The following is a 144,179-nucleotide window of genomic DNA, read 5'->3' on the forward strand; positions in this document are numbered from 1 at the left end:
TCATTCCCTCTCTCTCTTCCTTTCTTTCTCGCTCTCTTTGTCACATTCTATTCTGGTTAGGCTGAAGCTAGACTTCAAGCTAATGGCACAGGTGCGTTACTTCTAAGTGAAAGATCGGCGTGGTGCGAGGCTGTGTTATTAGTGAGTACATGAGTTGCAGTGCGCTGCGCTTGCGCATCGTTTGGAGCGCGAAGCTGTATTTTTTTTCCTGTGAACAGTGACGGCCCAGTAACACTCTTTCATAAATAATAATAATAATAATAATAATAATAATAATAATAATAATAATAATACCTGGGGTTAAACGTGCCAAAACCACGATATCATTATGAGGCACGCCGTAGTGGTGGGCGCCGGAAGTTTTGACCATCTGGTGTTCTTAAGATAACGTGCACTGACATCACACAGGCCTCTAGCATTTCGCCTCCATCGAAACGCGACCGCCAGAGCCGGGATCGAACCCGCGACCTTCGGGTCAGCAGCCGAGCACCGCAACCACAGTGCCACCGCGGCGGACTTCTTCACGCATGCTAGAATAGTGTGCGCGAATAACACCGAACAGAGGAGAGTCGTATCAGGAGCCATTCATTTCCTGCGAAAACCCGCCTGAAAGATTATTTTTATTCGCTGCTCCCAGTCCAAGTGGTCACCGCTCAAAGCGTGTTTATTATTTTTTTTCCGCTTTTCTCACTTTCAATTTTGTTTTCTTTGTATTCATGTCATTCATTTCCCCTCTTATGTTAACTGAGCCGTCTTGTCAAGAAATGATGTATCATCGAAGTTTATCAGCAGGCTAGAAAAGTCAAGCTGATTCGACTTCTTCGCCGTTGCACAAACACCTGTTTTTCTCCGAATCTTAAATCAGGACCGGGCTTCTCAGATAACAACTGCATTCTCTTTATACCTCACTTTTAGGTTCTTCAGAGCAGCTTTTACGAGGATGTTTCTCGAAAGTTTCCAGTGCAGCTGAGATTTTAAGCGAAGCGTTTAGAACTCACAGATTTCTGCGCCGTACCCGAAAAAATCCGGCACCGGCGAGAGCACAGAAATGCGGCCCTCGAAGGCGCGCCAGGCGCATATTTGTATGCGCCGTTTCGCAATAATTGATGCTCCCTCGATCGTGGGCTTGTCGTCGATCAGCCGTTTCTGATATGGCGATCTGATGTTTCATCGAGGTGACGTGTCATTTCACGTTGCCACATTTCATTGTTGCCTGGATATGAACGCGTGGCCGTTCATATCCAGGCATGGAGAAAGGAAACAGGTGGGAGCATTGCGCAGTGTGAAAGAAAGAAAGAAAAGAAAGAAAGAAAGAAAGAAAGAAAGAAAGAAAGAAAGAAAGAAAGAAAGAAAGAAAGAAAGAAAGAAAGAAAGAAAGAAAGAAAGAAAGAAAGAAAGAAAGAAAGAAAGAAAGAAAGAAAGAAAGAAAGAAAGAAAGAAAGAAAGAAAGAAGGGTCAGGCACGCACTCACCAAGCTTCGCTTGCTTCCATTTACCCGATAAAGCAAGGCCTCCTGAATTTTTTCTTACAAAAGCTAATAAATTGTGAGGAATGTACAGTACGGTCCACTCTTAGAGGGAACACGCGAGCAGGCGGCCAGCGGGTTCGATCCCAGCGGTCCGCGGAGCGCTAACTGCTGGCGAGATTTGGAAACGCGGAGCATGCGCGTAGAATCACATGGGCGGTTCGTGTCCCGCGTCGTCTGCTACTTCTTCGCCTCAGCTCTCGGCGTGCGCTAGCGAAATTCTATATTTCTACGGTTGGAAGGACAAGCTTGCTATGATCTCTGCATCGGGCATATATTTGCTTGTCTGTTATAAAAAGCAGCCGGCTGGTGCGAGCAGCATGTTGATAGCTTACGACTAACTTATCGGTGAGCACTTGGGCTAGTTGGTAATTCATTATGAGGTAAACTGCGCCAAAAAAAAAAAAAAAAAAAACGTCGACAAAGGGACAACAGAACAGTACAAGCGCATGTGCTTTTGCTGTTCTCCCTTTGTCGACGTTCTTTTTTTTTTTCGCAGTATCCCTCATAATGAGCACTTACACTAGGTTACGCAAGTGACAGGCTTCGTTATCACTTTCACAGAATTCCACAGCTGGGGGCCCCAGTCGAAATGTGGCGGCTGGGGCCGCAAATCGCATCGCATCAAAACTGGCGAGAAAACAGAGCAACAAACAAACAACACATTTTTTTGCCTGCTTATTACCCGACGAGGCGCAGAAAGAGTGGCGGCTACATGAATCGCACTGCTGAAAAACGGAAGCGCTGTCCAGCGCTCGCCAAGCGCAGGGGTGGCAATTGTAGCAGACGAACAGCGGCAAACGCGGCTCTTACGCCTTTATGCGCGTGCGCAGCGTTTACAAATCTCGTCGCCAGTTTGCGCCACGCGGGCCGCCGGCCACGCTATCGCGTGTTCCCTCTAAGAGTGGACCGCACTGTACATAAACAGCGCTTCACTTCCATATCTTCTTCCCATGAGCAAGACACGCACATTAATCGGCTTTCAGCCACGCGACACTGAATGTGCTCGATATCGTACCACGGGATCTGGTAGCGTGTGGCTTGAGGTGCAAAGACCTTCTATCGGCACCCAACAAATTCTGCACTATCAACGTATTGGGGTCGACCACTATGTGTTTACGTCTGTGTGCGAGTTTATGTGGGGCATGGGGGGGGGGGGGGGGAGGAGGAAGTAATGTGAGAAGAGGACCAGCGTTGTGCGAGTTTATGCGAGACTTGCGATAGGGCAAAACAAAACTTTAAAAAAACAGGAGGGGGGGGCAGCGCCGCGGCTTTCGCGAAGCCCTCTCCGTTGACGATGGTCTGGCGTCCCATCTTCTGGCTCTGTTTTTACGACGTGGCAACGCCCAGAGAAGAATGGGGTGCGGAAGAGTGTAGGAGCCTCCAATAGCACCACCCGGAGAGCGTGAGAGCGTTGGTCTTGTCTTGAACGGTCTTATCGATTTCCCGACCCCCGTATGACTATAGTCTGAGCTGAAGAATTTATCGCTGTATTTTGTACAACGCGAAGCTTACCTAAATATTCGTTCTTCTTTCTGACGCCAATACTTTTTTTTTTTCTACACTTTTTTTCTCACTCTCGTTCTCTTCAAAAATGCGATCGCAATTTTAACCCCGTAGCTTCTGCCATTTAGGCCGCGCAGAGAAAATAAAAAAGTGAGCGAGACCTGGAAGTGTCCAAGGTATGCGTAAGGCGTAGTGGTTGCTTTGTTGTCGCAGTGTGTTTAATTCGATGTACACAGGCCATCGTCAGGGAATAAGGCTCAGTCATCATAAAGCGAACTGTAAACGTACCACACAGCACGCGGGTCAGTGCACTCACCAATGCAGCCAATAAAGGGAGCACCAATGTAAAATCAACGGAGCACGGAACGAAGAAGCAGTGGTGTCAACTGGAAACACAAGTTTAACGAACTGCTCTCATACAAAGCGGACCTAATCAAGCGGCTTCAATCTGTCTCGCCCCCACGCTATCGCTCACAATCCGGCTAAATTTACGAGCTCTCCTTAACGCGTTCCCAGGAAGGCTAGCTGCCCGGGAGCGAGCTGCGCACGCGCACCTTGACGAAGAATCGTATCGCGGGCAAGAGTAGCAGATTGTTTCCCTGATGGAACGGTTGCAACTCAACATCATCGCCGCAGGCCGCAAGCGCGAAGGCGCGGTTCGTAATAAGCAAGGCGCCCTCTCGGCCCCGGGGCCACGCACTCTCTTCTCGGGTTTTGAGGGTGCGGTCCCGGAGGTCCTGGAACTCGGGTCAAGTAAATGACGACGAGGGTCGCGCTCCCTTCGGCCTCACTCGGAGGATGCATAGGCGTGCGCACGCCCCCCCCCCTCCCCCATTCCCCCCTCATGGGGGGTAGGGGGAGGGGGGCCCTGGTCATCTAAAGGGAGGCGCCAATTCTGCCCCGTGCATCTACTAGGGACCTTCCACGTCACTTTTTGATGCGCAGGGTTATGGCTACGCATGTTTGTTGACGATAACGGCGGCCAAGTACCCCCGGTGTTGCGTTCAAAGGTCTGTTTACTACCCACCTTTACCCCGAAAAGCCGTGGACCAATGGCAGGCCTTTGTGAGAAGCACGTCATTGCTTCATTTTAATATTTGCAACCATTGCGGTGCTCGTTTGCTTTCGGACTCGACAAATGGGTGGCGGGGGGGGGGGGGATACTCGACACCCCCCCCCCCCTTTCATCCCCTAGTGATGAACACTGCGTACGTCTACGTCCTTTTGCGTGTGTGTTCTTTTTGTTCGCGTTCAGGTGTGCGCATCGCCGGGATGCGCGCCCTCTCGTTGACCGTTCGCTGCTTAGGAATGTGGAGAACGCGCGCGGGGCGCCGCTTTCGCTTCCGGAGTTGTTTCCGGATCGAAGTGTAACAGAGCGTGCCCAGTTCGCGCCCTATAAGATATCCGCGCTCTGCGTTAAACGGAAGCCTGCACGTACCGCTATTGAGTGGGCGCCCGCTCGGTGATGCGGGTCGGACGTATACGTACGGGGGGCATTGGTGCCGTCGACTTCGAAGTTTACGCAACGCGGTAGCGTGAGAGAACAAAAAAAAAAAAAGATAGGAAGGAAACGCCTATGAATCGCAGGCTAATAGGTATATGCCGTTTTCACTCGTGTGCACGGCCTAGTGTGCACGCTACGGTTTCTTGCGCAACAGCGGCCATCAACCTTGCCAAGACGCAGCCGCGGGCCACTCCGAAACAGTATAGTTCACTGTAACGGAGCTTAGCTTGGCCAGCAGCAGTAGTAGAGTATGGACAGGGCGAAAATAGCGAGAGCCAAGCACACGCAGCAGTACGCGATGCCGAAACTACCACTGAGACGCGCAGCTCGACGAAAACGGAACTTTTGAGCCACTCGCGCCGTTCCCCATAGTATAGCGCCAAGAGGTTCTTTTTTCCATGAATCAAACAGAAACGAACAAGCAGCATTTTATTACGTCTTGTGATGCACGAAAGGTTCCTTTTTTTATTGCAACTAGTTTGATTAGTAGTGGTTAATTGCACTCCGGACTCTTTGACCTCATCGGGATCATTCCCAAAATGTCCCACACGTGGCGCACATCGTTGCCTACATTTACCTTAATTTCTCGATTACTAGAGCACTACTGTTGATACTATTGACGTTTTAGACGTTCTCACACATTGAAGTTTCACTCTGACATAAATTGCCGTGTCCCTTCTCTCTCGCTCTATTCTTTTCCTACCCCCTCATGTCCCTTTTCACGTGTAGGGTAACAAACCGGACTATGTCTAGTTAACCTCCGTGTACCTCTTGTATTCCCCCCCCTCTCTCTCTCTTTCTGTCTCTCTCTCTCTCTCTCGTAAAAACTGGTGCCGGCTACTAGCGACATTTTAGTACCAGTGAAGGTAATATATGGCAATGAGAAACGAGCCAGATGGTCACGACTGCTGCCAAATATTACCAAGCAGCATGTCATGCTTCCCATATTTTCACAAGGAAGTAAATAAAATTTTAAAAAAGAAATCGATTTTTGAAGGTGTGGCCGAAAGCACAAGCCGCACTTCCTGCCGAGTTTTGACTGGAAATAAGTGTATAACTTACGGGTGAAAGAAACTGTATCTATTTCTACATATGCGATTCTTCCTTAAGGTGATCTATATTCATTTCGATGCTAGAATGTTGGGCTCCGTACCGAATGATTTCTCATAAGATCGATGAAAGGTTTTTACTAGCGATTCCAACAGCGCTGACCGACACTACGAATATATAACGAAAAACAAGCGTCTTTGAAACACGCAAGGCTAGACCGTGAAGAAAAATGAAAAAGAACAGCGGACCGGCGGATTGTAAAAACACATACGACCAAACAGAAAATAAAATTAATAGAAAGAGGGAGCGCGTGGGGGGCGGGGGGGGGGGGGGTGTTGAGTTAAGTAAAAGACCTTCACCACCTCCAAAGATGGAAACGAATTTCTTGTTTTCTGAGTCAACGCAAGAGCAGGCCTGTGTGCACAGACGCGCCCTATTTCACTGCAGCTAACACACACAAGCGCTCAGAATTTCCCCTTCTTTCTTTTCTATGTTTAGTTTCTCTCTCTCTCTATCGGTAAGCCTAGCCGAAAATAGGAAAAGAACCACGCGGCGCTGACGCCTCCTAAATACTCGCGTGCAAACAATACATAAAGAAAACAGACGTCGCTATAATGACGGCCCCGTTGCGATGGGCGACCAACTCTGCAGCGCAGCAGCTCGGCAAGCGGGCTGCTTTCGCGAGCACGGTGACCGGTGTGCCAGCCTTATCCCCGAAAAGCCCGTAGCATCAGCATCACGCTGGTATGGCGAACGCCGACCTTCCACGCTGGAGATCGCTGGAGCGGAGAGCCAGCCGTGTCCGTCGACGCCGCTCGCGGGCCATCGCGTCACCGGCGGCTCGGCGGCCCGTGACGCAGTTCCTCTTCGCGGACGACGCTCCGCTGAATCAACGGGAGCATGCTGGCATCGCTGTATATGGTAGTGTACCGAAAGGGGGGGAGCGTGTAGTTAGACGCGGCAGCGGCACGCGTACGTGTACCGCATTTTTCCTTCTATAACATGGATGTAACCAGAATTTTTTTCGGGTAGCGGTGGCGAGGGGGGGGGTGGGTGGGCGGAGGTTCACCCATACTATGTATGTTCGTGTGTGCGTGTAGATATGCACATGCAAAAATGAAATGTTTCGGAGGGGGGAGGGGGGAGGGTTCAAACCCTTCGACACTCCCCCACCCCTCCTTCCCCTCGCCGGCTGTGCCAGTGTTCTATAAGACGTACACACTCATGAAGTACCACCGGGGGGACTGAGCCGAAAATGATACGGGACTCGGTCTGGTCCGTGTCTGCGTCCTTGACTTTGTCTTCGTCTCTTGGCACTTTCGCATGCCGTTAATGCCTATAAGCTTGACCTATCCTATCATAGCCTAGCCTAACTTAGTTTAACCTAGCCCAACCTAACCTCACCTCACCTCACCTGAACAAATGAACATGTGTTGACTGATCATGACATGCGAAAGAAGGCTCATTATTTTTTGGTGGAATCGGACACATGCTTAGTAGCCTGGAATTCTTTTTCTCTTCAGCATTTCACATGAACCCTCAAGAAAGAAAAAAAAAAGAGAAAATGAAGAAGCGCTCACCCTTTCTCACGCGTAGGGCAATTACAGCTGACGGCATAGGACTTTTGTCATGGGCTTCATAGCCCGTAGTAACCCTTATAGTATACACATCTGGGGCCGTGCTCGTGGAAATGAGTTGTTCCGAGCTAGATAGAGTTTCTTCGTAACCATGTTTACTCCGTGCCTTTGCAACGCTAAACTTTCTGTCCCTTCGAATAATAATAATAATAATAATAATAATAATAATAATAATAATAATAATAATAATAATAATAATAATAATAATAATAATAATAATAATAATAATAATAATAATAATATCGGGGACGTTAGGTGGCGAAACCACGATATGATTCATCTGGTGTTCTTCAACGGGCACTTACATTGCACAGTACACGGGCCTCTAGCATTACGCCCCCACGGGAATGCGAAAGCCACGGTCGGGACCGAACCCGCGACTATCGGATGAGCAGCTGAGCACAGTGACAACTGTTCCGCCGAGGCGGACATTGGCCCTTAGAAAAAAGAGCAAGAGGAAACGGAGGTCTCAAACTCAGCTCAGCTTGCGCGCCGCAGGGAAAATATTCAATCCCGCAATGGCCGGCCCAGTGAAGGGGGAAGGGGGGGGGAGAAGGAAGGACTAAGCAATGCATTTCGAAGAGGCAAGGCCTTGCTGATATCTGATATATGGGTCGTTTCAGCAAGGGGTTTATTTGGCGTCAGAGGATTCGAACAACATATCGATACCGATCTGCAGAATGACTTATATCTGTTCTGTAACACTTTTTGTTCCACCTCATGGGGTGCCTCAAGAACACAACGCTTGCGGCCAGTCATATTTCCGTAGAATGCCCGAACAAAGCGTTATTAATCGCAATAGGTGAGAAAATAATGCGAGTGCACTATATCAGACTCACAAAAATTCACTCACAAAGTAAAAAAAAAATATATGGGACAAAGACAGCCATGTGCGGGCGCGCGGCCGCGTGTTTGAGACCCTTGGTTTATAGCGTGCGTGTGTTTGTCGATAGGAAGCACCATTGCTTCAAATCTCAGCGGGCTTGAGAATAAAGGAAGTAAAGGAGCTTATAGCCGAGTAAACACGGCATTATAATCCGGCTGCAAATGGGCTGCTGGGTGTATACATGTGTGTAGCGGACGTTCTTGAATGCGCTAGTGACCCAGGAAGTGTGTACATCCTCTCTGCCGAAAGGCGCGGGTGATGCTTTCTGTCCACGGTGCCAGTTTCCGCGAGGTACAAAAGCGTCACCGTATCCCCAACGGAGGATGAGATATATGTACGGAAACGAACAATGGCGGAGAGGTGTCATTGATCGGCGTTGCGTCGACAAAGCCGAGTGTATACTTTCGTATGATCTGTACGACAAACTTGGGAACTGGAGGTGGCAGCTTAACGACGTATCGCGTGCTACCGGAGCCTCTAAAAGCAAGCATGCGTGCGTTCACAAAGTATAACTTACTGATACAGGCGTTTGAGATGCGCCGCTTCCAAGGGCATCAGATGATGGAGAGATGGAACCGTGAATAAGCGAGGGTTTATTAACCTACATGCTTAGCTCTATACGTTCTTTTCTTTTTCTTTTTTTTTTTGTCTCTGAATTCAATGCCATAGCATCATGCAGAGCAAAAGGGGTATCTCTTTCGTTTCTGAGAGCAGGGAGGCATATTGGTTACATTCTATTGACACATATAATCTCAAAAAAAAAAAAAAAAAACGCCGTGGCTCGTGTGAGGGCAATGTTTTAGTCGCCCGAAGTCCACTACAAAACAATGACGCATTACATGTGGCACATGCTCACTCATTTATCACCTGAAGAACGTACGACACGACACGCCCACGCGTGGTGTGAAGCCATGCGCACATTTCTAAGGAGGCGAGAACGAATGAGGCACCGCAGAGGGCGTGGTTTTATCGGCGTCGCATTAATGAAAATAATAACGCGAAGAACCTCGGTCAGGGTTGAAAGAGCACAATCGACTTCCGTCCGGGACTATTCTTCCGGCGTGTTCCACACAGCCACCGGAAGAAGCGCAGCCCATCCCTTGTTTACTAAAGCCGAGCGGCTTTCTGGAAGGCCTTAAATGGTGTTGCGCTGATGAGACAGAGGTCGTGGGTTCAAGACCAGCCACGGTAGCCGCTAAACGCAAGGTCGTTTGTGCGCCTAGGTTTTGGTGCACGTTAAAGAACCCCAGGCCTAGCTTCCTGTCAGAATTAGTCCGATTCAAAGTGTGTCATAATCAGATTGTTGTTCCGTTATGTAATACCCATGGGTTTATTTTTAAATAGACATGAGAAATTGTGCCAGGAAGTTTGTCGTGTCGCCTCATGTTACTGCTGCCGTTATTGCTTTTATGTATGAACAGACTCTAATGACAGGTTTCGCTGGCTCATTAATTAGGCAGGTTGTTCATGCATTAATTACGCGCTTCATGGAGAGGTGCTCAATATCACAAAATACTTGTGTGTGTGTGTGTGCGTGTGTGCGTGTGCGTGCGTGCGTGCTTGCGTGCGTGCGTTTGTGTGTGTGTGTATCTTCACAAGAATCTTCACGTCGAGGAAGAAGATCTTGACGGGCGAAAATGTCGCTTCTAAAAAAATGTCTCCTAGCACTGTACATACTGTTACGCCCATATGCGCATGCGGCATATGACAGTCACGCCATCAACAATCGAAAGGTGTATAAATTGTGTTATATTGCTTAGTGCTAGTTGTGCAAATGATGCCTTATAATCGACAGACAATACTACAAATAAAGCTGTTAAACGTTCTTGTGTTATATTTGGAATCTTAATTGCTACGTTATTACAATTGAATTCAACAATTGAACAACTAAGATAAGTTTTTCTTTTTTTGAAGCTTAGGATACCTTAATACACTCTTGCACCACGAATGTATTACTTTGGTCAAATTCGCTCTTAACGTCATGCTCTGATACGTTGACGCTTCACCTGCATGGTGCCGAATTCTCAAGGTTTCTCCTTCGTAAATGTTCTGAGCCGTCGCTGTTGGTTCCTGCCTTGCACCACTAGTGCAAACTGCGATTTCTTTCTATTTTTATTATTTTTTTGGCACGGGCCGTGCTTCTTGTGAATTTATCTCTCACCACGACCATATTGGGCATTCGTATTTCGCAACGAAAAAAAAAGAAAAAAAAGAAAAACGCAATCAACAAGTTTAAAGCAACCCTGTACGTACGCAGGCCTGGGGACACAGTGTTCGTAGCAGCTGGACGCAGAGTAAACAAAACGACGGTAAACAAACAATGAACAAACTTGTACCGATTCATCGACTATCCGAACGAGACGCTGGCGACAGACACGACTGCCGCGGCCGCGATAAACTTGTTTTCCCGACAGCCGTGCGATGCCACCTGCTTCGCGTGTTAGCTAGACGTATACACGTATGTAGCACCGTGTTCTTTGTTCGATGAAACAGGACACCGCTTACTGATGGCTGCTCTGGACACCACTTTTTTTTTCTTATTTATTCGCCGCATTGAGGGGTCATTGAGCCGGGGATCATATTTCTATGTTTCTCTCCTACATTTGTTTTTTCTTTATTTACTTCTCTTGTCCTGTAGTAACGGTCAGCGTTCATAGCAGTGGTGATTGAGTGCGCGCACGGAGATGTCCAAATGGCAGGGCGATCACGACCCTCCCGTTACTGACCACCAACGTTTGTTTGCGCGCCTGTTTGTTGGTCACCCGCGACAATGCACGTGTCCGGCAAAAAAAAAAAAAAAAAAAACGTCCCTCTTTTACGTGTCTTCTGTCTTTCTGTGCTATCTCGAACTTCTTGTGTTATTTTTTCTTTATATTTGCGGAGCAAACAATAACAGCAAACAAACATAAAGGAAAGCAACACGCTGCAGGCAATTGTCAATCGGCCCGTTGTGGGAAACGTTCGTATATAGCTGTGTCGTTGTTTGTGAGGAGTGCGGGGAATATGGTCGGAGGGGGGTGAATTAAACTGCGGGAGTTCATTCATCGGGCGTCGAGGTGCAAGTCGGAGAACGGCGTCTACCGGCTATACAGTGTATAGCATATTACACGCAGTGGATACGCGAGAAACCTTCGGCGTGAGAATAACAGATGCGTACGCTCTTATCTCTTATTTACAACGTGATAGGAAACCTATGACATCTATGCTCATCCTGGCTGCCTCGTCTCTCTTCTTGTTTTTAAATCAGTGCAGACAGCAGGAAAGCAGACGGTGAAGAATGCAGAGATAACAAGAATTCTTTGACGAGGCTATATAGTTGTTGGCCAATGGTGGAATGCCAAGATAAAAAAGAAGAGAGAGAAAGAGAGCGCTACCAGACAGGGTGAAACAATATGCACAGCGACGAAAAAGGGGGCATGAAAGAACGAAAAAGAATACAAGAAGGGAACAAGAAGCTATATGTGAAGGCGCATCAAAGTCATCGTAGATATATGCATCTGACTAACACACGAAACATTACCGCTGCAGTCTCAATGTTTCTTTCAATACGCAGTGTCTCTAAGGAAACAAAGCAGCATCTTTATAACGATTGACGTTGAAGTATACGTAGGCCAGTGCCGTAGAATCTTGCTTCCTCTGGGTGTGCGGTTGTCCAACTCTCTGCACCCGCTATAGAGTCCACAACTTCTTATTTAACGTCGGAGTTCTTGGAGCCATCCTTGATGTCGCAGCTGTAACGAACAATACAAGACGACGACGAAGCGGCCAAGCAAGCAAGCAAGCATGCTTGGCTTCAGCAACGGGAACGTCTGCTCAGCCCTATGCGAATTTCTCGGCAAGACACAAAGAATTCCTTGTTAACTTATTCCTGAACAAAATTTGGTACTCCAGACTTCCTTTCATTCATTCGTTCATTGTTTCTCATATTGTTGTATTATTCTGCTCCTTATTCCATATCGACAAGTCATTCTTAAAATTTCGTTTATTATTTCGGCAATTGATTTATTCCTCATTCTTTATTTAAAAAAAAAATTAACCGCCGGTTTCATGGCCGATCCCCCGTAGTGGGTAAGAGCCAACAACAGGGAGCAAGCAAGCAACAAGCAAGCAAGCAAGCAAGCCACAGCGTTAGTGGTAGCCACGTGACCCGAGCTTGAGTTTGCGTGGATTTTAGCTGCTTGACGCCCGTTGTTCCGTGACATTCAACCTTGACGTCCCTTGTCGTTCCTTGACGTTTATACGTCAATAAATCACGTGACGCAGCTAACATGTGGAAGATGAAAGGCAGCATTATGTCGGGTACAAAGGCTCACAATTTAAACCGTGAAAATTACAGCCGTTGCGGGTGGTGGCGCGCACGACGAGAGTGACCAGTGATATCGCTTAGCTGCCGTGCATGTGCCTGAATTTTGACGAAATTCGTATGTACACGGCGAGCAGTAGCGATAAAGCTAGCAGTCGTGTATGTAAAGAGGCACGTCGCGCGCAAGGCGTGTAAATAGATTGGCAGCAAACTTCCCTCGCCATCATCCGGCCTGGAGGCCCCCTTGCTGCGCTCCAGGCTATATTTATACGCACTCAAGCACATTTCACGTGCGTGCAGGCCTACAGTCTTACTTCTCTCCGCGTGTACACGCATCTATCGGATCCCCACGCCGTACGGGAGTTCGTGATCACGTTATACGCGCACTGCAGCGGAAGCCGTGATCCTTCGAATGCGTGTACCAGCTGTTCCACGCGCCTTATATATTCTAATATTCGTTCGTACACTAAAGCGTACTTTGTATATTGATACAGATTACTCGTGACTTGAAGCGTGAAATACCTCTCTGTCTCGCATTTCGCGAGACGGCATGACGAAGAGAAATGCACGGTCGACCTGAATGTATATATAGTTCACGTGAAATCGTGGTTCACGAGGCAGCTCGTGTATCGGCTCGACATTTCCGCCTGACGAGGTCGCCCTTTGGATTTTGCTTCGGGAATCTGGGCTTCGATCGGATGATGCACAACAAGGAAGCGTGCATTTTATTGGCAAGCGTGTAAACGAGCTTATTTCCTGTCGGTGTGACTGTTCCCACAACACTCAATAATTATACTTTGATTAATAATGCGCTTCGGTTATTTTGGTAGCTGTGGTATCCAGTGACTTTTCTCGCAAGAACAGAAGCGTGCGTGTTGTTCGAGTGTGTTGCGCAAACCCACGAGTCGTTGGTTTTTGTTTTTCAGTCCCACTGCTTGACGTTCTCTCCAGCTTCGGGAATATACCTTTTGCTTTAAGCCGATTGCTTAAACTGTACAGAAAAGAGATTTTATGAAACAAACTGTAGTGCGAAACACTTCCTTTTGGCGTCACTTTCATAGCACACGCGCATGAAGCGTCGATACGTTGACGAACTGACGTTCACTTCAATGCGTAAAATGAAACTATACCGCTATATGCGTTCCGATGTATGTTACGTTATGTCAAGGCACTGGCGAAATCGAAAAGCATTGAAGCCATACTCTACGTGTATACATGTTTTAATGATGGTCTCTTCCTTATTTCTTTCATCTATAACAAATTCTACATCTCCTTTTCCAATCGGCCAAAGCCTTAGGGTCCACTGTACTGCACGCAGTTACACAGGGAGTCATATAGACGGAACGTAGATTGCATAGGTAAGGCGAGCACCCCTCCCCCGTCCCCTTTTCCTGTTTGAGGCAAGCGTACGGATAATCTCATAGCGGTGAGTCGCAGTTACTAATACAGGAAAAGTGCGAAGGCGGACCGACTTTGCAGCGGGCACGCGCTCGGAGGTGGGGAGAGAAGAAGCTTTGTTGGGATGGAGGATACGTCAGCTGTTCGTGGGGATAAGGGACAGAGGTTAGGATAGGTGTGCAGACGCTCTGCTTTTCTCGTTTCGTTTTTAACATGACAGAAGCCGAAGCGATAGAGGAGAAGGAAGTCCGTGGGGGAGCATGGTTGATGACGGCGCGGGTAGCCGCTGCCACAAGAGAAGCGCGGGCAGCTGTTCTTGAGTGAGTGTGCGGCCCGCACGCGCCGCGCACGTGCCAACGTCAGCCGCGGTACGCGTGCCGCCGAAAGCGCATCCGCCCGTTCAAGGACCCCAGGTTCAAAGAGACGACCCCACCGGATGCGTTATGCCCCCCCCCCCCCCCCTGAGCTACGACCCGACCTGGCGGCGGTTTCGGTTGGACCCCGCATTTACGTACGCACGCCAATGAACGTTATTTTTTGTATATATGTGTGTATTTGTACCTTTAGTACGTCTCTTTACATGTGCGGGCATGCAAGCTGTAGTGCGGCTGCGTATTTTGGAGCACGGGCAAAGTGCAAGAGGCGATAGATAGGAATTAACTCGCTTTAAGATCTCAAAACCAACCTCTGGAGCACAGACATCTTTTAAAAATTACGAAAGAAAAAAAAAGCGATGTACTTGCGTTAGCCAGCTATGCGTTCTTGGTTAAGATTTACGCTTCAAGACTTTACTTGTCTACGCCTTGGAGCTTCGAAAAGAGGACTAGAGAACATGTATGAAGGTTACAAGAACTGAAATCTGTGCGAGTTTGTAAGATTGCATATTTTGAGCAGGTAGCGCAGTAAACAAAGACACAGGCAAGAAACAGAGACACGACACGAGCGCTAACTTCAAACTAAAGTTTAATCTCCGAATCCACGCCTACTTATCACTCAGCAAAGATAAGAAAACCACATCGTCACCCAAGAACACCTCATCACGCTCCCACAACGATAATGGATAACAACATGCCACAACATCTTAATCGGCCCCTACGAAAATCATACAAACACTAAGAACTGATAGCTTGCGATTACGTAACGGATGGTCGGACTCGAGCCTTTATTGCGAGGAAAGCGAAGGTGCCAGGTTAGCTGCAAAGAAAACTTTAGTTTGAAGTTGGCGCTCGTCTCGTGTCTCTGTTTCTTGCTTGTGTCTGTTTTTTGCGCTACCTGCTCAAAATATGTACGAAGGCGTCAGCGCTTGTCACTCCTCAGTAGCCAATGCTGTGTAGGATCTACGGCAACGTGAGGCGTGAAATTTCGATGTCTGCGATGCCTCAGCGCTCATCGTATATGTTGTCATACTCGCAAGTTTCTTTATCTTTATTTTCGACGTCAATACCCGGACTATCATCGCTGATACGAAGGCAGGGACGCAACGAACGAATTCGCTCATGAGTCCTATGGGGGGTCGTTTCTTTGAGACGCACGTGCGGACTGTGTTACAGTACGAAATTGCAAACACTGCTTGAATAATCTGAATGCCTCAAATATATGCACCGCAGGTCCGTAGCCAGGGGGGGGGGGGGGGTAGCCCCCACCCCTCCCGAAATTTTGTTGAAGTATGTGTTTTCACCAAAAATAAATAATAAAAATAGGTGTTTTCCTGAAAAAGTCAAGGTTTTCAGCAAGTGGGACCCCCCCCCCCCCCCCCCCCCCCCGAAAAATATTCCTGGACCTGATGCACCGTCGTGCATTTTTGAAAATTTCGGCTATTTGCTCATGTCGATAATCATAGTCGATGGTTTCTGCCACGATTGTTTTTTTCCTATCCTTTTTTCAATATCCGTCCGTCCATCTGCCTGCCTGCCCGCACAGCCCTGAAGCTAATGTGTTTTAGTACGAGAAAGAGAGAGAGCTGGAGAAAAAGGAGAGGTGGACGCTAGAAACACGTCGTTAACAGCCCCAAAGAGAAGATAAATGGATAAAATCTACTGGTTTCAAAACTTCAGAACGAACGGCTTCCCGTGGCACGCGCATCGGGAAGAACAGACAAACAAAGAAATAAACAAACAAAGCGCATAGTTTGTGAAGTACCCGCTATTGAGCTGCGGAAGGGGGCCCGGTCTGGCTGGACAAGCACTTGTGTCCAGGCCTCGACGATGGCAGGCGTCGTTGCCCACATGCTGGGGGTATAATGACGACCATACGCCCCTGCATGCCACACGTACAGGACCGTCGCATCAGCGAAACCATTGGGCCCCACTGATGTTGCTGCTGCGACCGTCGTTTTAATGCGCCAATGCAGAATGACCGAGCCACCGCCCGTCGCTATATGGGACGTCCCTCTCCATTTCATCTTCAGTTTGTGCCTCCCGCTTCGTTCTCTCGTACTCGCGCACCAGCCATTTTTCAAAAGGGACACACACGCACACACACACACACGCATGAGAGAGGAAAGGGGAGACAGCAAGGAGGAACCGTACGGTACATACTCGCGCTGTCGTGTCGTGAATCACGACTGCTGCGGGGCCATTGTCTGCACGCCCTCTCGCGCGGCCGGTAGCGACTTGCCATGCGTCTGAGGACGACGAAGATGACGATGGGTCTAGAGAGTACAGTAGTGTACGAAGCAGCAGAGAGGCCTGACTCGAATGTGTAGGAAGAAGAAAAAAATTATAAGACGAGTTTCTTTGTGTCTCGTTGACGGTACACACGGAGTCCTCGCGGAGCACCACCTCGCCCAAAGGGTTCTAACGATCGGGGGTCTCAAATGCCACTCGGCCAAGAGGGACGCATATGACTCGCGGACCATGCATGCGCGGCAGTGACTGTATAGGACACGTCTAGAAGAAGCACGTTGCCACCCAAATTGACTTATCGACTAATAAACATTCTCGCCTACAGACAAGCTCGCTCTTTCGGAGCTGAAAACTTGATACCCAATTTAAACGGGAAGAAACTTTCGAAGAGCTGTTATTTTTTCACTAGTGGGAGACGACACTGGCAATCATTCCGAGAAATGAAGCTCTTCGAGGGAGAACTGCAGATATCAAATGAGCGGGAATTTATAGATTCGCGCTATTATTATTATTCCTGGAGTCGCAGATATTGCACGTCCTGACACACACTACAACTGCACTCCTATCGGAGTGCGCTGAGAAACAGCTTTAGAGGACTGAACGAAAACTAATACGCTGACAGCGATCCTTCAAGAACTATTTTACTAATGTAGGAGTGAAAGTAAGATGGAGAGAGAAATGGCACCTCTTCTACATAATAGCTGCTCAGATATACTGCTGGCTATGGAAGCTGTAAAATTTGAAATAATTTAATTCATTGTTGGGGTGTATACGTCCCAAAACCACCATATGATTGTGAGAGACGCCGTAATGGAGGGCTCCTGAAATTTCGACCACCTGGGGTTCCTTAACGCGCACCTAAATCTAAATAGGTCTGCATGGGCCTCAGCATTTTCGCCTCCATTGGAAATGCGGCCGCCGCGTCCAGGATTCGATCCCGCGACCTGCGGGTCAGCAGTCGAGCACCATAGCCGTTAGACCACCGTGGCGGGTAGATTTCAAATAAGCAACGGGACTTGAGCTTCTACATTAAAGGTTTCGCAATATGGTGCTCAGGAAGTCACAAGTATCACCTGGTTTTACAACAGCTTGTTAACAGAAAAAAAAAAATCATCTAGCTGTACATCTGGGCAGCGGGACGTAGCTTTATATTCAGTGCACGCGCTTCGGTGCAGCGGCGGTAGCCGAGCCGTCGAAAATGGGCACACGAAAACCGCGGGAGAACTTAGACTGTTGTTATTGGCCGTAGTAAGCACCACGTGACAAAGTTCAGCCAATCGCGTTTTTGCTCCGAGGGGCGGAGCGCGGAGACGCGCGCGCACTCGGACGAGCGCGCGAGCAGACGCTCCCCACAATACACGCTCGGCGAGAGCCATCACCGTCGGTAGTTGTCTCCGTTATGGCGTCGGCACTTCGAGCGAGGCTTTCGCTTTCGGAGTCGTGCTCACGACAACGTGCGTTTGTGTCACAGTGCAGCGCATTCCGCTTCGTTTAAACGTCGCTGTGAAAGTGTGGCAGTTTTATAGCGTTACTGAGACCTTTCCGCAGCAGTGCGCTGCTCCGCCTCTTGTGTTGTCGTCTGCTACACCCCGCCAGAGGGTGTAGACAGGACAGCGCTTTCGTTCCTGTTTACAATAGTGGGAGTGATTCCGAAAAGAGAACACCATTTGTGAAGCGACAGGGTGTGGTCTACTGTGTGTTTTGAGACCTCTCCCATGAGTGCAACGCACGCGTAGAAACTTTTCCTTGCCGAAACGTCCCGTGTTTTGCGCGGAGTGAACCCGGCGGACCGGCGGCGGCATGGGTAAACGCCCGCGCTCGGCGATCGCCACGGCGGTGCCCTCTGCGCATGCGCCAGCGCGGGGGCCCAAGATGGCCGGCCACCTGGCCGCCCTGACTGCCGACGGTGGAATACCGCTACTGACGCGGAAGATAGGGGACGTCAAACCGGTGAGTGATGCCTTCTCAATCGACAAGCACGCTGTTGACTAACGGTAGATGCAAGCTGCAGGTCCCTACGAGGTCTGCTGACGCGGCGAACGCGCCGAAATACCGACGGAGGCGTCGACTTGTTGCACTACGGGACGGCGTTGTTTCCTTCGTCTTTTCAGGTTGCGCTGGTACTTCTCTGCTGTTGAGGGCAGTCGCATTCCTTTACCAATTGCTTTTTTTATTTTTAGCTCGCCACTATCGGCTGAGGTGGCTTTCAGTTCCGTAAGTTGAACTGCTGCGTGTCAACGGCGTCATGGAAATGTCATTTCGCAATTCGTCCCTCGTTCTTCGCACGACCTACTATACTCCTGACCTGCCCAGATGTCCCCTCTCCAGCGCCCACGTTCTAGTTCATACCTTCTGCCGCTAGGGATGTAACCTACGAGCGTTGTGGCGCTAGTCAGCACCTGTTCGCTGACGTCAGCTTTAACGCTCGTGATGATGTTTCGCCAGCACAGAGCGCTCATATCATGTAATTATTATTCATAAATGCAAAATACTTTGGAAATAAAAATACGGAAAATTAATTAGAACTTTTTTTGCATTTAAAAGGACACAGCCGTCCTACACTATGCAAGTCTACGGCTTCTCACGTTAGTCAACCAGTGCGCAGTAAATACTTAACTGCACAGAATAGCTTACTTGACCCTCCGTCTAAGTTTGCAGAAACAGTCACATAATGCCGGCAGTTCGTCACATAATACAGGCGTTCTTACTCCAGCGCCGTCCAAACGGTCGCAGAGTAGCAGACGAACAGGTTATAGGAAGCGCCACCTACGGCAAGCGGTTGAACGAGAGCGGGGACGCGCGCTCCCATAGGACCCCCGATATCTGGGCAGGTCAGGAGTACAGTAGGTCGTGGTTCTTCGACAGTCCTGGCTTCGCTTCGGCCAGGTAGCGGATTTCTGTTCAGGTGCGCAGCCCGGTGCCGTGAACCCCAATCTCCTCGTGAGTCATCTCGGGATGCTCAAGCGTAGCTGTCACCGCACTGCGTTGGCGTTCCATGCTGTAATTCGGTGCAAGATAAAGTTCCAGTTCGTCGAAAACGTCACGGCTTCCCGACACACGTGTTCGTTCATGCATTTGCGCACTACTGACGACGCTCGCAACCGAAACCTGTTGTTGAATGCGCCTTGCACGTGAACTATGCAACGTAATTTAGTGTCCCTATTTCACGTTTGTGGATGGTCGCTGCAGTGCTCCAGTCACTTATATGGAGTGAACCGAACTGGCTCGTTTTCGCTCTCCAGAAAGATCTTTACTCTGGCTGCATGTAAACAAAACAGTTCTGAGCAGTGGAGTTGCCTATATATAGACTCCAACACGACGCGACGCCCTTTCACCGAGGAATGATCGCGTTTAAACACTTACGCTCCTGGCTGAAAGGTTTATTGTAGTCGGATCTCTTTTGTATCACATAATAATGTGGCTGACTGGGCTAGTTGGTTGTGCATACTTAAGATTAAAAGCGCGAAAAGGGCACACGGCGGACACAGCGCTTGTCCCGTCTTTTTCCTGTCCGCCGTGTGTTCTTTTCGCACTGTTAACCTTAAATTGTATCACATCCCGAGACGTATTCTAAAGTCTTTTACGTTTAAGCTTTGCTTATTGTCAAGTGAATTACAATGTTCACGTTGTTCACCAGAAAGTGGACGGGAGGATGACCGCCGCCGTAGCTCAGTGGTAGAGCATCGGACGCGTTATTCGAAGGTCGCAGGTTCGGTCCCTGCCGGCGGCAATACATCTTTTCGTCCACTTTACTTTCTTCACATTTATATTCTAAATACTACAAATAACACCCCCTGTACTTTCCTTGGCGTTATTGTCTGTTAGTTCTCATTAATATTGTGTCTAACAAAGATAAACGAGCCCTTGAAAAATCATCTGCTTTCCTTCATTCATAGCGAGGGTCTCGTCCTGGCAGACTTAATGCCTTCAGGTAGTATGCGAGGGATTATTGGTCAGCTGCCAACTCGTAAAATGATCACGTGCTACGTGACGCCAACAGGCAAAAAAAGAGTGTTCCACACTCGCCGCCATGGCTGCGATTGGCGCTGACTAACACTCCTAGGTTTAAATCAACATATATACACCAGAAAGTGGACGGGAGGATGACCGCCGCCGTAGCTCAGTGGTAGAGCATCGGACGCGTTATTCGAAGGTCGCAGGTTCGGTCCCTGCCGGCGGCAAGTCATCTTTTCGTCCACTTTACTTTCTTCACATTTATATTCTAAATACTACAAATAACACCCCCTGTACTTTCCTTGGCGTTATTGTCTGTTAGTTCTCATTAATAATGTTCACGTTGTGTGCATCATAAAAGTTGCTAAACACGGAAGAGCGGAAAAATAAGGAAGAACCAAGCAACGCACACTGCGCGAATGCAAAGTGCGCTGTACACGTGTGTCCCCCTGAAGGGCGGTCGTCCCCAAGAAACTGTTAGCTTGCATTCACAGAAAGAGGCCTTCTATGCCACCCACGACGCCACTGAAAACCGTATGCTTCGAAACATAAACATCGCATGCATGACCGCAAGAGTTTCGGCATCAAAGAGAGAAGATGACTTTTAAGGGCTCGTTTTTCTTTGTTAGACACAATAACAATGAGAACTAACAGTCAGTAATGCCAAGGAAAGTATAGGGGATGTTATTTGCAGTAATTAGCATATAAATGTGAGGAAAGTAAAGTAGACGAAAAGATAACTTGCCGCCGGCAGGGACCAAAGAGAGGCGTCTGTATAACAACAGCGTAATAAACGCTTTTACACTCACCACATGTCTTCGCTAGAGACCCTTTCGCGCCTCTCTCGAGACCATGCGCACAGTGAAGGCAGGGTGCTCCCCCCCCCTCTCAGTGGCGTAGGCAGAAATTTGTTTCGGGGTGGGGGAGAGACCCTTCGTTTATCTGAAGTGGGGGGCTGGGCAGGCCTGTGTCGTTGTGTGTTATTTCGTGCTCTGTTTCTGATGGCTGAAAGATATGTCGGGGGGGGGGGGGGTGCTCGTGCCTGGTTTGACACCCGCCCCCCCTTAATCATCTAAGGGAGAACGCAAAGGTTAGTTAGACCTGCCCCTTCATTGTTTAATGTGCTAGAACGAAAGAAGGGAACTTTGTCGAGGAGCTCGTGTCTTTGTTAAGATTCATTTGTTGAATGTGCTAGGCAGGCCCGTAGCCAGGAACTTTTACCGGGAGGGGGGGGGGGGGCTTGCTTAAAACCTTGAGTATTTGAGAAAAACACCTATTTTCATTATTTGTTTTTGGTAAAAACACCTACTTCATCAAAATTTCGGGAAAGGGGGCTAACCCCCCTCTCCCCCCCCCCCCCCCCCGCTACGGTCCTGGTGCTAGGTTATAGTCACTAGTCACGCAGCTTTCTGACGATAATGGCGGCCGAGTGCGAGGACCCCTGATGTTGCATTACATGAAATGTTTTCTTTCCTCTTTTACTTCCGGAAAGCTTTAACCAAGAGCAGACCGTTTTGAGAAGCTCGTCATCGCTTACTTTTCATTTTCGTATCCATTGTGATGCTTGTTTCGTATTCAACCAACAGATGGGCTTCTGAACCCTGCGCACGCCTGTGCTCGGGACGTTCGTTTATTTTGACAGCGGCGCTCTCTTTGCAGCTGTGCCTCGCACTGGGCCTCTTCGAAGCGACTGTTTACTCGTGTTTGCGCGCTAACGGCGCCTTTAGCTGCTGCCTTCAACGAGCGTTTATAAAGCGTGTATATACGTTTCGTATACAAACCGCACGTGTCGTGTGCTCGCGCGAGAACGCTATGGGGGGTCCTTGTGCTAAGCAGGAGGTCGTGCCTCACAGACTGCGTCCTCGGAGGGGACACTGTCGCGGCCAATGATTTGTCATTGGGAGGTGTTTATTCGTTCTTCGAATGAAATTGCGTCGCTGTAGGCCATCGAGCGACACGGTTGAAGTAAAACGTGGACCGTAAATGTATCTGTCACGGTTGCATGGGCGAGATCTCATTCCCGAAGCAAGGTTTCTATCAGAGCACTGACTCTGGAGGCGGGACATTCTGGGATGTTGTGTGGGACTTTGCTCTGTATGCGAGAGGGGTTTCCTTTAGTGATTTCTTTAATCACTCCGCAATGAAACAAGCCTAAATAAAAAGTGAGCAGAATCCACACTATCATGGATGTGGAAGGTAAAAATTAATCCAAAATAAAAGCGGCCAGACCTTAGTCGTAAGTTTGGGGTAAAAGGTAATTTAAAGAAGATATAGAAAATATCATTTGTCGCCATGGGCTTATCTACCCACTGCGGAAGAAAAAGAATAAGTCAGAGTAAGAGACGGGAATGTGGAACGGGATGAGGGGGCAGCTTTTTTGCAACCTTGCTCGTTCTACTCTTTTTTTTTTTTTGCTCCTTTTTTTTTCTTTCTATCCTTTCACTGCGAGTGCGGCAGCTTTTCTGAACAGCTAGCCGCGAAACCCAAATGCCTCAGACCTCACATGACGCTGATCGTGGTCGCGATACGATTAGGAGCTCCGTCTCTCTAATGACTGATTTTGACGGCGCCTAAGCGAGTATAATATAGTTGCTCTTATGTAGACATACTTTGTCGCATGACATGTACCGTCACTATTACGAACATTTTACGGGCTCACCTGCATATATATACTTTGAAGACTTCGGAGACACGACCTCGGTCCCTTTCAGGTGTCGTGTATGTAAAGTTGTATACGGAATGTTTTTTATGAGTCGTGACAAGGTGATGGCAAAGAAAGAGCAACATACATTGAGCTTTTGGTGAATTCAACCACCTCCATATATACTCAATTTGTATTCATTTGACTTGCACTGTGCCGCGCATCGCATGTTAAAAGCGATTGCTTTGCCAAATGCACTATAGTACAATTGATGGGACCTTCGATGTGCTCTTAACGAGAGCGATCGCGAGGAAAATAGGCGTTTCTCGTAATTCTTGCAGCCGATAATTATCTTACGCGTGTATTTGGAGCCGGTGATTGTTTTTTTTTCATGGAATAACTCATTATGAAGTACTGTACAATGAATATGTACTTAATTACGCCTTAATTGTCATGGCTCTTCAAAATATGTACAAATCAATTAACATCCTATCAACTCAACTTTTTTTTTATTTGTGTATGAAAAACGTGGGAAGGTGTGCTACGTTAAGCCGGCTATCCCATCATCTTGATATTAATACTGAAAACAATCACGTCAAAAGAGAAAGAATAAAAAATGAGAAACAATAAAAAAAATAATCAGAAGCACCATGTACGCATACATTCTTGCAATTAAGTGCCCAGCGCCGTATCATAATTTTAGTGGAAACTTGACGCACTCATCAACAGCCCATCATAAAACGCACCTGAATGATGTATTTACGCTAATCTTCTAGGATAGCTAATTGGGGGCCATTCACTGTCACCGTACGCGTCTTTCATCTTCGTTTACTGAACAATTTGACCTGGTGATCTCGCAAAGATGTTGCCATGCGTGTTAGTGGCGTCGATGCGCTACTTGGCAGCGTTGGCTTGGGCGGCGTTCGAGTGATGTGAACCACTCTGGACAGTTATATATAGCTCAGAGCCCTGCTTCGACGTCACCTGCCTCAAGACGTCGTAACAAACGCGAAACGTCGCGTGAGCTCCTATATCGCGTGAAAGGATCTCGAAGCATCGCCGTGTATACTTTCCAGGATTGCCATCCGGGCACTCCTGCAGGCCGAGCACGCAAATACCGTGGGAGAATGCTCCTCGACCCCTGCGGTGTGCTCTCGTGGATACTTCTGTGTAGCCGCCCATGAGTATACCTTCGTGTGATTGCGTGTCTTTCTCATTTCTTCAGTCCTGCCTTTTTACTTTCGCGCATCGGGAATCTCTTCCTCGGAATGTGGGCTCTGGACAGCGCACACGAGAGATAAAGCTATAAATATCGGCAGGTTTACTGGGCCTGAGCCGTGTTAACGTCGGGAAGAGGAAAGGTGAATAGGAGAGTTGGAGTGTGGAGTTAATGCGCACACACAGGCAGCACCCCATAGAGTTCAAGTTCACCGGTCTGTGTGAGTGCTTGCAGTGATTTACTTTCTGTGTGCAGATGCGTGAAGGCGCGACCGACTCTCTCTTCGCACGGTTTTCTTAGTTGTGCGATGACTACGCTGAGACACAACCATGAGAAGCAAAGAAAGCCGCTGTGTGTGTGTGCGTGTATGGGGGGGGGGGGGGAGTCTGCTCGCGCTCACGAGCCTCTGGGAGAGCCCGAGAACCCAGCCAGCTCATCGCTACAAGTGCACACCGCTCCAAATAGTTCGCTTGGCAGCGGCACACCGAAAACAATGCCAGGAAGTGACCCTGCCCCTTCCCCGAGACTGCACCCTCTCCCTCGATTCCCGGACGACTCTCCGAGGCTCGGTGACGCTCAGGAACGCGTTCTGGAAGAGGCAAACAGAAACAACATGACTAACGACGCGGGACGCGCCAGGGGGTGCTCACGATGCACGTTGGAGAGACTAGAGGGAGGTGCGTGCGAGAGAGTGCTGGAAGAGAAGAGAGTGTGGAAGAGAAAGGAGTGGGGATGAAGGCGAGAGCGGTAATAAGAAACACGTGTGACGCAAAGCCCTCAACAACAGCATGAGAGAGGAGCGCTGCGGACATTTAGGATATAACGTCGCGGCAATGGGAAGTGCGTGGAGCGCAATTCCCGACATTCATTAGATTACGCCACGCGGAAGCTCTCGTTGTGTGCTATTGCGGAGGGTCGCGGGGCGGGCTGACACCGCTGAATGGAGAACCTCGTGTGCGCAAGCATGCGGATTAAATATGTATTGATGTTGCGTGTTCGATCCAAGCCGCGTTTGAGCTATTTTCTAAACAGTCGATTTACTCGTTTCGAACGCCCGCTGTGGAAAATGTGTTGGTCCACAAGAAATAAACATGGTGACTACTAGGGCTCGTGGTACATCTGCAAGATTTTATTCCTGCTATCATGAATTTTTCTGGTAAACGATGGTGATAATTCCGCAAGTAGCTCGTTCCGATAATTTGCTGGAAAGAACGAACAACGTGTGTGGTTTTATTGATTGTGGGAGAAATGACCGACGATTAGCTTGTTGAAAGAAAGAAAGAAAGAAAGAAAGAAAGAAGAAGAAAAAGAAAGAAAGAAAAAGAAAGAAAGAAAGAAAGAAAGAAAGAAAGAAAGAAAGAAAGAAAGAAAGAAAGAAAGAAAGAAAGAGGTGGGGTAACGGGCGCCTAGTTCTCATGAAAACGTCGTCGAGCCTATAGCCGTATCCGGCAGCTACTTGTACTCCCATCTCGATTAAGTGGCGCGATTGCGAAAGACCCAGCCGTGCAAGTGCGCGCGAGGAACGCGCCGACGTTTCGGACAAGTTCGACTGCTCTCCGCGGCGCTGAAACAACTCCGCGAATCCGGGTGAAGAGGAACGAACTCGGCGCAGAAAGCGTGCCGACGATAGGGGTCTTCGTGATCGATTCGAGACGTTGCTGGCCTACTTTTGGAAGCTGCGCACACCGTGTTTACGGTGTATGATATGCTCTATAGGTGTAACGGACTCTCAGCGTCTTATACTATACACTATGGTTGTCTGTAGCACAACCGTTCGATCGAAAAGCACAAGCAGCCTGTGCCTGTACAAATTTGACCGCGCGGTATGTTATCGAGACTGCATTTCTCCCCCAGTCGTCTTAGAAAAGTTTGAGAAAAGAAAAGAAAGGCACTGTTCTGTGCTCGACGTCACATGTGGTCAATTAGTCCCGTAACCTTCAGTAATTTCAGCAACGCTTTCGCTGCTTTTTGCAACTGTGACGCGCTGTCCCACTGTCTTCGACGGTGAAGTAGCACCTCATGTGCCCTACTGCGCAGGAGGTGCCCGATGATAGCCTCCTCCACAGCGAAGTCAATGCACTCCGCGGGCCATTTGAATCTTCAAGTAATATGCGTTGCTGAATGCTACGAGAAACACAACACTATACTATACCGATGTTTACTATCATCTATCTCCCTCTTTTTTTTTTTTTTTAAATTTCACTTCCTCTCGAATCTCCGAGAAGTATTTTCGCTCCTCATACCATTCGATCTTCGCGGCTCTCTTCGCACTGCCGTGCAGGAGAAAAACCAAGCGTGCGCCGCGCCATCAATTCCGGTCGCGTCCGCGGTAATTTGTCCCGCACACTTTTTGTCAACGACTGCACGTATGGCGCGTACAACAGACAGCAACAGGGCAGTCCGGAGGGAGTTCGCTCTTGTCTATACTACAGACAAAGGAATGAGAGAGGACTTAGAGAGGGGGACAGGCCGAGAGAAGACAAAAGAATACGACACGGTGCGACCAGGAAAAAAGGTTGTAAGAGAACCAAAACGAAACGGAGTAGTATAACGAAACAAAACACCAAGATAAGTTCGGTGACGGAACCTGGGAAACGCCCGGGCACTGGCCGGCGCGGACTTGAAGACGTGTGGCCACAGCTGTGTATAGTACACTCCCTCTAGTAAGAAAGGATAAGCGACTCCGCGTGAGAACGAAGTGTTGTTACTGCTACGCGCGACGCTCATATACGGTCACGCACTTATCCATTTGCGCAGAGTTACAGAAGCTAGATGGAATGCGTGTGTGGAGATAGGGCAAGACGTGGAATGATGGGGGGGGGGGGGGGAGGAGGAGGAGGAGGAGGAGGAGGAGGGGAGGAGGAGGAGGGGGCTTCACGTAGTTGGGCAGGGTGTTCCTTCGCTTCGCCGCCGCCTTTCGTGAAGTCGTCCGCCGCGAGCGACTCCACCGTCGCCGACGACGATGCCGCGGAGCAGTCGACGCTTGAGCGATTCTCGTGTGAATCGACGACTGCATGGGCATGAGAAGCCCGTCAAGACTCGCTTGCTTCAGGACTGCCGGCCTGGTCCGAGCTATAGTAGACGCCTCTCTACCCCTCCGCCCACTGTCCAGTCAGTGTGAGGGAAAAGGAGGGCGTGGGAGGAGGCCGAAGACGGTCGCCGCATGCCTCCCTCAGTGCTTTTCCTATAATAATCAGTGCGCCGCCGCGCTCGTTTGCGCGCTCAGTGGGCGCCGCGCGGAGTCTGTTGGCTATTTGCTGTCTTCCGGAGCGCATCCTCTTCGAGGCGCACTGTTGTATGTGCAGTATATATATTTTTTTCTTCTTTTTTTCCCCTCGTGTACGTGAATACGAGGTTCGCGGAAAAAAGAAAAAAAAATGAAACGACGTGACGGAAGTTGTTTTGTTGCATTGTATATACCGCCGTTGTTCATCGCGCACTTGTTGCGCGGCGTTGTGCGAAAATTTGCTCTAATGGTCTCTACGCGGGTGCTGTGGGCGCTCGAGGAATTAGAGCGCGCGTCAGTCTGGTTAATTAGCGCATCCTCCTCTTCTGCGGAGGAAGACGAGAGAGAAAAAAGAAAGAAGCGCGTCCGTTGCTGCCGAGAAGCGAATGGGAACGATAAGGCCCCTTCACGTTTTAAAATAACGCCCGTAAAGGAAACCTTTCCGTACACGAGTTCGAAATCGTGGGAACGAGCAACTAGCGATTGTTGCTTCAGTTCTCTTCGCGCACGAGCTGGTGTAAACCAGTGGAAGGCCCAGTTCCATACTGTGAGTGTGTTTGTGCATGTGTGAGTGGGTGAGTGGTGTATCACCCCTGCAAACTACCCGGGCACTGCGCGCTGCGCCGTCCCGACTGGGCTGCAGAAATAAGCGTCTCTTCCTCTACATAACCACACACAACAACAACAATCTACCGTGCACGTGCACGACTCTGTGACCGACTTCGAGACTCTCTGAATGGAGTGGCACGGCTAGCTTGAGGTCCTGATAACTGGAACGCCACGAACTTTTGGTGACTGCGGAGCCGATGACAAAAACGACAACGAAGCAGAGGCCTGGCGTCTCGGTCTGTATATAGTATAAACACCATATATACAATTTTATCAAAAAAAAAAAGGCTGCCTGTAGGCCATGTCGTTTTCGTGAAATCGCTCGTGCCGTCCAATAAAGGAAGACCGAGCCGAGAACCGGTTCTTATCATTATCGCCCCCAACGGCTCGAAATTAAAGGCACATTATCCCCGTTAAACAGCGACAACCACTTAGCGAGCTCGCGCTACGGAGTTGTAATAAACCTGTCATGCATGTACACAGCTGCGCATCCCCAAACGGGGCCAGTCTGGTGCACGATGTATCCGCGCGCCACGTTCACCCCAAAGCATCCTTTCGAGCAAGAAGCAAGCGAGCTAATAAAACCAAGTGTCGTTCCACCGATGTCAGGAAGCCATTGGCTCATCAACGGCTATATCTGCCTAGAGCGTGCACCTGCTGCAGGATAACGGGATGGCGATCGGGGCTGTATATTATAGCGTGCCACCGCTCCCGTTCTCTCTTTAAATCGCAAGCACGAAGAGATCTAGCAGAGGCTTGGGAATGGGAGCGGCTCCCGCAGTCCAGGGCGACAGGGGGCGTGGCGCGCTCGATGACGGTCGCGAACGAGGCCGTTGTGTGTGTGTGTGTGTGTGTGTGTGTGTGTGTGTGTGTGTGTGTGTGTGTGTGTGTGTGTGTGTGTGTGTGTGTGTGTGTGTGTGTGCGCGTGCGTGTGTGTGTGTGTGTGCGTGTGTGTGCGTGCGTGCGTGCGTGCGTGTGTGTGTGTGTGTGTGTGTGTGTGTGTGTGTGTGTGTGTGTGTGTGTGTGTGTGTGTGTGTGTGTGTGTGTGTGTGTGTGTGTGTGTGTGTGTGTGTGTGTGTCACAAGGACGCGTGTCCGGAGGGCAACCACCGCCTGCGCGCGTCGCGATGCCCACACGCACCAGGACGACGCGTGGCACGCGTGGCGCGGCGTGAGCTAGCCGCAGCGTGCCTTCGAGGAAGACTGGCGCGAGCGGCCTCGCGGCAAGACGCACGACCGTTGGAGACGCCTGCAGAACGCGAGACCGGTGGCTAAAGCGCTATATACTAAAACCCGAAAAGAATTATTGCCTCGCGGGGATGCTCTTATTCACTTCTCTATTGCGCGGAAAGCCTATGCTGAAAGTACCGCAACTAGCTCGCTCGCGGCTTAAACCTCGAGATCGATCAACAGTATGTCAGCTAGCTATAGTTACTTCGTTAGTTATTTGCCAGTTAGTTGCGTACGATTTTGTAGCGCGAGAGTGGTTGCACCCGTAGCATAAGGCAGTGGAAGGATAGGGAAGATTCCAATATATGTGGGACAAGGTGAGCAAGCCTGCATGAGTCTTGCTTTGCTGAAGTAAACCGCTCACCAAATGCTAAACGCGCCCAGTAAGAATGCGAAACGCTACGTTTGCCGTGCATGCATGTGTGCCATGCTGCCAAACAGGCAAGGGGAAGTGTTTCGGTGTAGGAACACCCCCCGAAATTTTCTGAGCGCTGCGTATTTCCCCCCTTCCTCTTCCTTTCGGACTTCGTTTCACCGATGCTATTTACACAACGCATCGACATATTGAAATGACTGAGCTACTATAAACATAACAACGGCTAAGATATTGTTTGAGCGCTGGCTGTGTTTCTTATTATTTCATTTTTTTATCGGCGGCGTATAACACCCCCTAAAAAATATTTCTGGCTACGCCACTGCTGCCACGCTATATATTCCATGGGTGTACGTTTGGAAAAATACGATTCTCAAGATAAGTGAACGTGGAACGGGCAGTTCTTGAACTGACACGAACGATAATCGAATAGCGGTATTATGTGTTGCTCGCACAGTATCCCGCGGAGCAAGTCGCGAGAAATTCAGAAATTTTGCGGGGCCACAAGAACTTATTCCCGTATGAAGGGTGCTATGCATAATACACCAGTGGTTCATATATCAATACAGAGCGTCATATGCTGCTTGAATCACGCTAGAGTTACTGTATATGCTACATTAAAAGTATAGCATATGTACAGTAACTCTATAGAGCACTTCAGATATCCACTCCTTCTGGTGAGTTGGTTGGTTGGTCGGTTGAAAAATTTTATTAATGTCCTAATAAAGGTGTTAGCGCGCAGCGACGTGATGAGTGCCGGCAAGATATTCAAGAGGGCGGTCGCTTCATTCTTGTCACAATGCCTAAGCAGATTGACGTCATGATTGAAAAAAAAAAGAATAATGGCGATCATAGAGTGTTATTTAATTACCGGGGAGGTTAATCAATCAGCTGCGAAGCCTTTGTTCTGTCACTATATGCTCGAACCATATTTGAATCGAGGTCGCGAAGCGCCTCTGCACCTGGCCCATTTCACTGACAGAAACAAATTGCAAGGTTGTAATATGAATAATGGTATGCAGGATAATATGACTCGATTGATTAATTGATGTGGCTTATCGTAAACGACATCCGTTGTACACATATTCATGACCGCGGCAGTCTTCCCACCAAATTCTTGAAAATATATATGCATAGGCCTATAGAACTGTTGCGCCGGTACCGACATGCAGGCACCTCTGAGGATCTTAGAATATTGGTCAGAATAATCGGCGAGTTAGAAATCTTAGCTCGAATGTTAGCCGTCGATATTCTAAGTGAGATGAAGAGTCTGGTCTTGCTTTCTTTGCCGAAGGTACCAAACAAGAGAGCTCCGCTGGTCCTCAAGCATACACGCCTAAACCTTTTGTTAGACACAGCCAAATGAATCCAACAGATAATCAGATCAATGGAAGCATACAGGATATTAATTGTTGTCTTTAACTAACTGTAGTGCAGTAATAATGACTTAAATTTAAACGAAGTAAAGCGGACGAAATACCACGCTTTCCGTTGGGGGTATCCCGGCGAAAGCACAACCTTCGAATTACGCGTACGATGATCTGCCTTTTGGTGGAACGCATTCATTCCGAGATGAAGTTGCATAGTCGCCGCATTATTATTATTATTATTATTATTATTATTATTATTATTATTATTATTATTATTATTATTTACCTTGGCTTTGAGAAACAAGCCAACGAGCGACTGGCGAGGGTCTTTCGTATATAGCAACACGAAAGCGATTTGCGTTTAAGTGCATTAGGCATCGTCAGCACTGCGCGTAAAAAAGATACCATGAGACGAAGCAAAGGGGCATGGCGCCGTGCAGCCGAGAGGATGATCCGCCGGCGCCGCATCAGTCAGAAATGGAGGGCACCCACCGCCTCGGGCCATTCCCATCAGCATGGTAATCAGCGAGAGATGCGAAAGAAATTAAATAAATAGGAGAGGCGCACGACAAACAGACGGAAGAAGGAAACATTTCGGGTAAACAGGGCACGCCTCGCTTAATGATAGCGAGCACGCATGCATGCAACAGCAGCGCGCATGAGACGCCGGCTCAGTTTCGGCGCACCGGTCCAGTTCTTCAGAGCCGCGCGCTGGATGACCTGGCATATATATACGATATGCCGCGCGCAGACTTTGGAAGACAAATGAACCATTATCCAGCGGGAAGAACGGGATCGCGGCGAGCTTTGCTGCTGCTGATGTTGCTGTACGCACGCACGCACGCACGCACGCACGCACGCACACACACACACACACACACACACACACACACACACACACACACACACACACACACACACACACACACACACACACACACACGTGTACGAGCGCGAAGCTGCGTGTGTGCACGTATATATCGTACTACTCGTAGCCCGGCCAGCTAAAGCCGGCTAATCTTCACGCCCTGTTTCAGCGTAGATGTTCATCGTACGCACGATACTGACCTTAATAACATTCCGCGAGATTCTGCTTGCCGCTGAGTTCTTCTATACACTACGTTGGATTCGCTTTTCCTGTTCCTCAATGCTTTGAAGACGCGTATTATCTGGCACTGATTTCCGTATTTCTTGTGCTGATTGAATTGTACGCACGTACCGTAAAACGGAATATATAGAACATAAAAAAAGGAAGTGAGAGCAATGTGGTAGGAAAATCTGCGTTTACTATACGTAAATGCACGCCTGTGCGTGGGGCATATGTGTATGATAAGCTCGTATTAACTCTAATCTCAAATAAAAGAAGAGGAAGAAGAGTAAGAGAGAGATCCATTCACACAATGGGCAAGTCTTTATGAGGCCCACATAGAGCAGATTGCGATCGTTATTCTGTTCATTACGCGTAGCTAAACCAGCGCCTACGGGATCATCGAAATAGATTATATTGCGCGATTGTCGGGCACCTGACGAATCGTGCCATACAGTTTTGAATTCAAGGCTAAGTGAGCTTGGGGGGAGCGCGAGAGGTTTTCATGACTTGGCGCCGCTTTAAACGATTGTACGAAACAAGGATATAACAAAAGGCATGAGATAGGGTATAGGAACTAGAAGATAATTGTATATGTGGATGCAGAAGACCATTAGTGCTATTCTGGACGCTGTCGAATTCCGCCGCATTGTCAAATTTCGTAATGGCGGCATTTTAAGCCTATCAGAGAGGCCGTAGCAGCCTCCTGGACCAATCAGAGCTCACCAATGTCGGAATTCGACAACATGCATGGCGGAATGCGACGATGTCTAGAATAGCATCCCTGGTGTCTCCTGTCTCTATGTCATATTCTTAACCTGAGTCACGCCAATTCTTGAAAAAAAAAAAAAGTTACGCAACACAATTATTGCCCGCGAATTCCACCACACCTATGGGGATTAAGTTAAGATTAGATTTGGCTTCTGAAGTGACCTTGTTCGTTAGAAGCCAACAGGCGAACAAGGCCCGCGCATGGTGCGCCTAGATAGCCTCTCCATCAGAGCCCTTTAATAAACCTCCGCGTGCTCGGGTAATGGCCTGTCGCTACGCCGCTCGACCCTTGACCTCCTGGAGCACCATGCGCGCGGACCCGACCCCTAACAGCGGCGGCATCAGCAGCACAGAAAAGAAATTGCCGTGCGCGCTTCACATTAGCGAGTCGCCGGGGCGCGTGCGTCTTCCGCGGGGAAATTACCGGTTATCGTTATCAGCGCAGGTTCCGCCACTTATACACTGGACGAAGAAGGAAGAATGGTTTCCTGCCTGCGTAACTTCTCATATGGATGCATCAGTATCTACGCGCGGTCAGCACCGTTTCCGCTCGGCTTGTGTATACACACGGAAAACAACTGAAAAAGAGGATTAATGGTATGTATATATATGGTGGTAGTATACTTCGCTTGGTTCATCGTCTTCGTTGTGCTTGAAATGACGTTACAGGGGAAGAAGCTTTGATTTTTTTACACACGCGAGAAAGTAAGAGATTCCTTCTGTCCGTGCATGCGCGCAATGAATGTTCAGTTATGAGTGATCTGGATGACTTAATAATTAATTGTTGGGCTAGTTGGTCGTGCATAACTGGCTGAGACATATAAGCGCAAGGAATAAAACCACAAACACGAGAAAAAAAGGAGACGAAGAAGCGCTTGTCTTCGTCTTCTTTCTTGTGTTTGTCGTTTTATTCCTTGCGCTTATATGTCTCAGCCGGCGGACAAAGGTTCAAGTAGAATTCAGCTCAGCGCCTTCGACTACACTGACTCCTCCTAGCGCACTTGCGAGTGGCTTCACTACTGTACTGCCTATACCCGTACGTGTACAGTACTTTTTTTTCTTTTTGAATAGGTTAGCGCATCACTGGTGGTCGGTGTTGATGAAACAACACCAAACTGATCATATAAGGCAGAAAAGAAAAAACGAAAAACCAGGGGAAAGGGGAGGTGAGCCGATGTAGACTATGGGCTGTAATTTCATAACACTGCCGACATAGGGCGAAAAAGATGGGCGGTGGGCGGTGAACATCGGTGCCTTCGCGCTTATGCAGCGCGTGCGCTACTGGCAACCGATGATTTCTTTAATCGCAATATCAGATCTGGTTCTGTCGGCGCCGTGCCTTGAAAATAACTAAGTTTCCGAGCGATGGGGCTTGGCTGAAGTTTGTATGAGCTGCGGAGGGTCACTGTTGCTGAAATGCTTATCGGCCTGGCATATTGAGCGCGTTCCTGCGACAACGCCCCCCCCCCCCCTCCTCCCCCTTTCCTTGCGATGGCAACAGTGCAGACAACGGACGGTCGTTCGCTGTCGCCTCGCGCAACTAATTAGTGAGTTAGCGAGCCCGATTGTCCAGGCACTTAAGTACAGCAGTGAAGGACGGAAAGAGGGGTGAGGTGATGGAGGGAGAATGCAGCGAAGTATGCGCCACGGTGAAGGCAATGTTCTTGGCCTACGAACTTTGTCTGTGCACACTTCTGGAGGCCGGTGCACGTGCGGCCGATCTCCTTCCTCTTGCGTATACATACCTTCGGACTTGCTTCGGCGCTTCGTACACAAGGGAAGCATCGTAGTTCATCATCGGTTTGTTCATCATTGTTTCATCATGTTTCCGCTTTGTCTGTGAGAATGGCATGCGTAGGAACGCGGCGACACGATGAAATATGATCTTCGTCCCCCCGGCCTTCTTTGTACTGTCGTGCAGATAAGGCATATTTTAGTCGGGTAACGTATTAGTATAAAACACGGTGTCGCGTTTCGAAAGGAATGTTTCGCGTCTCTGCTGCATATGAATGGCTGTACAGAGTAATGGCTTACGGTTATCTCTTTGTTCTCGTTCCGTTTCGCTCCCTGTTTGGCTTGAGGTCGGCACGCTTCGCCGTGCCGTGCAACGCTTTTGTTCGTGTTCAGTCCTGATGGAGGAGGAGTTGGAAAACGGGTGTTCAAGATAAAGGCCCTCATGGTACTTACGATGACCGCATTTTGAAGAACCAAAATTTTACGAGTCAAAAGGGCTGCCGCGGATTCTTGTATTAACAGTGGGTGCACCTTGAATACCTCAGCCCTCGAGCCGACGCTTCTGACGAAAAATCACCGTGTCGAAACTTTGGCTGGCTATAGCATTGCTTGCACACTAAGTACTTACACAAAAGCGTGCGTACAGAAATTAGCACTAAAAATAATTAATGAGACAAATTGCTAGGTCAAGTTGAGTACATTTTCGTGTGTGCGTTGGCTGTGTGAATTTCAGTTGTCTTTTTCTCCTACACGATTACGATTAACTCTTCGCACTTTCTGTATGAGCCGTCACCACTATGTACAAGTGAATGCCTTTTGATATACGTATTTCAATAATAAAAATGGCGAAAAATGGCGCAGCAATGGACATCTTTTTGTTTGTGTGTTAACGCTGTTTGCCATTGGTCAGCTGGCTTAATACGTCCGCCACAACAATTGGTTGATATCTATATGTACCGCGAACAGTTGTATAGCATAAGAACATTTTTGCAAATACGGGCACAGGCGCCAGCGCTCGCAACCTCCCTGCCTTTCCTTTGTCTTTCTCTCTCTCTCTCTCTAAGGAAAGGGGGGGGGGGGTTGCTGCTACCGGCTGAACTCATTTTAGACATGCAGTATACCGTTGAAATGAACTTTTAATCGCGCAAATAAACTTCAAGATTTGAAGAAAACAGGGATTTATTTTGCGTACCTCCACGATCGTCACCGCCTGAGTCGGATTCCTCAGGGAAAAATGGGAAAGCTATACGTTTCTCGACACGGGTTCAAAAGAGGCAGAAGAGGGCGAAGCACTTGCCCGATGTATGGTTTCGTCAGCGTGGTGTCGATGCTAGAAGTGAAAACAAGAAAGGGGGGGGGGGGAGCAGAATAGTAAAGGTGCAGTTCTCCCGCTGTGGGTATGTACCATCAGTAGAAAAATGAAATAAAAATAAAACGAAACGAGCGCGTTTATACAATACCGCGGTACATAGGCCATCGCCTTGCGCATCGTACAGAACTACTCGCAGTTTTATTTTTCTCTTGCTTTCATGTCAGGGTGTCTGACCGTCAAAAACGTGCAACCTGCATCCACTTTTGAGCTAGCGGAACCCCCCAGAACGACTTCTTTTTTCCCCGTTTTCTTACCACGCAGAGGTCAATAGTGCGAGACCCGAGCGATGCCGGAACTCTCTGGGGGCACTTGTTACCTAAACTGACCAATAGGATGCGGCCTGTCGCCCATACGCAACCTGTAGCAGCAGCACTCGCTCGGTAATGACGTGTCCGTACAAGAGGTCATGCCACTCTGTGCGAACCCACGCACAGAATGGCCCTGCGGTAACGTGAAGGAAAACCTTCGAGGTATTTCGACGAAACGAATTGGACCGTCCCCTCGCGGGCTCGTTGCAAGCAGGGGGTGCGGTCCCCGTGAGGTATTTTTTCCCAGGAAGCGCCGCACGTTTCTTTTTCCGATATTCCCTCCTCCACCGCCGCAGAGAAATGCCGACGACGTAAAAAAAAACAAACAAACAAGAAATAACGATATAAAGCGAAAATGGCGGAAAGGAAATACCGTCGGAGAGGACGACACTCAAGCCGCCCTCCCACCCATCCACTCGGGAAAACGGTATCTGTTCGCGGCGGCGCGGGAACAGGTATGAACAGGTACACTCGCGAAGAAGATACACAAACACCGCACACCATGGTCACCTTCGCTCGCTGCCGCCTCGCAACTTTCGGCGCCGGTAACATAATGGCAGGCCCTGTGCACCTGCAGCCTCCGGTCCGAGAGCGTCGTTTCCTTCGTTAGGCCATCATCGTTCCGTGGGCGTGTGTGGCCTAATGGCGCCGTCCCACTGGCTGTAACCCCCCCCCCCCCCCTCCACACACACACACACACTCTCTCTTCTTTCTGGGAAGAGAAAAAGGAAGTGCCGACCTCTGACCCGATGGTTTTTGCCCTCCCGCACACGTACACACACACAGCGCGGTGAAAGGGCGAAGCCGCGTGAAAGTCCATCTTCTCTGTCCGAGAACAGCACCCCGCTGGAAAAAAGAAAAGAAAGCGGAAAGACACAGGTAACTTCCCTGTACAGGGGACGGCATACACACCAAACAACGATCTTGTCGCTCCTCAGCGCCTCTTCTGTGTTTCCGCGGCCCTGTCGAATTTCCGTTGCCGTCGACATGCCTGCTACCGTGTGGTGATGGGAGAAACGGGCACCTCAGACAAATGACGCGGCCTGGCCTGTGAAATTGTATCATTCTCTTGGGCGGGGCGAGTGAGGCAATCTCGCAGCCGTGCAGAAAGCACGCATACGTGTCTTTCTATTCGTGTAGCACGTTTTCTAATCACGTTGCCTGCAGCTAATGATAGCCGCGGTGACCTCGGTGACGAGACGTTCGTCGCGGCGATCCTGGTGCCGATCCTGGTGAGGCAAAATGCATACAGGTGCAAAGCATGGCGTAAGAATCGAAAAGAAGAAAGTTCTTTAAACGACGTTCCGCCTGTTTGTATACGCAGAAGTTCAGGTGAAGGTAGGAGGCTTGAAAAGATGAAAAACCCTTGAAACAGAGCCAGCGACACCCCCTATGTTTTTATACGTTTGTTTGAAACGAAGTCCGCTTCTCGCTTCGTGACGATCTCAGCGCGGTGGTTAACACATATATTTAGTGCAGCAACAACCGTACATGGAGATGAGTGGAGGAAATGATGTGCCTGTGATGTGCGTGTCTTTTTTCCTTGTACTTCTAGAAACTGTTCTTCCCCTCTCGTGAAGTGTTGGCTCTCGTTGCATTCGCTCAAGGATACAGTTATGCAAAGGAAATGACTTTCCATGGACAAACCTTATGGGCCAATACAAGCAGGCTTTTTATTAATTTCTTTTTTTTTTTTTTGCGACTCATACAGTATCTCAGCCCTCCTAGGACGAATCCGATAAGGGACCGTGAACACTTGTGTGAGGCTCCCGTCGCAACCACAACCTGTAATATCAGCGTAAGCTGGTGAACCATGGCACGGGAAGTAGCAGTCACCAACGGCCTTTTGGATTAAGGGAATGAGTGAATAAAACGTATATTGAAAAAGAAAATATATATGTTAGACGCCCACGTTGGCCGATAAAATAAATCTGCCATGCTGACTCCCAAAGCAATTGTTTACTCTCTCTCGCGCCATCGAGCTGCTCTTTTGAGGGAGGCAGAAAGCGATCACTAATCATTATTATAATAATTGTTGGGGTTTTACGTCCCAAAACCACGATATGATTATGAGAGACGCCGTAGTGGAGAGCTCCGGAAATTTCGACACAGCTGGGGTTCTTTAGCGTGCACCTATATCTAAACACACGGGCCTCCAGCATTTTGCCTCCATCGAAATGCGGTCAGGATACGATGCCGCGACCTTCGGGTCAGCAGTCGAGCACCATAACCACAAGACCACCAGGGCGGGTTGGAAAGCGATCACTGGCGATGACAGCAGTTTGCAGCCAATCGGCAAGACACTACACTGCTCCCCAAACCCTCGTTTTTTTACTTGGAGGAAAACTGCAGCTGGTGTCGACTCGATCATTGAAATACACGTGTCCCCGAGTCGAAGCGCGGTCTCCTGTCTCGAGCACGTTTTAGGTTCAGCACACCCTGTATTATACCCGGTGTAGTTTATTTAGCGGCCATTCACACTACGTTAGTAGAGACCCAAAATCGAGAGGTACACGCTATTCAGCAAATGTCCAGCGGCTATGCAACGCACCAGTTACCCCAAAAGCGCAGCGCGGCGCAGAACGAGCAACAGCGTCCACCATTCTGAAAGATATCGCCCGGAGGAAGGCGACGTCCACTTCGCGTCCGTTTTCCTCTCTTTTTTTTTTTTTTTCTCTTTCGCATTCTTTTCTATTTTTCAGGGGCCAGTTCTCACTACCCTCATTTCACGGACGTCGTTTTACCCGACGAAACCACCACCAGGTTCCTCTTTTGCAGCGCCTCGGGCGGTGCTTTGGTTTCGAGACGGTTATCGTGGGACGACGGAAGAAGATTGCTCAGCGCGAAGACCGCCCCTCCCTCCCACATTTCGATTGAGCGCACGCTGGGGCGCGCCACGCCCCCGCTACGCTCCGGCCGGAATGCGCGCGGGCCTTTCAGGATGCGCGCGCCCGGGCTTCATGGGAACAGGAGACCATTGTTCACACTGCTCGACGCCACCCCCATTACACCACTCATGCTCGACTTTCTTTCTTTCTCTTTCCTGCGTCGGTCAGTGTGCCGCTTCGAGCACGTACTGCTTGCGTGCGCAGCCTTATCTGCTTGCTCGCCGCTCAGTGCAGTGCGTGTGTGTGCGCACGGGCGTAACGCTCGCTAACCCGATGAACGCACAGTCTCGCAAATTGCTCTCGCTCGCACGGCGGGAAAGAATGAAAAACTAAATTAAGTAAAACAGCAATACGAGCGCTTGGTAGGAGCGGTAGGACTAAATAAGTGTGTCCGATGAAACAGAGGCGCCCAAATGTAGACCGTAGTCCAGTTTCTGGCACTGTTCTGTCCGAGATTCCCACGTTCCCGTCCCGTCATCTGCGCGGTATACGGTCATGACTTGGACGAACGGTGACGTGTTCTCGAAGAATGGAGGAAAGAAGGACGGTCAAGCTACAATGGCCTAGCGAGACCTAATTTCGGGCTGAGCGTAATGATTGGGCATGCTTTGTGTTTCGGCGATGACGGGAGCGGCGGTACTGTGAAGGTTCGTTGACGCTGCTTACGAATGTGGGATTGTATACGACTTGCCCGTTCAGGATTAACGTTAGCGCGGTTGCCAAGTTAGGGATGCGTGCGCGGCGTCGATGGTATTGTGCGTTTTGGATCACTTTGGTTGTCCTATGTGCGCACGCGCGCGCACACACAAACACGCGCGCGAATTTATTGCGCAGAAGGGGATTCATCAAACAACCGAAACTACCAGTCTAACGCATGGGTTTATCCAGAATGTTAGTTTGGGGGGGGGGGGGGGGGGGAGAGTAAGTGTACCGGATCGGGAGTGGAGGAGGGGGCGGTGTAATTTCCTGGTCGCGAAAAGTCCTTCTTTAACTTTGAAGAACCATGCATGCGCAGTAACGGCTTCGCGAGAATGGGCTCCAGCGGCCCAGCCTGCATGCATGCATGTGCTCGTTTGAACTGTTACGATACCATTTAAATTATCCGTGTCGGCACGCGCGTATAGAAGTGTCCGAAGTGTTTCCATTTAACGGCCCGGCCGGGCAACCGCGCCCAGCGCGAACATGTTCGCTCCACTCCCTCACATGTGCGCTTCCTTCGCGTGTATAATTGTTTTTCGCATGAGCGCTCTCCATTTATGCGCTCCCCGTTCGATGCACAAAGATTATCCAACGTTACTATTACTATTTAGAGAAGCGCAATCTGCTGATGAAAGGGATGCTCGCCCTGGATGACAGTCTGCGCTTACGCACTATATGACGTTTTTGGTTGTTTTCTCTGTGCGTGTTTAGCTTGTGTTCTGTGTACTACGCACTGCTGTAGCATGACTGAACTACTTAAGTGTTTACTTCTTGTTCATTTGTATACCAACCGATATTCCTGTGCAATGAATTCAATAGCACTGTTCGCGCGAATACGCATACGCATTTTTTTTTATTGTTCAGTTCTCCATGAAATGTAGGACAGTCGATAAGTTTAGTCAGGAAAGCTTCGTGATGGACAGCGCTTTAGCGTCACGGAGACGTTCAACGCGTACGCACTTGTTCTTGCTACAGTAACAGAATAAAAACAGGCAAGAGTTTAGCACAGAGCTTTCATCGATTGGTTACGTGCACGACAGTGATGCAACAAAGGTCCGGTTATTTTATGGAATAAGTGCCTTTTTTTAAAAAAAAACTAATGTCCGCTACCTTCCACCTTTTTATAACAACTCCACACAAACGCTCAAGATAATGTAAAAAAAAGGATGAGGTTTTGCGTGAAATTATACGACAGAAATGTAAGGCACGCCGTCGGGATTGATTTTGAACATTTGGGTTCTTCAAAGCGTATCTAAATCTAAGCACACGGGTGGTTCCGCACAAATTTCGTCCCAAGTTAAAATTGCGCGTGGCAACTCCGTTTTATCACTGCCGTGTCATTCCTTTGTCTGTTTTTTTAGGGGACATGTTGAGTACCGAAGTGTCAGGCTTCACTTGATAGAAATATTTCGCTGTAGCGGGATCACGACCGTACAATAAAAGGACATCTTAACCACAACTAAAGCTTACTGCATAACCGATGAACTACAGTGCCACCGTTATACACCTAACAACACCGCGAAAGTGCATGGCCTAGAACCTAGTTTTTGTTTACCAATGTTTACCAACGCCTGCTGGGACTATGCCAAGCGCACTTTAGGATGTGCTTGAACCAGAAAGCGGCACCAACACTGAAATGATTCTGGCGAACGAAGGGTACGACACCAATACACAGCCCTCTCGAAAGTCGCACTCACTGATCTTATTATAATGTGCATGCAGCCGAGCAAGCCCATACACCATGTTAGGTATACATACGTACGAGCAGTTAAACTCGCGCTAACATAACAGAACAAACCGCCCTTTGAGAACGTGCAGGACGCACGCGCACATGCAAACACGACGTCGCTAGCAGACGACGCAGAGAGCAATCCACACCACGGTGTAAGATATAAATGTATGTATCTTACACCGTGATCCACACTCACGGCCGGTCTAGCGCGCGCCTCCAGACCGGCCGTGCCACACTAGGCACGCTTCAGCAAGTAGTCGCCAGGCGGCGACTTCGCTCGATCTCGCGGCGGCGATTGCTCTTTCGGCTACCGAAGCCGCTTGAGTGAGACGCCGGACGAGTGTCGTCTGTACGATATGCATGTGCACAAATGTGTTATAGCTTGTATTGGGGACGCTGTGTTTGCCAAAAGAAACAGTGCCACTCTACGCGCCAACTCCGGGGCGGCTGGTTCCTGTCGCCTGCTGCCGCACAGGCGCATCTCGATCGATGATTCACGAGAGGGAGGCTTGTGCAAATGTAGCCAGGAGTCGGCAACAAGCACGCTGTCAGTGGCATCTTCTATTAAAATTGAACAAAACATGCATATCCTGTGCTTCGGCAAGATAATATATAGGGGAAGAATGGCGCTCAGCGTCAGTGGGTCACTACTGTTAGCAAAAGTTAGCCGAAATGGGAGTTTTATCAGCTTATAAGCCCCCAAAACTCCCATGCCCGATTCATTTACCCCGTCCTAGCGGAGTGAAGACGGCGTATATCGCCCTTATACTCCCGTGGCTAAGTGAAAGAGTATATAAACGGCATGACTATCATGCTCCCCACGGAGTTTCAGTCACATGGTTAGAAACTCGCCATGGGAGTTTTAGAAACTATTTTTCGTAGCGACGTACATGCGCGCGGGCTATGGTTCTGCGTTGCATGGAACAGCTCACAAACTTCTACCCACCGCACATAACAGCAATCGGCACGATATGGAGGCGAAAGCGGCGGCGATGTAAGAGAACCTTTGTCCTCTAGCTGTGAATACGGGGCACGAAAAGTCATGCGGCAGAAGCACTGGACGTGTTTCTCCCGACTTCCTGTATGCCGTTTCGATCTGTACGCTTGTTTGGTCACACCTGTTGTGGTGAGAGAAAGCACGCGCAACCCGCTCTCTCCTCTCAGTCATTCAATGCGCACGTTCTCTCTCTCTCTCTCTTTCACGCACACTGCACCACGACAGCAACGAAGGGAGGAAAAAGGTCACTTAACGTGATACGCAAAGAGGGCACGGCGCCTTCTTTGGTTGGCCAGGTCCTCTGTGCAACGGTGCGCGTGCGCGCTCCCATAGTTGTACCATCACGGGCACGCACGTACGTACGTACACGAAGGACCGTGAAAGTGGCGTTGTGATGCGGTTCTCACGCTCAACGCGTCTGTTGCCATCTAGCCACTCCGCGGTGTGTTGTTGGTGCGTTCTTCTTCTGCACTCGGGGTCGCAGGGTGAAGCAGGTGCGGCCGACCACCACCACCGCCTCGGCGAGAGACCGCTCGCACCTGACGCACGCACCTTGCGCTCTGCGTTCCTCCGGGTTGTGGGGGTGGGGCCCCGCGTTGTTGTTTCTTTCTTTTTTTGCTTGTAATGGAGCGTGCGCTTCCTTTAGTGAGAGAAACGGAAGTAGGAAGATCGCTTAAAGCATTAACGCTTGAAGGAAACTCGGTTGCGATGGCGGTGTTGGCCGTGGCCGGACATATCGAGGGTGGGACAACTGGAAAATGACTGTGAATGCGCGCCGATTAGTTCTGTATGCACACAGCCTTGCGGAGTGCTTTGATGTTGATCTCCCTAGCATAATGTTCCGGTGGACGTGCTTTCCATGGAAGAGTCAGTATCGCCGCCTTATATACTCTAGTGTCTTTCGTGACATCATCATCACAAGACGTTCGCTCCTTTCCTGCTACTTTCTAGATTCCCTCTGTTTTTACGCCGATGATTACGTCACGGGCCGTGTAACAACCGATAAATGCCAGACCACCAGTTACGAGCACCGGAAAAAAAAAAAAAGAAAACTGCTCGCACTGGGACGTACACATGCGCAACCCTCCAAAGTTCCTATCTACAAGCGTTCAAAGGTTACTAAATGTTGACCACAGAAAGGAGAAAGGAAACGACAATGACTGAGGAAGAACTGTAAATGCGAACTTTGCGCTCTTAGTACTCCCGCTGATGTTGAATGGTAACTTTTCTTCCCATTGGCAATATATATATTATTTATTAAAAAGTATCGCACTCATTTTATTGTGAGTTGTATGCTGGAAAAAAACGAAAAAAAAAGAAAACAAAAGAAAACTATAGGTTTTGCAGGAGCCCAAATTTAACAGTTAGCTTTCTATATAGGCAGTGTTGCGTCTACATCAAACGGATTTTTCAAGGATACTGGGAGCTCGTCAAGTGGCATGTTATCCAAGCAGTTTCAAGTGTCCCGGCTCTCTTCATATTCATCTTTTTCACTCTATGCGAAATATGAAGTCGTTATGTGATGTATGTGGCCCGCTGCTCCTGCGGGTTCTATGCAAAAGTGTCCGAGCCCTAATGAATAACCCTTGAATATTGGGCATTAATTAACACGTTGTCACTCTTGTACGCAGCTCCCATTCGCGTCGGTAGGCACGCTCAACGGCGTCCACCTGTTCTCGCACCTGAGGGGCGCTTCCCTGCACAGCACAACCACCAAAGGAGCCAAGGCCGTCTGGAGGAGTTACCACGACAGGTGGGCTTGCCTGAACTACTTGTATCTGTCCCCAACGATCTGATCACGTTGTTACGGTGCAGTTATCATAGCTATTGAACTTCCTCCGTTGTAAGCCGTGGTAACCATGTGAACAAGCAACTGCTAGATTTCTTTTATATCGTAAAGAACACCCAGATATATGCCACTTGTGGCCCAAACAAAGGGGCATCAAGAGCTGTGTCATAAGTGATCGAGGCTTGTCACCGTACAGATAGGGCCTCATTTGCTATTGGATCAAATCATATAATACGGAGAGTCTTGTATATACGCCATAGTGCTATGGTAGAATGAATCAGTAGCACTAATAGTCCGACATAGAATAGAGCACATCTTATCATATTTTGCTTGTCATGCATACAGTTGTCCTGTAAATCATCCCTGCACCTCATTAAACAGCTGTGAGAGTACGAGATCGCAGACAGTGAAATGCTCGGCTGGTTGCGCCTGAGACCATCCTGCCGATACGAATTAATCCCGTCTCCTGTGGACTATGCAGCGTGGTGTTACTGGTGGTGACGAACAACGACAACTCAAACGACGAACACCTGAACCGGCTGCTGGACAACGTGTTCGCCGCCATGGTGATGGCCGTGGGGCTGGAGACCTTGCAGACCATACATAACGTCGACAGGCTCAAGCGGGAACTCAGGGTCAGTACTGAATTTCGTGATTTGTCACAGATTCGTCACGCTGCGTTTTGCTTTTAGAACAAAGTGCCAGTAGATGAAGGGTGTAGAAGAGCCGGTCAAACATCAGCACAATTCTTTCCTAACAGCGGAGCTGTTAGGAAAGAATTGTTAGACGAGGAACTATCATCATCATGAATTGCACGCGCTCTTTGTCCTCTTCTGCTTCGCTCCCCAAACACGTGAGCCCGGCGCGCGCTCTTCCGCTGCGCTGATTTGTCCGGCGTGGGATGCAATAACTCGGATGGGCGAAAGAACGAGTACAGAGAGAGAGAGATAGAAAGACAAAGAGAGAGAAAGAAAGGGAAGAAAGAGAAAAAAAGATCAAGCGAGATAGCGAGATAAAGAAAGAAACAGGAAAAAACAGACAGAAAAGAGACAGAAGAAACAGAGAGAGAAAAATAAAGAGAAACAAGGAATGCCACCCAGCTCCGCTGTTGGTTCCAGCCTTGCACCACTAGTGCAAGCTGTGGTAATTTTTTTTGTACGCAAGATATCTGGACAGCCTTATAACGATTCTATTCCAATGCCGTTCCTTGTCGCGTTTCGTCAGTGGTAAAGTGGCAGTCTGGCCACGTTATCAAAGGGTGATCCAGTTGTGAGCACTAAGAGTAGCACAGAATCAAGTGGGATGAATCGCTTCATTACACCAGCCATGATCTGATCTTTATTGTATATATATATATATATATATATTGTATGATAAATTCACTTCTTGGGTTTTAGTGCAAAAACCACGATATGATGATGAGCACGCTGTGGTGGGTGACACCGGATTAATTTTTACCATCCAGGAGATCATTTAAGCTGGACCCAAATGTGTTGGTACACGAGCGTTTTTTCAAGTTTTCCTCGAGTGAAATGTAGCTGCCCACCACAGGCTCCATGGAATCTAAAGAGGAGCAGTATGGTCAGCTGCAGGGTCCTTTTCTGAATGGACACTGTCTAATCAATCTATGATCACTTCCTCAAAATAATCAGAGTGCATTTATAGCTTGCCTGTGAGCCACTTGGGAGCTGACAGTGTAATCGAAGTGTACTGGAGAGCCCAGCTGGCACTATTTTGCTTGAAATGTGAACAGTGGAATCGATAGTCTCTTCACATCTGCACTTAGTGCTTATGTGTGAGGCAGCCATTGCAAAGCATTGCAGTAACTGTATAAGCCAGCATGGCAGTGTTGTTTCATGTTGTGCAACATTTATTGGTAGCTGCAGGGGCAGTGATTGTCAATTTTACACTAATGTGCCCTTGTCAAAAGGGCAACAACTTTTTTGGTCATGGCATGGTTCCGCGATGTTTCTTTTCAGAATTAGTGTAAAGTGATTGCTGATAAGAATAGTACTAAAGTTCTGTCTTGCTTTGGCTCTGTCATCCAGGTTTGTTATCCCGTGGTGGATCACTTGTTGTGCCAACTGGATCAAGATGCTTGCACACTCGGTGACCTCACTGGTGTCACTGACTTTATCCTATGTACAGAAAGCCAGGCACTCCAGGTATGCTTGAAGCCACATTTTCTTTCTTTACAATGTAACGATCAGCAATAAGAAACAAAATTTTAGAAAATGCTGCTTTGATAAAGAACTGTATATATTTTTAATAAAACTGCCGAGCACATGAAATTGTTCTCTATTCTCCTAGTGCAACGATGACAGAATAGTACCATTGAATACTTGCAGTGACTGAATAGTCGCATTGAATTGAAACATGTTGTGCTAGCATAAAGACCCCTTTCAGATGCAGTTAGCCACACCTGAGGTTATGTAGTCTCACATCTTGTGATATGTTGCCATTAAAATATTAATGCTTTCATGCTTATTAGGCACCTGTTCTATACTGCACTTTCTCTTTTTGCCCAAGTCATTTATGGCAGACCGTGGCACTCGTAATTGGACAAGGCGATGATGTTTAACCATCACTGAACCTCCTTGCATGACCGAAATGCATGACAGCGGTAGTATATTGCTGTTGAAAGTGAGATGTCGATGGTGTTTTGAGAGTCGCTGTTGGGCGCCTATCCTGTCTGTGCAGCACTACTTGGACACGTTCGTGGAGGAAGTGGACAGCCTGTACGGCTGCCTCCTGGTGCGAGGCAAGGTGGCCGTGGCCACCAAGCAGTGGATGTGCCTCACCCGCGAGGAGACCACGCTGCTAGCCATTGCCGCTCGCGCAGGCACTCGCTGCATCTCACGCGAGACGCCTGTCTACCTGCCCACCAGCTGCCCTCTGGTGAGTATCAGTGAGAGGCCACGATTAACCCTTGTAGATGTCACCTATGATTAACTGTCTGTAAATGCATCAAACTTACACATTACCTCAAGGCAGTTATATTCTACTGGAACAAAAATAATGTCATAATATGTTGACTTAAGCGTTTTATAGCAATTAATATGAATTAAATTGAAATTAAATATATATTTATTCTTAAGTAATTTATGCTCTTTTATGCACAAATAGAATAAAATCTCAGGCTAGAAATATAGCGTAAGTTCGTTTTCGGTCATGTTGATTTCGAGTAAAGAAAAATTATACTTTGACTTGGCTTGCGGCAAGCGGCATGTCGGACGACTCGTCGAACATGGTAGTGCCTTCAGCAAAATGATCGTATGCAACAGTATACTCCAAAGTGAAGTTAAATGAAGGTAAATTTATTAGGCAGGACGTTCAATTTATCCAAAGCACGATGTATCTTGCTCTTTCTTAGCCACTAGTCGATGCAACTAGCAAAAATAAGTGGTGTACACAATTGTGTACGAAGCGTCTCAAAGGGTTAAGTGCTGGAATACAACACTGCCTAGATCTGGACAAAGTTAAGAGATCTGCCTCTTTAATGTTGGTGAAAGGGAAGTTGAAAACCTTACAACCTCTGTCGATGTATGTGCACCAAGAGCATCTGGCTCTCGTGCACTTATCACTCATCTCTTACAGATTAACAGCCTGCATATGTGAAAGTCACAGCCTGTTTGAACAGAGAATAAAATTTGTTGTGATTGAGACAACGTTCTGCAAAAAGATCAGTGTGGAAACATAAGGGTAGAGGCACGTACTGTGTGTGTGTTACACAACGCATGCCATCATGTTCCCAGGGAGTCATTGCAGTAGACAGGAGGCGTAGCTGATGAGATAAGGAAGTGTCGTGGCAGAAGGGGCCATTATGTGTATCATACCATGGAAAGCTAGCACTGCTGGAAATGTCACCTGGTGATGGCAGTTTATGTGGCACCGTATGCACTTTTGTAACTTTTGATCGTCATGACAGTCAATGCGTACCCCTCCATTTTTGACCTGTTTGTTACTGCAGGTAAGCAACCGCCTCGTCACGCTGCAGTTGACGCAGGGGGTTGAATTGTGCTTACTCTGCGGACCAGCACCATCTTTACCAGTTCTTGAGGAAGAGGTACGAGGCATTGCCCATTTTGCGATTTTGACATGTTTTTGTCCGTATCGTGCTGTCATCATTTCACTCATGTCGATATGTTTTGTTATAATAAAAACTTATGTTCTTGGTAACTGCAGGTGTGCAGGTTCTGGAATGAAGCTTTCGACTTGCTCAAAACGGCCGCTAGTGTGCACCCGAGAAACTTTCCACTCAGCTCGACGTCCGATAAGAAGACTGTGACGTTGCCTTCCCTCGACAAGAACATCTTGGGGTGAGAATTCAGCTGCATTTATTATTGCAGACGGTGCCCACTGCAGTCGTATATTTGTCACGCAATAATCTGTTAGGTTGCTAATGGTTAGTGTGGCTCTCAAACATTAAGTAAATGTTTTCTTGATTATTGCAAAACACAATCCTTCTGAAATGGCTGTATGCATTATTTTGGAGTTTGCATATAGTTACTTAAAGGGGCCCTGCAACACTTTTTCAGCACGGTCAGGAAACGCTGCCAATCTGTAGTCAAGGCTCCCAAGAACACATGAGCCAAACATTATAGCGCAGCATGCAGCCTGGAATTTACAATTAATTCTCAAAGTTGGTTAGAAATCGCATGCTCTTCTCTCGACAAATGATGCCACAAACCCAAATAACTGCGCCATAAACCCAAAGTCCACGGCCGTTGGTCGACTTCAGCATCTTGAGGTGCACAGTTACCGCGGCCGCTGACACGTGCCACCCGCTGCGCCATCACACTAAAGCTAAGCTGCGCGTTCGAAGAAAAAAAAAAAAAAAGAAAGTGCTCAAGGTCATGCCGTGCGCTGATGAACGGATGCAGTGTGCGACGAATCCCTGTAACTCCGCTCGTTCTTGATGGATTCTAAAAATTTTGGGGCAGTCAATTTGTGAGGACATAAACTCCTTTAATGAAGCCATTTGATTATTACTTGGAAAAGTGTTGCAGGGCCCCTTTAAAAGAAGAAGTGCCACAAGGCTATAGCAAGAAAGGAAAACACATATGGCTGTATAATGCCAGTAGTATCACTGGCACCAGGACTTTTGAAGCACAGATGTTCGTACTATTACCATGCTACAGCTTTCATATTCTTTATTGTTATGTGCAGTACACTGCCTTGAAATTACAAGATTGTAGTTAACAAGGAAGATTGTATTGCGTCTAAGTCGCATCAGCATACACATGCAGTACCTATTCTAGAGTGCGAGCTCCGGCTTGCAGCGTTATATGAGGATACATTCGTGTGTGCAGTTGATAAAGTAGCCATTTGTATAAAGGCAAATGATTATTCAAACATGACATATCTTGTGACAAACGCTTGACCTCTTGAACTCTGAAATAGTGGAAAAATTCAATGTTTTCTATAAGAGAACCACTGCACCTTGCTCCAGCAGCACTTGACAACTACCCCTCCTCCTCTCTTATCTCTTTTGCTCGAAATTAGTGGTCGGTGGTTAAAGTTCTGCTGCTGATAGTGTGTGTAGCTGGTAATTAACCAGCTTAGAACTGGGCACACAAAAAAGAAAACAGGGTGAAGCACCGTTAATTTTGGCTGTTTCCTTTTCAGCGCTGATTCCCAGTAAAGTATCAACAAGCTTATGAATGCGTGCTATTGCAAAGGGTGCATACTCTAGCTAGAGTGGGCTCCTGCACCCCCACAAATGGGTCAGATTTACTGCACTGACTATCACTGTTGATGGTTTCTTGCACAGTCTTTTAACCTTGATTTTCCAACTCGTTTCAGGTTCCTCCTGGTCAACACGAAGAAGCAGCGAAGCTTGACAAGTGTGCACCCCGTAGAGGATGAGATTGGCCGCACAAAAGACGGCAAGTGCGTCAGCCTGCGGAAACGCCAGGAGATGCTGCGCGCCCTGTACAAGCTGGTCAACTCCGCCTACTTCACAACGACGACAACACCAGCGACGGATGATGTTGCAGGGGCAGCCCCAAATGCAGGTGTGCGCTGTGGCCTTTCGTCATGCAGGATTTGCACCATTGCAGTATAGCGGAGCTAGCTTCGTTGATGCCACACGGCATCTTTAACCCCACGACTGCAATGCAAAGTATGCTGCTGCCAACTCAAGAATTTGTGCATATGCACCAGCCAATTATGTCTGCATATTTCCGTGCCATCACGGCAAAGGCAGATCTCGCCATCATAATGTCATGGATAGACAAGAATAAAAAGGTGCTTAAATTTCTAGACAGAAGCCTTCATCACTGAACAGTGTGGTATATTCTGTATGTATGTGGAAGATAACTGTCATAGTGATTCAGCCATTTTGCTTTGGAAGTTAAGTGAAAAAGCATGAAAGAGATTTTTTAGGATCAAGCTGTGGGGGTGTGGCAAAAGTTAGAACACAATGCAGCATGAATAAAAATATATTCTCTCACGAATCACGTGTGCATACCTAAAGGCAATGCACATTTCATGGTCCATTAAAATAAATAATTAAATATCACACTATGTGTTTCTCCACCGAGGAAGCAGCCATTGTCAGTGCCAGTCGTTTCATAAAACCTCACACACTAATGTGTTTTGTACTTAAAGGCACAGCTGTACAGTACTTATGTTAGGCTGTGATTTCCCAATATTAAGTCATGAAAATTTTCCTTGCAGGCAGTTCAAGCCACCAGGTTACAGAAGTGTACATGTGTACAGAAACACACAAGAACTATGCCCTTCGAAATAACGATTATCAACTGTACATTTTGTTCTCATCATCTATACCAACATTTGCCATGAGGTAAGCTTCATAGACATATTACTATGTATATGTTGGTGTGTTTTTCACATAGTGCATTGTTTCCGTTAAGATGCAGTGTTTGATGGACACGCTACCATGGATACGCTGCTTTGCAATCACACGTCTTGCATGTTCAAATAAATGTATCATGCTGGTGATGGCTTAGGAAGCATTTTCGGATGCCAAGAAGGGGAAAAAAAAAGAGAACACTGACAAATAGAACAGTATTAATTACGATGTCAAATTATCGGCCAATTCTGCTTACTGGACATAGAGTGCAGCCTTTGAGGTCATCATCATTATCGTGGCTCTATTGTTCTAAAGTGATGGCCTTTGGCATTAAGACATTCCACTGCACCATGGCGGCAGCTGTGGCATTTAGACATTGACAGATACATTGAGGGGCCATAGAAAGTTCATTAACAGCAAAGTCCGAAGACCATTACATAAAGGTTTTTTCATTGCTAGTTCTTTCTGCTAACAGAAACTAGTCTAATTTTAGAGAACACCACATGAACAAGGTGGTGAAAACAACCTGCATGTTCATATTATCGCAGATAGGAACTGCACACACAGCACAGGCTCGTTAAGTTGAGTGTAACACCCTTTCATGTTCACTGATATGCCCTGCTTTTTTTAAAAACTTTTTTTTTTTTTTCAGATCCGTCAGCCACAAAACTCTCAAGGCTCTGACAACCAACAAAGTCTGTGTTCTCTGACAGTACAGCATGGACCCTGGCATGACAACCTTAATCTAGTCTGTGATATTTACCTAAGCAAACCCTGTATAGTGTCCTGCATTTCAATTACCTCACAGAGAGATAATATATTAGCACAGGATTGCTGTGCAACGGTTGTGACGTTTCTGTAAAGCTTATCTACGATGGCTGCCTTTGGTGAGACGACAGCAACACAATTGTTGATTGTCATAGGACAGTTTGCCTTTAAGGAACTTCCCCATGCTCGAGAGAAATGAAGCGCATATGGGCAGCCAAATTGATTTCAATATTTTTGTTGTTGTAATTAACATGTCTCCCGTCAAAACGCGACTGTGAGCTTATGCCATTGTGAATTTGCCTAAGTGCGTTGGCGGGCTAGTTGGTTGTTCATGCTAAGTTTCTACAGCGCGACTGGACGCGGACGGAGAAGTGTGTGTGTGTGCTTGCGTGTTCCTTCTCCGTCCGCGTCCAGTTGCGCTGTAGAAAATTAGCATGAATTTGCCTGTCAGGTTAACATTATTCCTCTTTTTAAAAAACATGGCATGCCCATCACATAAAGAAGTCGCTTACTGTTTAATAGTATATCAGGAAAAATAATGGCCTTTTATCCAAAAACTTCAAATCAGTGCTGTTAATTTGGATCTTCGATCCCACAGTTGCTTTGCTGGGGTGTTGCATACAAAAGATGTGGCATTAGTTTCACCCCCTCCCATGGCGTATGCATTTTCAAGGTGACAAAAAAAAGTATACATATAAAATAGGATTTTGTCATGGAAAGTGGCAAAAGTTAGATTTGCAGAAATTTTGCAGAAATTCTTTTTTTCTGCATAGAAAGAACTATGGAACCCCTGCCTCTCATATACGGAGGTGGATCAATCATAAACAAGTGCCTTTCGCTTCAGCAAAGTAGGTGCCTAAGGCAGCAATGGTTGGTTTGCAGTGATTGGAGTATGTAAACTAAGACAGTTGTGCATGCAAGAAAAACTTGGATGCAACTGGTAAAAGGTCCCATGCTCTTACAGAACGTGCTAGTCACTGTAGCAGCAAAAGCTCTTTCTAGGCTTTTGAATGTGTGCCACTGAATGAATGTTTCTGTACCAATTACAGTAGACTCGTAATCATTCAAACTCCTTGACATCCTGGATACAGAACTGTTTATGAGTAATTTGTAGTACGATAAAAAAAAGAATTATGGACTATCATACAAACAGATGTACCCATAAAGTAACATGCAAGAATGACTGAACAGTCACTGTCTGGCTTTATGGATCAGACAAGAAAATTTAAAATGTCAGAGCTAGGAATGTACAGTCGAGTTAGTGGCAGTGTTTAGCAACACCCTCTACAATTGCATTAGGGCACACCTATGACCATTTATTTTTCATAATATCCCACCACTGGCTAAAGTTGGCTGCATTGCTCTTGCCTGGAAATGACCTCCCGAAAGCCTTGTTTGAGTGTATCGGTTTTAAGATTAAATGAAAAGGTAACTTGGCAATAAAAATTTTGAGACCTGTTTGCATTAACCAACGACCTAAATTACCGGAGTCTGAATTATGACGAGTCGACTGTTAGTGCAAAGGCCCCAGTACTCTGCGAGAAAGAAATGGCTATTGACGTTATGTACATACTAATTTATTTCTGTGACGAGAATGCAAGCTTGGAAAGATGGAGTGATGTAATGTAAAAAGCAATCCTTCGCAATCACACTTTTTCACTTGCACATTGCTTCGATGATGAGCTTGACACAAGGACTTTACGTTCACCAATGTGCAACACTCCAAGAAAAGAAGAGAAGAATGCGAGAGGTGCACGGGTAGCCAACACACAATGCCAGCAAGAGAGAACAAGTTTTAACATTGTACATAAACAAGCAAGTGGATGGAATCTGATGCGTGTGTGCATTTTCTAGTCGGCATGAATAAACAGGAGCCTCTATGTTTTTTTTATACAGAACTACATCATTGTCTTTTGTGTGCGGCTTCACTTGTCAGCGCTGATACAGACACTTTCTTTCGACACACCGGCAATCATGGGGAAAAACCCTAGCATTCGTTGGAGACATTCAAGCGGGATGAGTTTCGTGCTCTTTAGCAAACGCCTGTCAAAGTAGCACCTAAGTCGATGGCCGAGAACCATCAAGGCTCGAAAAGGGGACTAGATGAATCAACAAACAATGTGGTACAGAGGGGTAAAAAGAAAACATAATACGAAATAATGTTGCTATGTTCATCTGTAGTAAACACGTATTCACAAACAGACTTGGCTAAAGAAGCTTTTTTGGCTTGGTTGAGTGGTTGAGTGCAAGACAGTTCCACCTGTTGACTAATGTGGACAGTGCACTTGCATAATGCTTTTCAACTTTGTTCCTTCAACGAGTTGCTAAAAGAAGTTTTAACGCTGTTTCTAATCCAGTTACATCTGGCTACAAAGATGTTGCTGAAGTATGGCAGTTGATTTTTTTTGACGGTTAAGCTGCCTTTTGCTTTTGGGGAAATGCTGGTTGCATCAATGTCTAAGAAAATAAAGTACTTGACTGCAGGTGCAGCAACGCAAGTTCATTAACGAAATGATGTCATTTCAACTAGTCACTGAAATGGTGACAGCACATAACACACGCATATATAATGCCTTGAAGCAGTTTTGGGGGTGTGCAGTCATTGAAATTTCAAAGGCTGTGATCTTGACTATACTGTGTGAGGTACACATTAGATACAACAAAGGAAAAGATATGCCTTAGCACACACCTCTGTATGATGAAAACCTGCCACTTCCCGTGAAATTGTCTCGGCAAAAGTAATGCAGTGTGCCTTATATTTCTTTTTTGTGACTGTAGTCTGCGTCGAGCTTAGCCTTGAGGCTATTGTACAGAATCTAATTCTATCATCTTCTGATCAGCACTTGCTGATATGCCTTTAGTGTAACAGTTAGGAAGAGCTTATCAGAGGAATGGCAGGTTCATTGGTTCCTCTGCGCAAAATTTCATGCACATGTAGCTTTCCACAACGCATAACAACAAATATGGTTTCTGTTCTGAACAAAGTAGGAGAGTACTGCACCCAGCGTGTTATTGCGCAACTAAAATGCATGGCAATGTTCTAATACTGTGGTATGTGAAATCTGAGTGCAGATAGGAGCCGGCAGTTAATCTGAAGAGTCCTTTATACTGACCTCTATAACACAGGTAACATCATACTAAACCCAAGTTCTTCAGACACATTCAGAATACGCAAATAATATGCACATACTAAGATGCTCTTGCATGCCTTAACTTGCAGCACCATTCACTACTGAATGTCACAAGCAAAGTCATTGTTGAGCAAGCCCAAAGTGACTCCTCAAACACTAGGTAACAATTTAGCTGTACATATCTTTGTTCGGCAAAGCAAACTGACCAGAAAAGACTAAAAGCAAGCTAAAATAAAAACTACAGCGATACATAGAAATTTATTCACATACTTAGGATTTTAAAGGCTTCTTAGCAGGCTTGTGCGAATAGTAAATTTTAGGTCCGAAGCGAATTCGAAGCGAATAGTGATTTGATTGAAGCGAATTCGAATAATTTATATCACATATTAAAAAGAAAAATGAGCATATTTGTGATGACCCAACTAACCAGCGCAATATTTTTAATGTTGAAACAAGGCATATGCATATGTCATTCTTTTTGGTTCAAAGGGAAGTGGAAGCAACTTTAAGTAATAGCAGGATTTGACTTTCAGCAGAATGCAAGTGATAACCTGTAAAATATGTTACGTTTTAAAATTTACTATACTTGGAGCATATCAGCCAGTATAACAAGCTTTTAAACTTAAAAAAATGATGAATCGATGTGAGGGTAATACAGTAAAGCCTCATTAATTCGAACTCTGTTATTTCAAAATCCTGCATAATTAGAAGGATTTCTTCGGCCCCGTATTTTGCAATGTAAATTTGAGTGGATAATTTGAAGCAGCGGTCAGTAAGCCCGGTTAATTCGAAAACTTTGGGTGCCAATTCCCCGGTCCCGACTTAGCCGCAAATCCGCAGAAATGATGGCCCTTAGGAGCCACAAGGCAATGCAATGTAGCGATACTAATGAGTGACAAGTGAAGCATCCCAGCCTCACTGCTGCCAGCGCAAGAAAAAAAAGTCACAGTTTTGCCGCAAGGGCGAAGCAATGAATGCGATAGCAAGAAACTAATGCTATACGAAGTGAGGCTCGCCAATGGATATTCTCAGTTTGAACAGCGCTCCTGTTGCAAAGGCGGCCGAAGCAGCGAAGGAAACCAGCGTGCTTCAAGTGTCGAGCTGTGACACTTGATAGTTCGCGCTCATCTTCTGTTTGTTCATTTAGCGGCGTCCCTTGAGCACGAGTGACTTTCGTATGCTCCGTAACATGAGCGCGGACATCACAGTGAAAGCATGAAACATCCCTCTTCCACTCACCACGAGAAAACCGCGCGAGCAGACAGCGGAAGGGCAAGGTTCTCCCTGCGCAAATATAAGAAGAAGCGAGCGAGCTCGCCGACGACTTTTAAATGCGCCTATCGCGCTCCTAGCGCCATCTCGCTGGTAATGAAGAAACGCTTATAAGCGCCTGCCGTCTCCGAGTCCATTCAGCGGTAAAGGGTGTGTATATAACGCTCGCCGTTAGCTACGTGGAGGATCTGCGTTTCGTGGCGTAGTGGTTAGCGCCACTCGCTGCGGAGCAAGAGGTCCCTGGTTCGGTTCCGCGCTTCGGAAGCATTTTTCTGAATTATTTTTCTTTGGGGCTTTTGTATATATATACATACTTATACATATACGGTGCATGACGGCGGCGACGGCGACGGCAAAATTCAGCCGAGACTGTCCATATAATTGCTATCGCAATAAAAACTAAACAAAAGGCGTTCTCGTGGTCAGCTAAAATGCGCGCCTGCGGAAAAAACGTGCTTCACTGCAACACAGCTGTGACACGCGGGCAGCATGACGCATGCTTCTCTGAACGTCAGCGAGTCATGATTTACCCATTCTTTTTGGGAAAATAGAGAAATTAATAAAGGGCGGTCTGACGGAACTCGCGATGTATGCGAACCTCCGAATGGCGGTTGTTCCGGCAATTTGCGCCCTTGCACTGCTGGCGGAGTACCTGCAACGCTTACTTCGAAAGCTCAGTTCGAAAACATCAATGGTCATCTTTTCCACCCAGAACACATCGCGAATTCTGTCACACTGGTCATTAATAAATTCTTTATTTTACCAGAAAGAATGGACGAATGGTCGCATCATGACGCGCTGACGCTGCGAGGAGCAGGTGACATGCCTGCGTGTCACCACTGTGTTGCAGCGAAGCACGTATTTCCTGCAGGCGCGCATTTCAGTTGACCACGAGACCGTTTTTTTTCCCCCTCTTTCTTTTTTCTTGCACTGGCAGCAGCGAGGCCCGCCGTTTCCCCAATTAAGCGGCAAAATTGGGACCAGGTATTGCTGGAAAACATAACCCTTGTAGCCGCAAACTAGTAGGAACGACCACCTCTGATTACTTCCAGTAATTCAAAGTTCCTTGCATCCCGCTTTTTGTATGTTTGGTTAATTCGAAAAGCCACTTAATTAGATTTTTCACAGTCCCAGTGACTTTGAATTAACGAGGTTTTACCGTATGTTCATTTAAACTTGAAGTGGAGCTTCGTGGCAGTGCAAATTTCTCCTGGAAAGGTGTGTTCACGGTGTAGCACACCTCCACTGCAGTGAAACTACCTTTACAGGGGGTTACATGCGGTTTATATAGTATACTTCGAAATTTCCTAGAATTTAAATTCGTTTCGAAGCCAACTCGAATACTGTAATATTCGTTCGAATATTCGAAGTGCTCGAATATTCGCACAAGCCTACTTCTTAGTTAATGACTTTCTAGCTAAGCTCTAGCATGGCCTGTATAGTGTATTGTGAGACTAGAAAGAAAAGTACCTTGTTCGTTGTTTTTTTTTGTTGAAAAGTCACCTTATCAAGAAATGAGAAAAAGGAAATGTAATGATATTCAACCCTAAGCACAGTAGGGCTCCATTACAAAAAAATGCTGATGTAGCGATTTATGGGACACGATAAAGCAATATCAATGGTCACTGTATACTTCAACATGAATTATTATGACAAAGCCAAAGAGCCAAAGGCCTGATTCGGTATTTCCTATGGCAAACAAAACTTGCATTAAAATGATTACCAAATGCATAAGTGTGCAGTAGGCCTCAGAAGTGTAAGGTCCATAACTATCACTGTAAAAACGTGCCCGCTTTCACTAGTTCTTGTTGGCAGCAAGAATCAGGGGCGTAGCCAAGGGGGGGGTTGGGGGGGTTCAAACCCCCCCCGAAATTTTTCAGTTTTGCTTGCGTATATATACACGCACACATACAAACGCACGCACGAACATACATAAAGTATGGTTGAACCCCCCCCGAAAAAAATTTCTGGCTACGCCCCTGGCAAGAATCAACACCCTAGATTCCCGTAGCAAAATGTCAGCAGGTATAGTTACAATGCACAACAACAGCTGACACGAAAAACAGCCAACAAAATGGCATGAACAGCAAGACAGTGTGCTCCAGTTTTTTCCTGTCAGCATAAGGAAGCTCACATGGCTTGTTCATAAGCGCAGCACAGGAGCTTATGGCAATGACAGTGGCAGCCTTTACACTTCAGCGACAGACTACAAAATTATGCGCTTATAATGATGTCCGGAATTCGCAGCAGAATGTATTTCTCTTTTTAGAATTGTTGCACAGCACCTTGAATGATTTTTGCGTGGGCCACATCGCAGACCCATTTTCACTAACTCATGTATAATTTATTGGCAAGTACCGGATTTACTGCAAACAATTTTCATTATAATGTTCGACGATGTATGTTAAGAACACGATTCATAAAATTAATGTTGCTCGCTCACACATGAACACAAGACCATATGCAACAAACATAAAACTATTAAAAGTATGGCAAAGAGTATCTTTAGCAGCAAGGTCATTAAATGTGTGTAATTAGATAACATAAAATATGATTCATTTGCGACACTGTAAAAAAAAAAGCACCTATAGAGCAGGAAAAATTGCGCTCATATTTGTAAGCTAGAGTTCATCGCCTTGAACCAGCAAAATTCGTAAGTCAGGTCCATTCACCGACAGGAACCAGTTCAAGGCACTCAACAGAGTGCAGATACGATATACGCAGATAAAAATATACTCTCAATTAAAAATAACTTAAAGGAACTAAATCGTTACCACCATCTCTTCTTGAGCCCTGTGACAGATGCAAGACAATCGCGATAAAATAGCACCCCCAAAACATTAGGATCAGAGTCTCAATACTGTTACCTTCGAGAGATCAGACACAGCTTCACTGCATGTCATGATGAAAAATAAGCAGTTCTTAGGGAAAATGGGAGTCATGCGTAAAGTGGCAACCACGTGAAATGTGTGTCTTTATTCTGCACCGTACTCTGTCCAGGCTAAGACGGCAGCTGAAATATGATCTTTACGTGGCTGCCAAGCGAAGTAGTCTCGAGAAACATTATTTGTCAGTGATTTCAGCAAGAACAACACACCATGAAAAACGACACACCATAATTATTCCAGATGCATAACGCTGCATCGACAACTGTGGGTGTTTCAGGTTCTCTGGCTCATCGGAAACTGTCGCAAACAATATTCCACGTGGCTGCCACTTGTACACAGGCGCCTGTACTACTATTGCCCAAACCATCTATTTGCCAACAAGCTGTAAAGCAAACAACATCTAGGTTCTCACAGGGGGGATAGGTCTCTCACTACCGTGTGGTTTGAACTGGCTAACAGGTAACTTTCATCAAAAATGCCAACGGTGCCGAAACGTGGCACACAGCAGCCTGAGGACAACACAGCAGACATTCAAGGGCTAGCACACAACATGGCACTGAGTACCGCTATTGCCATTGTCTCGACACACGCATGCACGTACACAGCGAACAAAAAAAAATACGGACGACGAACACTTCCTTCTGACGAGGCGCATGCTGGCAGGAGTTAAAGGCGCTGTTGCTTTGGCCGCACGGCGGGCAGCCATTTCGTCGGGCTCAAATGTGCCGTAACATCACAAACGCTATCATCGCTTCCAGATGTCCTCCTCGCTGCAGATTACGCAAAAGTCTCCTGGACTAGGAAGACAGCTCTCATGGAAGCAGTGACCTGAAATTGTGGGGGCGACAGACTGTTACGAACGAATAATTATACAGGGTATTAAATTTGTTTACAAAGTTATTTTTGTTAGTCACATGTCTCATTAATCATTTATATTATCTCCATTCAAATGAAATTGTAGTGCAAATTTTCCAGTACAGTATAGACCGCTTATAACATAAGTCACCGGAGTCGCGAATACCCGCACTATAAGCGGTAACGCACTATAACCAAAACAACTTTCTTCAAAGGCTGCACTTGTGCTAAACGTGTTGAGCATGTAGCCTCGCGTGTCCGATAATCGACATATGCGATTTGGGGTGCTTACAACCACTTAAATCTCCGAATGTTCAAAAATTAACCGCCAAAGACCCGCATTGCCAACGAAATGAACACGGGAGAAAAAAAGCAAACAAAACAAAGTGCCATCGCGGAAATTCGCTGACTACGTTTCAGGCCACCTCGAGGTATGCGCATTACACAGAAACCATGTCGAATCGCGACCGAAATTTCACGTGCCTAGCGGAACCGATCGTTCGTTTCGTTTTCACGGGCGCGCACACGATGTCCAACACATTGCAATCGGATCCGGAACCACCATTCGAGAGTTGCATGTGCCAACCATGTCCTCGTTTTCATTAACGATATGATTCCTTCCCTTCAAGTGCAACCATTGCAAGAAGTTTCGTTGATTCCGCACCAAACCGCAACTTTTATTGCCCGCGACCGCTACCGAAAAGCAACCAATGCTGATTAGGCCTAGCATGCGGTTCAGCATGTTGTCGCGGGAAGTTTGTCCAAGACAACATGAAAATCGGACGTCGAAAAGATCGCACTCAAGCACTAACACAAGAACAGCGCGCGCGATACGAAGTTTGTGTTCGCGGCCGGGAGATCAACGGCGACAAAAGTCTGCCAAGCTCGTTTAAGTCCGCGCACTGGCAGAAAAGGCGAAAGCTCGCGTCATGAAGCCGCAAAACTTTTCAATTTGCGGACGAGGTAGCAAACGCGATATCTGTAGCAAGTGTGATAACCACGACGCTTTTCCTGACAGGAAACTTACTTTAAAGCGCACTTGATGAGGATGCGATCGTACGTTCCACGCGGAACGCGCTGCCGGCAAGTGGCCGCGGAGCCTTGCCGCCGCTAGTGCAAAGGCTACTCCGTCGCCTAGGCAACCACCATCCTTCCCCACTGAAGATGATGATGATGATTTGGGGCCATTCCTTTGTATCGGGCGGGCAAGATTAATTTGCCCTAGCCAGCAAACAAACAAACAAAAAAAAACACACAGCACCGTAAATAAGTCTGTACGGCTAATTCACTGCCGCTGCGTCGCTCGCCACCACCGCACCATCCTTGCTTTGGTGGTGCGAACTGCTGCATAGTTCACTGCACCAGCCGCTTCATCGCCTGCGTGCAGCACCGTGTCACTCGTGCACGCAAAGCCCAGTGCCTCGGGCAGAGTAGTGCCCTCGGCGAGCCCGCACAGCGCTGCCGCGGTCTTTTTCCTCCCTCCGCCCCTCGTCCGTTCACTGTGCGTGCCCTCGCCCTACGTAACGACCTCGTCGCTCCCTCCCCAGTGGTGTACCTCCTTTGAGAACCGCACTCGCTACCGCGTTTGTCAAATATTTTCCTGCAACCACATTATAAACGGTATTTCATCTTGGGGGACTGCACAATAAGCGGTATGCGTATACATGCCTTTCTATGGGAGGGTAAACCGGGCGTCGAAAAAGACCGCATTAATAACCAGTCCTGTACTATATGCGGTTACGTTATAAGTGGTCTGCACTGTATACCAATGTGGAAAGGACAAAGTCAGGCTTTTAAAAAGCTTTTCCTACATTTGAGCAACCAAATGGCACACAGTGGCAACATATGAAATCATCAAAGGAACCCTACAAGAAATATTTGTCGGAACTTGCACATGATTTTTGCAAGTGTAAAAATACTAGCCCCAGAAAAATACTTCTAGGCATAATAAAAATCATATCAATGCCTCGAAATTTCTCGTCAACTTTTCATGGCATCATCAAATTGCGGCTAACTCATTTACTAATAGAAAGTATGTGGCACTGAAACTTAAAATAAATGACAAGTCGACTTGTCAACTTCTGCAGACTTTTTTTTCTTGCACACAAAAGAAACTCAAAGGCATTGCCAAACACACCATCTCTCATTGTCGTTGATGCTGCAACTTGTATGAGAAATTCGATAAGAAAAGCATGACAGCCATTCGCACTGCTAACGAGCTACAGTAGAACCCCGCTGATACGTTTTTGAAGGGACCGTAGGAAATAAACGTAAGAGACGGGAAACGTAAGAGCCGAAAAACAGGAAAAACGCCAAAATATTTAGTGGTACAGAATTTTATTTCAGTGCTTACGAGCAGCACGAAAAGTGGCGCGCTCAGCCGCGATCTAGTCGATGGATAGAAACACGGAGCTGGGGACGGCCTCATCCACAGAAATGTAATCAACGTATGTGATTTTTTTAACACCAGCAGCTGTAGGCATGAAAGAACTAAGCACACGCAATCGCGACCAGCGCGGCGAGTCCGACCGCGAACCGCGCGCACGACCATGCGAGCTCCAACCAGCTCGAACTCCTCCCGTCCTCCGACAAATAACGATGATGATGAGTCTACGCCAACGCGATGGCAGACGTGAATGCCAATCTCGAAGGCCTTGCTTTTGCAAGCAATTACGTCATAGACGCCATGTTTGTGCAATACAAATCTCAAAGGCTGCTTTTGTCAATAGTAAATGCCAATCTCGAAGGCCTTGCTTTCGCGAGCAACTACGTCATAGACGCCATCTTTGCAATATGAATCTCGAAGGCCACGCTTTTGTGTGCATCTATTGAAGGATCTTGTTGCTTGCGCCTCTCATGCGGCTAATATTACGGTCAAACCAGGCCAAGCTGCGTGAAAATGCACCATGGCCGCTCTCTCCGGTAGTCACTCGGTCGGCTCCGAGCGCACTTCGCGACGTATCATACGGGAACGGTCCGACAGTTACGACGTAACAGCGGGGTTCCTAATACATTGTATCCTATGGGAGCTATGCCGGGACCGGCGCAAAACGACGTAACAGCCGGGAAAACGCAGCAGTGAGGAACGTAACAGCGGGGTTCTACTGTATTTCTGCCAAACATGTGCATACACTCCAAAAGGGGGCAACCTGGCAGTCTATACTTCAATTTAGCGCCTTGTGACTCTGAATTGACTCAATTTCCTTAACTAATGACGGTCAAATTACTAAAGTTCCAATAAGACTATAACACATGCTCACCACAGTGGCACATAACGACGGCATGCGCACCAACAGTAGTTCCCAGAGGCAGCCCGCACAGAAGACAATTTGAGAGAAGAGGAATGTTGCCGCCCCAGTGGCTTTCAGGCTCCTCCACAAATGATCCTTGTAGCTGCAAAATGAAGAAAGGAAGAAAAGAGGGCCTCATTACAGCCATAAAGCTTTCTGGCATCTGTGCAGCATATTTATTGTCTGGAAAGCCAATCAGCAACCTCATATTCTGAAGAAAAACAGCGCTAAAAAAAAAAAAACGGAGACGGGAAAGAGAGGGAAGACACACGACACTGCTTTTCCCGCTCTTTCTTGTCTTCGTTTTTACAGCGAAAGCTGTTATGAGATCATTTCACCAGCCGTTTTTGGCGCCGTAGTTGTCCGCCGCCGCCGCCGCTGCCGGTGTCCGTAACCAGTATCGCTCGAAATAAGAAAAAAAAAACTAAATAAGAAAAAAATTCCAGGATAGAACGAGGTTCGAACCTGGGCCCTCTGCGTGGGAGCCCAGTATTCAACCTCTGAGCCATGCCGGTTTTTTTTTCTTTATTGCCTCACAAAGTATTTTCACTGTACTGTTCCCTGGTTTACGATTAGTGTATGAAAATACTCTGAGCCATGCCGGTGCTTGAAACTGCTTTGCTAAAAGGTTCTATACAGGCTTCATGTCGGGAAGGAACCACATTAGCATACGCAATATAGCGTGGTAGAAGAGTAAAATAAGCACCAAGCGTAGCACAACGCAAATTCTGTAACCAGGCGTCACACAATGCGAATTGCGCAACGAGTAGGTTGTTGAATGCTTCCAACCCATTACAAAGGACCCTGCCATAATTCTTCATCGTCATCAGGCACAGCATCAACAAAGTGCGCATAATGCCTTACATACGTTTAGCAGGTACCAACGCTCTCCGTAGAATGACGAAAAATGGCAGAGTGCCTGCTGCCCTACTTCTCAAAAATTACAATTATTTATAGCGTAGTGGGTTCCTCGCAAGTGCAGTTGGATTGGTTGCCAAGGAAGCCCATAAGCGCATGATCCACTTCCTCTGGGTCTCAGTAAAATTACAATGATTTATAGCGTAGTGGGTTCCTCGCAAGGGCACTTGTATTGGTTGCCAAGGAAGCCCATAAGCGCATGATCCATTTCCTCGGGGTCTCAGTAAAGTTCTTCCCCCCCCCCCCCCCCCCGTCTCTCTCCCATGTCAATGTATGTTATACAGCATGACGGGAGAGGGAAATAGCGACCGGGCGTCACCCAATGCAAATTACATAACTGGTGGGCCGTTTAAAGATTCCAACCCATTACAAAGGGCTGAGCCATAATTATTCATCGTCATCAGTCGTCGCGTGAACAAAGTGCACATAATGCCTTACAGACGTGTAGCTGGTGCCTCGCTTCTCCGCAGAATGACGAATAATGGCTTAGTAGGTGCTTCCAAACTTCACAAAAAATGTGATTTATGGCGTAGTGGGTACCTTTCTAGTGTACTTGTATTGTAGCCCCAAGAAAGCTTAACGGGCTCTAGAAACGCCGCTCTTCCAGCTTTCGCTGTGACTGTGCTGCGGTTTTAGCGCAGGCCTGGCGTTTTTTTGAAGGCTGCTTTTATTCAGCAAATGAATACACACCTACTCGCCCAACTTATCATTTTGTTAGCAACTTCATAGTGCAAATCTCTTATATTAGGGCATAATAGTGAGGTTGAGCATTTCTTACATTTCAGTGCTACATGGAACCTGTTGTAGTAGGGCGCATTAGATTCCAGATTGACTTCGACTACCTAAACTTTGTCAAGCAATCGTCATTCCGTGTCACGTTTACTCAGACGCAGAGGCAACATACAGGAAATTAATTGACAAATTAAACTCAGCTGGAAACAGCAATTCAAGGTGGCAGACATGCCATGGTTACTTATGACGAAAAATGCCCTAACTCTCTGTTTTCAACACAAATCCACACTAGCACAGTTCTGCCTCACGTGACTGGTGTTGATGCGTTCACCCGCAGGTAGAATAGAACGGTAGTGCAAAGTTGCATGCCAGGAAGTCCAGGTTTGAAGCGTTTACCTGTACGTCGGTCAGGTCATCGTGGCCGGCCAGACCCTGCTTCTCCCTGTCGAGAACGTCCGCAACCTGAGGTGGCAGCGTGACGGGTCTCCGTGACCAGACATAGCTCTCCAGGCGAGACAACATGCGGTGGCTCAAAGCACTGTGCAGAAAGTGTGTGCACTTCCGTGACTCGAGGATTCTCTGGCCTTTTCAGTTTCAGAGAAATTACACTGGTAAAAGAAACCCTTGAAAGCTTGAAAACAAAAGCCCATGCTCTTCTCAGCTTAAATGTGCGAAAGAAGGTATGGGTAAACGAAGGTCAGCTGAAAGATGTTACCACACAAGGGAATTGAGAGCATGTGCATTAGTGACAAGAAACTATCCCAAATTATGGATAATGAAGAGTAACGTCACTTCCTTTTTTTTTTGTGCTAAGAAAGAAAGAGAGAGAAAAACAGTGAACCACCTTGGCTTAGGCTGCGCAAAGTTTTATAATGACGCCAAAAGAACGATTATGTCAGCAGTGTCAAACAAATCATCAGGCATGCGGGTGTTGTATTCAAGGTGGGTAGATTGTCTTGTTAATTCAAAACAATGAAGCAACATCAGCCTTGTGAGAGTCACCATACAGAAAGCTTCATAATAGTTTTGACCACCAAGGATTCTTTAATGTAAACCTAAATCAAAGTATACAAGTGCTTTTGCATTCGACCCTCATGAGAATGCAGGCATAGCAGCTGGGAATTGAACTCACAAGCTTGTACTCAGAAGCTCAATGCCATATCTCCACAGTCAATAAGGCAGGCAGGGCCATTCAGGTACTATTCATTGATTGACTTCAACATACCCTCAAATTTTGCTACTGGCTTTTCTACATTTGATTGTCAAACAGAACAGACAGAACAACAAGTGGAAATGATCAAATAGAGAGGCATGCATATACACATATGAACATGCGCAATGACAGGCAATGCGGCAGGTGCAACAAGGCGCTTGTTATGGTACAATGCACACATAAATTTATTGTTGAAGAACAATAAGCAAGGGAGGAGAATGATAGATTACAGAAAACGTAAACAGAACAGGGTCTGTTCTGTCTGTTCTGTTTGACAATAGATTAGTGATTTCCAAGCCTGACAAGTGGTAGGACAGCTCCAATGCTTTGTCAAAAATTGGCAAGCACAAATAGAGCCTTAGCACATGCATGATGATGGCTCTAGAAGCAATGCGTAGAACGTGTGCAGAGTTAACAAGCGATGCGTGACTTTGCTTTGCCTCCAAGCACAGTGCTACAACTGTTTCCACCCCTGAAAAGAAGTATCGACTCACGCCTGTTGCTGTTCAATAAGTGTTAGAAGCACACTGGCGAGGTAGAAACCTTGACCCAAGGAGTTGCGAGGCAGATTCAGCTCGTGGAGTACAACAGCTGCCTGCTCGAATCCAAGAGATGCCAGCATGCGCTGCGCCACGCTCTGCAATGTCAGCGGTGTCTGGCTCTCCGTCGACTTGTGTGGCTTCCCACACGACAGGCACGTAACCACGACGACCCTCTCGGTGCGGTGGCGCCCGACCAACTCCATCGCCAACTTCCATTCCTGGGGGGACTCTGGCACGAACCCTGCGGGGGCCACATCAGTGCTTTGAGTAAAAACGCTCAAGGGATCCAAGCTATTCTAAACAATGCCAACATAGGCTAAAAACGATGAATAATTCAGCTAAACGGGGGGGGGGGGGTGTACTCAAGAAAAATACTAGTTCAAGCTATAGTACAGTAGACTTGTTGTGTCGCACGACCCCTGGTGACATGCTAAGACACCAGTGCAGTTGAGCTCTCTATTCATGCTACAGGGTGGAGCTGAGTCTCTTCCATGTCTCTTTGCTACCACCAATCCGGCGTGGCCATGCCGGTCATGTGACCCGTGCCTCGCGGACCAATAGCCATTCTTCCCCTTCCTTAAAACCACCTGCAATAAACGCGGGAGAGTAGTCCCCCGTCAGTCTCGCCGAAGCTTGGTCTCTGCGTCGTTCGGCCTCTCCGTCGGCCCGTCGCGGGTTACGCCGCGCTCCTGCTCTACACAACTACTCTCATCAACACTTTCATGACCGCGCCTATTCCCATCGTTAGTATGTTATCGATGACTTCAAGTTCAAATTTTGGCGCTCTCTGAGCACTTCTGGACAGCTAACACCATTTAAAGGGTAAAAGAGGCAGTATTTTATCAGTTTCGCTTCTGAGTTTTTATTTTACGCAGCGGGGGGATTTTTAAAACTCCTTTGCAGTCAGGGAGGTGAGCGCTCATGGTGTCAAGTATGGCATCGACGGCGCTCGTGGGTGCTCCACGAAAATGGCACATTTTGATGGATTCCAACAAATCTGAGCGTCAATCTCTGCGTGATGGTAGCAGCACAGATGCGGAAAACGACTTCGATGTGTCACACCTTAGTACGGACGGTGATAGTGCATCAAACTGCACCCGAACATCAGCGTGCACCTCAGAATGCCCAGCGCCAACCACAAAAAATTGAAAAATACCACAACTGCAAACTATGCTATGAAGAAAGAAAAGTTGAGCATAAAAAATGTTTTCGACAAAACATGTGCAGTCAACCTTTGTTTCACCGCCTAGAGAAACTGCTTCGTGCAGTGGCATGATAGGCACTGACACTTATATTTTTGTATGTATGTAAATAACTTTTATACTTACAGAGGTTATATTTGCAGCATTATTCTATGAGAGCTTTGTGTTCAAAACATATATTTCGATTTTCGTTTATGTGGAGAGTAATGTGGAGAGTTTTTCGTTTATGTGGAGAGTTTCGTTTACCCTGTGGAGAGTAACACTGATGTTCTTATGAATTTTTTTGTTACATTTTTCTTTGTTTTAATAATTTTTTAAATATTATTTGAATGACAGACAACGGCACCGTTGTCTGTCGTTTGTTTTGTTTGTCCTCATTCTTTCACGCTGTTTATTTGTTCAAGATGGAAGCTCACCAACTTGCCCAGTTAAATGTGCTGATGCAATACATTTCTTCCTTATCATTTGATACCCTACTCTTTAGTATCAATAAATTTCTGTGGCAGGAAAAAGACATTTCCTGGACTACACAAAAACAACAGATTTTTCCGCGGTCACGAAACTGTTAAGCGGAACCTGGAAACACCAGGAAAGTATGGTCCATTTACCGAGAGATGAACAGGGTGGCAGAATTCAAGTATGAAACCAATCGTATTCGAGGCAGTTGTTTCATTAAGCAGCAATTCTGTTTAAGAGATTTCCATTCACTGAAAGTCTACTGTATTAGTAAGCCACAGTGTTGGAACATTTACGCAATTGGCTTGAGGATAAACAAAGTTTGCTGCCATAGACAGAGCAACAAAAATTATTTTCCATTTATGTCATTATAGTATATATCCTTTAGTTTTTTGCACCATGATACACGATTGTGCTTGCTTCTTGGAGGAACATGACATCAGTTCCGCCAGCTCTACTTCGTGCATATGCAAGCCACTCGCATTCTCTAATCCAAGGCTCTTTATTAACACATTTTTGTGTTCATTTCAGATAAAGAAACATACACTTTTTGAAGGTGTCAGCTCTAGCGATACCCTCCAGATGTAAAGTTATCATTTAAGAATAATATTTTTAAAATTTAGGTGTTCAATGCAGCCTATTTTAGCAAATTACACTGCAGACTGCAGTTCAAGGTCTCTTAACACAATCAACTAACCAGTATTTACTTGATAATGCATAACAAAATTATAAAACTTAACTACAGCCTACCGTGAACTCATGTAATCATTTAATGAAATAACATATCCCGCACGAAACGAACATGGCTAGGCATTCCAGCCAATATGTCAAGAGGAATTGTGGGTTTATCTCTCCACATTAACTTTTTTTTATATAGCCCTATCACTCAGATAGTCGCACAAGTTCAGCAAACACTGAAAAGTAACAGAAAGCCATTGACAGTAAATGCAAGTGCAGGGGCAACACAGATATACGAAAAGTGGCAAAAAATATTTACCTAGAAAATTGTCTGACATAAGCAGCTCGGCATCTCCCAACTGTATCACGTTCACAAGGTGCTCTGTCCGATGGCCCAAGTGCTTCAGTGCACAGAGGTAGCCAGGCCAAAACCTAACATATGAGAGAGAAAAAGCTCTTTAATGGAGAACAGAGCATTCTGCCGGCGTATATAAAGGCGCCTACATGCTACTCTGTATAGGGGAAGGGGATTGAGACTTAAAATAAGTGAAAATATGAAATTGGCTGTTACAGAAAGGAACTCTATGGTCTTGTCCGCAGCACAGTACTGCAGTCATAATGGTAGCTATAGTCGGACGCAACTTTAGAAGGCCGCGGCATTGGCCCCTCAAGGACGGTTACACACACGCCTGCACCAAAAAGTGCGTGCTCTCAACTGACGTCATACACCGCGCGGCTGGTGACCCCACCGTTGGAGATCACCAAGTACATGAGCAGGACTATTTCTTTAACCACGGAGTCTGCCTCGCTTCGATCAGCTAGGCCGGGTCTATCCTGTCTCCTTAAGTTGTATCCGACTGTAGCTATGGCCCCTTTAAAGCAACACTAAAGTGAAACAATGAATCGACTTAGATTGATAAATTGTAGTCTCAGAACTCTAATGTCGTTAATTTCACCATCGTAGGTAGATTAATAGAGGAGAAAATCAAGGTCGAAGTCTCATTTTTAAATTCCATGCTGAAAGTCTCCGCGCTTACGTCATGGATTGCAGAGAGTATTTTTCGTATTTTGGCGTCATTGGCTCAACGAAATTTCTCGAAACTTGGTATGTCTATGGCCCCCTCAGAGGTCAAAGTACTTCATTTTTACCGATAAGGAACTACATATGACCTAGAAGACGTTACCAAAATCTATGACGTCACAGCATTTGGTCTGGAAATTTCAAAGTGGCGTCGCCACCCCGCATTTTCTTTTCGCGCGTTTTCTCGCTTACCAAGCGTCTTCTCATGGTAAGAGTGTTGTGTCCGGTATTGTAAAATTGCAATTGACTAATATATGAAAAATCTTTTTTCTTTTTAGTGTCCCTTTAATGATCTGTTATGTGTCCTTGCATGCTCTCTAGCGAAGCTGTGGTCACGGTATCGCGACATTATGACAATGTGTCCTATCTATGTGAACTCTGTGACATCGCTGCACCAGCCTGGGCACCCGGTTTTCTTAGCAACCACTGCACACAACTACTACGTCTACTATGATTACAACGTTACTACTAGGACTATTACTACCACTAGCAGTACCACTACTGCTATCACAATGATTATCACTTTCATCACCTCATTTAAAGTCGGGAAGAATTCTCTTCCCGCCAATGTTAAGGAGCTGCTGCAGGTGTTGACAAACCAAAACAATGAAACAACAAATGTATTTTGCTTACGCATATGTCCGACAGAGCTCCAAGCTTTTCTGGGAGATCCAGTCCTTGTTGCACAACACACCTTTTAAGTGCTCATACATAGGCCAGTTAGTTTTGTGCGAGTTGTAGCTGAAACAAAACAGAAGAATGTCATGCAAAGCACCCAATAAGTGGGCCTAGAAGATCTTTCACATCACATGAGATTCTCATGTGCTTTCCTGTTACTGGAGCCTGTAAATGGCTAAGCTTCAGCAGACAAAGCCTCACTGAGCCTTCTATCCTAGGCTGGTATCAAACCACAGATCTTAAAAAAGCTTTTGTGATTTATAGTCTTTTTATGGCACACTGACACTCACTTAAGCATTACACTACTATGAGAGCTAGTAATTTTGCTGCTGACAATTTCCGGATTTGATCTGAAATTCATGTAAATATAATGAAGCAAGTGTGATAAACTTCACACATGTGGAACATGAGCAACTGTCAAAGTAAGAATTAGACGGACATGTTCATGGGAGCTTTTCTTACCTCGGAGCTCCGCAGGAACACTTGAGGCACTCATTATTTACAGATTGCAAGCACTGCGTCACCCACTCCCATCGAACCTCTTCATTCTCAAGGTACTTGCGAAATGATGAGAGCCTAGAAGGACACACACATACATGTGTAAAAGAGAAAAACAAGAATGCCCACATCAAACAGCAATATCATTATCTCTTTTAAAGCACATCATTAATTCCACGCAAAACTTTTTCAAGATGTCTCCAAGCCATTGAGCAACCCTAGCAAGAATTCATTCAACTAACCCTTTATATAGAAATTAAATTACATTCAAATGAACCTCAGCAGAAATTCAGTCAAAGGCAACAAGAAGTAAACAGAAACGTGATTGAATTTCTACAACACCTTTTGTAAGAAATGCTTTCAGAATTTGTAGTATGACCTGATTTGTATTCGCTGTGCCCCCAAGCTCCGCAGCATGCAAAGTAGCCTGCCCTTTGTTTATGGATTTTGACTGCCAGTGAGCACATGTCAACAACAGCTCAGATTATATGCCTAGTGGCTTGAGAGCTACAACCATTGCAGCCACAGCTGCTAAGGCGAACGTAAAGCGCTGTGTCACTGAAGTGCCTGGTATTGGCCAGATCCAAGAGTGCTGAGATTCTGCTGTCTTTAGCTGTTAAAATCAACCCAACAGCAGCAAGTATACCACTGACATGAGGCTTCACATTTACAATGACGATTGGGTGCCAGCTTTCGCCTTTGCCTTTCTGAGCAAAGCAAGTAGCAGAAGCACGAACATATTGCAACGCATGGTTGGCGAATGCGCGTGCTTACATCTGCGGCAAGGTGAAGCAGCTTAGAGCACCCTGCATGGCTCCGAGAAAATGGGATTCCATCTTGCACAGCTGAGTGAAGTAAAGGATGTCTCTTGCTGACAGGCTGCTGGCTTTCTTGGTGAAGGTGTCTGCTGCTTTGTCCTGTGCCGCCTCGTGCAATCTGCAGGAGAGCATCAGGGTGGCCAGGTCAAAATGATAAAAGATCGCCAGAAAATTGGGAAAACTAGCCAAAAAGTAGCCAACTTGAGCCAAGTGCAGTAAAAGTAGCTAAAAACAGCCATGCGTGTGTGAAAACAACTGTGAGGATTTTATTTAAATGACTAAAAGCAAAAGCCTTTTGGTGAGATGTAAATAAGTACAGCACGACCACATAAAATAAAAATTGCTGAGATTCAAGCATAAATTGGTCACTTTAGAAATCATTCCGTGCGGGAAAAAGAAGTTTCTTGCACAATTGCAAAAATGAGACTCTCTTCATGCGTCTCGCATGATTATTTTATTGTGATAGCAATTATATGGACACTCTCGGCTGACTTTTGCCGTCGCCGTCATGCCCCGGATATGTATATGTATGTATATATATAAAAAAGGCACAAAGAAAAATAAAGCAGAAGCAAAAAATTCCAAAGCACCCGACCGGGGATTCGCACCATCAACTCCTCGCTCCCCAGCCCGCTGCATTAGACAATGTAACCATGCCCCATGCCTGCGCCGGCGAAATAAAATCTAGCTATTTATATACACCATTTACCACTGGTGGTAAGCAAATGTCGGAGGAGTTTGAACATGTTTTCTATCACGCAACGCTCCAAATTTATATATATATATATGTATATATATATATATGTATGTGTAGATATAGTTCAATGGGCCAGTTCTTCTTGGGTAATAGGTATAATACAACGGAGGCGTTGTCAACAGTGATATAAATATTTAAGTATGTACACACACACACACACATACAAAAAATGACAAAAAAAGCTAATATGACAGCTAATGTCCTGTGTGGTAAGAAACACTCAGGAATGGGAACAGTTCTGTGGTCTGAGCAGATAGCACCACGGGTACAGTACTTATACTCCATTAATACGTAGCAGACAATTCTGTGAAAACCTGACAGACTTCTCTGTCTACACGCATTCGTGATAAAAAAAAGCGTCACATTTGAAAGTAACACAGAGGTATGTGCACACAATTTGATGTAACACTGTCTCATAGTTTCATATTGCAAAAATATGATGTAATTAGTATTATGTATAGAAGGTGTCGCAGCTCTGGATATAGTATTTACGATCAAATGAGCGATGTCATATGTTTACGTGACCAGCAGTCACGGTGCGCCGCTTGTGCCCACAATCGCAGCACAGTGTGTTGCACACTGAAATCACAAAGGTGCTAAAATCACAAAGGTGCTGCCAGGACAATAAATTTTACTTTCTTTGAAGGAAAATTGTGCTTGTCTCTTAATTTTTTTTTTCTAATCGTCAACATAGGAGCGTGTTCCAGTTTTATCATTAAAATGTGGTAGCAAATATCTTCACGAGCATTTTTATTTTTGAACATGCGAAATCGGGTGCTCGTAAGATTCGTGTATATACTCTGCTTGAAGGCATAGTCTTTATCTAGATGAGCCAAATAAATGCTTTTTCTTGTCTTTTTGCCCCCCATTGTAAGTCTACTCCATTCAGTGTTTTCAAGTAACATATTTGGATGCACTTGGCATGTTAGCATGTCTCTTTTTGGGGGCACTTCTGATAAGCCGAACTCATGATAAGACGAACAGATGACCGCGGTCCCTTCGAGTTCGTCTTAACGGGAGTCTACTGTACGTGTAATTTTTTCTCATGCGCCAATGCCTATTCGTTGTTTCCTTTTTCTTTCCAAAGTGGCGCGCTGGCTTTCCCTTGCACATCCAAGCATGGTGCGGCTGGTTTTGGTTTCGTCTATCGGGTGGTTATCGCTTCTCGCACCCACAATGCTGATGACTGTCTGGTTTCTATTCTCTCAAAGGGTGACCGCTTGTTGCTCTCTCATTTATTGCTCCTTAGGGCGCGATTACATCTGTTTCCGTGCGGCGCTATATTAAGCAAATGATGTCGCCGTGGTTGCGTTTCCTGTTTTGGGGACTCGGAAAAACGAACTCCGTCTCATTGGCAATAGGATAAATGATTATTATAGCTTTTTCCCTAGTTTTGCTTTCCGGACGGGTGCACAACCATACAGTTTTCTTCTGTGTGCTCACTCACTCCGTTCGTTTATGCATGGAAGTGCACGCCGGTTGCTCTGCTGCTAGTGAGTCGAGCAGCGATTCTTCCGAGGTGTGCTATTCCCCAAGTATATTTTTGTGTCTACGAGCTATGTTTAATACAACGCATAATTTTTATTTATAAAAGATCGTATAAGTGTATTTTTAGGATTTTGCTTAATGTTACTCACAAATAAACTATGTGCATGTAATAACAAAAATGATTTTTTGTCACTTTATAGTAACGCAAAAAAATTTTAGACAATATTTTTTAAAAACAAAATTGTCTGAAAAATAAAAAAAGTTATACATTTTTGGTTTGGCGACCCAGCAGGCCCGCGAAGCGGCAGAGAGGCAAGACCTCGACGTCCCCACAGGGGAGGCCTAGGCCCAGCCAACCAATTGCTGGTTTCCAATAAAGTTTATTCCTCCTCCTTCTCCACATTTTTGGAGTGCATTTCGCGAAAAAATTCGACCCTCAAAGGGTTATAAAGTAGGTGTCAAGTAAGAGGGACAGAAGTGCCGATTCACTCAAATTACACACTATCGTCTTCAAAAAAATGAAAAAAAAGCACATCAATATGAGCATGCTCTAGTAGAGGCAGTAAAAGCCCATCAAGGCGACATGTTTACACTATTATTAGAGATACCATTTCAGGTAGGCTGGCTTACAACAATGCTATCAAAATTAGTGATAGAGCCTGTCTTCAGCGTAATATACACTTGTAAATTCCAGTGCCTAAGTAAAGCTTCACTGTCTTCCAAACTCGGAATGAACTTGCATTTGCAACAAACAAAAAGAAAGCTTAAGACAATACTCTTCTGGTCAACAAACGTGAGTACTCATTCCTTCTCTGACTGGGGCAACGACATGTTTGTCTTAAATAAAAGTGACTGTGACACTTACCTAGAATATTTACGTACAGTACTTGATTGAGTAATGGTACTCCTGAGCAGCATGTTTCAGTCTAGAAAACTGCATTTAACTGAACCAAGATTGAGCAAGTTCATTTGAACAGCATTTGTTTTCAAGGTGGAACATTCACATGTAACTTACAGCATAAGGTAGGCCAGGAGCAGCCATGGCTGAGTGGCCATGTTTTGCATCTGCTGAGCGATGATGACCAGATGTTCAGGACCACTTTCATTTCGATGTCGTGCCTTCAACTCTTGAAGCACACCCAACACCACAGCGCTCCACGTTTCAAAACATGGGTTCTCCGTTAGTTGCACAACGTCCCACACAGCTTCAAGATCGAGGAGGTGAAAGTAATACCGGATGAAGAGTGCGGTTTTGGCATCGTTCACGTGGTTTTTGAACAACTCTGTCTTCTCCTGACTCTGTGGAATCATTGGCATCCAGGACACCGACGTAGCTTCACTCTGAGAACCCTGACTAGGCGACAGATCACTGTAAACTGACAAGTTTCTTTGGCCTGTGAAACCCTCACCTGCTACACTTTGGCATGAATTCGCTGCTTCGTACGACGCAAAACCATTCATACCGACGGCACCCGAACGCTCATCTCTAAGAACACTAGAGCCTTCCGTTGGCACTGCTACATCTTCACGCACGCCGATACTCTCGTTCTCCCGAAGGGGTGACTGACTGGGCGAAGCATTCGAAACAGCGGCAAGTTCTTCGCAACCCCGCTCCTGATTTGCACTCTCTGCTCCGTCACCGTTTGTCTCTCGCCTGAGCTGACTGAGAGACGACTTCCTCACAGAGGGCGCATCGGGCTGCTGCGCCGATTCCTCAGGCCGGAAGTCCAGGTTGATCGAGAGCCCACCGCAAGACGATGACATGCTCTGGAACATGGCCGATTCGCTGCAGGAGTCGACGGTTGGCATATCAGAGAGGTGAAACCCGTACTTCTCGGATGCCGAGGACCGCATCGAGAGACTGAGGTCGCAATGTGTCGAAGTGTCCTCGCTCCCGAGTGAATTTGTACTACTGTGTTTGGAGAGCTTCACGTCCGTGGCGGCGGAGCTGCCGTTGTACATCGATGACGCGAGCTTCTCGCGACCTTCGACTTCGGACACCTTTGCGGCAACTCGTTCCACGGTGCCGAGGGTCCGGGTTTGAAAGCACAGCATCGCCAGCTCCCGAGCTTTCTCAGCCACTTCAGAGGGCAGGCGAAATGGATCGCTCGTAAAGATGGATTTGATAAGGTTCAGTTGCGCGCTGATTTTGGTGTCGCCCTGGGAGCTCGGAGAAGAGAATGTTTCGTCGGGAGACTTCTGTACACTATCACAGTGGCTTATAACAGGGGGAAGTTTTGCAGACTCCGTGGACACTATCTGGTTGACTATGGAAATCTGAGTGGAATGTAGAGCTTCGAGCCATTCTTCGAGGACCATGACAAGGCTGGGACCATGGTAGAATATGCTAGGGTCATTTGCATTTGCGCTGAAAAAAAAAGAGAAGAATATGTATATGTGCTAATGGTCAAGCACAACACTTACAGGTTAATGCTGAAACACCCAACAAGTGGAGCAAACATTAATCATAAATTATGGAGACAAATTAGGCAAAAAGATAACTCTGCTATCACTTGTATATAAAGGCAGTTTTAGTAATGACAGTCTCGAATTATTCCGGATAGAAGAGTCAAAACAAAATGGCAATTTTCGCTTTTCATAGCATATGCCACTGTTGTCATTAATTGGCAAACCTCAGAAGTATTCGGAAATGGTCATAAAGCTCAAATGCAATAACAGCAAAAGAAAAAGAGAAAAAGAAACACAAAACAAAGAAAATGAAGCTTTACCTTGCCCGCAATGTTGCTTCTATGAAGCTGCTGCTCACACCAGGAAGGAAGGACCAAAACTCATCCTTCGGAGTCAGATGTTTGCTGAAGTTTTCTCCTGGCTTCGAGTTGGGCTCAGCTGCATTTAAAAAAAAAAAAAGAATTAATTAATACTACATTACAAACAGGGTACTGTCTCATATGTACCAAATTTCAAAGTTTTCTGCTAATATGCATGTAAGAAAGAACTGCAGAAAAGTGCATTAGCTGTCAAATAAAAAATTTCCTTTTATATTAACGTGACAGCATTAAAGAGCTCGTTTCGCAGAAATTCCGGTGTCAGTGTTGGTGACGGCATCATTGGTTGTGAGTAGGGGTGTGCGAATATTCGAAATTTCGAATATTTTTCTCATAGTGTTTGCTATTCGATTTGATTCACACTGGAATTTTACTATTCGAACTATTCGAACTTCCCAAAGACAAGTACAGTCAATGTCCGATTGAAAGTGACCCCTACAAATTTTCAATATGCTTCACCTCATCACACCCCCGTATTGTGGCAAAGCTGCCTTTCAAGCTCCGTTATGGTCGAACTTAGCCAAGGCAGTCAACGTCAGATTGAAAGTGGTCCCTAGATTTTCAATATGCTTCACCTCATCACACCTCCGTATAGCGGCAAAGCTGCCTTTCAAGCTCCTCTACGGTCGCAAATGTACTAACTCAAGAAAACGCTGGTTCCAACATGGAGATGAAAGATGTGGCAGAGGTGGGAGCTCAATTAATACTGTTTTGGACCTGAAATTTGGGCAGGAAGTCGGAAAAATCGGACGCCGAAGCTTTTTAGCATCCAAAATTTTAGATGTTCTTTATATCGACGTCGTAGGAAGATTTGGAACTCCAGACTTGAAGGGAGCACACCCTCGTCCGCCACATCAGTTGGGCTTCCACAGAGGTTGAAGGAAGAGGAGAGGCTGAGAAAATGGCATCTTTGCCTATCACGTGTAAAGTGTTGTGGGCAACACTTTGGTTGCACCAAATCATGTACTGTCGGCCGCAAAAGTTTGCGGGATGTGCAGCGCGTGGCCGAGCGACGGAAAACTGCATTGCTGCGTCACCTACCGTGATGCGGCGGGTGTTGAGGCTATCGGCCGCTACCTCCGCGATTAGATCCGGCGACGGCACGTTGTCTAAACGCACCGTCGCTAATCGCCGAGGCCGATAGCCTCAACACCGGCCGCATCACGGTAGGTGACGCAGCAGTGCAGTTTTCCTTCGCTCCGCCACGCGCTGCAGATCCCGCAAACTTTTGCGGCCGACAGTACATAAATGCAATTCGGCCTCTACATTGCATCACTCTTGATAAGATAACTATGAAACACCACCCCGCCAGCAAAAAGAAACACTTTCATGTTGCAATCTCATAAGAACATACTTAGCAAAGGTGTAGCCAGGGGGGGGGGGTTCAAACTCCCCGGAATTTTTCAATTTTTGTTGCGTATATATACACGCACACACACAAACGCACGCACGAACATACATAAAGTATGGCTGAACCCCCCCCCCGCGCGAAAAAAATTTCTGGCCACGCCCCTGATACTTAGGGATTCTCTGTAACTTTTTTCTGTAATTTCACTTCGAAGTATTCGAAAAATGTTTGAGAAATATTAGAAAATTATTTGAAAATTATTCGATTCGATTTGCACTCAATCTTTATTATTCGAATTCGCTTCGCACCCAAAATTTTGCTATTCGCACAGCTCTAGTTGTGAGTGAAAAATCAGCGTTGTCCATGAGCAAAAATTTGAGATAGATGCAAATAAAGAAATAGTGAAAAATCAGCGTTGCCCATGAGCGAAAATTTGAGGTAGATGCAAATAAAGAAATAATAAAAAATCTTCAGTTTGAGTGGGACCAGGGATTCAAACCTGTAACCCCTCGCTCCTTGGCGCGATGCATTTAGCCGCTTGTCCACCATGCATACATCCTCTAGCATACTAACGGCGATTCATACACACCGTTTACCGTTGGTGGTACGCACATCTCAGAAGTGCTTCAGTGTGGCATAGGCTTGACTATCACCCATGAAATGACGCACAGAGCCCAAGGGCGCGTTCGCCCCACCGTGTTTCATCATGGCGCATGCATGAATATAGGAGCCAGAGGGTGTCTGCACTTTGGCTTTTCTTGCGGCACCGTTTAGGTGTCCACCAAAAAGCAAAGCCAGGCTAGCAATTGGAAAGGTGATACTTTCAGGTTTATTGCGCACTGTTGCTTTGAATTTGCCTTAAGAATGTTTGCTCTTACATTTATACACACAGCTATGTTCAGGCCTGTACAGTTCAGTTACACTATGTTATGTCATTAACAACTGAAAACGTGCAACAATAAGGATATGCCTTAAAGGGGCCCTGCAACACTTTTCGAGCATGCTCAAAAAGCGCTGCCGATCGGTAGTCGAGGCTCCCGAGAACACGCGAGCCAAATATTATAGCGATGCGCACGGCCTGGAATTTACAATAAATTCTCAAAGTCAGCTGAAAATCGCTCCCTCTTCTCTCGACAAATGATGTATTAGTCCGTAAAATATGACGCGATTGTCGGCAGTTCCACCATTGGCTGATGTTATAATCACGATAACACCCTCATTATTACTTTCGTTGTTAATTTTGAGTACAATAAGTAGATAATATGTATGTTTATATTATGTTATCGCGTTAAAAACACCGAACAAACATTAATATTAGCACTTCCGGTCTCACCGACAGCTCGTCTGCTCGTAGTTGCGTGGTTCCGTTTTTTTCGCCATGCGCAGTGCCGAAAACGTGAATATTTCTGTGCTTTTGACCATCGCCGGTTGCCGTTGAGAGTGGCAGCCGTTCGAGTGTTGCCTCGTCAGCTGAGAACTGCATTGTCGGCACGTTCTCACGACCGACCGAGGCACGGGCGCAGCGTGTCTCCGATAACAATGCTGGCGTCCGGTAATGGCGGCGCTTCGGGGTCGTCTGCCAGTGCCGTCTTACGAGGCGGTGTATCGGAGTATGGGCCGAAACCGATCTCAGCTGTCATTCGTTCCAAACGAGCGCGCAGGTTTGATTTCCACGGTTGGCAGAGCGATGAAAACACTACGGCGTTCGAGGTGCACACCCAACATTACCAAACCGACGCGCAGTTTTCAAGCACACGCGATACACAGTGCGATCGACTCCGCTCGACGAGAACGACGCAAGCCGACCGGAAGTGGCGGCACAGACCACGTGGTTGCGCCCAGACGTCAGAGAGAAAAAAATGAAGAAAAAAACTCCGCCGGCGCTCTTGGGCGGAGCCTCGCTCCTCTGCGCTCCCCCCGTCGACTCGCTGCCTAGCTTTCCGCGCGCACTTGCGGCGTTGAGTTGAGGGAGAAAGCTGCGGAACGTGATCTCTATAATTTGGTAACACCACTTAGACTTGACGGATTCGAAAAATTTTTGCGGCATATGACTCGTGAAGAGTCATACGTCAATAATGAGACTATTCCAATATAGCTAAGAAAGGTGTTGCAGGGCCCCTTTAAGGAGTCCCAGAAACGCTCAACACATTTTTTTCTTGCTCCTCACATCATGGAATCCAAACACAAGTCCGAAAATTGCTTTTGACGAGCCAAACTGAACTCTACTGAATTGAAGAGGTTCACATCAGGCTGCACGGCTGAAACACACCTGGAGTGCATTCTGGTACCACAGACAATGGAGATGTGAGACCCACGTCTGCAGCTTGGTCCACTGAAAAGTACTTGAACTTGCTTTCCAGGCCACGGAGATTCTTCAATATGGTGTCCTTTCCATTGGATATCCTTGATGAAAGCCTACAGAACAGACAAAGTTGAATTCTATAACCTCTGTTAAAACGACCAAGGCTACATGCCACCAATACTTCATTCAGGCACAACTATTTTATGGCATGTTCTCAAAGCAAGTTGTGCAGCAGCTTCAACAGAACTGGGTATTTGACGAGACAGAACTCAGGATCTGCTGGTTTAATTTAGCTTTACTGGAATAAGATCGCCTTTAGTAGCTCCTGCTATAAACTTTCAAGAGAAAGTCGTGAGGAACCCAGATTTTCACAATAGGCGCTGAGAAACCATATGTTCATGCTACTGGCACAATAACTGGCCTATTTTGTGTGCCCTGCAAGATGAAGAAGTCTCCCAGCGATTTACACTTATATCCCTGTTTAGCTTCAGCTGACTCCATCCCATATGCCTGCAAATTATTGTACAAGTACATATATATATGTACTATTACTAATGTATACTGTGTAAACACTACTAGAATACAGACATACAATGTACTTATAAAAGGTAACCACTGTTTAGTGTCGGCACTTCTATTCGTTCTAAGTGATCCAAACAAGGGGAAAAAAAGCATCATTGATTACTTTCTTGCAATGTTTCATGAAGCACACAGAAGCTCACAGCTGATGGATGCCCTGCAGAGGTGTCTGTACCCGTTCAACAGTAAGCAAGATATTAACAAGCAATGGATGGATTTGTATAAGTCATCCCTTTATATATTATGATGCAACAATTACAGTAGAACTCTAACACCAGGTAGGCCACATCTTTTTCTACATGCCGGAATAGTCAAACTTGAGAGTACTTACGTATCTCGAAGCTTCGCAAGATCAGCAACATTGGCCAGCTGAGCTAGGTCAGCTCCCCGCATTGTGAAGGCAGCAGGTACGAGGCTCGAGCCATAGACGCCCAAGCTGAGGTACTGGTAGACGCTTTCATAGCCCACGTCTTGTTCGGCATACATGCTGGCCAACACCTCTGGGTCGACCCTGTCCAACGGACTCATGGGCGAATCCAGAGGTGATGCAGGAATGGCTGGCAGAATGCGCAGAGCACTCCCGTAAGCCTTCTTGTTGTTGCCACGCTCGACTACAGAGCACCCCGGAGTCGGCGACCCTTCGGTGTCCTCAGGCGTCTCCCTGCCTGAACCGCTGCTGACTTTTGTTGCGCCCTTGTTTTGATCTCGGCTTCCCACGCTGAGGCCAACGAGCGTGGAACTCTTGGCTGCAGTTGGTAGCTGCCGTGGCCTCTCCGAGGGTGTTCGCGGTGGCTGAGATTCGTGTGCTCCCTGTCGAGGTGCGTCCAGGCTCAGGCTTCTCTCTCTCTGTGCGCTCGATGGGCCAATGGTTCTTCGAGCCAGCGTTGGACTGCAGGCCTTGGTTGGCTTGGCTTTCGAAGAGCTCTCTGCCAGAAGTGTCTTGTCTATCGTGCTCGGTGGTGGAGGGTCGCTCCCCCGCCTCACCGACTTTCGCGCGGGTCTCGGGCTGTACACCACATGTGTCTTGACGGGCTCTGACGAGTGACAGCGGACGTGACGAGGAGATGCAACGCCCCATTCATCTCTGGATTTTTGGGCTTCTCTGCTGCGCCGCTTTGTCGGCGCGCGCTCGACAGAGACGTGCGCGCGGTTAGACAATGACGAGTCTAAACTGTCTTCCTTTGTGGGATCGGCCTTTGGCTTGGCTGGCTTCTTAGTGACGTCGATGTCGTAGTTGTCCAAGAGAACCTTAGCGACAGAAGCAGCCAGCGAGATCTGACCAGCCTCCTGCAGTTTGTCGTGGAGTTCGAAGCACAGTTCGCTCGGCACGGTTTTTTCAAAGGCTGGCTTGGGAATAAAGAGCTGGTTTTGACAGAGAAACTGGCCACACAGCGTTGCATGGCTGTGCTGTAGGAAGCACAAGACGGCCTGCACTGGCGTCAGCAGGGAACAGGTACAGAATTCACCACTGTGCAACTGGATGTAAATGTTGTTGCGAACACACCTCAAATCTTTCACATCTGAAAAGACAAAAGCACAACCACGACATTGGCTTACTTTCCCTCCTTCTATATTTAATAAGATAGCTGTAGCATCGGCATAGCCCTTCATTTTAAGGATTAAAAAAAAAATTGTTTCATGAATGACTGCAACAATGCTTGAGTTGGATTAAATCTGCTATGGCTACTGCACTGACTCAGCCAGGACGTTGTAATTATAATGTCCCGTGACATATTCACACACGGTTCCATAGCTTGCAATTAAACACACATTGCACAGAATTCACGTCATTTTGGTTGACCGCGCAAGCATATACAGTAGAACCCCGCTGTTACGTTCCTCACTGCTGCGTTTTCCCGGCTGTTACGTCGTTTTGCGCCAGTCCCGGCATAGCTCCCATAGGATACAATGTATTGGGAACCCCGCTGTTACGTCGTAACTGTCGGACCGTTCCCGTATGATACGTCGCGAAGTGCGCTCGGAGCCGACCGAGTGACTACCAAAGAGAGCCGCCATGGTGCATTTTCACGCAGCTTGGCCTCGTTTGACCGTAATATTAGCCGCGTGAGAGGCGCAAGCAACAGAATCTTTCAATTGATGCAAACAAAAGCATGGCCTTCGAGATTCAAATTGCAAAGATGGCGTCTATGACGTAACTGCTCGCGAAAGCAAGGCCTTTGAGATTGGCATTTACTATTGACAAAAGCATAGCCTTTGAGATTTGTATTGCACAAACATGGCGTGTATGACGTAATTGCTTGCGAAAGCAAGGCCTTCGAGATTGGCATTCACTTCTGCCATCGCGTTGGCGTAGACTCATCATCATCGTTATTTGTTGGAGAGCGGGAGGAGTTCGAGCTGGTTGGAGCTCGCATGGTCGTGCGTGCGGTTCGTGGTCGGACTTGCCGAGCCGGTCGTGATTTCGTGTGCTTAGTTCTTTCATGCCTACAGCTGTTGGTGTTACAAAAATCACATACGTTGATTACATTTCTGTGGATGAGGCCGTCCTAAGCTCCGCGTTTCTATCCATTGACTAGACGGCGGCTGAGCGCGCCAATTTTCGTGCTGCTCGTAAGAATTGAAATAAAATTCTGTACCACTAAATATTTTGCCGTTTTTTCTGTTTTTCGGCTCTTATGTTTCCCGTCTCTTACATTTATTTCCTACGGTCCCTTCAAAAACGTATCAGCGGGGTTCTACTGTATATATGCAGTGAATAGGAGAAAAGGCACAACGACTTCATGAAGCTTTGCACTTGGCATAACAGACAATAATGACGATGTGGCTGACAGACCGTATAACAATCCACATTGTAATCTTAAGTTTCTCACTGTATCTTAGACTATCAAAGGAGATCAGAGGCATAACACGTCTACAAGTCACTTAATGGCGCATATCCCTGTCAGCAGAGGTTTCAGCTATGTACACAAGGCTTGCTATGGACCTTTCATTGCACACAACTAATGTAAAATAACGCATAATGAACTCCAGTTCGATTTCTCACCTTTCAGCTCGTCATTCCATAGGACTATCTCTCCTTCTTGTGGATTAATTACATAAAGGCCATTGGAACTCCATGATATCAGAAATGGAGAATTATGATTGCTGCAAAAATAATAAGAAAAGGACACACATTTAAAGGTTGTCTGCCATCCCCTTAAAGAATACAAGCCAAGTTATCCAGCTGGTTTGAGACGTCAGCTACCCTTCAAAAGGAATGTTTTTTAACTTGCTTCCTATTGCTTAGATTTCAAAAATTAAAGAAAAATTAATTTGCACAGAGGATGTGAAAAGTGAAACTTATAATACTGAATAGATACAAATCAACCTTGAACACCTTCCTGAGTACAGCAATAATACAGTAATAATTATTGGAGATAACGGGGCTATACAGTCGATCCCGGATATATTGAACTCGGATATATCGAATTATTGGCTATATCGAACAGTTGAAAAATACCCTTGAATTTCCCGTGCAAAAGTATGGGGCTGGTGTGCATGTATATCGAACTCCCGCACAGCAAAACGTCCGCCATATCGAACGCTGCGCTACGGCAAAGCCCAGAAAATGCATTTTTCCTAACAAATATTGATCATTTTTCGGCCGCGTTCTAACAAGTTCCGATCCCTTGTCGCGCGCAGGTGACGAAAAGGTGGTGTTATTCCATTGCGTTGATCTAGTTCGTTGCGCAGCGCTTGTCAGTGCACCTGTACATTTGATGCGCCGTCCGCAGGTTTTCAACGCGCGGACATAGTGTTTTTCAAAGAGGCTGATTGCCAAGGGCCCCAAAATGAGAATGCAAAGTGACTCGGCAGCCTCGTTGTAATGTTTGCATTCCCTTGTTTGTTCGCGCACGATGGCATGCGGGCACGAAAAGCATGGCCTTTAAGATGCGCAATCTCGTGACGTACTTTTGGTGTTTTCGGTTTTTTAAGACGCCCATCTCAGAGGCTATGCTTTTTTTCGCATTTCTCGCTAAAGCACTGGCTGCCTTCTACAAAGCCACAAGTGTCATCGCTATCGCCAACATGTGGACGGTGGAGAAATGTTTTTGTTTGTGCAGCGTTGTCTCTTGTGGCATGTGGATTTGTGTATACTTCTCGCTTCGTTCTTGATAAATCGTCATTCGGGAGTCGAACTAAACATTGTCCCGCTCATAGCGATAAAAATGATGACCAGTGCTTGGAGCGACGTCAAGTAAAGCACAGTCGTGCACCGTTTCCCTGCGGGCCTTGGTGCCACGTGATGACTTTGAGTGCGTCATGACTGCTGACTACGGCGTACGATGCGTCAGTGAATTTTGCGACTTATTACGTTTCCGGGTGCCATATTAGACAGGAGTACAGCGAGCGACTTCATCGGTGCAGATAACGACGTAGCTGTTTCTGACTGAATCGATGCCGAGATCATAGCTCACGTTGCCGGTGCTGCGGAAATGGACACGTGCGCTTTGAAAATGCCACTGCCACCTCTGCCACCGCTAAACCCTTTACCGCGCTACAGAGCTGCATTGGCGCTCAGCGTCGATCACCGCTGTTGTGGCCGAAGGTGCTGAATTTGCTTATTTGGAAAGCTTCAGTGATATTGACGGTGACTTGATGAAATTCCCGGCGCGCAAGAAGCAAGACAAATTTGCGGACTATTTTCATGCGAAATAAAGTGCGGTAACTTGCAAAAGAAGAAGTTGTCAGCTTGTTCTTTAGCATATGCGAGCGAATCATCATGTTCGCGCTTTTTATGATTTTCGATAACTGTGTCGAGGCCTGCAGTGCTTTAATTTAAGCCTTAAATACGCATATCTTGTATTTCGAATTCTCGATATATCGAACTATTTCGCGGTCTCCGTCAAGTTCGATATATCCGGCATCGACTGTACTATCAACTTGAAGGTGCACTACAAATGACGAAAAGAAACGACAGAAGGAATGCCTACAGTGACCTACCTTGCCCATATGGGGAGTAGTTTAGTAAATGCTGTTGTTGAGGCTGAGGATGCGGTGCTTCCAAGAGCATCAGTATCGGACCTGGCAAATTGAGGAAACACAACAAAATTGTGATTGGTTAAATGATTCTTCAGAGATGCATCTTCTGACAGTGACGAAACAACATACAACAGGTCGAAACGATACAAGAGAACAAGGTATACAGGAGGACAAGAGCATTTTCTGACAGCAAAACAACAAAAAACAATATGCACATCTGTAACAAAAATGTGCCCTTTATTTCAAAATTTATATCTTAAAAGGTTAATGAACCACTTTTCCAAGGAATTATTGAATGAACTCAGTATCGGAGTTTAGTGCCTCACAAATCGATTACCGCAAAAATTTCTTGAATCTGTCAAGAACGAGTGGAGTTACAGGGGTTTGTCGTGTGCTTTGAGTGGTTTCTCTCTTCTCTCACTGCGACGAGCGCGCTGGAAGCTAAGCAGGGTGGGATGTCAGTTACATCAGCACACATGATGACCTTGAGTGCGTGATGAAGCGCAATCGCTGTTTGCGGTTGTGATTCTCAAGCACGAGAGTGTGGCTCACTGTGTAACGTTAGCAGACTACGGAGTGCAGGGCCGGCGAGTGGCAGCACCCCGTGGCAAGAAGCGCATCTGATCTAAACGCTGCTCGACGTCAAGCAACCACTGTTCAACGACAAACAGCAGGCACTGACAGCTACAAAGCGAGTGAGGACGGGCCTCTGTATGAAAAGTGGGCACCTGAGAAAATGGCAACTTCACGCTCTGCTGGTAAACTCTCCTTATCGCACACGACTGCAAGATTTGGCTGCGATTTTCATAGCAGTGTCTGCTATCCGCAGGATGTGTTTTCTCACCAAGCCTGAGGGATGGTTTATGACCCCTTTAAAGGGCGAGTAGTGTAGGCTAAAGCACAAGCTCTGTGACTCAATTTACTTTCCTCTGTAATAAACATAGCAGCATCACGGCACTTACTTACCTATATGTAACTAACTTGACAGGATTGATGGCAAGAGCTTCCTTGAACTGGTGCGTTTTGAGCACGCTGCCCTTGAGATCAGCCTGCACAAGAAAGCACCAAAGAACAGGTACAACTGATACAACGCAAGACTTTATGACATCTCCTCAATAACAATTTGTGTGCCTGGAACTTTGGTTCAGCCTTCTCATTTCGAAGTTACATGCCCCGTGAATTCATTAGCATTAACTATACAACAGCAGCAGTGGGTGACCAGAAAACACACATGCACACAGCCACTCAAAAACAACACTAGTGGTGCACAGGACAAGTTTACTTGGTCGTCACGGCAACTGTGGCAATAGGTAAATGTAGTCTTCCGTTCTTGTCGGCCACCAGATAATCAAAGAAATCTATGAGCCACCACAAGCATTTGTAAGAACAGGCCATTCGACATTTGACACATCACACATCACCTTCAGGTAAATAGGCACGTGGTTGACTGGCCTATAAGCACCTTGCTGCTTACTCACTAAAAGCATGGAAAGAATTGCAGGGAAAGAAGAGTGACACAAGTGCCTTAGAAAAATGGAACACCCTATCCACTGTGCTCTCATAACACCAGTCACAATGATGCAAAATAAACCTGCCACCCCAAAAAATATTACATAGATATCCCAGTACAGATGACTCGGGGTGAGTAAGAATATGAAAACACAAGCATTAATTTTCATAGCTATGTCTATGCTTGTGTGGCCTGCTCTTTCTTAAATGGGCAGACGCTGCCCATTTAACAAAACATAGACGGCTCACATTTACATCAAAACCTCGATATAATGGACACGGATATAACGAATTGTTGGTTAAAATGAAGTAAAAGAATAAAAAGTCCTGCGATAGATACAGTGGCACGAATATACGCTTGTAACGAATTTTTAGATATATATAATGAAGTCATTTTCGTGTCAGATGCGACCTTGTTATAAAGAAGGTTAAGTGTAGATGCTTCAAAGAGTTCTACTCCGTTGTTACCTGCCATATCCTAGACCCTGGACGGGCTGCGTAAATGCACATGGAGTCCTGAGGCTTGCTGCCTGGGTAGAAGCAGCCACCAAACTCGCCATCCCTCAGTTTCTTGCCAACTTGTGTGAACTTTTCCCTGTGCCCAAGAAACAAGCAATAAACAACCAATAACCACCGTTGGTAAGACAGCACAACGCTGCAATGCAAAGCGGAAAAGAAAAGCCATGAAGTAAAGGAATCCGTCGAGAGATTTAGCTCTATAGGATTTCCAGAGCACCACTTTTACCGAAATGGGAGCTTTTTTTTAACCGTGCAAGTGACAAAAGTAGGAGAAGACTGGCACTGCAATGGCTTTATTGATTTGATACAGTTTATTTCTAGTAAGTGGCAATTAAATGGTGTTAAAGAAAAGAGGTTGTTGTATTGTCACTCCTAGTGCCTGCAGTCTACAAAAACAAGCCCTTTGTGTACTTATTGTGGGGCTAGTTGGTGTAACATATTTCTAAAATAGTTCTGCTCATCCTGCTTCCTTCGTTTTGTGTTTGTCCCATTTGCACCACTTTTTAGAGCAAGGACTTGAGATCAGTTTCCAATGCCCTTAACTGGCTGTCACAGAGGCATGACATGCAAAATTCACCAACAATAGCAATAAAACAATGAAGTTTAACGCATTGCTTTTCGATCATAATATATGAATTTTTAATAAAAGCTGGCCAGTTTGTCGGGTTTTTCTATGAAAATCAAGGACACTAATTCGTTTTTTGGCCAATTCTGCAGGTGTGGTTCCCTCACTCTATAGCCCTTGACTTCAAGCCATGAAATTACTTCTGACACCAGCTACCCATGCTTGCCACGCATAGCTACAACGGACACTATCAGGCACTTATGTGCAACAAACGTCCATGTCCTTCAAGATGCCTGTCCGATTGCAAACTGTCACTGCCACAAAATATAACATCTTTCGATAGAGATTCTCCATAAGCCTCTCACTTTTACAGAAAGGCTTTCTTGTACAAAAAGTTAGAAAGTATGTTTCTGCAGGAACTACTAAGGTAAAAGGCAGTTGCCAATGCAGTGAACACACACTGCCGAACAGCCTACCTGATTGTATCACCAAGATAACACCTCGTCAGTGTTGAAGCGAGCAGCCGATCTTGCACAAAGTTCAGTTGCACAACTTTCGAGTCTAAGCGCATCAGGGTGCTCGGTGGCGACTGGAACAGACTCTTGGCCTGCGAGAGAAAAGCGAATGCACGTTAGAGGCCACGACCCTAATGACACATGTCCTTTGCAAAAGAAGCATTTCACATAGTAGCGAGCATGAACTGACGCTTGAAGAAGCTACAAGTTTTCCTACGGAAACGCAAGCTGTCCCCCATATTGACGCCTAAAGTTCTTTTGTGAGACATTTGTGTGCTGCTTAATGTGGAAAGCATGTGCTCACATAAAGCTGCCACATATATCTACTGGAGATGCATCAAAGCAACTTCTGTGATGCTAAAAGTGGCTGCCGGCTGGATACCAGTGTTAGTCATCTTTTCTTTTCTCTTTACAGTGGTTATCAATTGGGTTATCAGTACTTTTTCTTCTGATAGGACACACTCGTGACTGTGAAGTGGGGGTTGGGCAACAGGTGTCATCCCCTGTTTTTAGATGCGAAGCAGCTTTTTCGCTGGGCTGTGTCTGTAGTTCCATTGGCGACCGTCCGCTTTCTACCACCTAGCACAGCCATCTGAGTGCGCGCTCGCGCCAAGGAGAAGTCTTCTTTCTCTTGTTCTACGACCGCCTTGATGATGACACATGCAGAGCACTTTAGGGGCCCGGGCTGCCGTATGCTGTCCTAGCTTGGCGTAACGCAGACAAAACCATGTGTGCTGGCACACGCTAGCGCATTCAGGCCTGTGTAAGGGGCTGGGTAAGACGCTGTGGCCTCTCCCCCTTACACTTTCTCAGCAATCATGTGATGGCGTCGGGGAACGAGATTCTGCAGACGCGCAATGAACCAACACATTGTATCGTAGTCCGAACGCGCTGGCACGTGCTAGCGCGTTCGGGCCTGTGTAAGGGGCTGGGTAAGACGCTGTGGCCTCTCCCTTTTACACTCTCTCAGAAATCACGTGATGGCGTTGGGGAACAAGATTCTGCAGACGCGCGATGAATCTGCGTGGCATGCTCCAACAAGAGTTCGGGGCAAGTAACAGCAACAGCAACTACAGTGAATTCATGGTGTGCTTCACTTGCAAGGACGTGTTAGCATCGGGCAAGGTGCCCGTGATGAACAAAACTTTAAGTCGACCCATGCGCTGCTTCGCATCCCCACATGGTTCCCTTTAATGGGAGATGGTTTAATTTTTTATGCTAGGTGCCCTATGAACTATGGCAGACAAATAGCCTGGAAGGGGCACACAACATGTGTAGAACATTTAGAAATGAATCCACACCAACTTGCCCAAGCGTCAACCCTTTTAAAATATGAATATGAAATTAAAACGCGAACTAATGGTGTGTAATGCAGGTCTAACCATTGATTCAGAACGAATAGATCCTTTGAGCGAAGGTACGATGAGCAACCAGATGTAAATGTCTAGCAATGAATCGCTTAGTGTGATGGGTTTTATCGAGAGTTAGCCCCTTATATTTAGCATGTGCAAGAGATAGCGTAATTGCACTGTGAGGCAGAAGCTGGGTTCTACATGAACGTACCTTGGATGTAGACACATTGAGGACGGAGACTTTTCCGGTATTGTCAGCGACAAAGAGTCGGGTTCCCACACCGTTCCACTCCAGACATGTGACCACACTTCCCTTGTGCTCAAAAGACAACTGCAGCCTCTGTGCCTGCACGGTGGGTCTCCTGGCATTGTGCTCCAGGACGACAACGTGCCCACGACTGTAAATACGCGCAATGAGTGTCACATCTGTTAGATAATGTCGATAGCTGAGAAGTACTATGGAGCATACACAATTTTAAACATGTGATGTGCACATATGTAAAATATGTGCGCATCAACATGCAAACTATGTTGCATTACCAAATTAGACATAAGGAGCCTTATGAAAATGTTCCGTATACCATTCCAATAATTCTGTATGTTTCCACAAGATTCTTACAGAAATATATGGAAAATATATGCAAAATACATGAAAAACATGGATTCCGTAAGAAAACATATGGAATTATTGGAATGGGATACAAAAAGTTTCAGTAGGAAGCCTTTGATACCTTATCACTAGGGGTGTGGGAATATTCGAAATTTCGGATATTTTTCGAATAGTGTTTGCTATTCGATTCGATTCGCACTGGAATTTTACTATTCGAACTATTCGAACTCAAAAAAACAAATACAGTCAACGTCAGATTGAAAGTGACCCCTTCAAATTTTCAATATGCTTCACCTCATTACACTCTCGTATTGCGGCAAAGCTGCCTTTTAAGCTCCGTTACGGTCGAACTGTGCCAAGAGACAGTCAACGTCCAATTGGAAGTGGTCCCTAGATTTTCAATATGCTTCACCTCATCACACCCCGGTATTGCGGCAAAGCTGCCTTTCAAGCTCCGTTACGGTCTAACTTAGCCAAGACACAGTCAACGTCCGATTGGAAGTGGGCCCTAGATTTTCAATATGCTTCACCTCATCACACCCCAATATTGCGGCGAAGCTGCCTTTCAAGCTCTGCTATGGTCGCAAATGTACAAACTCAAGAAAACGCTGGTTCCAACATGGAGATGAAAGATGCGGCAGAGGTGGGGGCTCAATTAATACTGTTTTGGACCTGAAATTTGGGCAAGAGGTCCGAAAAATCGGAAGCCGAAGCTTTTTAGCATCCAAAATATCAGGTGTTTTTATATATCAACGTCTACGAGGCAGATTTGGAACTCCGGACTTGAAGGGAGCACACCCTTGTCCGCCACATCAGTTGGGCTTCTACAGAAGTTGAAAGAGGAGGAGAGGCTGAGGAAATGGCATCTTTGCCTATCACGTGTAAAGTGTTGTCGGCAACACTTTGATTGCACCAAATCATGTACATAAATACAATTCGGCGTCTACATTGCCTCATTCTTGATAAGACAACTATGAAACACCACCCCGCCAGTGCTTCATCAACCTAGTGAAAAGAAACACTTTCATGTTGCTATCTCATAAGAATATGCTTAGGAATCCTGTCCAACTTTTTTTTCTGCAATTTCGCTTCGAAGTATTCGAGAAACATTGTAGAAATATTCGCAAAATATTCAATTCGATTCGCACTCACACTTCAATACTCGAATTCGCTTCGCACCCAAAATTTTGCTATTTGCACAGCTCTACTTATCACTGCTCTATAATCACTGCTCTATTTGTCAAACTTAGTGAGTAAGGTAAAATTAGAACAAGTGCCAGCTGGAACACTTGGAGAAAAAGAAAGCAAATAAATGACGAATAAATAACTCTGCAAGAATAACTGTGCAGTCACTGAGTCTTCTCCCTGAGCCTTTTGAAGCGTTTACCTAGTTATGATGTTAGGGATGCTAGCAAGAGTGCATGCATTTAATGAGAAAATCTGAAAAATGTAATGTACAGAATAACAGTCGCACTGTGCTCAGTATGGCAGCATGGCTATTGTGCCCACACAAACAAAGAAACAAAGTAAAAGCCTAGTAAAACACAAAAATTGAATCAAAAACATGTCTTTATGGAACTCTATCGATCTGTTAACTTGAATGCCTTATGAGGATTTATTTGTAAGGAAGGAACAGTGCTTCAAATGGCCCTGTTAAATGGCCCTGTGGTGTGCATACTGTTTCACAAACTCAAGAACGCAAAATGGCTTTACACACCTAGTGGCGATGCCGAGGACAAAGTCGTCTGGTGCCAGGGCAACCTGTGACACTGCACCCTCCTAAAAAAGAAATGCATATCTCTGATTGCAAGCCTTTTTACGTATCTCATTCATAATAATCACTCGCAAACTCATCTTGGCGCACTGAAAGCAATGGCACTGCAAAACCCTTAGAAATGAAATATCACAACATTTTGCCGTGTTTTTGAAACTGCATTCCTCGTACATCTTATTCCTGGAAATTATACATAAATTTGTCTCAAAGCAAAGTCGCGGCATGAAAAAGCAGCTCTAAGCTGCAAAAGCAGAAAAAAGTTTAACCTGCATAGCATGTTACAAATATCATGCTGAAATACAATGTGCTTTCAAGTGGTTTCATAAAGATACATAATTAACTTTCTGGACCTGTGCCATGATTTCGTAGTTAGTAGCTACATAATAAAGAAAAAAAATTAACAGAGAATATTTTTAGTGAGCAAGTGTGTGACTTAATCAGTCCAATGAGTTTAAACCAATGTACTGATAAAAGAAAAACATGCATTACAACTTGAGTCACCAGAAAGTTATTTGATCGATCACTTAGCTCTACTTGTATTGCATTCAATCATGTATACCAGGTCAGCATAACTGATGACAGCAATGACTTACAAAAAGTTAACTGCTACTACTGCAAAAAAATCGTGAGAAGAGCAGAAGAAAGATGCAGGTGGCATCTATGTAAGCACATGTGTGAAATAAGAATAGATTTGCATTTTAAGTATGCTCACAGCTTGCATGCGTGAGACAAAAAACAAAAAATTCCAACCCCTCTTTGTCTCTCTTAAACAATAGGAAAAAGAAACAGTATATGAAGCAATAGGGGTCCACAGCTGCTTTCAGAAAAGATGAGTCATACTGCCAAACATGAGAGCCTGACCACATTAAAGGAGAATCCTCTAACTAGAGAATTAAGTTGCAAAGAATATGCATACACATATTTGGGGTTGAAATAAGCGTACAACAAGCAAAAAGTGCAACAGCCTGTACCATAAAAGCATAAGTTACAGTTGTTCGATTCCACCATTATAACATATATAGAAATAAACCTCTTGTCCGCTAATAAATGGACTGAGAGAAATTACGTTATTTTACTATAAAGATGAAGGTATGACAGCTCTAACTGAGCAAATTATACGTTAAGTTGGCATTATGTTACTCGTCTCTGGTTTCCTTGCTCAGGAGAAAGTTTCGATTTTTGCGGTTCACATGAAATGAAGATTTCAAGAGAACTAAAGGTCATACTAAATGACAAATTTGAAAAATGGATTGCGAATGTAAAGCATTGACTTCAAGAGCGAAAGTGAATGCAGTGCTGCAATTTCTTATTCAAGTCATCAATATAACAGATTGGTTAAGTGAAGAAGAATGATTTTCACAGCCCTAACCTTGTTTGTGATTGTAGTAATGTATGCAGTGGTGTCTCGATGGAACATGAACACATCTCCAGTTGTAGCCCCAAAGGCAAGGTACCGCTTGGAAGCGTCAAAGCAGGCATACTGTGCAGAGAACAAACAACCAGTGAAACATTAAAAAAATATATTGATTGATATACTAACACTGCAATATAAAACTTTTACAGTCAATAATATTGTTGTTTTCTTTACATAAAACACAAAAAGCAAGAGGTGCGCAACACCAAAACAGGAATACCAACAGGCTGGTTACCACAAAATATTTACATCTGCTTAATCTATATAGTATAACTAGGTTACCATATAAATGCATTCTGGTTTTCCCTGTTATTTGATACATCTCTAGAAATTACTTTGCTCTCAATCACAGATAGCCCCTCTGTGTTTTCTCTGCTTTGAGGTTGTGACACAGATGCCTGAACTACATGCAGTACTGATGCTTGCGATATGCTGAAGTATGGAGTTGCATTTTTGCATACATAAACTAATCTGCAAACAATTCCTAGGAATCTCAGCTCAGCTGCATTTCCCCAAACCTGCCTAAGTAAGCTTGAAGTCATAAATAAAACAGTGAGCTTTGGACCATATCTAGTGGTTTCATTTTTTTATTTTATTATACTGCAGGCCCTTCATGGCTCATGCAGGAGTGGGCACATGAATACAAGAAAATACATACATTGCCAAAAGATTCACAGTGAAAATTCAGTACACTGGATGATGTTCATTAACGAGTCAGTCGTACTGCAACACACAATATCATTAGATAAATTATTCCAGTGAGAGATAGCCGATGGAAAAAGGGAGTGTTTGCGAACGTTAACACGACTTAATGGTTGGAGGACTGGTTTAGAACGATGTATACCGGTGTCACACAGGCAATTTTGATTGCGATCAGGGCTGATCTGGATCAGCTGCTGCTACACGGTCAGTTTTAATTGCGATCAGGTCCGATCAGGATCACGGCAATTGTGATCTGCACATTGAGATCTGGCTCCGTGACTGCGATTTGACCGACGTATGAGCCAAACTCGATCCAGATTAGTTTGGACCGTGTAGCAACAACCACTGTTGATCGCGATCAAGAATTTCAATCTGGATTGGCCCTAATTGTGATCAAAAGTGCCCGTGTGACACCGGTATTAGTCTCAATGAGTGCTTAGGTGAGTCTTGCAGGTAATGAGAACATGGATTGGAACGTGGATCTGCCGTGCACCTGGCCGAAAAATAATGACGTGAAGAGGGAAGACTTACCTTGACCCTAGTGAGGTTTCTGATCGGAGCAAGGATGCCATCAAGCGACTGGTACTCTGCCAGTACATAGGGTGCCTGTGAGGTTAGCTCGACTCCACCTTCGGCCATGCGCTTTGGCTAGGTAAGCTGCGGCACAGCCTGACCACTTGGCACTAGGACACAGGGGTCCACACATGGTTACTCCTTGTCACTGGCACAGTGCAGGCCATACTGTCAAATGTGTGTTTCTGTAAAAACGACCAGATGCAGAGGACTGCCGTCAGGATCATTGCTATGTCTGCAAAGGGACTATCATCGATTGCGGTTTTCATGTTTGCCAAACGCTGTAGTTTAGCTGCTCAAAACAATACGTATCCGAGAAAGAGTTCTATATTTAGAGCAACAGGGCTGCAGGTAGAACAATGCATGCCGACTATAGATTACAGCCGCGGCTTCCGCTGAAGAACTACGTTGTCCTTGCGAACGCGACAACCATTTTATTTGACAAAAAATTGAAACACACCAGCGAGTGAACACTTGTACGCATATGCTTTGTCTGGTAGCAGGTAACACATCGAATCGACTTGATGTACGATAGACGGCTATTTGGTCAGCACGATGGTGTTATACGTGTCCGCATGAAACACAGGTTTAAGGTATTTCACCTAATTTTTATGAGGTATCAGCCCTGTAGAATGAGTCACTCAAGCCTGAAATTTGGAATTATTCAATAAAAAGTTTCAGACAGCGGTTACATCGTTACTTGTAGAGAAACAACGGATGGACAGCTGGTGCACGAAATTCGATGCATTAGACGAACTCGCCATGTATATCATGTTACTGGCCATGTCAACAGGGTGGAGAAAATAACAACAATAATTAGAGGGCTGATAGCTTTGGCCTGTTCAAGCGAATGCTCAAACGTAGAAACTACCACGTCTGGAAACTAATATCTCAAACCGTAACAACTTTCTGTAGATAACGGTAAATAACATCGTAGTTGCGTAAAGTTAACTTCCCCGCGCGCGCACGGAGTCTTCTCAGGTGATTTACGGTGTAGATCTCGAGCACAGTACTCGAGCCATCATGAATGCACGCTAAAAACCAGCAGGGAAACGCAACGGAAAGCGAAAACAAGCTTAACGCACGAGCATTTAAGCCTATTAATGAGAATTCGAATTGTGATGGTCCGAAAACAATCGGAAGCCTTACCGTTCAAAACGATGCTGCAGAGTTGCGAGTTGGTCCATAGACAGCGGTGGTACATTATTCCATGGTAATCCACCCTAAATCCTTAGGTTTATCCTCGAGATCAGCCCGCTTAGGTTCACATCCATGACAGCCATCCATAACGATGAGCACAAGTGGCTCCATCGAGTGCACGTAAAAAACCAGAAGTTTCGGTTTCGCTTTCGAGTGGATGCAAGGTGAGGCTGGTTTGAGCGCGACTAGCTTGTGCGCTTTAGAAGCGACTCTATGCTATAATGAAATGACTAAACGTTTTGTTATGATGGCGGTGTTATTTTAGCAGATATACACTCATGCAGATGTAACATGGTGCAATTTTAGAGGGAGTAGAAGGCTGATTGTTGCGGAAGATATGCGTTTTATCAGCACGTCAGTACGAGTGTACTGTGCCGAGTGTACTGTGCCGTCGTTAATCCGCTTACAATATGTGGCAGTCTCTTAAATGTGCGTTGCCTTATGCCAGTGGTCGGTTCGTTAACTCACTTCAACCGAATTAAAATCCTGACTACACCACGTCTCCACTGCTCAAGCTTCAAGGATGGTGACACATAATTCAGGAGCTCATTTTGTTTGCGCAAGAATTCGCGCTTTGAAATAACAGTGAGACAAGGGAGGATGGATGAATGATTCCATTGCAGAAGCCGGAAATTCAAACTTTTGAGCCGGCTCAGTGCTGATACACGAATTTTCGAGATATTCTTGTGAAATCAAGATGCTTATGAAATAGAGCACGAGGCAGAGGGGAAATAACAATAAAAATGTTATGCTGGTGTGCAGAGAGAAAGGAGCACCTTCTAACATTGTTCAATGCAATCGAAAGCAGCACACGGTACGAGTGAAAAGATGTCCACAGAATGCACTTGATACCTGCATTACAATCCCTAGAATATACCTACATGAACAAATGCTGCTCCACATACTAAACAGAAGCTTGGTAGCACGATATAGGTTTCCTTCTACGGATTTGCTACATTTCAAGTATTCCTAGCAACAATCTGCAGCCAGGCTTTGGCATCCTACATAGTAATAAAACGCAGGCATGATAGCCTTTGTGAAGCATTGTCATTGGTCCAAAGTGAGTGCAATTAACCCACAACAATCGCGCAGGAAATTGGCACTGTTTACTCGAGCTTGAGTTACTAGCTGCAATTTTAAAAATCTTTCTCTGTGCAAAGGTACATTACTAAATGTGCTCAAAGCTGAAACTCTTGGAAGTACTCAAGTTGAAGTGGATGTTGAGTCCTCAAATTTTAGCACTGCACAGAGCCTGCACGTTGGTGTGTAACCTGAAGAAATAGTTTCTATGCTAGTCACCAGTCTGCTAAGCCGTATGTGGCAATATATTTTGCCTCTACATATAAATACATTTTTAACTAAATGTTTCTTTTTAATGAAGAATAGCTGTAAACTAGCTCCTATCTGAACTTCTATTTTCCTTCACATTTTCTTAATATGAGGGTGTCTCCAAGTGTGATAAAGACTGAGCAGACATCCCTGCATTTCCTTTTATATCTCTTTCTTTAACTAAATGTTTCATATGGTCTTTAGAAATTTGAACTGCTGTAAACTAGCCGTATGTGGCAATATATATAGCATCTCTCCAAATGCATTTAAAAAAAAAAAAAACTTTTACTGCACTTAAAGGACGTCACCACGTGATCTAGGCGAAGCAGACCAGTGCCATGCCTCGCTAAAATAATACTTTGTCTAAGGTTCTTGAAGTTACACAGACATGCTTTGCACTTGTTCAGGTAAAGCAGCCCATCAAAAGCAAAAAAAGTGAATTCCAGACAAGAATAGAAGACATGAAGTAACAATTTCTCTTTAATATTAGCGAAACTCAAGATGTGTTTGCACTTGATGCCTTTTTTGTACGTCGCGTCTTCTTCTTCTTAAAGTCTGGAGGTATGGTTGAAATAGGCTCGCGTTCAGCAACAGTTTGATGCCGTACCCGTTGTCTGAAAAGAATGCCGCACATTAGACTCCTTCAACGACAAAACTAGGGTATTCAATAAAAGCACAGAATCAGTTACAGTGCCATGCAAACCAAATGTGAATATATCTGAGAAGTAGGGGTGCTCAAGTAAGTGAAATAAATCTTAAATGAATACTACAAACATGATAAAAAAAAAACTCGAATATAAAATCGAACACAAAATCACATTTCCTTATTTTTCAATAGAAACATGAAAAGCATAGTATTAAAAAAAAACGTTTATATGTACACTGACATATGCATGCAATACTGTTTAGAATTAGAAATCTTTATAACTATGGAGCTTGTAGATAACAAACGACTGCTTTTACTTCTCTAGAGGACTGCCCAAAAAAAGACGCAAATGTTACCAGATGTTTCTACAGTTGTGTGCTTGCTTCAGGAGACATGTGCGATACTTCAGCATCACATTCTTAGGTTGTGATGAGATTGGCCAAATGATAAAGACTATCATAGCCACTTAGTGATGATCGGGGGTTCGAATGAAATTTGAAAAATTCAGCATCCACATACAGGTACGTGCCTCTTCAAGAAACAAAAGCAGTACATTATATTTTGGAACTAACTTTGGATTGCTTCCAAGCAGGTAATCTGGCAAAGGCTGTCCAGCTTCACGAAGGAGATGCACAATGCTCTTCAAGCGACCCTCTGTTACGTCATCTTCCGTGAAGAAGGTGATGGCCTTTCCTGGATGACCAGCACGGCCCGTTCGACCTGTACAACAACCATGGGAGATTGACAATTTCTCACTAGGAGGTGAGTAAGAAACCAGGTACAAAACTGTTTTGATAGGTACCCTTTTAGAAGCGCGAATTTCTGCAAACTCTAGATAATGGACAAGCACCTTCACAAGGCTCAGCTGCAAGGTACGATACAATGCACCTGGTTTTCCCGCTACTAGCATAATTTGTTTTTAAATTGGCAGCAATGAGATTGTTAAAGGGCAGGAAGTTTGCTCAAATTAAAAGGCAATTACTGTCTTATTTCTGCTTCTACCATTCGATTCATTATGCTAGACAAATTACGCATGTCTAATATATCCCAATACCCCCTGATGGCATATCTGAAAGCATCCAACAAGCCCCACTGCAAGAATATCCAAATGTCATTAACTTCATTTTCGTGCACTATGTCTTCTTAAAGGTCACTAAACGGTGTCCAGCACTCAAGGCATACGCACCAATCCTGTGAACATATGACACGACGGAGGGTGGCACGTCATAGTTGATGACAAGACCCACGCCTTGGAAGTCCAGACCACGTGCCAAGACCTCGGTGCAGATGAGTACCCAGACCTGTCCCGACCGGAAAGCCCGCACAACACGATCACGCTGGGCTTGCGTTCGCTCGGCGTGGATCACGTCCACGTTTATGCCATCATAGACGAGCTCGGCAAAGAGTTCCTTGGCACGCTGCTTGCTCTGTACAAACACGAGGACAGGTGGCTGGAGCTTGCCCTGTACACAGGTAATGAAAAAAAAGCTGCTGTGTTTGAACAAACGTAATGCACAAATGCATACTTCATTGAGATATAGCATGTTCATGAACACTGCAGAAAATTGAACACAAAGTACAAAAGCAAGCATTTACATATTAGTATTTATAATAGAATTCAGAACTAGTGGACTGCTGGTTAAGCCTTTCCATAAGGTAAACATGATGTTATGAACTGTGCCATGAATTCTGGTCAGCGCACACAATGCACCATGGCAGGTCTTGAATTTTTATGGTGTAAAAATGCTGCCACTCCCTTTACAGTTTCCACGTCCACGAAGGGCTGAAAAAGAATACTCTGTTCTTCATTTTTTATGCAATTGATACACCATAAAGAAGCTTGGTAGCAAACTTCCACAGCTGTTACTGAATGCAGCTTTCAGTTGTGCTGCAAAAAATAACATAATAAAGAAAAAAGACTGCATCTTTTAATGCATAAAAAGACTGACCTCCTTGACGAGTCCACGAATGGCGAGAAGTTTTCCTGACTCACTGCCCACAAACTGAAGCTTTTGGTCCACAAGGTCTGCAGCTGCATTCCTGTGTGCAAAGGCAAAGTTCCATGACTACGCTTGTTTGTCAAAAGATCTTTTTCTGAACGAAAGATTTTTCAAGCTTGCTTACAATTTTAAATGCTCGACTCAACTCTTACATGCTGTGAACACGGGGTTCACAATCAGAGAACATTAAACAGGTGATTATCGAAATTAATCAAAGATTTACGTTGAACCGTTAAAAAAAATCTCATAATGAAAGGAATTTGTTTTTCTTTTTACGTAGGCACAATATACTAGTACAAGACTGCAATTTTTACCAAGTTTTAGATAACAAGTTAGCAATCTTATGGACACACCTCATAATGAGAGGTGTCCATAACATTGCTAACTTGTAATCTAAAACCTGGTAAAAATTTCAATCTTGTACTATTGTGCCTGCGTAAAAAAAACAACAAATTCTGGTGCTTTGATTCTTGGAAAATGATGTGCAAGTGTTCGCTGTACTTCGAACCTCTGGTTATTGTAACAATAATGAAAGTGAATGCTCAAGGGCAAGCTTGCTCTTGAAAAATGAAAAAAAAAAAAAGTATTTTAACAAAAGTTCTTTTTTCACAGATTTAGGACATGAATACGTCTAATAGACTTCTTTGATATGCTGGAAAATTCTATGAAAAACAAACATCTATTATGCCATGAAGATCTGATTTGTTCTGGAATGTCTGCTGGCCAGAATGGCAACCCACCGTATTCCTACGGTGAGCGAGAGAAAAGCGTCGAGGTGAAGCCTGCACCAGGCCTCCACTTGGTCAGTAGCCGTGGCACTGAACAGGGCTCGACGCATCAGTGGGCTTGCGCTGCATGCTTGGCAAACCTTGGCAAGCTGCTCACGGAAGCCTCGGGGGCCTCCCGCATTTTCAAACAGCTTGTCGGACTCGTCCAGGATTAGCCACTCAACCCTGCAGTAGATAGACCACCGTGTAGAAGAGCGAGAAGCCGTAAGACAACTCTGCACTGCTGGTTCCTTACAGTTTAGTGAATAACAATTTGTAGTGCTTCCACTCTTACTTGGGCTTTTTATAGCATGCTTGACTGGTTATTGTCGAGTGCTCTAAAGTGCTTTTGCAAGGCGGTCTATATTTTGCACTGTTGAACATAACCATGATTCGATAGAATCCTGGTCACATGGCTCTTCTCAGGAAGCAACTGAATGTTTAGCTGAGCGAGCCTTTCTCTGACTCTAATCTCAAGGGAGGTCCAAGTTGCTGCAAACCGAGGTGGAGCATGGTAGACAGCAATAGTACATTAGAAAGACCAGTAGTACTCCAGGATAGTTTAACACAACATGGGCAAAAATAGAATTCCCTTCAGTCAATGCCTTATTGCAACAGGTCGCAGTGATGCAACTTCAGCAAACCGCATTACAGCAGTGCCAACTGCTGATTATGCACTAAAAAGGCACTTATTACTTTGCACTGATACGATAAGAAAACGACAACTTGTCGCAATTTTTTACAATTATATTTCTGTATATTAATGTGCAAATCTGTAAACTTGTTTTCTTTAAATATAATACCGCATGCTATATGCAAGAAAAGCCTGTGAAGTCATACATGGCATTAGGCCTACCTGTTAAGAGTGAGCACTCCGCTGTCTGTCAGACAAAGTAGCCTATTCGGTGTACACACCAATATATCTGTAAGAAGAGGAACAGTTGAGCAAATGGTAAAAAAGAAGTTGCAAACATCACTTCAATCAAGCTCGTCTTGCAGTGCAATTTGCTGACATAAAATGACTTGCACTGGCATATCCAGGGAGTCCCTGATGACTAGAAACAGCACGCTCTATGAAATCAAATTTCTATCAGTAATGCTGCACAAATTGGACTTCCCGAAACACAATTAGATGCCACAGGATCAACCTAAGCTGCACTTACAAAATTACAAAAGGTGCAACTGCCATAGAAAGGAGTAGGCATCCCAGTGGTCTGATCCTCACAGATGATCTGATATATCTGCTGATACATCTTTTTTGAGAAGGCAGTGATCCCGGTTACTGTTGATTTGGCCAATATACAAGACATTATTAGTTAATCCAACATCTCAAGCACTTGTTCTCACATCACTGAACTAAGGCATTATTAGAACTCTTGGAGGATGTTATTAGTTTAATTAAGAGGAAAGTAGGGATGTGAACAGAGGGGCACGCAACACCATGGATCGACAAGTTTAAGCAAAGATAAAGCACAAGAATAGTAGAACTCAAGTGCGAGCTACGTCAGCATAAAAATTTTTTTAAAAGCTTGAAAATACTGTCTTGTGGTTGTGATGGCGGAGAAAGCAGAACGCTGTCAGTAAAGAGAAAACAGTTCATTCGGCAAACTTGTGCCCAGTAAAATAAGAACTCAAAGTACAAGCGATGCACTTGTACACTGATAGTGGCGATCAAATCGTCGGCCATCGGTAATCTGATAATTGGCGAGACACGTTGTCTTTTATACATAAGTGATCGAGCTTTCCAGCATTATCGCCGGGGCTTGCATAAGCTCCCAAATAAACTTGATTATTCATGTCCTGCGCGTAATCTTAGCAAAACAATCTGAAACAATTGTGAAGCTTCTCAAACATTGTGGCAGGCCTGTGCCGAGTGGTGCTAACAGTTTTTATTGGTGAAACTCAAATACATCAAAATTAATAAAAGAAATAAGGGCACACGGCAATACAATGCCTAAGATCTACAAGTTACACCAGACTATTTAATCTGCCAAGGTACGAAGACCATCCCTGTTATTATGAACTGGTAAATATTCTCTGACAGCTTCATGCAAGGCTCAGGCTTTGAAAACAAGATCTGACGGAACGAAGCAGGATTTCAAAACTGACCCAACTTCCGCTGAGCTTTGGGTAGGCGCGACCGGGCAGATGAGAGGCTGCTGAGAAGATAAACGTGAAGTCCTGTGTCACGAATGAGCTGCAGGCATTCACGGTAGGTCTGCCGTGCCAGCTCACGTGTTGGTGCTAGGATTACCGCCCGAAAGCCACCCTTCTGCTGCTTGCTGCCCTCCTTTTTGCCCTTGACAGCTGGTGGTGGTTTCTATGGTGAGTGGGTAACCAGAGTGATTATTGAGAGTCAATTGAGAGCATTGTCCATTAAAAGAAAAGAAAGGATTAGATAAGAAGAAGCAAGAATGAAGCTGAATAATAGGGCAAGAGTTGGTGCAAAAAACTAGAAAAGAAAAGTGGGCTGGAGCAATAAAACAGTCCCCTTGATTTAATGCAGCTGCAACCTGTAAAGTACAGTTACACAAAAGTTGAAATTGCTGGTACATTTACTATATAATGGCCTAAACAGACGCTGGTGGCGGGACACATGCCAAATGTGTAGAGTAATTTGTCGTAATAGTATTTCAGATAAGAAAATCATTGTGGCCACATTACTGGGCTATCTGGACGGAGCATGTCCAAACAGTGAATATCATAAGGTTGCTTTTTTGAATGCAATTACTTGAAGTGACGGTATGACTGAGTTTTATTTATTTTTATTTATTTACTTGAACATACTGTTAACCCACATTTGTGGGTCAGTACAGGGAGGGAGTACATAAAATACCAATTGATATATGAAGAACACTCAAAGAACATCAAATTTCAACGACAATAACAAAGAAATCCGAAATATCAAGATCATCAACAAGTGGCATGACATGAAACGTAGAACATCAAGATACCATCCAATGAATTTCAGGGAACGCAGCTCTCAAGCAAATTTTCAAACGCCTTTATATCAGTGCACTCAGCAATCTGTGAAGGCAGTCCATTTTATTTTTCAATAACATTGGGAAAAAACGAATACCATAAGGCATTTGTGCACGTGGCATAAGGTTTAATGGTTTAATGGCTGCACTATGATTTATTCTTTTGCTAAATCTACCAGCTTGTTGTATGCACTATATACTTTTATCACTATTTATGTGACCCTTCAGAATTTGAAACAATATTTTTTTTTTATTGATTTTATTCAGACACAGAGTCAGTCTTGGATGGCAAGGCTAAAGGCAGAACACTGTCTGCCTGACTGAGGCCTTGTCACCCATACATTGCTCCAACAATGAGGCAGCATAGAACACAAGGGCCTTTATTCTGTTCCTCTTTTGTCTAATATCAAGCAATTCCAATTGACATGAACTTAGCATCTCGGTAACTGAGTCTGATTTTTTGTACCCAGAACATATGAATATGGCTGTGAGTCTTTGGATTCTTTCCAGTTCAACAATTAGGCCTTTTTGATGAGGGCTCCAAACTACGGCAGCATACTCTAGAACAGGACAAATAGAAGTTTTGTTTTTATATTTATGTACACCAAGGAGGCAGGCGAGTTTGGCATCGCTGGTGACACCAAAGTGTGCACACTGTGCGTTGAATGCTTGGCCTTTAAAAACGGTGACATGGTGATTTAAAGGTTCACAACGCTGTAGTGACAAGTTCGGCTTCATTCTTGTGGCTATTGAGTCAATTCCTTTGCTATGCGCATGGCTGAAGTGTCAAGAAACACTGTTAACGTCCGTGATACTTTACCTATTTCTTGAGGTCAGAATTCAATGAACCAGCGTTAGAGCACACTTAGTATGTGGCTTACATAGCACTTGGAAAAAGTGTTCCATCAATGTCCGACTCACCTGAAGCTGTGCAATGATGGGGATGAGGAATGCAGCAGTCTTTCCTGAACCAGTTGGTGCACAGCACAGTAGCTCCCTCCGCTGTACAGAAAAAGAATAAAAGATGACATGCGTTGTTACCACAAGGCGCTACAGCAAGGTTTATCTAGGTAAAACCTGTATAAAATAAAATCATATGGGAATAAAATCTCTAAATGGAAACTGCAGACAAGTGGCCAACACAAGATGAAGAGGGAAGTTAGGTAACACTGCTTTGCTGCACACACTAGATGACAGTGGAGGTGGTGCCTAAGGCTGATGAACACCCTACTGCAAATTTCACATACTGCTATCGAAATTAGATCACAATAAAACAAGCTATGCAGGAAAATAATGCTCATCTGTGGTGTTCAAAAGTATGAGAACAAAACAAACCAATAATCCCTGGCTTAACTGATCACCCTGGTTACTGATCATGAAGGAACAGAATAACTACTATATTCTTTCTACCGCAAATTGCAGCCTACGATCTGTTTTGGTGAATGAGTCCAAATTAGAAATTAGTCACTAAAGAGAATACTATTAACTCTACCAGCTCTCCCGTGCAACTCAGAGGCAAGCTAGCGTAATCCTGCCCGCCATTAGTATTCAAGTACAACAAACCACCCATCGAAATTGCTTTCATCTAAGGCAAAGTCTGCAAGAGTGGCCATGTTATGTTTCCTCATGCTTTTCAAAACCAGAGATATTGTTACGGAGAGATGAAGTGAAGTAAGACGAAGAGCCGGAGAAGCTGATTGGCAAGCGTGTTGGTCAGCCATCTTGATTCTTTTTACAATTGTTCTCTTTAAAGGGACACTAAAGAGAAACAATGAATTGGTTTAGATTCATAAAGTGTGCTCGGAGAACTCTTGCGTAGTTTATTTCACCACCATAGGTTTATTAGTAGAGGAGAAAACCAAGTTCAAAGTTTCATTTTTAAATTTCGCACCAAACTTTGTAATTCGTGACGTAAAAGGTTTCAAAGATCATTTAACGTATTTTGGCGCCACTGGCTCGACTAAATTTCCACAAACTCGTTATGTCAAGTCTCTGGCCCCCTCAGAGGACAATCTACTTTGATTTAACCGATTAGGAACTACGTAGGCCCAAGCAGGCGCCGTCAAAAATATGTGACGTCACGGCAAATGGTGCGGGAATTCCAAGGTGGCGTCGCCACCTGTATTTTCTTTTTGCGCGTTTTCTCGCTTATTAAGCGTCTTCTCGCAGCAAGAGTAGTGTTTTTGGTATCGTGGAAGACTACTTTACTAATGCGAGAAAAATCATTTTGCTCTTTAGTGTCCCTTTACATCTTGTACGTACCCAAGCAAGTCTGTAATAATATGACACAGTAATGTGACGAGTGGAGCACACCTCAAGCATGGCAGGGATGGCTTGGCGCTGAACAGGCGTTGGTGCTTCATAGCCCAAGTCTTTAACGTTGCGAAGCAGTACCCGGGAGATCTTGTAGCGGATGGCCAGTTCTTCAAAGGTCTCGAGCAATGCTGGAACGTCTGTGCCTTTTGCTCGAATGCGTTGCCTCTTGCTGGGCTTGGGCTGCAGAGGTGTGGATGGAGCAGTTAAAGCCACGGTGATTTGGTGGCTTTCGATGAGCATGCTCAGGAAATGGGACACACGACAGAGAAACATGGAAAAAACGTGTATAAAGCTATCTGGCATTGAACATAGTGATGTAAGCGAACTTGTCCAGCAGAAGGTGGCGAGCTTTTAGTGACGGGTCGGTGCGAACATTTCTGCTGATGAAACACAGACAGCTGCTGACACAAATTTTGTTTGTTGTCAACCAGATGAATACTTTAGTCAGTGATTCTCACAGTGGTGTTACGTGCATGCAAGAGTGGCACTTTGCCTCGCCTTATGCTCCATTAACTCGCTTAGTAGTAGCAGCACTTTATGTGTATGTTTTTCCTTACGTCCATTTCAATTAGCACCCTAACAACCATGTTTGGTTGATATGAACAGTCCCTATTCTAAAACAAAACCCTTAAAACATGTTCCATCTCACTCATTTACATACATGCCATATTATCATCCACATTTCACTTTTTCAGAGAAAGTAAAAAAATGGGTAAACCATTACTCGGGTGTAAACACAAGGCACTTGGCTTCTACAGCCAGCTTCAATCTGGTTTGCAGCGAGAATTAGAATGATGTACTCTAGAACTAATAGAATATATGGAGGCAAATATACAACTCAAAATGAACTGCTTGGCAAAAATATAGAGAGGGTGCCTAAAGCATCACTGAGGTATAACTTCTACTAACTCTGAAAAATTAGACTAGGACCACTACAAATAATGGTAGTATACGAGAAAGTGGGTGGGGAATAGAATCGGATGGGGTTATGAAACACTTTGCTAAAATTGCAAGGCACTGCAAGAAAAATGAAATTCACATGCACTATATTATTGCACATATGACACATCCCCGCCTGTACACAACCTGCTCCATAACTACTGTGCTTGGAAGACAAATAATTTGCGACATGAAATTAATAGTGATACCGGTGTCACACATGCACTTTTGATCGTGGTTAAGGCCGAGCAGGATTAGGCTCGATTCTGATCAGCTTCTGTTACACGGTCACATTTCACCGCAATCAGGCCCGATCTGGCTCAGTCATCGCGATTTGGCTGATGTCTGCACCAAACTCGATCCGGATTAGGCTGTACTGTGTAGCAGCGACCAACTTGTTATCACTATCAAGAAGTACGATCCGGATTGGCCCTGATCGCGATCAAAAGTGCCCGTGTGACACCGGCATAACACAGAATGAACTCAAGTGATTACAAAGCAACTGATGCAGTCTCAGGTGAAAAGCAAAGATCTAGGAAAAATATTCATGTTTCTCACACTCTGTTTTTACTGTTTCCACCGATTCATGCCAATTCAGAGAGCATATAAATGTGTATTTTTGTTTCTAGTATAAGTGCACGAAGAAACGGCTTATGGTGCTGCGAGGCTGCACCACAAGGCAAAATTCATGCGTAATCCACCACTAGGAGCGTTTGCCTAGCTTTTAAAAGTTTCGGTGCAGGTTATGTGTTCGAAAATGCAGCAGCCTGGCTGCTGCGCATTTGCTCTTGCAACACACTCACACTGTACCTATTCATCAACACTGGCAAAAAATGACAGCAATCGTAGCATACCACATGCACCTGCTGATCCATGGCTTCATCACCATCGATCTTCCGCTTGGCACCAGCGCTGGCTGAAAAATTTAAGATGCAAAGCAATTCATGAGCATATAAGGAGATGTAGAAAATATGTTTTGCAATCTGCACACAGCAGTTAAGTGCTAAAAACTAAATGCAATGAACATAATTGTTTTGATTATCTTCTATGCAACATGTAATGTCTTGCAATGCTTACTGTTAAGCAGCATACTGGTCACAAATTCAATGTTGTGGAATGTCTATGATGGCAGTGTAGGTGTGTGCCTGTTTTTTTTTTTTTTTTCAATGCACTACAAGCTAAAAAAAATGACAATAACTAGCAGCTGCATCACTGAGCCATGTAGCATAGCTTAAAGCTGGATAATCTTCTCTACTAGCCGCAAATTCGCTTGGTTGTAAAACATGGTTTACCGGTAGAAAAACGTGTTTCTGCGTGTGCTGTCTGCGCTTACCCCGTCACACCAATGAAGTCGCTGTAATATGCACTGTCTTTGAACTTGTACTGCTTTATGTTAAAAAAAAAGAGAAGCATGACAAAAATGTCAGAATGGAATGTATGCAATGTAATTTTTTTTTTTCATTAATAGGCAATTAGTATCTGGAGGGTGTTGACAATGCCTAGGGTGGGGTACATGGAACTTTTACGCTGTGTTGCCACACACGTTTTGCTTTTATGCTGCTGTTCTGGATAAACGTGCCTTAAACGATATTTCAGGAGTGTGGTCCAGCCATTCATCATAAGCCTCTTTTTTATTCAATTAAACACTACAATGGACAACGCTGAAAGACAAACATATGCATACGGTAGCATATGTTTATCTGTGTGGAAGTTATCATCAGTGTAGAAGCTGCCGATCATATGAATGCGTATCATAGAAACGTAGTAGTTGCAGTGGTGCCAGTGCACTACAGAAAAGAGGAAAATTCTACGAACACTGAGCTGAATCTTTGTAGTAACTTAGCTTTTTTACACTCATGACAGAACTCATCTGCAGATCGTAGAAGTGCTTCTATTTCATGATGATGTTACCGCGCAGAAATTTTCGCGTCGCTGAAGTCCCTACAACGTTAACACAGTGCTTAAACATCCAATGACAGCCTAGTTTTACCGCACAATCTGTCCATAGAACCTTGCACATTATCACTCTATGCGGTCTTCGATATATCGCAGGCGTGTTCCGTGTGGTAAAATCTGAACTGTAGATGAGCGTGCTTACCGTGTTCGCTGTGAACCCCATCTTCGGAGTCCGATACTGCAGCATTTTCCGGCTGTTTTTTTGCAAGCTGAAAAGAAGGACCGCATGTATGTAGCAAGTTTCGGGCACGTTTAGCTGACAAATCCGGATACCTTAAAACGCTCCGCGTCAGATCTGAACTTGTTGACGTTGAAGTTCACGCCAACGCAAAGCTTCTTGAAAAAATCGTTCGTGTTCATGCTGACATGCGCGAGAAATACGGCCGCCGTTAGTCACACATGGTTCAACCCGAAAATACCGCAAATGATGCACAGGATTGGCTTGGCTTGTCCGCGTACAGATTAAAACAAGTGTTTATCTCGATGCGGCTGCACTGGTAGCGTGCAGTTACGGTGGCCACGGACCTGTGAGCCTATGAGGCCACTCACGCGCCTCGCCTTTATCTCGCCTGTAGTGTCATTTCTTTACACTACCTCTGGTCCCACGTCTTAGCAGGCTTGAAATCCCTCCACTCAGTTCACTTGAACCATTGTGTGCAAGAATTGTGTGAAAAATTGTGACTGGGCATCCTAATGTCTAACGATGATGATGATGATGAAAACATTTATTAAAATTTAAAGAAAACGGGGAGAAGACGTCAATTTACTTTCGCCTAGTTTGAGAGGTGAAGCCAAGTGAAACACAATCTTACGTGCTTACTAGGTGAAAAGGGACTAATGCACAGCACAAAGGTCATAGAAACGAGCTCCCGTCTTTCGAGCCCCTTCAACCCGAGCTGTACCAAGGACGCTGGTTGAAATGATTAGTATGTGCACATATTGGTAAGTGTTGCATGGACGTTCTTGAGATGATTGTGACCAGGGGCAGCTACTCTTCTTTTTTTTGTTGGTGGGAGGGTGGGGGATTCGCTCAATGTAAGACCGGGGCGAGGCGGACGTACTTATAGAACAATACTGAAAAAGAAATAATGACGAAAGCTCTAGAAATTCAGCTACGTTGGCTTGCAAATTTTTTTACTTCTCTATATCGGGTCAATGACAGCGAACTGTCAACGAAATATGAAGCTGCCAATGACAGGTAACGACTTCCAGATAAAAATATTCAACTGTTTTTACCTGGTTTTAACTGGAACCAGCTGGAAGCCAATGGTTTATCAAGTGGTTCCAGTTGGTCCCCAGCAGGAACCAGTCCAGTCTGGAAATGGAACAAGTTGGTCAGGAAACAGAACCAGCTGGAACCAGTTGGTCTGGAAATGGAACAACCTGGAACCAGTTGGTCAGGAAGTGAATTAAACAATGTGGCCTGGAGCTAGAACGTAAGTACAAGCTGATCTAGAAGGAGCCTTTTTGTTTCGGTAGAACCACCTGCACCACAGGCTAATCGCGCCCTGGATTATAGGAGCACTGACACAAAAATTTTGCGTCTTGTTTTTTTTTTCTGTTGCAATAAGTAGCTAACGACCCACTTATCACGGCTGGAAAGCTCAATTGCTGGAGCGCGCGACGGTTAATTATTTGGAGACTATTTTATAGCGCCCAGTCGCAGTTTCGGTTTCAGAGAGCGCCGAGTGAGGCGGAACCCAGAGTGGTTTTCTGGCTTCGTGAGCACACAAAACCACGTGAACATGAGCACTGCACTGCGTTGACAACTTTTTTCAACGAAGACTTCCTGGGTGCTCTCTTAGACGTTGTATATATGCGTGACTCCCCAAAAGTTCACTGCCGAGGCAAGGACGTCAGCCTTTGTACTCCCGTGCAAGTCTTCCCCCTCTTTCCGTGCCGAGGCAAGGACGTCAGCCTTTGCACTCCCGTGCAAGTCTCCCCCCCCCCCCTTTCCGTTGAAAATGTCTGCTAGGAGAGAGCGCTCGGCAGCCAACACAAACGCTTGACGCAGGTGGCGCCTGGTTGTTTACACGAAAACCAAAGGCGCGTTTCGCGTGTAGTGGCGCGACGCGCACTTTAAAATTGATTTTAAATATGTTCTAGGCTATATTATCCGTTGATATTTCGTAGATGATGGGTGTGTGTCCACACAAGTCTATCCCACAAGTTATCTCGCCTTCCAAATTTTGGGTCAGTGCTCCTTTAAATGTAGAATTCATGCGAGTCCCCTGTGGTCTCTGAGTGCGCAAGCCGTTCAGGCAATGTAACACGAGCTATATTCCCGCGTTTTGGAGGCCATCAACGAGTGTCTTAGCAGAGGAAATGAAATTTAAAGCTTAGAGTGAGTTCATATTTGTTTCACCAAAGGTTCGTTGCCCTATGTTTAAAAAATTGGAACACTGTCATAAACAATACTTGCTTATTGGGTTTGGTTGCAAGTCAAAATTTTCAGTTCTGCTCATATTGTATGCAGACCGAATTTTATGCTTCCCCAACTGCATTGTATGTGTCTTCAAACCGATACATTCATATATATATGCTTGTGGTAAACATTTTGCTCATGCTGATTTAGTGTGGGCCCTGCGTCATTGACACTTGTGTCACGGGTATTTATATTGGCACTGGTCCAAGTTGGGAGCAGAAGCCAACAACTACCGACTGGGACGAGCTGGCAATTGGTGACAGCTGGGACCATGGAGGTGGAAAGTTCCAGCTGGGACCAGCATTGCGAGTGGTTCCAGCTGGGAATCGTTCCATAACGCAGTTCAACTGGTTCCAGCTAGAATCAGTTAGAAATATTTCACCTGGATAGAGTGGGCTAGAACTAACCGCGGCCAAAATTTTCTTCGAGCTAATAAAACAATGAAATGGCGCTGATGTCAATCTGAACGCCGGCTACATATTTATGTGTGACCTCCGCTTACCTTGAAGGAAGGAAGGAACACAAAAGGGAGAAGGCAGGGAGGCTAACCAGACCGCAGTCCGGTTGGCTACCCTAGGCTGGCGGAAAGGGAAGAGGAGTGGAAAGATGGGAGAGACAAAGAGAGAGAGGGGGGAGTGAGAAAAAAAGGAAATGATCAATAAATGCGCTGACACGTATGTGGCGGTGGCACTGTACAACAGTCATAGGCGTTCACAAATTCGTAGTGCTTTAACTGCCTTGTGGGCCGCCGAGCGATGGGGACGGTGCTCCAGCATGCATATGCACGGAGAGCGGCCGATCGTCCAATCGTCGCATCGCATCAGAAAGAGTTCGTCTTTCAAAGGCACAGCGAGGGCAGCGGCATAACAGATGATCAATGATCTTGTTTCTCTTGTTTGGCCACATTGTTGCACTTGCTCCTGCATCCTGCAGAGAGCGGCAGTGGGTGTGCAGTCTGCAGCTCGTCGTCAGCAGCTCGTCAGACGGGTCGTACAAGCCACCAGAGTAGTCTAGTATCACTGGTCTCCCCCTCCGCTCGTCCCGTCCGTGTGAGTGGGGGACATTTGTGGATACTTCTCCTCGCGAGCTGACGTCACTAGGCTCCGCCTTTATCCCCCGAGGATTTGTTTCCTGTCTGACAGTGGCGCACCGACGGGGGGGGGGGGGGGGGTTGGGGGGTTGTAACCCCCCCCCTGAGGCCGACCTGACCCCCCCCCCCGTAAGTGCTTCACGGTCATTGTCGCCGAGAATCCAGCGTACACGTTGGATTCTCGGCGTTGATTCTCGGCGTCAGACGTTGTTATTTCAATTCAAGAGGTGGTCTGAGGTCGATTTTCTCTCTTTTACTCCAGAAATACGTTGTATTCACCCACATACTCCTAAACTGAAAGAGCGCAAACCGCGTGCTCTGTGGCTCTGCGTTCACTTCCAGTGAAGCGGCTTTGGACGAAAGAAAAGATGCTTTCACGGGTCGTCAGTTTGACCCGTCTTCTTTTCTTGCCCTCTCTGATTATTGCAATAGAGCAAGGAGATATTTCGGAATCTTCGAAACAAGCTATTGTTTTTTTTTATTTGTTTGATTCTCGGGGGAAGTCTAAAAGGGGCTGTGTACAATGATAATGCGCCGCGTGACTTTGCCACAGACGTCGGTGCACAGTGCATGTGACATGAAAAAGTATTACGTATAGCAGCTCATCCAGCTGTGTACGCAGTGCTACATACATGTTTGTCCAGAACAAGAGTTCGCAGTGTTGTTTACCGTTTGTAACGTTATTATCCGGTTCACACGGGCAAACCTAATGCACTTACCTGCACACATGCAAATTATACCTGGTTCAGTGGGACGCTTCTAATGTAATTAGAGATTAAGATATCAAGTGCCTAAATACCATTAAATTGTCGGTGTCAAATGGCTTGATTTAATGGCACTAATGGCGCGACGACGAAATTGCGCAATAAATATATGTTGGTTTTGTCTTGAATGTGCAACTTCTTTCAAATTCTACGTCATAAAACTCATTTTATAGAAATAACAAGCGCTTTCATGTACATTCAATGCCTTACTCGCTATGGAAACGAAACTCGCTTAAGCGTGATGAACATTTCCTGTTGCGATGCCGGTGGCATTCTCGTTACTTTTTCTTAAATCCTTGATATTATAGTGAACACGAATTGTGTCCATCACGGAGCACCTTTGTTTTCCTTTAAATAGTCAATAACGTACGCTCTCCTTGCCGACAAACATTCTTTTTTCATCATATAGATGGGCTCTACAAAACCACGCCCTCTGGATGAAGCTTTTTCATCTAGCGGCCGTGACAAAACACAAAATGAAAATGAAGGCACTCATTCAACGGCAAGCTCTAAAGTATATAGTTACGTGTCACCGCTAAAATGGCATTTATATTCACGGTGTTACCAATTAGCGCCACTTTTTACGTGCAGACGAGCTCTAACGTAATTCTAATTGGCAGGACCGAACCAAGGTAACTATCGATCCTCCAAAACGAAAAAAAAAGGAGAAAAGCATTTGAAGCACTTGGGCCCTTCCAGAGACATATGGTGCGAATCTTCTTTTTCTGCCTTATCACAATGCATTAATTTTGCTAAATATGCAAACTTTCTCATAAACGTTTCACTATTTGGAACCCTGTGCCCATGTCTGTCGCCATGGCAAATATAACAATGAAACACATCGAGGAACAAGCTCTTAATTCATTGCAGCCGCAGTCAAAAATATTTCACAGATACGTCTCAACGACTGTCATTCGAGCGTCAAGAGGTCATAAGTCACAATTATTCTCTCATCTAAATTTATCCAACGAGTATTCAGTTCACCCTTGAAACAGAAGACTCCCTGTCGTTTTTAGATGCCCTTGTAACTTGCAAATGAAACTGTGCAAACACACCTACACAAGTCGATATTTTCAGTTCACTTTAGAACCCCACAAAAATCCGCAATACATCAGTAGTAAAGATATTAATGCGAAGAGCCGGAACGCACTGCAGCACACAACTTTAGAAAGAAAAACAAGAAAAACGCGATATATTCAGGAAACGCGCCAGGAACGGCTACCCAAAATCTTTTATTCAGGAAGCATTTCGCTTCCAAAAACACAACGACGCAAGCTGAGAAATCCAGTAACAGGTGTCCCCTAATCAACATCACGATAGAAATACATATCTCCGCTATCCGTGGCGCCAGCAAAACCATCGCCCGTTTCCGCGGCCGGCTGAGTCGCGTGACAGTAAGAACGCGAATGGCCCGTCGGCTCTTGCGCTTTGCCGCCTTTGTGCCATATACACGTGCAGTCCGAAACGGGAGGGATAAAAACCTGACCGAAGCCAGTTCGAAACCGCTAACGGTGGAACAGTGGCGCGCGCGCGACTTCAAAGCGAAACCACATGTTCGAAAAGCCGCCGGCGTACTAGGCCGCCGAAAAAAGAAGAAAAAAAAAACGGTCTTGTTGACACCCCAGTCCTCCGAGCGTGTGGCCCGTAGCCGACGATAGGGACCAGCGGTTCGTGAAAATGTTTGCAGCATTACGAACACAATAGCGCGTTCTCTGCCTTCTCCTAAAAACCGGCCACCGGAAGAGCGTACCCAAGCCATCTTCAACAAAACTGATTGTACTGGCTGCGACGCGAGCTGCATCAGCGGAACTGAGAGAGACGGGAAAGACGTCCCCAATCCATCGCAGCTGAAGCCAATTACCGGAAATGAATGCTGGCAGGGCTTCGCTTTTCCCCGCGCAAAGCGCAAGAAAAAGAAAAGGAAAAAAAGATGCATGCGTACAGCCTCACAGTCCGGCACTCCTAGTATCCCCCTTTCCCTGTCTCTCATCTAACAGTGGACCTCGACACATCCCCACCCCTTTTTACTCTTCAACTCATTCCCACCGGTCAATAATAATAATAATATCTGGGGTTTTACGTCCCAAAACCAAGATATGATTATGAGAGACGCCGTAGTGGAGGGCTCCGGAAATTTCGACCATCTGGTGTTCTTTAACGTGCACCTAAATCTAAGTACACGGGCCTCTACCATTTCGCCTCCATCGAAATGCGACCGCCGCGGCCGGGATCGAACCCGCGACCTTCGGGTCAGCAGCCGAGCACCGTAACCGCTATACCACCGCGGCGGACTGACCGGTCAATCCCTCGCACTCCTCTGTTCTTTGACCGAAGAGCACTGCCGCCGCCTGCCTCACCCTTTCATACCCACCAAACAAGAAAAGAAGCCCTGTTCATCCCTCCCTCGACCGCTCAAAAAGGAACCGTATGTATTCCCGAAAAGTAGGGGAAAATGTTCACTCAAAGTTCCAAAGATAAGAGGGCGTCGGCGGCGCTTCGAAAAGAGTGTTTTTTGTTTTTTTCGGGGCTTGCGTTTTCTACAGGCAAATGGTGTCGCCAGCGGGGTGGCCGCGCATTTTTAAAGACGATAGTCTTTCTTGGGGAACTTAAACGCAGAAATTTTGGTCTGTCTTTCTGTCTGTCTGTCTTTCTGTTTGTCGGCACGTCCCTCGATTCAGCCACTCGGCCAAAGTTGAACCACTTGCCCAAGGGCCAGCCGTCTTGAACTGGTGCGGCTGTTCATACTTGTGAACGTTGTCGATCAAAAAGTAAAATATCATGCATATCTGAGGTGCAACATCACTAGGTAAGTATTAGGTGGCGTGTTCCTTTAATAGAAAATGCGTACATACGTAATTTTAAGGACCCTAGTTTCTTAAGCTGCGCTGAAAATGCATCAGAATGGAAGCTTGAGCGAGTTGGTATGCGTTCATCTTTGTTGAAACGGCGCTCACTAGAAGACGACGAAGTAAAAGAAGGCACAGGACAGGCGCTGCCTGTCCTGTGCCTTCTTTTACTTCGTCGTCGACTACGCTGACATTTGCCTTCCTCCGAGCCCTTCGCACGATCTCATTGTTGTGTTTCGGTTTCGGTTCTGTATTGCACTGTACGAATGCCATGGGTTGGTGTTGAAAAACTTTAGTTTTGAGAAGGCCAAGAAGGTGAAAAAAATATTAAAAAAATGAAAAATCAGCGTTGTGGGCGGCCTTCAGGCTGCCGGTTGTGGGCGCCGCTCTGGCGTTCCTGTTTAACCCAGGCGACGTGTAAATAAAAGAGTGTGTGGAGAGTACTCGTTGAGTGCGGACGTTTCTCTGCTTCAGCGCTTCGCGCCAAACCGCGTTTTCGGGCTGGCTGGCGTCCCCGCCGGTCGCGTTGGTCACCGCCGGTCTTCGCCTGCTGCTGCGCCGGGACTACCAGCACGCAACACAGCACTCATGTTTCCCGACGTATTGCCAGATGGCGTCCATATCTCACACAGCGCCTCTTCTATCGTCTTTAAACGACATTTGCAGCGAAGCACGCAGATACGCGACCAATTTTTTTTTTAACTTTGTTGACAGAGGACGGACGAGCTGTATTGAAGCGGCGAGAAGAAAGGCAACCTCGTACGCGGCTCGTTCGTCAAAGCGACAGCAAACCCCGGAGGCCGTACAGCTCGAGCACATGACGATATTCGTTTAAGCACATACACTGTGGTTCCTGCATTTATGAGCAAGCCTTGGAGCAACTAGTGTGTGCGTCGACAGCCATGCCGCAGTACCGCACGCACGCAGGGACCCCAAGCAAGCACGAATGCTATGCGAAAATCCATACGTTGCGAAGATGGGAGGAGTAAGACGACGGGGCAGAATGAGTAATTGATTTCAAGGACGCGTGACAAGAAAAAAGGGCTTTGGAAAGTGCGAGAGTTATATTGGGGTGCCACGTTTTCTTTTTCTTTTTTTCAGACAACTCTCGCCCTCTCTCTTTTTACCACTTCTTTTTTCTATGTTGTACATCGGACGGAAGCTACGAAGTTTGATGTGCCCCCATGCTCACGTTCAGTTCGCTTGCTAGAACTTGCTTCTGTGTCTGCTGCGCGAATCTGCGTCGAATGAGCTACCACATCACATGCATTTCGCTGAAGCGCCAGTCGAACACGATCCTCACCTACTTCCCGAAAAAGAGTCCGTGTTCAGATTCAAGAGATGCAGCGACAGCACCGGAATGCCCGATTGCGGCCAAAAAGGAAGCGATGACTCAGCACTTATCGCCTTCAGATGCGTCAATCGATCAGTCACTTATCACTGAGGATACTTCAGTCGCCGAACCTGTGCGCCCGAATGACATGGCAAAACGGTAAGCCTGGCTACAGTGCAGCTGCATTGAGCTGCACGGATATACTGTTTATAATGAATGCCACAAAGCTTATAGTAAATATTTACGATGCACTTTCAGATTTGTAGTTTGGCGAGGCTTGAAGGAAGTATAATATAGGATGTTCTGCTCACATTGTGCACAACATTCTCAGTTGCAGAGTTCTTTAATTGCTAAAGTTGCCAATGGGGCTTGTTTGAATGACATTTCCTGATTACTGTGGTAATCGGGCACAAGACACAATAAATGGGACACAAGAAAGGCACACGGCGCCGGGTGTCCTCGTGTGCCTTTCTTGTGTCCCATTTGTTTGCGCTAACATAGTAATAATTTTTTTAACAGCAATGCGCGACCGCCAGCAGGCCGGCACGTCAGCACCCTTATCACTTCCTGGAGCTGAAAAACTAGCAAAAATTAGTATTTGCCATTGCCAGGCATCTTTGTTGGAACTATATTACGCGTTGGTTTATTCAATTTGCCATTTATTTTCTCCGTGCGCTGCTTCACTGAACAGTTTCTTGGCCCTCTCAAGTTTTTCAAGATCTTGCTGTAAAACGCTGAAAGATCATCATCACATTTGATATTATTATTATTATTATTATTATTATTATTATTATTATTATTATTATTATTATTATTATTATTATTATTATTATTAGCAGTAGTAGTATTGTTATTACTATTTGGTATCTCATATTTTCTTTGTCGTTGCAATCCTCCAGCCTAAACAACGAAATTGTGTATTATGCAATGTGCCTGCACCCCCCCCCCCCCATCCCACGCTCCTGTAGGCTTCTCAGAATTTCAACCCCCCCCTGAGAGAATTCCTGGGTGCGCTACTGCTGTCTAAATACCCCTTAATCGGTGTGCGTTGTTGCTGCGGCACAGGAAGACGGATTTAGAGCGCGATGGTATGATCGAGCGCAATCAGCTAGAACCACGTGTCTCAGTCAGAAGAGGAAAAAATAAGGATGAAAATCAAGGCACTGAGTTTTCTGTGTGTCTCAGTCGATGATACGTTTTCTCTCAGCGTGTACTCGCCGAAATTAAGGTTCAAATTACAAAACAAGTAGCTTTGGCTAGTGCTTTGCTTCTCTTAAAAACACAGCGCTAATTTAGACATGGACAGAAGAAACAGCAAACGAGGACGGGCGCTGACTGCCAACAAAGCTTTTATTGTGCGTGCACAATAAAGCTTCGTTGTTTGTTTGTTTGTTTGTTTGTTTGTTTGTTTGTTTGTTTGTTTGTTCGTTGCCTCCTGCCTCGAAGGTAGGTTCGGGCTTTCGAAGCACCGTTGCAGCAGGGAATTAGCGGGAAACAGGCGAAATGTTCGCATTGCAGAAACGACGATATCAAGATCCCTGCAGTGAGACGTACGGTAACGGAACTAGAACTTTTTTTTCTCGACCAGGTTATGTAGGCCTTTATTTCACTTGTCGGATGCCTTTGCCATTGCTTTGATTCTTAAAAATATGAAGGCGAAATTCTATTAGGGACCTCACCAAACGCGAAAATGACCGTCGACATCAACACGAGTGATGCAATAAATCATTACGTGATATGACGTCACAGCCACCAAACTTTATGATGTCATCATGAAGTCACTATGACGTCATCACATGACACCGTCGCTTGGTCAAAGGTGAGCCGATCACGGAGGCAGTGCAAAACCAGATGAGGTGCAGAAAGCTTGCAGGATCGGAGGCACTGCAAGCGACGTTGGATGCAGAAAGCTTTCGGAGGGGCCTGGGGGAGGATCAGTACATCGACCGAGAAGAAAAGTACAAGATGGCTTTCGCCTTCGAGTCGTGTTAGGCGAATGCATAAGGGACCCTTGTGAGTTTTGATGGAGTGCTGCTATAGGTGCTAATACAGGTCTGAGCTGTTGAAGAATTAGTGTGATAACATAAAGGTCGAATGCAAGGAGCCGCGAGGTGCAATGATACTGTCTGTAACGATTAGCTACAGCATCCTTACTCGTGTTTGGCTATACAATCTGCACCGCTGTGCTGGACCAGTTCATCTATAAAAAAAAGTGCAGGACTAGCAACTGACTGCTTTGGGAAAACGACGTCCTACAGTTACTTTCCGTCGTTTACCGCGTAAGTTCTACAAGCCAAGCAGGTATATTTTGTTCTGACAAATTTACATGTTGTAGGTCGTTTAGCAGGTACGAAGAACTTCGCGTTCGACGTGGGTCTCAAGCTAGCATCAACCTTTAGTACGCCCTCGCTAAGCACTTAGGCTCGTATTCGTAAAAAAAAAAAAAAAAAAAACAGGAAGTAGCAAATAGGAAGCCATCTCTGTGTCACTGTCTCTGTTTTCTGCCTCTCTCTGTTCTTTCTTTCTTTTTTCCAGGTATACTTGTGGCTTTTTTCGAGTGTAACAATGTACGAACTCGCCTAACAAGCAACTATCTTGAATCCGTATTCGTAAAACGGTCTTAATGTTAGAACTGCTCGTACAAGTGCACTCTCAAAAAAACAAACAAAAAAAGACACTGTGTTACTCTTTTCAGTGATTCCTGACTTGCCACGTATATGACTCTCTTTAAAGAGACACGTAAACTCCTTTGGGTCACTCGCCTCTCTGACGAAAGCATAATGGTCTCCTAAGAGAGTTCGCGTGTCTCTTTAAAGAAAGTATATACGGCATGTCAGGGCTCACAAAAAAGAGTCAGAGCACTCTTTCTTTTTGTTAGAGTGTGAGTCGCACGAACAGACAGCGAAGGCGTCCGGCGTGTGGAAAAGTTATGAAGGAAAATCAATGTTTCTACAGCCGCTCATAGAGGACACATTAAAAGGTTTATGCGACCTTGGAACTCATGCACGATGTATTGTTTCCACCCTACATATAGTGAGACAGAGGAAGTACGTCGCTAAAGCTCAGTACGCTGTAGGGACGCATACGTTCGTCAAAGTTAGTTTCGTGCTCTCCAGCGGCCTTGCGCTGTTTTCATGATGTTTATTCCCACGTGGAATTGTCGGCACGATACCGCCGCGAGAGCCGGCCCGGCAATCTCATTTAGCCGGACCGGTTGGTATAGAGACCCAGTGAATCTGTCATTAGCAACTCCACCAGCGGCTCGTTAAGCGTAATAAAGGCGGTCAGTATACCCGTGCCTCTCTTGCATTTCGAATTGCCCGAATGTGACCAGCCAGGCAACGCGGGCGCGCTTTTGCGCGACTACATGCGGATGTAGCTGTGGGTGTCTGTTTATGACGTATACGGCAAGGCCAAATAAACTTGCTGCTCGCTATATCAGAAAACTTTCGCCGGTTTCGTAAAAACTGTAGCAGGTTAACTTGAACGACAGGCCATATACGCCTGTCGCTCAAGTACATACAGCCGTATACGCTTTTGATGGTGTCGGTTGCAACTTTGTCGCCCCTTCCTGGGTGAAATGCGGAAACGATGAGCTTGACAGCGACGAATAGGACCTTCACCGCTGTCAGGTGATTAGACAAACTTAATAGAAGTATATACCGCTCGTCTACTTCCACGTTGTCTGCCGAACGAGAAAAGAAACCAACTGTATGCTGGCTGAAGGTCGCGTGATAGATAGATAGATAGATAGATAGATAGATAGATAGATAGATAGATAGATAGATAGATAGATAGATAGATAGATAGATAGATAGATAGATAGATACCAGGGGCGTAGCCAGAAATTTTTTTCGGGGGGGGGGGGGGGCGTTCAACCATACTTTCTGTATGTTCGTGCGTGCGTTTGTATGTGTGCGTGTATAGTATATACGCAAGCAAAACTGAAAAAATACGGGGGGGGGGGGTTGAACCCCTCCTTGGCTACGCCCCCTTATAGATACCCTCTGATGAACGACGACGACGAAGTGTGCCTCTTGCACAGCGCTTTGTTTACCGGGTGACAGTTTTTGGTGATTTTTCATGTTCCTCGCTTAGCCATCGGTATTTTATTTGGCTACACTGGAAGTAGACTGGCCTGCACACCCTCCAGGCATGCCTCCGCCGTCGGTGGGCCCCTCGAGGAAACGGAACAGTGAACTCAGCGACGCCGACAGCGAGTCCACCGAACTGTATTCGGTGAGCAGTGACGATTCTGACGATGATGTCACCCCTGTTTACAGTCGTAAACCAAAACGAAGATCTATGGGTGCTTCACCAGCTTCAACCGCATCTACTGTGAAGCCGAAGGTGGCTTCAACGAACTACACCGTCTTATTTGTGCCTGTTACGCCATCGGACAATCTGAGACAACTGAATCGGCAGACCATCTCGAGGAAACTCGAGGCTCTGGCTCCAAACGAAATCAAGGATGTTCGAGTCAACCCCCGCAAGAATGTCTTGGCCATCGACGTTATACACCAGGCATCTCTGCTTGCTCTGACCAGGGTCACAGACTTCGACGGTATCAAGGTTCGAGCTCACCTTCCACTTAACAAGGACATGGTGGTAGGTGTCATATACGATGTCGACATCTCCATTCCTTGTGACGACCTTCCAATGCTCATCAAGGAAGTTAGTGACCATAGTAACATCGTCCAAGTCTCACGTCTGGGCAACTCGCGTTGCGTAAAGATTGTCTTCAAAGGAGACATATTGCCATCCCACGTGAAGGTGGGACACTTTCGTCACGTGGTCCGTCCGTTTACACCAAGACCACTCCAGTGCCGTAAATGTCAAAAAATGGGTCATGTAAGCGGAGTTTGCAGGAACGTGGCGGTTTGCCCCCGCTGTGCAGAGCCACACAATGCGGAATCCTGCCGAGCAACTGCCCTGAAGTGTATCAACTGCCATGGACCACACGAAGCCTCATCAAAGGACTGTCCATTGGTGAAAAAGGAATGGAGCGTCATGAAACAGATGGTACGGGACGGCTCAACGCACAAAGAGGCTGCTGATGTGGTGAGAAATAGACAACGACGCTCGCGTCGGCGACGAAGGTCTAAGACTACTGCTGCCCACTCTGGACGGACAACGCGACCTCCTACTCCGACAGGCCGTCAGACTTCTCTGAAGCGACAGCTACCACCACTGCCGCCACCACCACCACCACCACCGCCCACTGCATCACAATCGGAGAGCCGGAAAGACGCAGAGGCTTTAAAAGCGGCGGCGGATGTCGCGTGGCCCTCACAACCACCACTGCGCGCTCATAAAGAGCCGATGCCGAATGGCCCGCAATGTACACCATGGTCCACAGATGATTGCCACGACAAAAACCTACAAGTCCTCGCTGTGTTGAGGTCTCTCATGACCACGATGCGCACTCTCCTCAACGGATTGACCACTCCATCAGCTCAATGTGCTCTACAAGTTCTGGATTCCTTGGAGCCAGTTCTCGCAAGCCTTTTTAACGCGTATACTTTTAGACAACCGCAGAGGAACCGATGTCATATTTCTCTGTTGTGACTGTCTCTGTGTGTGTGGTGAACACTGATGTGTGCGCGCGTATTACTTGTTCTCTCTTTCCTCCTTGCTCTCTCTATTCTTTTTTCTCCCCTTCCCCCTCCCCCCGTGTAGGGTAGGAAACCGGGTGCAGCCTGGTTAACCTCCCTGCCTTTCCTTCGCTTTTATCTCTCTCTCTCTCTCTCTGATAATGATCCGCGCCATAGTGGGGACACCTTAGCGAGATCGGGTCCTTTAACGTGCACCAATCTGAATGATGGAATGCTTTTCATTTCACGCTCGTATAAGTGCAACAGCCGCGGCTGGGACCTCGGCAGCACAATGCCATAGCCACTGGGCTACCGTAATGAATGCCATCATCATAATCATGATCATTGTGGCTGCTTTCAACTGAGTGATGTGAAATTGTTGCAACAGTTTATCGATGCCACACTCAGTGCTGGGCAGTATCGAAGATACATGTATCTTAGATACTATCTTAGATACTCTATGTGTATCTTGTATCTGTATCGCGATACTTCTCGAAAAACGAGTATCTGTATCTGTATTTCCGATACATTCGATAATGTATCGTGTATCTTAAGATACAAGATACTTCTATCGCTACACAACCGTGCGAAACAATAATCGCTGGCCAAGCTCCGCTTCTCAAGCTGGTACAGGTACCACTAAGCCATCTGAATGAGTCTTGGGGCAGTGACGCAATTTTATTTTTCCGCCAGAGTATCCCAGTGAGGGCAGAAGATGAGGAAGACAAGCGCGGATGTCTACGCCCAGCCCACGTACTTTTTGTTTGCTCGATTTCTTTTCTTTTTAGTTACGCCAATGCCGCGACACTTGCTCTTAGCCACTGTCCTGCGCCGCGTGTATCGCGCAAATTCTGATGTTGCTACAGTGTCGTTATTGAAGATTCTCTCGCGTCTTGCGTCTTACTCCGTAACTAAATGTGATGCGTGCAAAAATGGGGTTCCTCTGCGTCGCGTGTGTTTTACATATCAACGATTTGAAGGATCTCGTGGATGTAAGTTTGACTTGCATGCCATGAAGCAACTTATATGCAAATAAAAGTGTAACAACGTTAGCACCACTGGTACTGATGTTAGATCTAAAAGAGCAAACGTTTACCTAACAGGAAATATCTTGGCGTACCGTATTTTTCACATCCTGCTACATTTATTCAAAGAATTTATGAAATCATAATTTGATTATTAGCACAAGCGCTTTGTTAGCTGTCATTTTGCATCCCTTACATTACCTTAGTCTCTGCGCTGTTTTTCTGGTCTGGACACTGCAGTATGTCTTTTGTAACGCGCTCTCAAAATAAGATCTCTGCTTTATTCTTCTGTCTACTTTATATTCACTACTGTTTACACATTTATACGTTGACAGGGCGATTTTGAAAACAAATATATAATTATCTGGGCGTACCTTGAGTAAACAGTACAAAACATTCTGCTTACCGCTTAGGAAAAAAGCGAACTTGAGTTTGCATTATAATAATGGAAATCATTAGGAGTCATCTTAAAGATGTTAGGAAGGGGATTCCAGAAACTTTATTTCACTGATTGCTCTGTTTTCCTCATGAGCGTCCCAACGAGCCGTTTCAGGCAATTTTCAATAGGCACTGAACTTTCTATTGTCCCAACAGGTAAGTTGACAATACATCATGCTCATAGCTATTAAGGGCGCCGTCTGTATCGTGTTTCTGTACTCATTCAATGTGAATGTTTGATATACCCAACCACCTCTCTATTTAACTTATATTTGTTTTCCTGTTCTAGGCTTTCTTAAATATTTTTCGCATTACTAATCGCCACGTAATGGGAGCTACAAGTGGCAATAGCGCGAATAGCGGCGGTGTCCTGAGACGCTTTGTACGTCTGAGACGTTTCTGTGTTGCACATGTTCTCTCGTTGAAGAAAAATTACTAAAAGATTGCACGTTAGTGAGTATATCAACAAAGAATCCTTTACGCCGGCAGATAAGTAAAATATGAAAATTCATTGCAGTTTTATGTCATCTACATATACACCAGGGGTCTCAATCTGAGCTTATAGCCAGCGGGCCGCAGTCGCGAAATTTAGTTGCAAGGGCCGAGACAGTGAAGATGGTGGGAGAGAGTTTGAACAAAATGACGTTTGAAAGGGAGCCTTCCCCATATCTTATATATAGGTCATTTCTGAAGGGGATTTGGAGTCAGGATTCGAGAAACATCGATACCGATGTACAGAATGACTGATATCTGGACGATGATTCTCAAATATAGAGTTTTTGTTCCACGGTTATGTTTTAGTACATGGTGATCACATGTTCCTGACGAAAGGAATGCTTGAGACCAGTCATGCCTGTGCAGCTCACGAACATACTTATTTAGAAAATAAAAACAAATGAGACGAAGACAGTCATGTGTGCGGGCCGGGCCGCTAGCGAAAGGTCTCAAACACCTAGTATACACCATGCGTCAACCCCCCCCCCCCCCAAAAAAAAAAAAAAAGAAAGAAAAATGTCGCTACCAGCGTCGTTGCTGCTGTACACCTGTCCGGATATACGGTATTGTGCAAGCTGTCTTTTACAGATATGGAAAAAGTCCTCACCGGTATTTGCCCCGTCGTGCGAAGGCTTCTTTTGAAGTTATTGTTTTTATATGGCAACCTGCTAGATGGTCGGCAAGCTGTGCAAAGCAAGTACCGCTGTCAGCGAAGTGTACAAAGTGTTGCCCTGTGAGGAAGCTAAAACAAACCCCGATAAGTTGTTTTGGAAGGAAACTAATGTTTCCTTCCAAAAACTAATGCTTTGAGCAAGAAGGGCAAAACGTTTGAGATACTAACAGACATTTCATTCAAGTGAAACAAAATAGGTCACAGTAAAGACATTTTCGTGCATAGGCGTTTGCTGCTACATTATATGGATCTATAAAAACAAATTTGAGAATGTATCGAAGTATCTTAAGATACAATTGCCAAGTATCGTATCGGATACAATTTTTGCGGCAGTATCTTGTATCTGTATCTCCAATACTTCTTGCCTGAGTATCTTGTATCGTATCGCGATACAATTTCAAAGTATCTTTGCCCAGACCTGGCCACACTGGATCTTTGGTATTTCTGCGGAGTCCGGATGAACAGGAATACAGAATTTTCTACTAAGATATTTTTATAAGTTTCGATATACTTCCATGCGTGGTGGACTTGTATACAGGCCGCCTTCTGATCTTATCACTCTCATTCGTCGCTGTTTTAAGAGCGAAGCTGTTCTTGGTCGAGCCGTTCATGTCCGGGATCCGTGGTAACGCTCGCGGGAATCATAAACGGGTTTGCCCCACGTACATTCACCACTGGTCCACTAAAAATGAAAGCAACAGTTAGCCGAACAAACTGGTATGTGCCACCGAAATCTGTGCGGCCTATCAGAGAACTATGATCATCATAAACGCGTACGTGCCACTGAATTTTTGTAAATCCCACTACACACAACTTCCACTAAAAAGGAAGAAGGCAACAGTTAGCCCATCAAATAGCGTCCGCGTTACCATTAGTCACACCACTGTCGCGTGATACTTTGTGGTTATAAAAGGTGGTGGCTATATACTACCACCTCAAATCGTAACAAAGAGTGTTTAATAAAGAGCAGTGATACAACACATCGCAGCATCTTAAGCGAAGGCTTCTCCGTAAACCCATAAGAGTGGTATGGTCAGGGGTGCAATAAAGCTATACTACCACCTCAAAGCTTAACAAGGAGTCTTTAATAAATAGCAGTGACACAACACATCTGAAAGACTTGCAAAACATAGAAATGCGTTAGCCTGACGAAAGGAACGCCATCAGCTTCGCTGTTTCATCGATGTCCGCGGAGCGGAGCTGGTTGAATATTTATATGGCGCCGCCCTTCCTTGTTGCAGAGTAGCAGGCCAGAGCGAGCTACAGGTCAGGCCGACCTCATCTTGTCACCGTCGTGGTATACTGGCTTCCGTCTGGGATCGAACCAAGTACCTCCCGCAGTGGAGGCCAGCACCCTATAACCTCTCGATTACCGCTCCATTTATCTGATAGCTGCCCTCTGTGTTTCTATAAGTGCTTCCTCCAGACTCTCTCCTCTTGCTTTTTTATATGTGTGTATGTTTTCATATCAACTGCCCAAATCTATCAGCGGCCATACACCTCAATCTACCTGTTCTGTTCTCCCGTAAAATGGTTACTGTGGTGAGTGTGACGAAGGAAATAACTATACTACTCCGTTTCTCACTTATAAAAGTTAAATAATGATAGAGAGAAAAAAATTGGGGGACCCTTAAGCTTCGCCTTTAAGAGTTGAACGCGATAGCGAAATCCGACCCCTAGAGCGCACTTCAACCACTAAGTGCATACTTATTAATTTGTATTGTTACACACACGCTCACAGACACACACGCGCGCGCGAATGGTACAAGTTTTTGATAGCACGAGTCGCATGGCCTCCAAGATATGCGCCGCGCGTCCGCCATCTCGGAGGCCATAAGGGGTTGAGACATATTTCTTACAATGCCTCACAAATGGCAGCACATTACCTAGCGTTTGCTGTTTTCTTGATCAACGCCTCCTCTAGAAACTGGCGTTGGCTTGAAATGTTTTCCGCTAGATGGACATAGTTGTCCATCTTTAGAGCTGTTTGAAAGTTCGTGTGTGTTTTTAGCGGCGATGGCTGCACTATCCCGGCCTTTTTAGACGTAGTTTGATGGCCTCGCCTATGCACCTACAAATCGCCGAATGGGCTCGTTTTCGTCGTGACACCTGCCGAACAAAATGCGTTAAGGAGACTCCTTCCACTACATGGCATTTATGTAGTGTTTTTTTCCAAAGCAGCTGCAAGTTACATGGTGGCTTTGTGGTAGGACACCTGCTTGCCACGCGAACGGCCCGGGTTCGATCCTCAGTGGAGCCGAAGATTTTTGTTGTTTGTTTTATTTGCTTCTGTCTCGATTTTAAGGTCACGGACGATTTTTCGCTCACAACCAACGGTGCCGACGCCGACACCGGAATTTTTGCGACACGAGCTCTCTAACGCTATCGCGTTAAAATAGATAACCTTCCACTTATATGCTATACATAACACCTCGTCGCGTATAGCATGACTCGTCTGCTTTGCGTTCTGTTTTCAGCCTTTGCGTTTTATGAATGCATGCATATTCTCTTGCTTTATTTAAGTGCGAGGTATACCACTAACGTTAGCAAACATTAAAAAAGATGAAAATTTGGCGCAATATGTGATTACGAAACTTATACAGTATTCGGCCATTTGTCAACTTCCAACGCGATTTTTGTACTTAATTATTACTCGGTTATAAACAACAGCTTGGCAAGTATTAACTCGGTCGGAGTATATGCGTTTGTTTTCAGCAATGCATTTACTTTGGTTTTGTGCGTGATATACACGCCCTTTAGGGCTGAAAGTAAGTGAATCGAACGAAGCGAAATTAGTACGTCGAGGGCTGTTTTGTTAACCAAAGATTTTAGCGGCTGTATACGAGCTCAGATGTTGTTGATCTAACGGTCATTCGTTTAAAACCCTTATTTGTTTATTATCCGTTCGTTTACGACTATACGTCACAACTGTAGCGTTATTTCGGGGAGATCTGCGAGTGGCAGAACGGGAGCGCAGTTGAAGCGTTTGGGGGAGCACTGACGTCATCGGCTTCCCGCTAAAGCTGCGTCACATCACGAGCTCCCCAGACGCACTCGCCGATCTGGCAACTGGTTGGGTTGCTTTGACGAGCTCTGGGGAAATCGTGCTTTGCGGAGGAGCGCCCCCGGCATGCCTTCTTTCCCTCTCTCTGTCTCTCTCTTTCTTTTTTGTTTAGTGCTCTACCAATCTGCTTCATCGGATATCATCGATCCGCATTTGACGAACACGGTCACGCATGTTATGGCCGTTTCGAGTGATTAGGTCAAACCGATGGGAATCGTTCGCGACTCACTTGCGTGCGTGACAAGCCGTTGCACGCTTAATTAGCCGCTGCCTGCAACGGTGCATGCTGACGCACACCTACGTGCTCGAGTGACCGGCTATCAAACATATCGCCTTTCGCTAAACGGTGTTTTGCACGACTCTCTGCTATGTATAGTTCAATGCAGCGCAGTAGAAGCCTGTACACAGCGCATTTAAAGGCGCGTTTTCCCTATCACTTGATACGACTCGTCTGGTCCAATTATAAGACGCACCTATCTCGTAACAGCTCGATTTGCATGTGCCCTTACTGTATACACGTATTCGGTCAACACACGCTTGATAGACTATAGTGGGCAGACAGTTTTTTTTAACCTTTTTATACGAGGGGCTGCTACAATGTATTGAGCCGCCGCTATTACCTAACAGACCGTGCCGTTGGTCCAGAGTTCACAACGTGGCGTCGATACCTGGCATATGATTTCTTTAATGTTTAATCCTTCCGCCTTCATGTCATTGTCTTTGTTTATTCTTTTATTAAAGCTTTTTCCAAGAATTTTCTTCACTTAGGAGGATTCTTTCTACCAACAGGTTTACTTATTTGCATATTAACCTTCGTAACCATCACTGCCTCCACTATATACGCTTGTATGCGTGTTTTGCGTTTCAGAGGTGACGCTGCCGTTGTAACATTTCCCAGAGAAAGCAACAACAACAGCGAAACGAAAACACCCGGCCGCGGTGCTTTAATCTGGGACGTCATGCGACACTACCCTGTACCACATTTAAATGTGGTGCCGGGCGTTTTTCTATCGAGGTACAGTTTTCAAGTACTTTTTTATTCAATCAGAGCGTAAACGCGCCGTTGTCTTCTGAGCGCGTATAGTGTTTCTGTCACCTGCGAGTCAATCGACATGCGATGTCAGCACTGATGAGACCCAACCATATTTTAGTAACGCAGTATTTAGTTGAAAACGATAAATTTGCTAAGTCACAAAGCCGTTCAAAGTTATAAGGTAGTTAATTGTACCCGTCATTTTCTACTACAGCTTCTACGGCGATTCAGCTTCTGCTGAATCGCCGTGCTTACAGCTCCCATAACTAGTGCATCTAACTACCGCTAACAAACGCTACTCTAACCATCCGCGCTTGTGCTCAGTGCGTGACAGTTGCGGAACGCATAACGGTGACAGTCCTGACAGTGTGAATGCGCCTGAATCGTTCATGTATTTGATATTGCAATTATATGGTAGAAAGCCAGCGTTGCTCCGCGCTATGTCTTCACTGCATTGTACATCCTGTTGCAGTGAAGGCACAGTATGGAGCTGCGGAAAGAGCAACACAAAAGTTGTATTCCTCTGTTTGATAAACATGTTATTCCTGGCGCAATGCTTGAAACAGGAACAAAGGACAGCGAGGAGGCAGAAGAGCTCCATCGCTAATATGCAACTGTACTTACCGGCGACGTGCGAGGAGGTGAAATGCTTGTTAGCGTTAGTCGTATCTAACGTTGCGGATAATTGGCGGCAATTTCTCGGACGCAAGAGCGCCACATTTTTCGATGTCCTCACTTTCAATTATATCAGCGAAATACAAATAAACAACGATGTCCAAAATGAATAGCGGAGCTCGACATAGTAGGCACAGATTGCTAGCAAGAACGAAAAGTAGGCAGTGCAGAGCACTGGCCAGGTGATCGTGTTCCGTCTCATATGACTCAATCAGCCGAGCCACGCATCAACCACACACAATGAATGGATTGTTTATATGTATGGATGATAGACATTCCCCATTGAATGTGGGTTGCCTGTATAGTTCTACCAAGCTAGTTCTTTCTGGCTTTCTTCTGCGTCTATTCTTTAACTTGATTTGAAGTCTTTTTCCAATCTTTTGTTTTCGCGGAGATAAAAAAATTTAATACATACGTAGAATAATTATAATTATAAAATAGGTTATGCGACGTTCCATTCAGCGTTAAGCACCTTTCTTATTAAAAATTTCTTGAAGCTACTTTTTACCGCAGCATGACTTCCAATCAATCAATCAATCAATCAATCAATCAATCAATCAATCAATCAATCAATCAATCAATCAATCAATCAATCAATCAATCAATCAATAAATAAATAAATAAATAAATAAATAAATAAATCAGTCAGTCAGTCAGTCAGTCAGTCAATCAATCAATCAATCAATCAATCAATCAATCAATCAATCAATCAATCAATCAAGTTTTTTTCAGTTAGTGACAATACACAATGAATTGATGGAAAACAAGAACAGTGTAAATATGTGCTGGTTCATAGACGAAATAAAATACTCTTGAGCAACACGCCAGATTTGCAGGCTAAATTCGGGGTATTTTGCTGAAAAAGCCTGATCGCTTCTCTTTATTCTTGGTTTAAAGAATCGTATTGTACTGCTCGTTGAGTTAACCCATAAAATTTACGATGCTTAAAAAGAAGTCACAGTTTCGCCGCAACGGCGAAGCAATGAATGCGATAGCAACAGATTGGAATGTAACATGAAGAACGGAAAGCAGCTGGAAATTGCCAGCGCGTCGCTCGAGCCCAAAGGACGCACGAAAAGAACGCACACAGGACGAGCGCGAACTATCATGCGTCACAGCTCGATACTTGAAGCGCACTGATGAAACATAAAGCAGCACGCACGAAACGGACGAACAGGTACACACAGAACGAGCGCGAACTAAATGTCGCAGTTGTTACTTATTTCTGTTTGAACAGCGCACTCCTTTCGCAAACGCGGCCGCTGCAGCGAGCGAAGTGACTGAGTCTGGCGCGATTCAAAAGCAGCTCGTACGGCCGTCGGTAACCCTTGTTGATATTTGTTCAATGCACGCGACAGGTGTGCGAGTCACGCTTCCTTCCTCGGAAACGAAGAGGAAGATGTAGGCTTTGGGAGAATGCCACGTCGCAAGTACTGTAATAGGCGTCCGATTCAGCTTTTCAGACCCTATGGGCTACCACTTTACTTCGCATCATAACATTTGTTGGGCTTTTACGTCCCAAAAACCACAATATGAGAGACGCCGCAGTGGAGGGCTCCCGAAGTGTCGACCACCTGTGGTTCTTTAACATGTACCTATATCTGTGCACACGAGCCTCAAGCATTTTGCCCGGGCCGGAATTTGATCCTGTGATCTTGGGTTGAAATTTATTGCCAACGGCACAGTTGGGTGAAAAGAAATTACAAAGGAAAAAATTAAACAGCCCTTTTTCGGCATGTTCAATGCCTGTATATTTACCACACACACACACACACACACACACACACACACACACACACACACACACACACACACACACACACACACACACACACACACACACACACACACACACACACACACACACACACACACACACACACACACACACACACACACACACACACACACACACACACACACACCACACACACACACACACACACACACACACACACACACACACACACACACACACACACACACACACACACACACACACACACACACACACACACACACCGTTGAAAGACCACCGCGGCGGGTTTGCATCTGGTAATCAAGAGATAAGGTAACGCGCACTGCGGAGATTTCTTTCTTTCTTTCTTTCTTTCTTTCTTTCTTTCTTTCTTTCTTTCTTTCTTTCTTTCTTTCTTTCTTTCTTTCTTTCTTTCTTTCTTTCTTTCTTTCTTTCTTTCTTTCTTTCTTTCTTTCTTTCTTCCTTTCTTTCTTCCTTTCTTTCTTTCTTTCTTTCTTTCTTTCTTTCTTTCTTTCTTTCTTTCTTTCTTTCTTTCTTTCTTTCTTCTGAGAACATGGCGTTGTCTAAAAGCATACGTGGTCTCATACAATGCCGGCGATAAGGGGCCTTTCGTAAAATTTTGCTGCCCGTGTCGCAATGAGAGGTTCGAGAGGCGGGTGATTGGCACGTGAACAACGAACGAAGCGAAAGCCGATTTTTATATTTGTTTTTCCGCACTTGAATTGATTCCCGCCCACGTGTCGTTTTAAACTAAAGAACGTGGAACGGGGGGTAGTCTGGAATGTGTCAACTGAGAACACGCACGCCAAAGACCAAGAAGCGTATCACCTTGACTCGCTTATTTTGCTTAAAAAAAGAAGAAAACGAAAGAGGAAGAAAAACAGACGAATAGCAGATGCTGCATCGGTCCTTCACAATGTGGTGAGATTGCAGTAATTATCGACGCGGGTTATATCTGTTTAAGTTATCATCTGCGTCGTCTGTACCACTTGTTCTCTTCGAGTGATTTAGCTTGAGTTGTTCGCTCTTTGTTAAGAGGAGCCTGCAGTACCTAAATGCGGTGTACTGTAGATTTAAAAGTACGTCGAGCGCACGAGATCAGATAGATATCAGTTGTCAAGAGTAGCTATGGCGAAGCTTGGGGAAAGAAAAAAAAATGTCACAGTTTCACCGCAAGGGCGAAGCAATGAATGCGATAGCAAGAAATTTAAATGTCACACGAAGAACCAGAAGCAGCTCGATAGTACTTGCAGCGCGCCGCTGAAGCACAGAGAAAGACGCTCTAAAAGAACGTACAGGCATGCACAGGGCAAGCGTGAACTAACAACTGTCACAGTTGTTACGTCTATGTGCTTGAGCAACGCGCTGCAAGGGTCGACAACGGAGAATCAGACGCTCTTAGATATTTCTTCTTTTAAACTGCGGCGCGTGGAGTGACCCCTTACGTCTCCAGCCACACGGGGGCGTCTGATGCAAGGTGTGCCCAGTGTTCTTTGTTTTTTTAAAGATGATAGTCTTTCTTGGGATACTTAAACGGAGAAATTTTGGCCTGTCTGTCTTTCTGTTTGCCGGCACGTCACTCGATTCAGCCACTCGGCCAAAGTTGCACCACTTGCCCAAAGGCCAGCCATCTTGAACTGGTACAGCTCTTCATACTTGTGAACGTTGTCGATCAAAAAGTAAATATCACGCATATCTGAGGCGCAACGTCACTAGGTAAGTAGGTGGTGTGTTCCTTTAATAGAAAATGCATGCATACGTAATTCTAAAGACCCTAGTTTCTTAAGCTGCGCTGAAAATGCGACTGCGCTGAAACTTGCCTTCCTCCGTGCCGTCTGCACGAGCTCATTGTTGTGTTTCGGTTTCGGTTCTGTATTGCACTGGACGAATGCCATGGGGCGCCGCTCTGGCATTCCTGTTTTACCCAGGCGACGTGTAAAGAAAAGAGTGTGTGGAGAGTACTCGTTGAGTGCGGACGTTTCTTCTGCTTCAGCGCTTCGCGCCAAACCGCGTGTTCGGGCTGGCTGGCGTCCCCGCCGGTCGCGTTGGTCACCGCCGGTCTTCGCCTGCTGCTGCGCCGGGACTACCAGCCATCAACACAGCACTCATGTTTCCCGACGTATTGCCAGATGACGTCCATATCTCACGCAGCGCCTCTTCTATCATCTTTAGACGACATTTGCAGCGAAGCACGCAGATACGCGGCCAATTTTTTTCCCTTACACATCGCGAGTGTGTACAGAAAAGGGCCACTTTTTCGTGCGCGTCTCAAGGGCAGTTTCCAAATTGAAAGAAAATTAGGAGCGTTGCGTTATAGAAAACACGCTCACGCTCCTCCGAGATTTGCTTACCACCAGCGGTATACATGGCGTGAATTAAATAGCTCGCCGTTAGTTCGCCGGCGCATACATGGCGTGTGATTGAGTTGTCTAACGCAGCGCGCTGGGGAGCGAGTGGTTGCTGGTTCGAATCCGCAGTCGGGTACTTCAGATTTTTTTCTTCTGCTTTATTTTTCTGTGTGCCTTATATATATATATATATATATATATATATATATATATATATATATATATCCGGGGCATGACGGCGACGGCAAAAGTCAGCCGAGAGTGACCATATAATTGCTATCACAATAAAAATATTTATTGGCTTATTTATGATTTATTCACTTTGAATACTGCTGCTATCAAGCAAGAACATAGCGGGAGGTCAATGCAAAAAGTCAATACAAAAATAGGAAATGGCTAAAAAATAGGCCAGTATGCAGGTAATACAAGTGCTATGAACGCAAGAAAGAAGGGGTCACAATAACAAAGGCAAAAAAAGTGCTTATATAAAATATAGGCAACGCATCTTTAATAAGTTTGTGTTTAGCACACTATAGCGTATTTGTCAGATGTTCAACTGCATTCAGAAAGTAAATGAAGCAACTTCACGGTATTGTTCTTCTAATTATTATTACTTGATATCGAGGCGTATGCAAAGGACAAAGTGGGAACAGAGAGCAGGCTGACAAATGCCACGGGAAGGAAAATTACTCCATCTCCCGTCGCCATGAGGCGATGCGAAGCCGGAGCACTTGCACGATCGCGTTCCGTTGGCGTTCGTTGGTCATGCTACCGACCTCGCGTCGTGGAAAGCGAAGAGGAACGCTACGCGCGTCGTGTCTTCCCTCTAGCCTGGCCGTTAATTTTCACAGGGCAAGCGGGAAACGCGGTCGACAGGCACGCGATAGGGGGGGGGGGGGAGCATGCGCTGGCGCTCATCTCGGCGTTGCGCAGGAGAGAATGAGGCGCGCGAGAGGGGGGAGCGTAGGAGAGGAGAGAAGGGGAGGAGGATGCGCATGTGCAGTAAGGATGGTCACGCCGCACACCACCACCACCACCGGATTGAGCTCCGCCATAAGATGCTTCGCATCTAAAAATTGGACCGCAAGATGAGGACCATTAATTGTTGGGGTTTAACGTCACAAAACCACGATATGATTATGAGAGACGCCGTAGTGGAGGGCTCCGGATATTTCGACGACCTGGGATCCTTTAACGTGCACCTAAATTCAAGTACACGGACCTCAAGCGTTTTCGCCTCCATTGAATATGCGGCTGCCGCGGTCGGTATTCGGTCCCGCGACCTTCGGGTCAGCAGTCGAGCACCAGCCACAAGAACAATACGGCGTTCTTTTTTTTTTTTCATTTCGTTTAATCGGAATGCGTCCGCCGCTGCCTACTGGAATTGAACCTGCGATAGCACAACGCCATAGTCACATATCAGCCGCGGTGGGTGGGCTGATCGTGTGGGGTGAGTGAGGCTTGCTATGACAGTCGCCTATCGCTTGATGACAGACAACTTGTCTGTGTTTATTGACTTCCTCGTCTCTGTTTACTTCGCGCTTGTGTTTTGTGTTTTTCACCGTTGGATACTCACCAACTATAGCTGGCATTCAGTCCCCATTGAGTTGCCTGTCACGCATTGTTAGCGCTCGCGAGGGTCTCGTGGAGGCGTGTGCCGTTTTATAGTTAGAAAAGCCGCGCGAACTCGGCTCTCAAGGCCTCATTCGCAAGTTGCTTCGTAATCAAGAATTCCGTTCGCGAAAGCTCACGTCGCCCCATCTACTAGTAGATAGCAAACTAAGGGCCAGAAGGTGTGTCGGCAAATGTCAAACAGATTTTATGAATGAAAAAAAGAGCACTGTCAGTATGGTAATCTCTTATGTAAGTGTATACGGGGATCGTTGGCTGACCCTGACTCTCGTATCGCTATCACTTCAGTAGTACAGGAGATTTCGAGGGCGTATTGGAGTGTTGCCCTTCGTGGGATGTTAAGGGAGCACTACGCTGAGCTTTTCCTATTCAGATATATCAGGAGTAGTGATAAGTTCCTATTACGGGCTATATCTGCAAGCCGACGTGAGCGAAATTCCTCGCATACATTGCATCATTTCTTTAAACGTGTGCGAATATTAGAATAACCGAGAAAAAAATGTCAATCACTTCTCGCGGAATCAGCACATGACTAGCATTTATACTTCGGCTTTTTTTGCAAGCTCTGCCAACTGATAACCTTCAAAATTGTAGCTTCAGTTGTAAAACATTTTAGCAGTTGCACATTTTTTTTATTAAACGTGTTTAAGGAAAGGTTGGTGCCTAGGTCTGGCTCCGGCTACTTCTGTATCATGGAGTTTGTATCATGGAGTTGTCAATAACCAGGAAAGAGTATAACATTTACAAATGAATGCACATTAATATTCGTAATCCCGGTGCTACAGTATAATTCTCCACGCAACACCATTGTTCGTCATCAGAAGTGTAACATTCTGCAGTGGTTTACGGCACCTTTTGGGAACTCGAATAAGGGTCGGTGTAATGCTTCCCACGTTCATTCATGCTTAGTTTAATAATAACTGTCGGGGTTTTACGTCCGTAAACCACGATATGATTATGAGAGGCTTCGTGGTGGAGGGCTTCGGAAATTTCGGCCACCTGGGGTTCTTTAAAGTGTACCTAAATCTAAGCACGTGCTTAGTTTAAGCGCACTGGGTCGCCGAATCTGTTAGTGGTTACAAGCAGAATTGATCAACTAGTACTGTGAAAAAGCAAACGCGGGTTGGAGTTTATTTGCCAAAATTTTTAAGTGACAGGTAACCACGAATTTATGAATGTTCTTGGCCTCTTTTTCTGTGTGACACATTTTTAACGTGCCATGTCACTTTCTTAAGTTTATGAAGCGCAGTACAAGAAAATATTGTTGATGTTACAATTTTCATAAATCCAGCATCGTTTATCTTCACCTGTATGCGGAAACCTATTTACAGGTGGTGCATATACGGCACAAAGGTGATCTTGACCAAAAGTGTGTAGAGCGATTTGAAAGAAATATTCGTATTTCGTAGCGCTTCAACTATAGAGTGTTGCTCATGTATTACGCATTTTTGTTTCGTTGGCTTTGAGCAGCGTGTGTTTCTTGCACAAAGGGCTAAGAGGCAAATCTTTCGCGCGTCCAGAGTCTTCCTCAAACAGTCGGATCACATAGCTTTGCAAGGTAATGGGCCCATGATAGTTTTTGCCCGAAGTTGTTCCCTATGCCAAAGTGCAGTAAGATAACATGGAATATATTTGTAGAGGCGCCGACGGTTCTGCTAAGATCACATGCCAAGCTGTCGACATACTCACTCCAGGGTACATTGTCTTGGAAGCACACAATAAGAAATTTTTACTTCTTCACTTGCTGATAATAAGTTTTGCAGGCGTAGGTTGCATAGTCGCGTGATGCATGACAAGATGTAATTGGAGATAGCTGGAAGGAGAGCGAGACAGCTAAGAGAGAGAGAGAGAGATGAGGAGAAGGAGGAGGAGGGGAGGAGCAAATCAATCGAGGGACAGCGTCAGATGTTCGCCCTGCACTGGACAAAAATGTGCTGAAGATGATATACTCGTCAGCGTTCGTCCACCAACGTGATTCGCAAAGACCGCGGTATGGCCGATAAGCGATCATAAAGGAAAATACGCTGCCAATAGGGCGAGCTATCGCTACGTGCGTCATATGCATATGAAGATCAGCGTGCGGAGCCACAGAAAGCCGACCCCTGCGTCGAGAAGTTCCTACGCAATCGCGGGCCCAAATTATCACCAGTAATATATGCCACGATGACATTTATGAAGGGAGCCGTTCAGCGCTGTAGGCCGAAAGTAGAAGGCACCAAAATACCAGCGCTTTGTCTGTTGTCTTCGTTCTTCCGTTGTCCGTGTTTTTTTTGCGCCGTGAGCCTATATCACGTGATCACGTCACATATTTCTAGGCAAAATACTCGAAAGACAGCTGACATGGTCACCGCACGTGCTGCACCTTTAGGAAAAGAGTGCCGTGCATAGAGTGTTCAGTAGTTTGCATATGTTGTGGCCCTATATTGTCGTACTGTGCCATCATCGTGACTCCATATGTTCGTATCGTTCCGTTGGAATGAGGGCTTTCTTAAAAAAAAGAAAAGAAAAAAAAAAACGTCTGTCACGTTCTTTTTCTAGGGACCCGGAACTTGTAGACTTTAATGCAATAAATAAATAAATAAATAAATAAATAAATAAATAAATAAATAAATAAATAAATAAATAAATAAATAAATAAATAAATAAATTGTTAAGGCGTTTATTGACGGCGGGATTGACGGCGACGATGCACAACGACAGAGCGCAGACTCGCAGACTCCCACGAGCACGAGCACGAGGGGCGTGCTCTCCGACAAGAGGCGAAGAGGGCGACCCACTAGAAGGCGCTGGAGAGGACGGCCCATTACAACGTTCCAATGCTTCTGTACAACTACCCCGGGTACGAAAAGGGAGCCGTCTGGCGACCTAGCAGCTGGTCACTATAAGCGGGTCATGGTAGGGCTTGAGGCGCTCCACGTTGACAATGTCGCGGCCTCGACGGCGCATGTCGGAAGATGGGTCGATGGGTTCAATCAGGTAGTTGACCGGGGATGTGCATTCGACGACACGGTAGGGGCCTTCGTATTTGGGCAGCAGTTTCGAAGAGAGGCCAGTTGCAGTGGTCCGAGAGCCATACGAGTGCTCCAGGTAGGAACGTGGGTGCAGAAGTGTTGGTCTCACCGCGGATGCTTTTCTGCCGCTCTTGGTCCTGCGTAGTAAAGGTCTTCGCAAGCTCGCGACACTCCTCAGCAAGTCTGGCTGTGGCAGAAATAGGCGCACACTCAGATCGATCCGGCTTGTATGGAAGGATTGTGTCGATTGTGTGCGACGGGTGCCTGCCGTACAATAGGAAAAATGGTGAGAAACCAGTGGTACTTTGAGGGGCGGTATTGTAGGCGTAGGTGACGAAAGGTAGAATGGAATCCCAATTTGTGTGATCGGCGGCGACATACATCGAGAGCATGTCGCCGAGCGTGCGGTTAAAGCGTTCCGTGAGCCCATTCGTCTGCGGGTGGTAAGCAGTAGTTTTGCGGTGAACAACGTTGCACTCTTTGAGGATGGCTTCGACGACTTCCGACAGGAAGACACGCATCGCATCGACACTGGCGCCCAGCCGCCACTGCGGCAACGTCCATATCGCGTATCTCCCACAGAACGCCGTGTAATCAACGAGCAAGTCGACGACATGCTGCGACGCGATGTTATTCGACCATCTAACAGCCCCTGGGCGTCTCCTGTCGTACTTGTTGCGAAGAAGGACGGTTCTGTGCGGTTCTGTGTAGACTACCGACGACTCAACAAGATCACTCGTAAGGACGTGTATTCACTACCGCGAATAGACGACGCGATTGACAGCCTGCAAGGAGCAGAATTCTTTTCATCTCTCGATTTGCGCTAAGGGTACTGGCAAGTACCCATGGCTGATGACGCTCGACCGAAGACCGCCTTTGTCACGCCCGACGGCTTGTACGAATTCAACGTCATGCCGTTTGGGCTGTGTAATGCGCCCGCCACCTTTGAACGCATGATGGATACCGTTCTGCGCAACCTGAAATGGCACACATGCTTGTGCTACCTCGACGACGTCGTTGTTTTCGCTCCGGACTTCTCCACACATCTTCAACGCCTGCGGCATGTTTTGACGCGTTTGAGCGACGCCGGTCTACAACTGAATCTAAAGAAGTGCCGATTTGCAGCACGGCAGCTGACAATACTCGGTTACGTCGTGTCCAAGGACGGTATTCTTCCCGATCCAGCCAAGCTTCGGGCCGTGACCGAGTTCCCCAAACCTACGTCCGTCAAAGAACTGCGCAGTTTCGTAGGACTGTGTTCCTACTTAATTACACCGTCACCGAAAAGGAATGCCTAGCGATCATCTGGGCCCATTACAACGTTCCAATTCTTCTCTACAAAATAAATAATTGCATTCATACGATCGGAGGCCTAAATCACGGGTCTACGTTTATAGCATCTCTTTCCTCGCATAACAATCAGTGCACGTATTTAACGCGACACGACTAATACGGGTGTCACATGGTGCATTGCTGATCGCAGTTAAGCCCGATTGGGATCAAATTTCTCAACCGTGATTGGCTCCCTTCTGCAGCTTCTGTGAAGAAGCCGATCACGATCAAGAAATTCGATACGGATGAGGCACGATCGCGATCAAAAGTGACTATGCGACACTGTTATCACAAAGCGCGCGTGCGCACACGAACGCGAGTATGCGCCGTGTACACAGGACAGCGTCCACACGTTGGTCGTAGCGGTAGGCAGCTTAACGGCGCCCTCGGTGTTTACGATGCACAGGGGCACCTCAGAGATGGGGAATTCCGGTAAACACCTTTACAACGCAAGGCGCTTAACGCGCCATCTAGCGCGCGTCGCGCCCGGAATGCCGCTCGTGATGCGTCACTCGGGACCGGACCAGGGTTCTTCCGGCCGGATCATTACGGCACTATTCAGGGGTACTACAAGCAAAGTATGTAGCGGTCATTGTGCGCGCTTCTATTCTGACGCTACTCCAAGCATGCGGCGGCTATCTGTTGGCCGCCAGGGGTTGGTTGCCTAGTGGAACAGCCTGATTCTATACTTTCCCCTACTTCTTCTATACATCCATGATCGCGAGGCGGAACGGAATCTAAGAAGGCTTTTGTTTATTCCTTGTTATCCCCAGGGTCTCTGATTGCGAACTGCTCGCGGAAAGAAGGGACAGTTCGCTATATATAGGGGGGGGGGGGGGGTCAGTCTTTTGCTATGGTAATGGGGGCGTCCGTACAACCTTTTCTTACGGCAAGTAGAGTTTTCTTTTTTGTCTTGAGCTGAAGTCGAGTGCTCAAGGTCTCCGGGCACGAGGAATCGTTTGGGCGTCTTCGGAGACGGTGTTGGCCTCCTGCCGGGTATTTCCGCGTTCGTTTCGTGTGCTGTATTGAGACAAATTATGGGGCAGATGAGGGAGACTGTGATTACCGTGCTAGTAGGACGCTGTTTACCTTACGTCTTTGGGCGGAGAGCTCGTACAAAACACGGCTGGCCGGGCTTCCCAAATCACTCAGTATAAACGCGTTGTACGGGCTTTCATTCGCACAAATGTAAGCGTTACGCGACGTATCAGACAAGCGTGAAACGAGCGGCTCTTCGAAGTCAGTGAAGTAGACCCGAGTTTTCTTCATGCTCCCTTCTTTCCAGCGCGGCAGTTTTCTGGCATTAATTAATGAACAGTGTTGCGTCCTTGCCACCTGTCGTTCAATGAACGAATGAATCAATCAATATTTCATTTGTGTGCTCAAGTATAGTCATGAAGCACCTGTACTGGCGCACCGGTTACTATAGCGCCTGGTGCGCCAATACAGATACATTACATTCACAGATTACAGTCAGGAAAAAAGCATTAGGGAGATAGAAACAACGATAAAGGACTAAGAAACACAAACATTAGGAAGATATAAGACGTAATTAATTGAATAGATCATTTCATAAAAAGCTCTTGATATAGATTAAGAACTAAACACTCAGGAACAATGCATTGAAAAGGGATAGTAGATAATGTAATGAAAAGAGCATTAGATAAATTGCTCTTGAGATAGCGAAAAGCATGGCCTCTATGCACGTGCTACCACGAAGTAGCCGCATGCGTTAGGTGCGAGATATAACATAATGAAGCATACGTTCAGGTACAATTTATAGGTACACGAAAGACAGTACAAAAGAACTAGGCAAAAGTGATGCTGCATAACTTAGGTTGGAAGAAAGGCAGTTATCCATAAAATACGCCGATAAGTGACGCAGGCGGATTAGGCAGTATTGAGGTAGATCGAGGTATTAGTACAGGACGGGCCGTCTTGGAAGTACATGGTGATTTCGGGTAGCTTTATGGTGCTTCCCGATTCGGCCAACGGTCAGGAGGTCGTCGGTGGCGAGATGTTTTACTACTGCTATCACCATCATCATCATCAGCCTGTCTCATGTCCACTGCGGGGCGAAGGCCTCTCCCAATGACATCCAACCCACCCTGACCTGCGCGATCTGACTCCATTTTATGCTTTCAAATTTATTCATTTCGTCGCTCCATCTAATCTTTTGCTTTCCTCGGCCGCGCTTTCCATGTCTTGGTATCTATTTCCACGCTCTTACTGGCCATTGGTTATCTGTACTCCTCATGGCCTGACCTGCCCAGGTACATTCTCTTAATATCTACTAGTATATCGGCCGCCCCTGTTTGTTCTCTGATGCACTCCGGCGTTGCGGAATGGGCGCCTCCATGCCAATTCCATTCCGGGGAATTAAAATGCCGCCGTCGTAGTTCCTCACGATGGATACCAACGGCATAGAACCGCGGTTACGCGAATAATAGAGACAAACTTCGGA

At 45.9% G+C, this 144,179-nt stretch overlaps 3 protein-coding genes across 3 annotated transcripts; 1 reads left to right on the forward strand and 2 right to left on the reverse strand.

Moving 5' to 3' along the window:
• Positions 1 to 17,804: 17,804 nt before the first annotated feature.
• LOC119382779 (protein fuzzy homolog) lies at positions 17,805 to 53,906 on the forward strand. The gene is made up of 10 exons (XM_037650628.2): positions 17,805 to 18,383; positions 44,274 to 44,395; positions 44,913 to 45,066; positions 46,480 to 46,596; positions 47,132 to 47,329; positions 48,402 to 48,497; positions 48,617 to 48,750; positions 50,237 to 50,448; positions 51,113 to 51,239; positions 51,901 to 53,906. Exons 1-10 carry the CDS (start codon positions 18,234 to 18,236, stop codon positions 51,956 to 51,958), a joined length of 1,368 nt encoding a protein of 455 aa, XP_037506556.1. The 5' UTR covers positions 17,805 to 18,233; the 3' UTR covers positions 51,959 to 53,906.
• LOC119382778 (Hermansky-Pudlak syndrome 5 protein homolog) lies at positions 53,578 to 97,340 on the reverse strand. The gene is made up of 22 exons (XM_037650627.2): positions 97,194 to 97,340; positions 96,003 to 96,229; positions 94,725 to 94,835; positions 93,299 to 93,360; positions 91,183 to 91,369; positions 89,581 to 89,711; positions 88,489 to 88,615; positions 87,478 to 87,560; positions 86,473 to 86,553; positions 84,533 to 84,633; positions 81,860 to 83,048; positions 80,917 to 81,062; positions 77,243 to 77,360; positions 75,529 to 76,881; positions 72,225 to 72,386; positions 71,415 to 71,528; positions 70,908 to 71,015; positions 69,513 to 69,625; positions 66,810 to 67,098; positions 65,499 to 65,640; positions 63,423 to 63,555; positions 53,578 to 60,135 (listed from the first exon to the last, which is right to left on the reverse strand). The coding sequence occupies exons 2-22, from the start codon at positions 96,108 to 96,110 to the stop codon at positions 60,053 to 60,055; spliced, it is 4,941 nt and encodes a 1,646-aa protein (XP_037506555.1). The 5' UTR covers positions 96,111 to 96,229; positions 97,194 to 97,340; the 3' UTR covers positions 53,578 to 60,052.
• A 1,686-nt stretch (positions 97,341 to 99,026) lies between these two features.
• LOC119382781 (probable ATP-dependent RNA helicase DDX52) lies at positions 99,027 to 110,655 on the reverse strand. The gene is made up of 12 exons (XM_037650629.1): positions 110,452 to 110,655; positions 110,321 to 110,387; positions 109,077 to 109,138; positions 107,281 to 107,463; positions 105,889 to 105,969; positions 104,096 to 104,306; positions 102,843 to 102,909; positions 101,960 to 102,172; positions 101,169 to 101,259; positions 100,406 to 100,682; positions 99,792 to 99,939; positions 99,027 to 99,187 (listed from the first exon to the last, which is right to left on the reverse strand). The coding sequence occupies exons 1-12, from the start codon at positions 110,536 to 110,538 to the stop codon at positions 99,070 to 99,072; spliced, it is 1,605 nt and encodes a 534-aa protein (XP_037506557.1). The 5' UTR covers positions 110,539 to 110,655; the 3' UTR covers positions 99,027 to 99,069.
• Positions 110,656 to 144,179: the final 33,524 nt, after the last annotated feature.

Source organism: Rhipicephalus sanguineus, chromosome 2, assembly GCF_013339695.2.
Source record: "Rhipicephalus sanguineus isolate Rsan-2018 chromosome 2, BIME_Rsan_1.4, whole genome shotgun sequence".
Lineage (NCBI taxonomy): Eukaryota > Metazoa > Arthropoda > Arachnida > Ixodida > Ixodidae > Rhipicephalus > Rhipicephalus sanguineus.

Coding starts and splice junctions, on each gene's coding strand:
- LOC119382779 (XM_037650628.2), top strand. CDS start 18,234: ATGGGTAAACGCCCGCGCTCGGCGATCGCCACGGCGGTGCCCTCTGCG. Junction 45,067..46,479: donor GGCTCAAGCGGGAACTCAGG/GTCAGTACTGAA, acceptor TCTGTCATCCAG/GTTTGTTATCCCGTGGTGGA. Junction 48,751..50,236: donor CTCGACAAGAACATCTTGGG/GTGAGAATTCAG, acceptor AACTCGTTTCAG/GTTCCTCCTGGTCAACACGA.
- LOC119382778 (XM_037650627.2), bottom strand. CDS start 96,110: ATGGCCGAAGGTGGAGTCGAGCTAACCTCACAGGCACCCTATGTACTG. Junction 63,556..65,498: donor ATGACCTGACCGACGTACAG/GTAAACGCTTCA, acceptor TTCATTTTGCAG/CTACAAGGATCATTTGTGGA. Junction 60,136..63,422: donor CGTCGTTATGTGCCACTGTG/GTGAGCATGTGT, acceptor CCACAATTTCAG/GTCACTGCTTCCATGAGAGC.
- LOC119382781 (XM_037650629.1), bottom strand. CDS start 110,538: ATGAACACGAACGATTTTTTCAAGAAGCTTTGCGTTGGCGTGAACTTC. Junction 107,464..109,076: donor TGGATCAGCAGGTGCATGTG/GTATGCTACGAT, acceptor ACACCTCTGCAG/CCCAAGCCCAGCAAGAGGCA. Junction 104,307..105,888: donor CCATCATTGCACAGCTTCAG/GTGAGTCGGACA, acceptor CACTCACCATAG/AAACCACCACCAGCTGTCAA.